At 53.2% G+C, this 104,822-nt stretch overlaps 6 protein-coding genes and 1 long non-coding RNA gene across 7 annotated transcripts; 5 read left to right on the top strand and 2 right to left on the bottom strand.

Annotated features, from left to right (window-relative positions):
• The first annotated feature begins 11,905 nt into the window (after nt 1-11,905).
• On the top strand, nt 11,906-22,077 carry Krt75 (keratin 75). The gene is made up of 9 exons (XM_028874514.2): nt 11,906-12,591; nt 13,119-13,333; nt 14,277-14,337; nt 14,877-14,972; nt 15,671-15,835; nt 17,938-18,063; nt 18,175-18,395; nt 20,070-20,104; nt 21,393-22,077. The coding sequence occupies exons 1-9, from the start codon at nt 12,088-12,090 to the stop codon at nt 21,629-21,631; spliced, it is 1,662 nt and encodes a 553-aa protein (XP_028730347.1). The 5' UTR covers nt 11,906-12,087; the 3' UTR covers nt 21,632-22,077.
• Nucleotides 17,070-33,417, bottom strand: LOC114696652. The gene is made up of 3 exons (XR_005089590.1): nt 33,408-33,417; nt 30,830-30,833; nt 17,070-17,127 (listed from the first exon to the last, which is right to left on the bottom strand). It is a non-coding gene; the product is annotated as an uncharacterized LOC114696652 (long non-coding RNA).
• LOC114696647 (keratin, type II cytoskeletal cochleal-like) lies at nt 23,214-34,194 on the top strand. The gene is made up of 9 exons (XM_028874515.2): nt 23,214-24,185; nt 25,875-26,083; nt 27,223-27,283; nt 28,106-28,201; nt 29,261-29,425; nt 30,250-30,375; nt 31,186-31,406; nt 31,971-32,005; nt 33,176-34,194. Exons 1-9 carry the CDS (start codon nt 23,553-23,555, stop codon nt 33,397-33,399), a joined length of 1,770 nt encoding a protein of 589 aa, XP_028730348.2. The 5' UTR covers nt 23,214-23,552; the 3' UTR covers nt 33,400-34,194.
• A 1,851-nt stretch (nt 34,195-36,045) lies between these two features.
• Krt82 (keratin 82) lies at nt 36,046-47,276 on the top strand. Its single transcript, XM_028874516.2, has 9 exons — nt 36,046-36,495; nt 38,690-38,898; nt 41,112-41,172; nt 41,924-42,019; nt 42,328-42,492; nt 44,494-44,619; nt 45,144-45,364; nt 45,557-45,588; nt 46,046-47,276. Exons 1-9 carry the CDS (start codon nt 36,091-36,093, stop codon nt 46,279-46,281), a joined length of 1,551 nt encoding a protein of 516 aa, XP_028730349.1. The 5' UTR covers nt 36,046-36,090; the 3' UTR covers nt 46,282-47,276.
• A 6,711-nt stretch (nt 47,277-53,987) lies between these two features.
• Krt84 (keratin 84) lies at nt 53,988-61,711 on the top strand. The gene is made up of 9 exons (XM_028874512.2): nt 53,988-54,598; nt 55,685-55,893; nt 56,426-56,486; nt 57,103-57,198; nt 58,028-58,192; nt 58,316-58,441; nt 58,875-59,095; nt 59,516-59,547; nt 60,635-61,711. The coding sequence occupies exons 1-9, from the start codon at nt 54,047-54,049 to the stop codon at nt 60,973-60,975; spliced, it is 1,803 nt and encodes a 600-aa protein (XP_028730345.1). The 5' UTR covers nt 53,988-54,046; the 3' UTR covers nt 60,976-61,711.
• Nucleotides 61,712-73,051: 11,340 nt separating this feature from the next.
• LOC114696650 (keratin, type II cuticular Hb5) lies at nt 73,052-80,968 on the top strand. The gene is made up of 9 exons (XM_028874517.2): nt 73,052-73,577; nt 76,112-76,320; nt 76,775-76,835; nt 76,986-77,081; nt 77,668-77,832; nt 78,076-78,201; nt 78,608-78,828; nt 79,530-79,561; nt 79,986-80,968. The coding sequence occupies exons 1-9, from the start codon at nt 73,158-73,160 to the stop codon at nt 80,177-80,179; spliced, it is 1,524 nt and encodes a 507-aa protein (XP_028730350.1). The 5' UTR covers nt 73,052-73,157; the 3' UTR covers nt 80,180-80,968.
• A 4,167-nt stretch (nt 80,969-85,135) lies between these two features.
• On the bottom strand, nt 85,136-95,764 carry LOC114696544 (keratin, type II cuticular Hb5-like). The gene is made up of 9 exons (XM_028874340.2): nt 95,231-95,764; nt 94,033-94,241; nt 90,652-90,712; nt 89,670-89,765; nt 88,899-89,063; nt 88,553-88,678; nt 86,805-87,025; nt 86,503-86,534; nt 85,136-85,807 (listed from the first exon to the last, which is right to left on the bottom strand). Exons 1-9 carry the CDS (start codon nt 95,654-95,656, stop codon nt 85,653-85,655), a joined length of 1,491 nt encoding a protein of 496 aa, XP_028730173.2. The 5' UTR covers nt 95,657-95,764; the 3' UTR covers nt 85,136-85,652.
• Nucleotides 95,765-104,822: the final 9,058 nt, after the last annotated feature.

A 104,822-nucleotide genomic window follows, 5' to 3' on the forward strand; every position in this document is an offset into this window, starting at 1 on the left:
TGTGGAAGTGGAGGGAAACGAGGCTCTCACTCGTCTCCATTCCTCGTTCTTATTCATCCAGGGTCCGGCCTATGGAATGGTACCACCTTCAAGTGGGCCTCCCCGTCTCACAGTTAACCCCTCACAGACGTGCTCAAAGGCTTGTCTTCTCAATGGTTCTAGGTACTCTCAGGTTGGCTGGCAATCGATAATAACAGTGACAGGAAGCCACGTCAGGAAACAAATTTACACACCTATACCTTCTACCCCAATAACCCAGAAAAAGGGGGACACTGTCAGCAATTCGGCACAATAACTCAATCAAATCTCCAAACAGTGTTGGCTACAGATTTCATCTGAAGCGCTGTTAGCAGAGACGACATTGAAAGATGTTCCAAGCTGATAGGTGACTCTCGGGTTTGTGACGACTTCGCTTTAGGGAAGAAGCTTGGCAAGAAAAACTAGAGGTAAGACGTTTCTTCAAATCCATTTAGTTATCAAAGTCAAGGCTGCAATTTTGACTTTTAAGCAAAAACAGACTCCAGATTTTAGACCATGTTTACCCAAGCCTATTCTAAAGTCCCTCTGGTCCAACATTTCACAAGAGCTTTGAGAATGAGAAAAAGAATGCACAGCAAGAGAAACTTCTACCCAAAGACTACAACCATTTAACTAAGGGAGGCTGATTTAAAGCTACAGGAGGGGCCTTCTCCCTAGATCCCCAAGCAGGCTGGTGTCCCAAGGGCCCTGCAGCTGAAAGGCTTATACAGAAGACTCCGAGGGGCAGTGAATCTCCTTCTCCACTTATCATGGTTGTCTGGGGTAAAGGGTCCAGATACGGAGAAAGTGGAGCTTGGGACTGCCATGTTGGACAAAATCCAAAGCCGGCCGAGAAATTTCCACCATGCCACACAGACAGTATTCTCCCATGTTAAGAGTCCCAGAAGAGGTGGTTACCAGCAGGCCTCCTTCCACCTCACTCACCTTGAGTGAGGGCCACATGAGGGCTCCACTGAACAGAGGCCAACTAGAGACCAGGTGGGTTGATGTCACCTGTGAAAAGGGGTATTCAGGCAAAGGAGAGGACATCCAACTAAGTCTGAGCTTCAGATAAATGGCAAAAGCATTTACTGTGCCTCAGGTATTGCACGTAACATCATTATATTGACAGTGTATCTGTCCATCGGAAAGGGATATCCTGTGTGCTGCGTGGCGTGATAAGGGTGCTTTTGTTGGGCTGCTGCTCCGGGATTCTACCAAAAGGGTAGACAGTGAGTCGGGACCAAACCTAAGACCCTTTCATGCGAGGTTTGCTAGAGGAACAGAATCCACGGGAAATGCGCATAACTCAAAAGGGGGAGTATTAGATCCGTTTACACCTCAGGGCTTGGGTGAGTTGACAATGGTTCTGTACACCACAGGGCAGAGAACATGGCAGCTTCCTGATGCAAGAATTCAGACCCTTCGCGGTTCCAATCTGGCAGTGAATACCCCGAGACTCCCTGGGGAGTAGCTGGTATTGGGGCTACATCGCAAGGCTGAAGACACTGGTATCTGACGCCAGTGGCCACAGAGTACTCATTCAGAAAGCTAGGTGGCTTGCAAGCATCGTCTTCCTCCACCATCCTGCCAGGCTATTGGTGTCAGAATATTGTGTGCTGGGGCCAGGGGGATCCCCGGCTGGCTGGGTCAGGGTATCCCACTCGAGCAGGGAAACATGCCAAGCAGATGCAGCGGTGGGCGGCAGCGTGTGAACAGTCAGTCACTCGCAGCAGCCAGGTATGGCATCCCTGTGGAAATAGGTTTATTATAACAGAGAGATGAAGAGAAAGATGGGGAAAGAAGGAGACAGAAAGAAAGAGGGGGGAGAGGGGTGGAGGGTGCACACCTCGTGGGAATGGAGAGGGGGCGGAGCAATTCTCTCTTTAAAAGGAGACTTTAAGTCAAGATGCTGGGCGGGTCTCCAAGGGGCAGGTTTCCAAGGGGCGGGTCAGAATACTAACAACTGTTGCTGCCCCCATTCAGCGGGAGTCTTCCTCCCCGCGGGCCCCCCCCCCCCCCGTCTCATGTGCCCCTCTTTTCTATAAATGCACTCACAGGCACAGGATAGGTATGTTTTACCAGTCCAGTCAAGATGCCAACCAGGGCCAACAATCACACCTGAGAGCCTCCCCCTCACTGGTAACTCAGCCTTGGAGTCTTCTGGGACACACACACACACACACACACACACACACACCCTTTCCATATCTCCTGTCCTTGCCGGTGGGAGACAGCAGCACCAGCCGGGGCCCATTTTGGTAACTGTGGGTTGTTTTAAAGTACAATGTGTTTACTCTGCTTGTAGGTGGTTCAAAGATCTTAGCAAGGGAAAAAAACAGGACAAAGGCGAGTAGGTCACAATGAGTGGCGGTTAATTCTCAGGAGTGGGAGTCGGGGTGCCTGCTACTTTGCCTCTTGCACTTTGCTGCTTGGAGCGGAGAAGGAGCTTCCTCCCTGTCTCAAGGGATCACCACTTCTGAGATCTGCCGAAGTCGCTCCTGTTTCTCCTTGGTTTCATGGACTCCTTTGATCTCACCATCATCACGGCCAGAGCTTCCCGTACACCCTCAAGTCCTCCTTGTTTACTTACAGAGTGCTCAGGTTGTTTTTGCTGACATTGCTTGTTGTGTGAGATTCTGTTTGTGTCCTGACAAATGAAGCTTGCTTGGAGTCAGAGGGCGGAGCTAGCCACTAGTTAACCAGAGAGGCCTGGAGGCCCCTACAGAGAGGAGACAGGAAGTGAGAAGGTTGGGTGGAGAGAGGATCTAACCCTTTTGGACAGAGGAACGGAAGAGATAGGAAGTCACTGGTGGCTGCTCCCCTGCTTCTCTGATCTCTCAGGGTTTTAGCCCGTATCTGATTCCTGGTTTTTATTGATAAGATTAATTAGATTTGCACATCAATGGCTGTTGTGTGTCCTTAGGTAAGTCATCGTGTCTGTCATGAGATACAACTCTTCTCACATCTTGTTTTTCCTCCAAAGTTCCATGGGGAAAAATACTGATTTCTGTACCTTGATCTTGGGCTCAATTCCATCTTAAAGAATGAAAAACCAAGGCTCAGAAAGTACATAGGCAGGGCAGGACTGACTGCTGAGGACTCTATGCTGGAATTTTCCTCCACAGGGAGGCTTGTTCTCACCACACTCAGGGCTCCCTCTGTCACCCCTGCCCCCCTCTGACCATGGGGAGGACCTGGCCAGTGCCTTGCTACGCCTTGCTTGTCCTCTGGTGGAGATACAGCTGTCCTGGGATATTAAGACATGAGGTGAGGGAGCAGGCTCCTCACCTGAGAGGGCCGTGCTGGGTGGTGATGTCAGCTGGTGACAGATACACCCACACTGAGGGCAAAGGCTAAGCGATGCTTACTCTACAGCTTGGTAATCCCAGCCTGCACTGGGAGGAAGACGAATGGGAGGTTTTTTCCCAGGCCAGCTCTGTTGCCATTCTCTCTTCCCTCAGCACTGGACTCTAGCCAAGCTTTATTTTCCTGTCCATCATTTTCCAAGAGTTCCTTTGTGCCTCTGAAATCGCGTTCCCCTGCTCTGACGTTTCTTTAGCCTTTGGAGATAAGGAATAAAATGTGTCTGCCATCAGCTCCTGGTGCCGCATTATTTTGCTTCCAAAAATCCCTTTAAAACCTCATTGTCTGCTTTTCTGCACCTTTGGATGCTCAGCGGTCCAGCAGTCAGTCACTCGCGGTAAACACAGTCTGAGACTGCCCGTGGCACAGCAGGGCTCTGGGCACGGAAGGGCAATCTGAAATGAGATTGGCACGTTACTAAATGCTGAATGTCAACCTCAATGGACTTTTGTGCCTATCTTTGAAAAAATTCTAACCTGTGACATCCAGAATTATGGACATAAACACACACACACATACACACACACACACTCACCACTGCTGCCGCCACCACCATCACCATACCACATAGACCAAGAGGCAAGGGGGTGAAAAGTGTGTAAGTGTGTGAGCAAAGGTAGGTTCGACTTCAGAGAGGCAAAGGGAGCATTTGCATCTTAAAGGGGACATTGAGTAAATACCAGGATGCTTTCACAGTGTTGTCAGGACAGAGAACAGAGGTGTTTATCTTGTGGAAACAGGAAGTGCAGCAAAAACAGAACTCCCCCTCCATCACAGAGTCACATCCCCTCAGTCATCCCAGGAATCTCCACAACCTCTCTGGAGAGACAGTCTTTCCCCCATTCATTACTAGAATATAGAAGCCCATTGAAAGTTCAATGACTCCTTCCTTAAGGAAGTCCCAGGTTGGTTGCCATAGCAACAACAAAGCAACACGTCGGGCCCTGTCACCACCACCTTCCCCCTTCTTCATGCTATTTCCCAATCCTGTCGTCATTTTTCATGAGTCTCCAAGCTCACTCGGGGTTGCCCAACTCTTGCTTAATAAGGCGGTGCTCAGGGTGAAGGATAGGCGCCCTCAGCTGTTTCCTTTAAGGGGAATTTGTCTCTTGTTGGCCTGGTGGAACACATCCAGAGTACACACGGCAGGAATCCCACCGAGAGCCCTGCAGCCTTACCCATGAAGGGAAGAGACCAGTGTCCAAGTGGCTCACATGTAGCCTGGTCTGCTCGGTGGACATGTCTCCTCCCTCTGAGTCCAGGGACAGGTCTGTTTCCCAGCCTGGAGCTGCCTGTCAATCAACTGCACACCGACTGCACATCCAGAGAGCTGAGGAACCCAAAGGGCCTTCAACCGAGTTCCTCTTCAAAGACGCTGATTCTGCGGCAGTGATGGGTCAGCCACAGGCTTAATCCACCCCTCTGCATCTGGGCTTTTGAGTTCATCCCCCCTGAAGGTGGAACAGAGATGGGTTCCAGGTGCCTCCAGTCAGTCATTCCCAGCTTAACGGCTCTCAGTTTCCCAACACCATCGTCATCACCGTCTTCACGATCAGTATTGCTGATCTGGTGCCAGCAGCTCACCTGGGTATCACGCAGTCTGAGGGGGGACAACAACTCCTAGCACAATTCTGAGTGGTTCATGAGACAGCCCTTCCTGGGGAACATGAAAATCACAGTCCTGCATCCAGAGGCACTCGGGTAGGCAATGCCCCACAAAGGTTTGATGCAGAAAGGGAGCAAATAAGGACAGTCCCACCCTCAGTGTCTTGGGTGGGTTAACTCTGTGGTTCTGCAGAGAAGCCACCCCCAAGCCATTCTCCTACACTCGGACACTGATTCCTGTCTTTCTCTTGTGTGTGCCCAGAATGTGACATATGGCACCACCAGATAGAACAAGGGCTTATTTGAAGTCTTCAAGGCCCATTCTTAAATGGGCCAATCTACTCCCTGTCTAAATATTAAATTTACTAATTATGTCATACACCATTGTGTGTGACTATTATTTTCTATCTGTCCCGTTCATCTTCTTCATAGCCCAGAAAGCCACAAGAGGGTAAGAACCACAGAAACCAATCCCTTTCCACCCAGGCACAGAGGGTAACAACACAGAACCAAGGCCCTGTGCTGGGACGGAAGACAATAGTCCTGGGTCCAGTCTTACTCTCAACTTCCTACAGGACACTGGAACTCACTCCCTTCACTCATAAAGCATGGGAGATCCCAGGGATCTCCGAGCTCCCCTGAACATGCTGGGCCTACCCCTAAAATGGCATCCTACCACTATGGTCCTCTGGGGGTGACTGCGCCTCCCCGTTGTATCCCAGTGCCCAGTATCCATAGGCCTCCTTTATTTCTTAGCAAAAGAGATGAGGGAGAATGCAGCTCATTGGAAGGACTAAGATCTGAAGTGTCTCCAAGGTAACTGGGATCAGAGAAGCCTAGACACCAAGGGGCAACTAGTCTCCAGGACCTGAGTTCCCGAACCAAGTTCCTGAATGCTAAGGCGGAACCTGCCAGGCCATGGGGATGAGGTGACTGCCTTTGGCTCTCCCTCCCCAGCTGTGACACACACACCAGGCTCAGCAGCCACCTCCACACCAGTTGCAAGCCAATGAAGTTGTGTCAGCAGCGTCCCTCGGCACACCGGTATCGCCCAGCCCACCCGGACTGTGCCCACAGGCTGTATCTCCATGCCAGTGCTCAACACACCAGGTTTCTAGGTACTGTACTCCTTGCTTATTCAGAGGACTTCCGGATTTCCACCTCCAAGGAAGAGCCAGAGCAGCATCTCCTTTGTGGTTCTCTTTCCTCCCTCACCATTTCCTTCCCACAGCCTCTCCACAGGAGTCAGAGAGACTCAGTGAATGAAACAGCCCCAACCTGGGGACTGAAAAAAGACCACCGAAGTGGCTGGACGTGAATGGCCAGACACATTTTAAATCCTGACTTGTCTAAATCCTCCCCCCCCCCCGTGAGTTACTGGTATCTCATCCACCACCTGCCCCCAGGAAGGGATCTAACTGTGTGTCACAGACAACAGAGTTGATCCCTTTGTGATCTACATGGTAAGGGAGGCTCCGGCATGTGTGGGACAGCAGACGGAAAGAAATAAGCAGCCTAGCCGCCAAGTGGCTGGGTGTGTGACTGGATGATTGTTCACAGGTCTGCCTCCTGTGGGACCCCAAGATTCCTCATCTGCACAGCGTCTCCAGGGACCCAAGATTCCTCATCTGCACAGCGTCTCCAGGGACCCAAAGATTCCTCATCTGCACAGCGTCTCCAGGGACCCAAGGTTCCTCATCTGCACAGCTTCTCCAGGGACCCAAGGTTCCTCATCTGCACAGCTTCTCCAGGGACCCAAGGTTCCTCATCTGCACAGCTTCTCCAGGGACCCCAAGATTCCTCATCTGCACAGCTTCTCCAGGGACCCAAGGTTCCTCATCTGCACAGCTTCTCCAGGGACCCCAAAATTCCTCATCTGCACAGCTTCTCCAGGGACCCAAGATTCCTCATCTGCACAGCTTCTCCAGGGACCCCAAAATTCCTCATCTGCACAGCTTCTCCAGGCTCTAACATTCTGCCCGTTTTATTCTTCTTTGCTCCTGTGCCCATCACCAGCATGTTCTTGGTATTGTTGTGCAGTGGGTGTTAAGGTGTGTGTGTGTGTGTGTGTGTGTGTGTGTGTGTGTGTGTGTGTGATTTCACGTAGGTACCTCCTCTGGGTGTGTCTGATGCTCTTGATCACGCAGGAAGCGACACCTTGCTTCTTAGAAGTACGATTTCAGGTGGAAAGAGGGCGCTGCCGCTTTGCTGCTAAAACTTCCTGGGAGAATCTTGGGGACTCCGCGCTGCCCATCACAAGCCACGTGGATCTGTGTGAGGAGCAGACACGGCGTGCAGTTTCACGTAGGCGTGAGTCTCAAGTACTGAGCTCCACCGGAACATTGAGGTCAACAGACACAACTAGTGAGAGAGCTCACACTAGTGAGAGAGCACACTAGTGAGAGAGCACACACTAGTGAGCTGAGCACGGTGCAAAGGGAACCACATATGGCCCGGCCCTTCACACGCAGGCTGGTGGTGTCTAGAAGACACCAAATATGGAGGAAGTGCGGCCACCCTCGTGCACAGTCAAGCAAGAAAAATGCTTCAAGTCTGGGTGTCACGGGGAGGGGGGGGTGAGCACACGGGGGGGGGAGTCAGCACACGGGGGGCAGTGAGCACATGGGGGGGCAGTGAGCACATGGGGGGGCAGTGAGCACAGGGGGGGCAGTGAGCACATGGGGCAGTGAGCACACGGGGGGGGGCAGTGAGCACATGGGGGGGCAGTTGGCACACACGGGGGGCAGTCAGCACACGGGGGGGGGCAGTCAGCACACGGGGGGGCAGTGAGCACACGGGGGGGCAGTGAGCACACGGGGGGGCAGTGAGCACACGGGGGGGCAGTCAGCACGGGGAGGGGCAGTCAGCACACGGGGGTCAGTGAGCACACGGGGGGGGCAGTCAGCACACGGGGGGGGCAGTCAGCACACGGGGGGGGCAGTCAGCACACGGGGGGGGGCAGTCAGCACACGGGGGGGGAAGTGAGCACACGGGGGGGGCAGTCAGCACACGGGGGGGACAGTGAGCACACACGGGGGGGGCAGTCAGCACACGGGGGGGTCAGTGAGCACACGGGGGGCAGTCAGCACACGGGGGTCAGTCAGCACACGGGGGGGCAGTCAGCACATGGAGGGGGGCAGTCAGCACACGGGGGGGGGGCAGTGAGCACGCGGGAGGCGCTGCTGAGCGGAAGAGAGTCAAGGCAGCGAGGTGGACAGCTATGGCTTGGGTCCTCTGATGCCCGGGCACGGTTGAAAGCCCGAAGTCTCGGGTACGAGTCCCAAGTCCTCACCCCGGGCCCTGTCTCTTTGCCTTGCTGTCCTCCTCCCTGACTCCTCCCCAGCTGCTAGCCCACTGTCAATGGGATCCACACTGGCAAGGACCTCAAGTTCCGCTGAGGGTGGGGGCAGTCACCCTAGGTTCCAGGGGCAGGCGTGAGGGGAATCTCAGGGCCCAGCTGTCTAGTTCTGGATCCCAGAACACGCAGCGTCCTTGGGCCCAGCACCCCCCGGACCAAAGCCCGGATGGTCAGAGAGCAGAAAGGATTCCGTAGGTCTCCTTCCCGCTGGGCCCGTCTGTCAGATGAGCTCTTGCTGCCGTTCTACCGGAGGATCCGAGGGACACATCTGGAGAAGCCTTCCACGGGACAGGTGGGAAGAGTTAGCATGGGGCCCTGGCTTCCTGGCAAGGCTGCTTAGGGGTTGGATTTCAGTTCACTGCAAAAATAAAAAAAAAAAAAGCAGAAAGTCGAGGGCCCGGGAGAGAGCACTGTCTGTAAAGTGTGTTGTCACACAAACATGGAGACCTGAGCTTAATCCCCAGAACCCACATGAAAAAGACCAATAAGGAGGCTCTGATTATAATCCCAGCACAGGAAGTCGGGACAAGTGGACCCCTGGAGTTTGCTAGCCAGCCAGTCTAATTGGTGAGTGCCAGGTCCTAGTGAGAGACCCTGTCTGAAAAAATAAGGTAGCTGACTCCTGAGGAAAAACATCCAAGGTTGGCCTGTGACCTCCACGTGCATGTGCACACACGTACATGCACATATACACACATACGTGCACTTGCACACACACTTGAGAGTATACATGTTACCCACACGTATACACACCAGTAAATAAGCAAACCAATTAATTATCCAAAGAAACCTCCTTGGTAGAAAGCAAAGAAGAAAAGTTTTCAGAGTAGGTGGGAGCTTCAGGGAAAGCATTAAAGCAGACTCCTGTTCCCGTTTCCTCTATTAGAATGGCCACCTTTGGGTATCTCATTGTTACTAAGATCTATTTTCAGAGTAAAACTTGGTCTCGGTTCAAAACAAAAGGAGTAGGCAGGAGAGGAGTGTGGAGCATAATCAAAATATGTTGTATGCACGAATGAAAATTTCAAAGAACAAATAAAAATACTATTTTACAAAAAGAGTCAATATATCTTGAGATCTCCAGCTCACACATACACACAGTGAATACAAATAAAGAGGACAGTGACCTGTGCGTTGGGGAGGCCGGCTTTCCCAGGACTCGCCGTCTATTTAAGTGAAGGTCACAGCCCAGGTGAAAAGTCACAGACCAGTAAAGGAAGAAGTCAAAGAATTATCTGCCTCAGCTCAGCTCCCCGTGTGAGTGAGGGAGACCACCCAGTGTGAGCAGCTGCCACCTTCGGTGGGAAAATCAGAGAGGGGAGAAAGCCAGAGAGTGACCCCAGAGAAGGGGCGCTGTGGATGGGAAACAGTGAGGCCACAAACCCAGAAAATGGGGTGCCAGGAGGAGGACCTGTGGGAAAGGAAGGGAGTGGCCAGGGAGATGCCAACCTCGTGTTGCCAAAGGCGGTGCGGAGGGAAAGTGCCAAGCCATCCGCTGGCATTCCCTCCTGTGGGCATGTGCCATGCCGGGCTCCGGAGCCCTGCCCCAGCCAGCCTTTGTTCCTGCGAAGGCTCAGCAGTTTACTCAGAATGCTTGGGGGAAACAAACACACGTCCCTTCCTCGGGAGACAGATTATCACGTAAAGGGGAGCAAAGAACACAAAGATGTTTATTCTTTCTGTGGGCAAGGACAAGCGTGCACCAACCTCCCCAGGACCTAGGTACACCAGTAACAGAGTAAATATCTGAGCTCTGCTTGGCCGGTGTCAACAAAAGCTGTGATTCACAGACTCCCTCGGAAACAGGGAGGATGAATCTCAACGAGAGAGGCCCAGTCCTTGGCCAGAGCCCCAGGTAAAAGATGGCTCCCAGGACAGAGGCAAGCCTCTGAGTGCCAAGCTGCCATTCCAGGCCGGTGAGAACATCAACCAGGCACTGTGGGCCTCCCAAAGGACACTGCTACCACGGCACCTGGCTCAGTTTCCCACCCACCAGGCTGTATCAGCCTGTCTCTAAGTCAGCTGTTATGAGTCTCGTTTCCTTATCCACACATAGGATCTGAACACCTTGCTAGTATTTCCTCTCCTGCTCACCCACCCTTCACGACCACGGCAAGAAGCAATCGGACAGCAAGATGAAAGAGGACCTGAGTACCTGTCAGACACCTCACAGCAGAGGCGGGGAGCGGGACACAGGAAGAAAGGGGCTGAGGCACACGGGAAGCCCCCGTCCACGCTCTAATGTGGAATGTGAGGCACAGCCAAGGAGGCGTGAGGGGCCAAGAGCATGGCTCTGTGAGAAAGAAAGTTCTCTCTGTGCAAGCCTGATGACCTGACCTGAGGTCAGTCCCTGGATCCTATAGCAGAAGGAGAGAACCAGCCTTGAAAACTGTCATCTGATGTCCACACATGTGCTGTGTCATGTGTGTGCCAGCTCTCTCTCTCTCTCTCTCTCTCTCTCTCTCTCTCTCTCTCTCACACACACACACACACACACACACACACACACAGCAACAACAACAATAATAATAACAGTTTTCGGTTTGTAAGATAAGATGAATGAGAAGGGGCTTCTCCAGTGAGTGCAGCTCTGAGAATACCGGTCTTCAGGAAGGGATAGCCTGGGAGACTTCTGGAAAAGGGCAGCCTCAAAGATAGCTTGATGGTATATCACCTTGTTCAATTACCCAGAGTGCTTGAGCTTTGTCTTCCCAGCAGGACCATGAAGTTATCGCTAAAGATGAAGAATGTGTGTGGTGCTTCTTTTGGATCCTCACAGGACTCTTCTAGGATGGGCATGTGGCTAGCCCTTCATGAATACGTGTACTATCTGCAGGAGAATGGCACAGTGGACGTGTACTCTGCACGTACATGGTAGAGGCACTGTGGAAGTTTTTGCACACACGCTGAGGTTCAGAAAAGTTGGATGATGAGCCACGGGTCCCACTGCTAGCTACTGGAGGGGTTAGAATTCGAACCCAAGTCTTTGTGTTCCCACTCCTGTCCACAGAAGACAGAATTCCAAATGGCCTTGAAAGGCGAAATTGGCATAAGCATGGCATACACACAAGTGCATGCCAACATACCTGCTCCAGGAAGTCGCATGGGACACCCAGCAAACGTGGAAGGTTTTGACCAAAATTAAAGGGCAATCAATGCTGTGTGGAAGCTTAAGGAAGATGAATGCAGACCTGGAGGACCAGCCTGATGGGACTGGAGAAGGCAGGCAGTAGCTGCTGAGAAGATGCTCAGGCATAAGATACAAATGGAGGAATAGGAAACAGTGTTTCGAAGTCTCTTGTGTTGACACAAGATGTTTGGACTGGAGGGAGTTGGTCTCGGGCCTAAGAAAGCGGTTCAGAAATGAGGCAGTGTTTTGGAGTCCATTAGGAGATGCATGACTAGGACGTGACTGAAAGCAATTAAGTCGCTTCTCACCGGTCTGCTGATCAAGTCGCAACTAGACAGAGGTTTCCACGCGGGGGAGGGGAGGCAGCAAACCAACCAGTGGGTTATTTTTTGCTTTAATGCCATTTCCTGCGGGGTACTCAGGGTGAGCTCAGGGCTGGCAGATGCCTAGGGGATGCCATCAGCAGGGCCCCCCTTCATTAATCAAGCCCCGCCCTTTGTGGAGGCCCATAAAAACCCGAGGGCCTGCATCTCCCTAGCTGCCTGGCTTCTCCATCCCCTTCACGCATCTACCTCGCGGGAGCTCCTGCCGCCTGCCTTCTTCACCCACCATGTCTCGGCAGTCCACCATCACCTTCCACTCCGGCGGCAGCCGCAGGGGCTTCAGCACAGCCTCCGCCACCACCCCAGCTACTGGCCGCTCCCGCTTCAGCTCTGTCTCTGTGGCCCGCTCCTCAGGAAACAGTGGGGGACTGGGCAGGATCGGTGGCGGTGGTGCAGGCTTTGGAAGCCGCAGCCTCTACAACCTTGGGGGGACCAAGCGGGTCTCCATCGGTGGATATGCTGGCAGTGGCTTCCGGAGCGGCTTTGGTGGCAGGGCTAGCGGTGGGTTTGGGGTCAGCAGTGGCTTCGGTTACGGGGGTGGCATTGGAGGGGGCTTCGGTGGCCCGGGCTTCCCTGCCTGTCCCTCTGGAGGCATTCAAGAAGTCACTGTCAACCAGAGCCTCCTGACTCCCCTCAACCTTCAAATCGACCCCACGATCCAGCGGGTGCGGAAAGAGGAGCGCGAGCAGATCAAGACCCTCAACAACAAGTTTGCCTCCTTCATCGACAAGGTGGGCCTGTGCTCGCCCCTCAGCTTCCCAGTGTATGGAGTGACTGACGTGGAGGGGAAGGTTCAGTTCTGGAGACAGAAGCAATGCGGGGTCCCCAGGAGGAGAACATGCATCAAACAGTGCCAGCCACGGACAGAGACATTTTCAAACCAGGCCAGCTGGCCCACAGGACCTTGTAGAGATGCCCCCACCCCTACCTCGTCCTCCCTGGGAATCCCCTTCTAGAAAGAGGGCTTCCACTGTGCCAGCTACCCTGACCCAGAGAAGTGGCATTGAGAAATACAACCTAGACTCCATGCCTCCCACCATAGAGGCTGTGCTCTCCCCCAGGACCAGTTGATGGAAATCCTAGAGTCCTTGGGATGCCTCCATGGGCTTTCTCGTTTGGAAGTGGAGTTGCCAGTTACATAGTTGCTGATTGAGTGTGGGATGAAAGCCTCGTGTGCTTGCCTCCACCGTTAGCAGGAGTGCATGGTTCTGCCTCCTGGGCTTCCCGAGTGAGGCTCATTCTCTCTGCTCCCCCGTAGGTGCGCTTCCTGGAACAGCAGAACAAGGTCCTGGAGACCAAGTGGAACCTCCTGCAGGAGCAGGGCTCCAGGACTGTGAGGCAGAACCTGGAACCCTTCTTCGACGCCTACCTCAACGACCTCCGCCGGCAGCTGGATGGCGTCACTGCTGAAAGAGGCAGGCTGGACGCCGAACTGAGGAGCATGCAGGAGGTTGTAGAAGACTTCAAAGTCAGGTGAGTGGGAGACGGGCTCCCGACGACACACAGCCATCCCCAGGGCTGCTGCTCTGCGGCCCAGAGAAGTGCAAAGGGGTGAGTGCCACATGAGCCAGGAGCGTTGGGTGTGCATCCCAGAGTGCAGAAGGTCAAGACCGCACAGGCAGGGTGGCAAGGGACCCCCATCTCAGCCTGGCTGCTGGCAAACCCAAGGGGCCTGTTCTTATCCGTCTGCATGACTGAAACAGGCACCAGCATCGCCCGACAAAACAAACCCGGTCGCTCATTCCGGCGAACGGTATTGCCTCACCTTTAGCGTGCTGCTTATCTCCACTGGGCGTGAGCCCAGGGCCTGAGATGGCTTGAATTTCCCACATGACAGGAGCTCGGGTGAAGGCAGGCAGCCAGGTAGAAGGAGGGGTTCTGGTCTTCCTCGTGGAGGGGAACACCGTTTATCATCTGGGCTACAGTGCATGGTCCTAGAGAGCCCGTCAGCTAGCTTGAGCTCTGCTTCATCACAAAAGTACACTGCTCAGTGGTCACCCCAAGACCCAGGGAAAATATTTCAAAATGTTCCTGAAAGACTCTCCTAAGCCGATCAAAGATTTCTTCACAGCTTCAGCGGGCACTATGGAGGCAGCGTGTGTTTCTGGTGATTAGGACTATGAGTCTCCAAAGAAATGGAATTGCCTAAGCATGTGATTCTATTCCCATAAGTCTATGCTCACCTTCTAACTTCTAAATTTCTATCGTATAAAAGTTTTTTTTTTTTAAAGCTGGCAGAAGGAATTATCTACCTTTTATAGAGGAAGAAATAGAGGTTAAATGAATCATCCAAAGTCATACGCAGGCCACTGAAGAGCTGGAAAGGAAGGAAGGTCTTTAACTCTTGCCACAGCAGCAGGAACGGTTAAGTGGAAGCCTTGCTCAACCTCACACCCCCTCGCCCTCATCCTTGCAGGTACGAAGATGAAATCAACAAGCGCACTGCCGCCGAGAATGAGTTTGTGGGCCTGAAGAAGGTGAGTAGGGACGTCTCTTAAATGAGACTGGTTCTGAGCCGGTCATCCCGGCCCTCGGGAGACAGAAGCAGGAGAGCTGTGTCTGAAGCCAGCCTAGGCTGCATGTGATACTATGCCTCAAAGAAAGAAGGGCTGAGCATACAGATCAGGGGCAGAGCTTGTCGACCACACATCAAGCCCTTCGCTCAAGATCCAGCACTGAGAGGTAGTAGGGAGAAGGGGTGTCAAAGACGAGGATGAGGGAGTGAGGGGAGGGGGTAGAGAAAGAAATTGAGACTGAACCTTAAATCTCGGAGTATGAGATAGTCTGGTCCTGAGCTCACTCAAGAAATATCACACGGATGATGAGATCATGTGATGAGCTCAAGCCTCCCAGAACACACCTCTGTATTGAAGGCCCTGCTACTTCTGCTCGGGTCTCTGTTAGCCCAGGAAGCTTAAGCCCCAGTCTCAGTGAACGCCTATCCCAGCCCACAAAATCCAGGCAAGATTCTGCCCAGCTTCTCTTGACTTGCTGTTTGGTTCTGGGGTCATTTCAGGACGTGGATGGCGCCTACATGAACAAGGTAGAGCTGGAGGCTAAGGTGGACTCTCTGACTGACCAGATCAACTTCTACCGGATGATCTATGAGGCAGTAAGTCTGCAAGTAGTTCTGCTCTTCCTGGTATGAGAGCCTAGAGAGGAAAGGAAGCTTCCGGGCGCCATTCACTTAGTGAGCTGAGCTGGCATGGTGCCAGAGAGGAATGCTGGGAACTTTGACACAGGAAACAGTCTCAACCCTGAGGCCTCTCTCCCGACCAATGGCAAGACAGCTCTAGCAAGCAGGGATGCCGGTTCCCACATTCTAGGAATGGAGACTGCCCCTGCTCCCCTCCCTCTGCTATAGCCCAGCTCACCGGCCAGAAGCTTCTCGGCCTCTGAAGATGCCTCATTTGGGGCTCTGCCATACGGAAGGCAGATACCTGGGTGTCTGGAGAGACAGAGGGAGGAGGTGATGAAGTCACACTGAGGAGGTGGAGTGGCAGGATCACCTGACCCGGAAGCATGCCTGCCTCTATGTGGCATAGGGACCCACATGTTGTAATTGCACCCACCAGTGGGAAACATCAGGCTTGAGAGGCAGCACAGAGAGGATGACTCCACCGCCACACTGGCCGGTTGTCTAGAAACTTCCAGGGGACCCCTGACATGATGACATGGCTAGGAGCACTGGAGGGGTTGGGGTACCTGGAAGGATTTCTGCCAGGGACACCAGAGAAGAGATCCCTAGCCTAAGCAGTCACTTCAGGCCCCTTCCTCTGTCCCTGGTGACACTGAGCTGATTCCCTGCAGGAGCTGTCTCAGATGCAGAACCAGGTGAGTGACACCTCGGTCGTCCTCTCCATGGACAACAACCGCAGCCTGGACCTGGACAGCATCATCGCCGAGGTCAAGGCCCAGTACGAGGACATCGCCAACCGCAGCCGGGCAGAGGCTGAGTCCTGGTACCAGACCAAGGTGAGGTGATAACACTCAGGTGTGAGTGTCCCGAGACTGAGCTTCTCTCTTCCCTCACTACTTCCCTTCACAAGTGCAGCCCCGATACTGGGGAAGTCTAGCTTAAAATACGACAGAACACCAGTGTGTTACCACATGGTGTTGGGTGCTCAGAAGGACATACCTGGTCCCCACCTTTCTCTCGATAGAGCAGACGGGGTGAGATTCCAAAATGACCATGAGGTATACATAGTAGTCCTAAGGGCTTATGAATTCTTTATATAAGCTCTGGGGGTCCTCCACTCTGCCAAACAGGGCTTTAAAGCTGTAAATATAGAAGCCTCACCCAGAGAACCCAAAGTGTAGAAGGCAGAAAGTGGATATTCATCACCAAAGGGAAAAAGAGCATCATCACCAGAGAGAGAGCTTCCAGCAAGATCTAGGTCTTTAGTCCAGCAGTGGAGCGGAGAAGGATACGAGACTGTGAAAGAACAAGAGGGATTTTAAGGCTGAGCGATCGGCCAGAAGGCAAGAACACACACACACACGTGTCCCCGGAGACAGGGTTTGCAGGAGGGAGGCTGGAATGACCTTAGAGAGCTACAGCTGAAAGCCTGGGTGGCCAGGTTTATCCTGAAACAGTGTAGCGAACCCCGAGTCGTCCCCTTGCCAAACCAAGGCCCCTCCCAGGGCCATCTGCCTGTCACTCTCTGACCCTGCCCACCCACCCCCATCCCAACTGTCCTGCCCTGCCCTGCATACTCCATTGGTCCCTTCGCTTTCGGTAGGTTGTCTGGTGTCAGGGGTTAGGTTGTCTGGTGTCAGGGGTTAGGCTGTCTGGTGTCAGGGGTTAGGTCGTCTGGTGTCAGGGGTTAGGTCGTCTGGTGTCAGGGGTTAGGTCGTCTGGTGTCAGGGGTTAGGTCGTCTGGTGTCAGGAGTTAGGTCGTCTGGTGTCAGGGGTTAGGTTGTCTGGTGTCGGGGGTTAGGTTGTCTGGTGTCGGGGGTTAGGTCGTCTGGTGTCGGGGGTTAGGTCGTCTGGTGTCAGGGGTTAGGTTGTCTGGTGTCAGGGGTTAGGTTGTCTGGTGTCAGGGGTTAGGTTGTCTGGTGTCGGGGGTTAGGTCGTCTGGTGTCAGGGGTTAGGTCGTCTGGTGTCAGGGGTTAGGTCGTCTGGTGTCAGGGGTCCACAGTGCAGCTACTTGGCGGTGAGCAGGAGACGGTGCACTTAACCCCAACAGGAAGTGGAATTGGTAACAGACTGACTTAGAGGCGCTCAGTCATAATCCCACAGATGGTAGCTTCGCCCCATTGGCTCCCTGCATGGTTGGGCTGCTGTTCCTTCCAGTCCTAAGTATCTGGTGGCAGAGGAAGCTGAGTGGTCCAGCACTCTCCGGACAGACTGGATCTTGACTCAGACAGGACCTCTTCTAAAGAGTGGGCTGGAGGAGGCCGGGTGAAGCAATCCCTCCTCGGCAAGCATGCCCTGGAGAGATGAATCATGAGCACAGAGAGCAGGGTGTCTGCCGGGTGGACACGGTGCCTCCTGTAGCTTCCTTTCCTCCCTAATTCCCAACGCTGCCGTCCGCAAAGCTCCCTAAATTCATGGGCATAGCCAATCCTGACACAAGCCAGACCAAAAAAAACCCCAGCCCACAGCAACATCGAGCAAGCTACTTCCTCACTCCCACAACTCGCTGCCATCCCCCTGCTGCAGGGTTATCTCATAGGTCCCTTTTTCCAGTCTAGAATGTTCTCCCTCTAAGCTGTCTACTTAGGCCCCTCTTCCCATCCTGCCGATGACAGCGTCTCCCCTTCAGACGCTTCCCTTCCACCCTGCCACCCCACTACACACCCTTCCGAACCTAAGTTGGACTCTTTGGGGGCACTCTGAAGGACCCTGTTCATTGACTACCAGCCACTTACCTTTTGGATACAAATTGAACAACAGTATAAGCCCCTGGGGACCAGGATCAGCTGTGCTCATGTGCGTTCCCAGAGCCTGCTGCCTCCCCAGGGAGCAGATGGGCTCAAGGAAAACCAAATGAGGGAGGGGCAAGTGACCGGAGAGAGAGTGGCCTGCTTGGCACACAGGCATCTGAGTGGGTGGCCATGTCTGCTCTTGCCAGTATGAGGAACTGCAGGTGACAGCTGGCCGGCACGGTGACGACCTCCGAAACACCAAGCAAGAGATCTCGGAGATGAACCGGATGATCCAGAGACTGCGATCTGAGATCGATGCCGTCAAGAAGCAGGTACGGTTCGGTCAGTGCAAGAATGCTCACTTCTTCCCTGCCATCCCACCGCCTCCGAGGACTCCTTCCATGGATCTGTCCACAGATTCGTGACACCGCCTTTCTTTTCAGTGTGCCAGTCTGCAAACTGCTATCTCAGACGCTGAGCAACGTGGAGAGCTAGCCCTCAAGGATGCTCGGGCCAAGCTGGTGGACCTTGAAGATGCCCTGCAGAAGGCCAAGCAGGACATGGCCCGGCTGCTGCGCGAGTACCAGGAGCTGATGAACGTCAAGCTGGCCCTGGACGTGGAGATCGCCACCTACCGCAAGCTGCTGGAGGGCGAGGAGTGCAGGTCTGTTCTCAGAGCACACAGAACTTACCCCAGCAGCCTGAGCTGTGGCAGTGAGGGATGACAGATGAAGAGGTGCAGCCTCTTTCCAGACTGCTAAGTCATCCCAGGGGCATAGAAACCAAAGGCCTGAGCAGGTCTAAACAACCAGGTCTGTTAAAGGAGAAGGCTGGTTACATAGCAGACCTGAAGATGTGAGATACGGGGTTCTGGATGAAGAAGGAAGTGTCCTAGATTTGAGCTTATAGGCCCCCATTCATTATGAAAAGTTGAGTCTATCTCTAGCCCTCAGTTTCTTCAGGTGCAGAATAAAGGGACCAGACTCTATGGTCCCCAGAGCTCATAGGGTTTTGGTGTCTTCCAGTTACCAGCTGTGCCACCAAGGGCAAGTTACTTAACCTTCCCATCTCAGCATCCCTATCTGTAAAATGGGGTTAATGATAGTTCTGATGTTGCATATTGCTAAAAGGCTTAAAATAAGGCAATATCGCGAAACTCTTAAAACAGCTCATGTCATGCAAAGAGTGGGGTTTTTTTTGTTTTTTGTTTTTGTTTTTTTTGTTGTTGTTGTTTTTTAACCAGCTTTTGGAGCTGGAGAGATGCCCCAGTGGCTAAGAACACGTGCTACTCTTACAGAGGACCTGAATTGGATTTTCAGCACCCACGTAGGGTGCCTAATAACTGCCTGTAATTCCAACTCCAGGGGATCCGACACCCTTTTCTGTCTTCCTGCACTTACACTTGTGTGCCCATACCCACACATAGACATAGACATATAATTCTAAAAATAGTCATTTAAAGATTATTTATTACATGTGTATGAGTGTTTTGCCTGCTTGCATACCCCGTGGAAGTCGGCACCAGATCCCCCTGGAGCTGGAGTTATAAATAATTGTGAGCCACCATGTGGGTTGTGGTAACCTAGGTCCTCGGTAAGAATAACAAGTGCTCTTGACCACAGGCTATCTCACTACAGCCCTAAAAAAAAAAGGTTTGCTTTAATTAAAAAAATAAAAATCTTGCTCTCCAATTTAGTGGCCCAAGGAGTGGGCTTTGAAGGCAGATGTATCCTGTTTCACACCCTGTGACCATGAGCAAGTTAATTGGTCTCTCTGATCTTCAATTTCCCGCTGTAAAACTGACGTAATAACACCTACCTAATAGTGTTGTTGGGACAATTAAGTGGTACGATGAGTGTAGCCGGCTCTCAATAAATGTTAATGTTAGCTCTGAGCGAGCGTTGAGGAATGAATACCGGTTGCTAAGACAATAATAGCCCCATTGTGACTACTGTTATTTTTGTGATTTGGACGCCTCTCCACACTTATGACAGCCTCAGTGCATGACAAGAATCCCTATTGAAAGGAAAATCTGGGTTATATGGACCATTCTGCCTTTCCGATGCACTCTAATCTGATTGGTTTTCACTTCCTCCGGGGGCGTGGTTTAAACCCAAAATGTGCCTCTGAGGTTACAGGTTCCACAACACTCCAGTCCATAGACCCTTACTGTTTTTAGCACTTTGTGTATTTTTAGAGTTTTAACCGGCATGACTTCTGCAATAAACATAATAAAGGGCTTTCAATGACCTTAAAACAATCACAAAATTGGTCATTGCAAACACCTGCCCGGTGACAACCTGGACAGTAGGTAACCTTCTTTCCTCCTCCCACCCAGGCTGAGCGGAGAGGGAGTTTCCCCAGTGAACATCTGTGAGTATGACCCCTGTGGCTTGGAGCTCACGTGGTGGTGGTGGTGGGGGTACGTGGCAACTGTGAGAACCCTGCAGGCCGCATTCATTTTGAAAAGGGTTGAGGGCTTGAGTGGATGACAAAGCCACTGTGAATTAGAGGAACCTGTTTCATTTACTTTCTACAGTAGTGTTGGGAGATGAACCTGGGGCCTTGGTGTGTTCTGACCACTCTCACATACACCCACCCTGCCTTACCCTGTCCTGGATACTAACCTCACCTCATACCAACAAGCTCCTCCCCCCTCGCACCCTATACCCCCACCCCCTGGAATGTCTTTACATTTTGTTTCCAGAGTTTAACCTGAGCCGCCTGTGTTAGCGTGGGTACAGCGCTAGAGGGGTTTTTGTTTTCTGAGACAGATTTCACGGAACCCAAGCTGGCTTCAAATTACTGACACCCCACCCCACCTCACCCCCCACCCCCCACCCCTCCACCCCCCACCCCCGCCTCTAGTTCCCAAGTTAAATGAGTCTTTAGGTTCCCAGTTCTTCCCTTTGGAGTGAGAGTGCAAACCACCACACGGGGGAGTGTGTGTGTGTGTGTGTGTGTGTGTGTGTGTGTGTTTCCTGAAACTGTCTTACAGCCATATCTCCCACCTCCCAGAATTCCACGGGGTTACGAATCTAGTTTCAAGAGTTCAGAGATGAGCATTTGACATGGACAGGACATACAAAAGCTCCCGGTTTTGCCTGGCCCCCTTGGAGAGAACCCTTAGACACCAAACCACGGCCAGTCAGGCAGCCCTGCCTCCTCTGAGCGCCCTGTGGAGAGCCCGCTGCTTGCCTCAGCTCTACCGAGTGCTGCTGCAGGGAGGCCCCAGGCTTTTCAGGACAGCCGCCATCTGTGTTTGGAGTGCTGTGCCAGGGGACACCAGGGGAAGGACATGCCTGTGAGCTTCCAGAAGGAAGGAGAGGCCAGAACCAAACCCAAAGGGGGAGACGGGGTCAGGCAGCAACCGTGGTAGTACAGCAGATGTGAGAGGAACGTGCCTTCCTGGAGAAGTCTCCAGTAGGTTCTGGAAGAGGAGCGCTAGGTGGTGGAGGAGAAGCAGAAAGCCTGGAGAAAGCAGCCAGCCCAGACCAGCAGAGGTGGAGATCTAAGGCCGCAGCGTCTCACAGAGCAGGCAGGAGATGGGGACGCCAACGCCTGTCTGTGAGACCACCCGTCTCCACTGCAGACACTCGGCGCTGACGGCAGGGCCGTCTGTCCTGCCTGCAGTTCTGATCCTGTCTCCTCTTCCCCTCAGCCGTGGTCACATCGACCGTTTCCAGCGGCTACGGTGGTGGCAGCAACATTGGAGGTGGAAGCCTGGGTCTTGGCGGGAGCAGTGGCTACTCCTTCACCACCAGCGGTGGGCACAGCCTGGGTACAGGTCTGGGAGGCTCTGGCTTCACCACCAGTAGCAGCCACGGCCCGGCGGGCAGTGGCTCCAGCATCAAGTTTGTTTCCACCACGTCGTCCAGCAGGAAGAGTTACAAGCACTGAGGTGGCCGGCCTGCAGCCTCCCTTTGCCGCTGCCCTGAAGCCTCCTTGCACTTGTAACTCGATGCCTGGGCCCTTCCCCCTACCCCCATATCCCCTTCACAGGAGCCCCCTGCACCGCCAGGGATCCTGGCATCCTGGCTAAACCCATTCCCTGGCCTATGGCAACACCCTGACAGTCTCCAGGCTGCTCCTGGCATGTCTCTGTGCTAGACACACAAACCCTAAGACCACTCTCTTCTGAAGTTCAGTCAATGGCTCTGCAAATGCCCCTTCAGCACACCTGTCCCTTTCCTCCAGATGCAGGGACAGGGAGTCCGTGTTGGCCACCCCAACGCCAGGCTGTCTTGTCCTTCTCTGGCTGCTTATAAATTGCCAGTTGGAGTCAATGCTCCTCTGTCTCCTCCTGGAATGTGCCTATTAAATGCATGTGTCATGTGTTTGGCTCAGCTCTCTGTGTGCGGCAGTGATGAGCTCACAGCAGTTCTGACTCCCAGGCAGCCCCCAGTTAGTGTTCCACACAAGCAGTACTCAGGGCACAACAGCTGTGGCCCCTTCCTGAGGAGCTAAGGGGGTATATGGGGAGGGCAGCAGACCGACAGCCTTCCTCCTTAAGTGGCTCCTACTTCCTCTCACTCTTCTTCTTTGGGATGAAGTCCCAAGCCCTGGACAGAAGCCCTGGCCAGCCTCCTGCTCAGCATGTCATGCAGGGCGAGGCCATCCCCTCCCCACATCAGCCTGTGTTCCTGGGACAACACTGACGGAGGATGGGTGGTCCAGGACTGGCCAGCAAAGGAGCTGATTGTTCCCCCGACAACTTCAAACATGCAGCCCTGAGCAGAGAAATGACAGGGCAGGAGAGGAGTTAAAAGTCAGCCCCGGGGCCAGGCCAAGGAGCCAAGCAAGGAGCCTGTAATTGCAGCAGGGAGACACCCAGGAAGGGCTGCACATTCCTGAGTTTACAGTCCCCCGGACCCCTCCTCTCAGGACCGTGGGGCCTGATGGGATTAACATGAGCGGGGGCTCAGGTTTGTGTAGACAGGGTCGACTCGACCCTTAGGATTCATCGCAGAACTGATAGGAGCTGCCGACCAGAGCTGTGGGAACCATTCGCGCTAGGGAAGGAGAAGTTCAAAGACGTATGAGTCAGGAGAGAGGGATGTGAAATAAGGGACGGACATTGCAAATGGTCAGAGAGAACGGACTCTGAGAACAATTGTTAGATTCACTAGCTAAGACCAGGGGGAACAGCAGAAGAGGGCAGGGATTTGGGGTGACCTCCAACCGCTTCTTCGGAAGGACAAGACACCCCAGTTTCCCCACCTATGAGAAGTGCAGGGATTCTGGACCTGGAGCCCAGCCAGCCATGGGTTCTAGTACCGTCCCAGCATTCCCTAGCTGTGTGGCCCATGTGCCAATGACAGCAGGTAGAAACCAAGGACAAAAACAACCAGTGTTGAAAGGTGAACAGGTGGAGTTCAGCTCCCGTGGTACTGCTCAAAAAAACTTTGGCAATGATTTCTCATTCATTTCCACACAGTTCTACAAATGAAATGTAATCATGTTTACGGTAGATCTGCCACATAGTACAGTACAGGCTCAACACTCAGTAAATGGTTTTTTGTTGTTGTTGTTGTTGTTGTTGTTGTTGTTTAATATATATGTAAGTGATGAAGAGGGGATGGGCACAGTCAGATGTTCAGGTCCAGAGTCTGGGAGCTGGGTGTGGAGGAGAGAACTACAGATGGAAGTGAGTAGGGGGTAGGAAGGGGTGTCCAGAGTGTGCGACTGGGAACCTAGGCAGGTGGGGAGCTCTGGACCCAGGTTTGCCTCAGGCTGGACTCCCCAGGCCTGGTCCTGCCCAGGGTAGGGTGTTCCCCATGGTGATTAGCGGGCAGGAAGACGGGCTGTGGCCAGACATGCCATGGAGGTGAACGCAACAGAGTGGTCTTTGATCTGCTCTGGCCAAGCCCAGTTCTTGAAAGGGATAAAACCCAAGGTGAGTCCAGGCGAGCCAGAACCTAAAGGCTCTTCGCTCTCGCCTTTGCTTTGCTGCCCTTGGACACCAACTTCCACCATGACCCAGCGATCCTCTGTGACCATCAAGTCCGGGGGCACACGGAACTTCAGCACCTCTTCAGCCAGCCTGCTCTCTGGCTGCCGGCCTGGTTTCAGCTCTGTCTCTGTGTCCCAGAGCGGAAAGAGTTTTGGAGGCGGCTTCGGGGGTGGTTTTGGGACAAGAAGTCTGCACAGTTTTGGGGGTAACAAGAGAATCTCCATCGGTGGGGGCTACCGCTCCAGCCGGGCCAGCTTTGGGGGTGCTGCCTGCGGTCTGGGTGTCAGCGGCATAGGGTACAGAGTTGGGGGAGCCTATGGCGGGTATGGATTTGGAGGCGGGATGGCCCCTGGAGCTGGAGGCATCCATGAAGTCACCGTCAACCAGAGTCTTCTCACCCCCCTGCACCTGGAGATTGATCCGTCTCTCCAGCGGGTTCGAAAGGAGGAGAAGGAGCAGATCAAGACCCTCAACAACAAGTTCGCCTCCTTCATTGACAAGGTGAGGGTCAGGTGGGGTCTCCACTACTAAAGCAGCTGTCGTCTGAAATCTTCACTGTCTGGGTTTTCCTGAGGTCACCTGGGGCTTCCTGGGACCCATGCATCTGGGGCCTCGGCAATCTGCCGATGGGGCGGGAGCAGAAAAGAACCCATCTCCACCCAGCCTTAGAGCTCTCAGACCCACAATGAGTACATTACTATTCTGGTGGTCAGTGATCATGGGTCAGCTAGAATGTTTGGAGGGAAGGGTCCCTTTCTCTCTCCCAGTTAATTAACACTAGTTTCCTCCCAAGGCAGAAGTAATTCTCTGTTGACACATCTTGGTGATAGCATAAGTCCGGGAAGCTGAGTGGGCAGTGAAAGGGTATGGAGATGACTTGTGTGACTTTAGCCTGAGTCCTAACCGCTGTGTGACTTGGGATCCTAGAGGTCCCCAGTTCTGGGAGAGAGCCTCTTGGGACATGATGCTATTATGCACCATCTCACGCCTCAGCTGGGAGAGAGTGTGCCCACGCCCTGGACCACTCAGGCTCTATCTCTGGGATGGAGAAGTGCGTGGAGTCCAGAAACGATGTCCAGCTCAGGCCCCAGTTCTGGACTCTACTGAGGGGAGAGTTTCCCACTCCTCTCAGGCCCCAGTGGGGTGGAACAGATAGACTCTCGGGTCCCTTTGTGGCTTTGTCGTATTACGAACACCTCCTCGTGGGGAGCGGATCATTGGGTGGACAGACCCAACCAAAGACGCTGCTGGGACACCAATTCTTAAGCTTTGTCACCTGTGTCCAGGGACACCTTGCCTGGGTCATGCCAACAGAGGTGTGACTTCCAGAAGCCTGACTGAGAAGGGGGAGATCCTGGGCCCTTGCCTTTTCCTGGTTTGTCGGGGGAGGGGGAGATAGTGAGTGGGATTGGGAAGGACTGGGGTGCCAGGGTGTGCTCTTTCCCACAGTGGGAGACAAGGGAAAGACACACTTGTTAAAGACCTCTGTGGGGACACTGCCACCTCTGAAGTCATAGAGGTGATATTCTTTCATTTTTGGAGAGTAAGTGGCATCCCAGTCCCTCCCAGTGGAAGGACTTCTGATTGAGGGGAAAGTCCCTCAAAATTCTCAGAATCAGGATCAGATGCAACTAAGTCCAGAAACCCAAATGGCAGCTCAAGACTGCAGGGGACTCAACAAGAAACCCAAGGAGGTGTTGCTCAAGGCCACATGACTAGTGAGAGGCATGGCTGGGATCGTGCCCGGGTTCCCGTAGTGTGGTTCCAGACTGACCCACACTAACATAAGTGCACAGGCAGCTGAGTCCAAGTTCCAGATCCTGAGAAGCCTTCCCAGAAAGGAAAGACAGAATTTTCTGCCACAACCTCCTACCCATGTAATAGGAATCAGTTTGGGCTCAGTTAGCCATAGTGTTCTTTTCCTAAGTTACTGCATGTCAACATGGTTGGTATATTCAGATGGCTCCAGCCTCTTTGGACTTAGCATTTGCCTCCCAAGGGCACTGCACCAACATTGATGTGGCTCTCTGCATCCAGGCTCCTTGCAGCTCAGGGGGAGAAAGGGAAGCCACCACCTGGGTTTTGACGTCATGCGGGGTCCTATTGCACTATTAGGGGGTCCTACATCACAGACCACGTGAGAGGCTGAAGTAGGAAGCCCTCACAATCTCTTACCTTTGGCTGGGGCAGGTGCGGTTCCTGGAGCAGCAGAACAAAGTCCTAGAGACCAAATGGAGCCTCCTGCAAGACCACAAAACAACCAGGACCAACCTAGAGCCCATGTTTGAAGCCTACATCACCAACCTGAGGCGCCAGCTGGAGTGTCTGGGAGGAGAGCGGGGCAGGCTGGAAACAGAGCTGAAGAGTATGCAGGACGTGGTGGAAGACTTCAAGAACAAGTAAGCGGGCACTCAGCATATCTGACCCTGCCCTGGGGGTCTGTGGAGAGTCAGGCAAAAGAAGAAGCGTGTGCTGTTCTCCAAGACTGCCTCATCTCAGAGGAATGGGATGGGACACACACTTGGGGCATGAGATGGAATCAAACAGACATGAAAGTCATTGGTTAGGATTCAAGGAAGGAAGGGCTGGAGTTAACGAGGTAATGATCCCATGAGTCCAAAGACTTGCCCCTATGTAACAACTGTTCATCTCTGCAGATGGCAAATACAGGCTCTGACATGGTCGATCACCTACCCAAGTTTACACAAAGGGCAACTCAAGAGTTAAGAATTGAAGCTAAAGACCCCACCCCTCCCATTTATTCAACTAAGTGTTCATTTATAGGGTTTGTGGTTTCTCCCCAAGCCCTGCCTAGGAGGCTGGAGGAATAGAGAGAAGAAAAAGGTTCTCCTGGGACCACATGTGGTTTCCCAACCACAACTCCCTGAATCCCAGCTGGCTTCTGCAGGGGGTGTGGGAAATCCCGATGCTGAGGCAGCCTGGGGAGGGAGTGGACCACTGACCGCAATGGAGGGAAACTCTCTTCTCAAAGGATGCTGGGCAGGGAGAGCTGTAGCATGCCGTGGGTGCCAGGGGAAGAACAGCCAAATGGAAGAAGGAGGACGCTGGGGGTGGGTGGTCTTATAGCCTGAAGACTCAAGATAGGGTTCAGTGTGGCTGAGGCATCAAGGGACATGGCAACGGCACAGGGTGGCAGGAGCCAGGCTAGACCCAGGGGCTGCCAGTCAAGGAGAATAAGAAAGAGGAGGAGGGGCTGGAGGAGGGACACACCTCTTTAGCGCTCCAGGCTGTGTGGAAAGTACATTACAGGAAGAGGGGTGATTCTACTCTGCCATTTTTCAGTTCGAGTTTTCTTTCAGCAGAAGTGGGGGTATTTGATTTGGGGTTTGGAGCTACATAGGCATGAGGGAGCCACATTACAACGGAATGTTTTCCAAGTGTGCCCACCTGCCATAACCTTGAGTTAAAGGATATGCGGGCTGTGCTGGAGGCCTTGAAGAACTGGGCCAGATAGAGCCGCGCCAACCTCACTCTCAAGCCCTCCTCCCGACACCCACCCTTCTCCTCCTTTCCGCAGGTACGAAGAAGAAATCCACAGGCGCACAGCGGCAGAGAATGAGTTCGTAGTACTCAAAAAAGTAAGCGGCAAGGGCACTTTCGCTGACTGCAGGTTCCTGGAGGAGGCAGAGCCTTTCACTGAAGCCCCCGGGCTTCTCGGGGCATATTTGACTCTAAACACGTGGACACTGAGGTCCAGGGATGTTCAGTCTGTTGCACAGAGGTGGTAGAGGCAGGTCAGGGCCCAGGACTCCCGACTCCAAGCTGTGTGAGCCATGGCGCCAGCCCCTCTCCTTGCACGGTGCAATGTAGGCTAAGGGGGAACCAAAAGGGCCTGGTCCTCAGCTCAGAATCCAGAATCCAGAGCCAGTCTTTGGGCAGGGCAGTAGGAGGATCAGGCAATGGAAGTCAAAAGGTCTGTTTGCTGTGAGACTGGCAGAGAGGGAAGAAAAAAAAAAAAAAAAAAAAAAAAAAAAAAAAAAAAAAAAAAACACCAAGGATTAAACTGAATGAAAAAAAAATAGAGTAACAGCTTGGAGGAGAAGGGAAGGGAAGCAGATGGACAGAGGTATGAGGATGGGAGTCCATACAGTCTTTGGGGAGAGGCTTAAAGAGCTCATAGGCAATGGGAGCCCTGTGACCCAGGATGCGGTGTCCTCACCATGGAAGGTGAAATGAGACCCTTGTGTACAGCACTATCTAATGAGCAGCACAGACAGGCCCTCCTGAAGTCATACTAGGGGGCCCTCCCCTTCTCCCCAGTTCCACTGGACAGCATGCAGCCACAACCTGTGCTCCCTGGGGAGCTGCAGCTGCCCCACTAGCTCCAGGGATAATCTCCAGAGGCTGCTAGTTGACCCAGGGAGGGTAGGACCCAGAATGATCTCATTTTCTGTGCCCAGGATGTGGATGCTGCCTACATGAATAAAGTGGAGCTAGAGGCCAAGGTGGACGCCCTGATGGACGAGATCAGCTTCCTGAGAGCTTTCTATGAGGCGGTGAGAGCCCCTGGTGCCCTGTGTGAAGGCTGGAGCCTGGGACACCCCCACCCCCACCCCCACCCCGGCCCATGAGCTGTCGTCTCTTTGCCGGCCTCCTTCCTCTCTGCTCCTCATCCCATCTGTGGATTGTGATTCACGGGGCAGATCCTGCTCTCTGAGAGGGAAAATGAGGTTCCTGGGGGGTAACGAGGAGTTTCCAAAGATGAAAAAACTCAACTGTGGCTAGTTAGGATAATTAGAATAAACGTGTTCTGTTGAGCAGACAGAATATCTGTTTGTCACCAAATTCAGGGGATTCCCGCAGAACTGTCCGAGCCCTATGGCTCACTCCCAGGCCCAGCTCAGTCCCGCTCCTGTTCTTCCCGGGGCACGCCAAACTGTGCAATTAGACTAATCAGCAGGAGTCACCCAGCCTCCAGGTGCTTTCTGTCCAGGTGTGACAATTGCCTCCCCTCCTGAAGACATGCTTTGTGGAGCACCAGGGCACTCTTCTGTGGCTTGCAGGGACAGCCACACAGACAAAATCAAGACCCTTGGTTCTTGTACTTTTCTCTGGGGGGCTCCTTCTGCTGTTTCTAGCTAATCTTCATGCCCCATCCCTAAGGAGCATAGCACAGGACTGTCGGGAACAGCGGTGCCTGGTCCCTTCTGACTCAGGCTTCTCGCCCAAGGTGAGGTATCTGTTAGGTGTGAAGGGCTGGGCTTCTTCGGAGAGTGAGACATCACGCTCTGACAGCCAGCAGGCTCCCTTGACAACGGGAGTGGCTTCTGGAGAATTCTATCTGGAGTTACCTGAGCTGTGCTCAGGTACACGTGTGCTGATGCTGAAAGCAATTGTAAGCTTGGCTGCCTCCCAAACATCCTTCTCAGCTCATCAGAGCTGAGAGAGGAGCTGTACTTCACCGTGCAGGGCCCTCCATGACAGAACCTGCCCCAGGGGGTTGCCATCCCCAAAGCGCACGTATGCACTCATATACACATCTGCACACATGTGCACACACATACGCACAAACATACACGCCCTGGCTCATCTCTCCTCTTTGGGCTCAATCACAGGAGCTGGCTCAGCTTCAGGCTCAGATCTCTGAGACCTCTGTGGTCCTGTCCATGGACAACAACCGCAGCCTGGACCTAAACAGCATCATTGCCGAGGTCAAGGCCCAGTACGAGGACATTGCCAACCGCAGCCGGGCAGAGGCTGAATCCTGGTACCAGACCAAGGTGAGACGCCAAGATCCAACCAATTAAACAGATACCGGGATTGAAAACTTCATGAGCAAATAAGATACAAGCCTATCCTCTCCAGTGCCCCAGCCTGGTGGGGTCCAAAGTGTCTGAGTTCAACTGAGAGCTTGCATGTTACATGTGTTCTGAGCATGACCCAGGGTCGACACCATCAGGAGCAAGGGGAATGTCAGACACAGGCAGAAATTCCAAGGCTGTATATCAGAGAAACGGGCATCAGTGGTCAGTGGCAGCCACCATGCCAATGGGGGGATGTGTCAAGAGGAGAGTCTGGTGCCTTCTAGATGAGGCTAGAGGATGCAAAAGGGAGAGCTGGAGCTGATTGGGGCCAAGGCTTGGGGACAGACTTGATATGAATCACAGAACGACGTTTCCGAAGTTGGAGCAGACACTCTGAGCTGGGAGTCAGGAAGACAGTACACTCTGGTGTCATGGCAAATGTACATGAAGTATCTATCAAAACGTATCCCTGTGCGTGAGAGAGAGAGAGAGAGAGAGAGAGAGAGAGAGAGAGACAGACAGACAGACAGACAGACAGACAGATACATGGAGTGGAGGGAAAGAGAAGAGATGCCAGGAGCAAAATAAAAGCAGGGAGGGGAGTAGCATGGCCACAGCTGTCTGGCTGTTGCTGAAGTGTATGGATAGGGAGATCAAGAAATGATGCCCACAGACTCAATGGGTAAGATAATCCGGGACCCTCTGAGCAGTGCACTGAAAGCCTGGAGGGCTCTGGGAAGCTACAACCCTCTCTCCTTGGGCCTGACTATCCCTCACCCAAAGCCTCTCCTTCCTCCCAGTATGAGGAGCTGCAGCGGTCTGCTGGCCAGCATGGGGATGACCTCCGTACCACCAAGATGGAGATCTCTGAGCTGAACAGGGCCATGCAGAGGCTGCGTTCTGAGATCGATAACCTGAAGAAGCAGGTAGGAATGATATCTCAGAGGCCATCCCATCCAAACCCCTGCATCCGGAAGACTTGGATCTGGGCTGACCTAGTTAGGGTTTCTATTGCTGTGATGAAACACCATGACCAAAGCACCTTAGGAAGAAGAGGGTTAATTTGGTTTATGCTTCCACATCATAGCTCATCATGAAAGGAACTCAAACAGGGCAGGAACCTGGAGGCAGGAGCTGAGGCAAAGGCCATGGAGGAGTGCTGCTTGCTGGCTTGCTCCCCATGGCTTGCTCAGCCTGCTTTCTTACAAAACCCAGGACCACTCCCCACAGTGGACTGGGCCCTCCCCCATCAATCACTAATTAAGAAAATGTGTTATAGCCAGATCTTATGGAGGCATTCTCTCGATTGTGGTTCCCTCCTTTCAGATGACTCTAGCTTGTGTTAAGTTGACATAAAACTATCCAGCACTTGGACTTAACTCAGCTGGTGAAGATGGGAATCTCTCAGATAAGGAATGGAGATGTACCTGACTGGGGTGGACAGGCCCTCTCCACTGGAACCACAACGTGGTCAAGCTTGTCTTGCTTTATGTACTTACCCACTACCCAGAGGAAGACCTCAGAACGCCATTTTCTTATCCAGAAAACTCTACATCACCCTTGGGGACTGAGAACAAACAGTTCTCAGTATTATCCTCAAACGCAGTGTTCTGCCTTCTGTTGCATTATTGACATACTTCGGGGAAGTTACTCTAACACACACACACACAACCCCCCCCCCCCCCGCATGTGCTCTGTGCACAGCGTCACCAGCTCCTCCTGTCTCCTGTGGGCAGTGTGCCACACTCCAGGCTTCCATCGCTGATGCTGAGCAGCGTGGGGAGCTGGCTCTCAAAGACGCCAAGCACAAGCTGGCAGAGCTGGAGGAGGCCCTGCAGAAGGCCAAGCAGGACATGGCCCGGCAGCTGCGCGAGTACCAGGAGCTCATGAACGTCAAGCTGGCCCTGGACATCGAGATCGCCACCTACCGCAAGCTGCTGGAGGGGGAGGAGTGCAGGTGGGCTCCCACCATGGCCCAGACAGATGCTACCAGAACAGGGTAGTGTGGTACAGAGGCCACGTGGGCCACTTACCACCGTGACCCTACACAGAAAGGCCAAGGTCGGATGCAGGTGGCATTCGCTGTTCCTTCAGAGGTTCCCTCCTGCAGCTGTTTCTGGGCCTGGTCCAGGGTTAAAGCTGTGAGGCGAAGGTGGCTACAAACTCCTGGGAGGCCCTAGGCAGGAACAGTGTGACTTGAGCCTTATCACACATACAAGTGCCCTTGGTACCGACGCAGGGACAGTACATGCCCCAGATGTCCTTCACTTTAACCACTCCGTTCTGCCTCATTGGCATGGGGTCTCACTTCCTGTCTCTATCCGTGTCTTAACCTGATTCCCCCGAGGGTTCCCCTCCTGTATTTTTTGTTAGCTTCTGGAGCTCATGAGGTGGATGCCAAGCTTGTTAAACACAGGGCAGGCTCACAGCGTGTGCTCAGCCCTGATGGCCTCACATGCAGGGGACTGGGAGCTCTCTATGTCCTCATCAGTGATGCACCTTCTCTTCCCACCTGCCACAGGCTCACCGGAGAAGGTGTTGGCGCCGTGAACATCTGTGAGTAAATGACTCGGGAAGATAGAAGAGTTTTGGGGGAGGGGAGGCAACAAGGGAGCCCCCAGCATCACTGAGGTTTGAAAATGATCAACTGAGGAAATATATCATCAACCCTTCTCCTCCTTTTTGGGGGTTTTTGTTTGTTTTGCTTTTTGGGTTTTGGGTTGTTTGTTTGTTTGTTTTTGGTTTCTTTCCCCATTGGTGATGTTAAGAGTGCTGAGCATTCCCTGTTCCTGGGGAAGGAGTCCAGGGACCTTTTCTCATTCTGGGAAAGTGTCCTCAAATGCTGCAGGGGACCCTTTACACCTTGGTTGTAATGTGGTCACATGTCCAGCCCAGCCCCAGAGGATCCTGCATAGAACAGGATTATTCATGCATCCAGGGTCCCCGGCCCTCAGTTACTCTGGCAGAATTCTGGAGCAGCTTAAAGACCTCTACATAGATTTGAAGCAAATTGGCTGGGCAAGTGAAACAGACATCTCAACTTTGCCTGGACATCCAGGAGGAGACCGGAAGGGGTGATCTCTTGGTTTCTCAGGTGGCGATGTGGCAACACTGAGTCCTGGTCATGGAGATGAGAGCCCCTGGGCCTCGGCTAGGTCAGAGAACATCAGGGAAAGCCAGAGCCTGTGGCCACTAGAGAAAAATTCAGAAGCCTCGCAGGAAGAGCAGACTCCCAGAGGGATGGCTGGCCACAGCTTCAAGTATTTGACAGGCTGGGAACACTGTTCCCTCATGGGACTGAGTTCACTGTTGCCAAAGTACTGGGGCAGACACTAATAGTTCTAGTAACGTGAAGCTGAGGAGATTCCAATACTTGGCAGGGAGACTCACCTAGGTGACCTTTGAATCTGTCCTGATATGGAAGTCCAAAACCCCCTTCCCAGATTTGAGGCCTGGTGTCCCATCCAGTGTGAGAGCCCCGACAGAGGAAGGCACAGTGCAGCCTAGGGGCCTAAGACCTGGTCTCGGGCAGGGGTGGCCTTGTGCAGGCTGCCTCTGCTCATCTCTACCCTGGAGGTCACTGCCATGATGACGTCCCTTTGAGGGACCAGTACCATCACAGCTATGGGAGCCCCAGCTGTCCTGGGGGAGAGAGCTGCCAGGAGATGAGTGGGGGGGGGGGGACGACTGACCACTGACAGTGTGTCCCGTACCTTCTCTCTGTAGCTGTGGTCTCTTCCTCGGGGGGCTCAGGCTACAGTGGAGGTGGCGGCCTCTGCATGAGTGGCGGCAGTTACGGCGGCGGCGGCTACAGTGGCAGTGGCCTCTGCTACGGTGGCGGGGGGAGTGGCGGTTTCAGCTCCACCAGCGGTCGCAGTGTGAGTGGCAGCAGCTCGAGCATGCGCATTGTCTCCAAGACGTCGTCCAGCAAGAAGAGTTACAGGAGCTAAGGTGCTACCCGCCTTGGCACCGTCCCCGGGCCCCCAGCTCCCCAGCACTAAGGCCTGATGCTTTGCCCATGCTCACCATCCCCAGCAAGAGACACTGACACCAAGTGGCCTGTGAGTTTTAAGGTTACCTTGTCCATCCTCTGCTTCCAGGCAGGCCTCCACAGAGAAGCCCCACCCATTCTCATCTCCAAGTCCTCCCTTCCCCACGCTGACTCGACCGACCGCTCTAGGCTCGGCCTTTGCCCCTAAGCAGTAGGGGTTTCGGGAACTCCTCCTCAGCCTGCTTGGGCTCTACAATCAGAAGAGATTCTTCTTACTCAGTTCTCCATGGGACTTTAAACTTAACTCCGGTGGCCCAGAGTCACCTTTCTCTGTGTGCTTCCCAGGCTCTGAGGTGACTGAGCTGTGAGGATCATCCAACTCTTGTCCTGGCTCTCTAAGCACTTAGGGCAGAGCCAGACAGGGAGCTGGAGGAGAAAGGCAGATCTCTGTTGCTTTCCCTTGCTCCGGGGCACAGGGACACAGGGAGCAGAGGGAAGTGTGAGGGAATAGGAAAAGGAGCTTCACAGAGGGTTTTGGAAACTGGTCTTCACAGTGGTTTCATCTGAAGAGTTGTGAGCCCTCAACTATCTACTATGAGTTCAAAACCAACATATTTCCCCAAGGCAATTAGGCTGTCCACTGCTCTGCTATGCGTAAAGGAAGTTAACAGCTTTGAAGTAGCAGCCAGACCTCCCGAGCTGCCCGCTCCCCTTCTGCATGCCTGTTTCCTAGAACTGCTTCAATAAAATGTCACTGAGCACCCGAGGCCTTCATTGAGTGTGTTCTGTCTTATACCGCCGAGCAGCAACCTTGGAGTGGTGAACTCTGGGGACAGGGGATTCCACACACCAAACTATGAACGGCCCTACCCTCTGCTGGGAGCCCTGGGGTTCCAGGAGCTGAGCGTGGTTACTGAGACCATCATCCGTCCTGGACACAGTGGAGGGCTGTGGCTTCGGGGCATCTACATGGCTCCAGCAAGCCCGACCTCATGGCTCAGCCCACTACCCGTCCCCAGAGCAGTCTGCCCTCTTAGTTCCCTCACACCATGTCCTGGGTCTTCCAGCAGAATGAAAACATGACTCCCCACTCCACGTCTGAACACCCCAGCCCTCTCTGCCACCTGCCTCCCAACTGCCCCCTGACCTCTAATTACACCCTTCACTCTTAGTCCCTAAGCTAAGAAGACAGCATGAAATGACACAATTAGATAAGAATTCCCAAGGCCCAAGACAGTTTCACATTCCAGTCTGCTGATCTACAGACGGTAAGAGAAGAAACAAAGCCTGCTGGATCAGGGCTCTGAACCCAGGCTTCTTCCTCTGGAGCCACAGAGCACAGGGAGGACGGAGAGAATGGGGTCCAATCCCAGCCCTCACCCTCACCCCCCACTACTCTGTTCCTTACTTGGTGAGACCCTAGATGTAAAAGGCCCTGGCTTGTAGTAAAGCCCCAACAATCAACTTTGCCATATTGTGGGCTTGTGACCTAGACACAGTCTCAGTAAGAAAGCCATTTGGCCCATCAGGGGCTGCTCTGTGGAGGGGGATAGAAAGAAGAGCGAAGAGGCTGAGGAGGCTTTGAGCATCTCCAAAGAACTCCATCTGTAGGCCGGGTGGTGCGCATACCTTTAATCCCAAAAGTCGGGAGGCAGAGCCAGGTGGATCTCTGTGAGTTCGAGGCCAGCCTGGGCTACAGAGTGAGATCCAAAACTACACAGAGAAACCCTGTCTCGGGGGGGGAAAAAAAAAAAAAGAACTCCATCTGTAGCCCCATGCTGGAAAAAAAGTTTGGATCCATCTGGAACATTCTCAAGGACACCCCAGTCCCCACAGATATCCCCAGACCCGGGCAAGCTGCATCACCACGGAGGTGGGGGGAGGGGAGGTGCTGGTGTCACCACAGTGCCCTGCTTGGCAGGGGGCACAGGGTGTAGAGTATCCTTCCCTCCCCTGGCCTCAGGCCTCTCCTCCTGAGGCCCTGTGGCCTGTGTGGATGCAGTGTGGAGCGAGTATCTGTGCCTGGAGGACCCTGTAACAGAGCTGTGCCAGAGAAAGGGGGCTCCCAATCCTCGGCATGGACGAGGTGTAGCCAGCCAAGGGAAGCTTCCTCCTCTGTGGGTGTATCTAGGGGTGCCTGGGAGCCCACAGAGTGGTGGAGGATCTAGAGGAAGGCACTGACTGATATAGCCCTCTGGCAAACAAAGTCTTCAGAGCATCCTCCATCTCGGAGCGTCCATCTTCAGAGCCTGCCTCCCTCTCAGGGAAGTCCCCTTCTATAAACAATCCCAAGTCCCACTCTTCTTTCCCGGGAGGCTGAGCCACTGGATATGACATCCATAAGTGCCTGGTTGGCCCCTCTCATCAACTCCATAAACAAGGAAGAAGGACAGATAGGATTTTTATGGGACTCCCCCACCCCCAGCATTGACCACTGGCTGCTTCTTGCTCCTTGCTACCCTAATTATGTACCATGTACCTAGCAGCTGCCAATATCCCAAGCTCATAAACCTGATTTAGTAGTCATTAGGGGTTTGAACCAGTCCAGTCCCCCCACCCCCCACCAGATAAAAGGTGAAAAGCTGAGCCACGGTTTGGTCAGTCCTGCCCCTGTTCTCCTCTCCAGGGAACCATCTCTGCCTCTCAAGCCATGTCATGCAGAAATTTCCAGCTGAGCTCCAGATGTGGCAGCCGGAGTTTCAGCTCATGCTCGGCCATCACCCCCCGGATGGTCACACACTATGAAGTGAGCAAGGGACCCTGTCGTCCTGGAGGTACCGGGGCCCTCCGAGCCCTGGGCTGCCTTGGCTCTCGCAGCCTGTGCAATGTGGGCCTCGGGAGGCCCCGTGTGGCCTCCAGATGTGGCATGCCAGGCTTCGGGTACCGAGCGGGAGCCGCCTGCGGACCACCCACCTGCATCACCCCCGTCACCATCAACGAGAGCCTTCTGGTCCCCCTGGAGCTGGAGATCGACCCAACAGTGCAGAGGGTGAAGCGGGACGAGAAGGAGCAGATCAAGTGTCTCAACAACAGATTCGCATCCTTCATCAACAAGGTAGGGGCAGCCGGGGTGGTGTGGGGCAGCCAGGGTGGTGCGGGGCAGCCGGGGTGGTGCGGGGCAACAAGGGTGGTGCGGGGCAGCCAGGGTGCTGCGGGGCAGCCGGGGTGGTGTGGGGCAGTGCTGCGGAGCGTGTCCTGCACCTGCTCTGTCTGGGGGACAGGGAAAGGCTGTTTGTCTGTAGGTCTTCCAGCACTCCATGACTGCTTATCATTGCACTCAGAGGCAGAGGCAGGCGGATCTCTGTGAGTTCAAAGCCAGCCTGGTCTACAGAGCGAGTTCCAGGAAAGGCACAAAGCTACACAGAGAAACCCTGTCTCAAAAAAGAAAGAAAGAAAGAAAGAAAGAAAGAAAGAAAGAAAGAAAGAAAGAAAGAAAGAAAGAAAGAAAGAAAAAAGAGAAAGTGCCTGCTTCCCAGTCCAGACTAACTTCAAATTTGCAGCCCTCACCCCGCCTGTCTCCCAAGTACTTAAATTACAAGTGCGACCCACGCTCCCCACCCCACCCCTGTCGTCACTTAAAAACAGGATCTTTCTCCGATATCAGTGACAGATTGTCAAGGTTGTCCGAGAGCAGACTGTCAGAGGGACTTCCAAAGTAATACGAAAGGGACGATGAAAGACAGCGGCAAGTGGCCTTCCGCGTGAGGAATGAAGCAGCCTCTGGGGCACCCAGGCTGTGCCAAGACGAGGCCTGAAGGCAGAGATAAAAACCGGGAACCCCAGCTTTCCCATCTATTTAGGGCCGTGGTGAAGGCCAAAGCGGAGAAGAGCTCAGGGCACAAGGCGGCTGTTTCCCAAGTCCTGCCCTTGGCAGCCCCAAAACCAAAGCTTCGAAAAGCTACAAGGCAGCATGACATGCTAAGGAGCACTGAGCTGGCCTGTCATTCCCCAGGCCACCCGGGTTTGTCCTCACACCGCAGGGAGTCAGGGTCCATGCCAAGGGCTAGGCTGCTGTTTCTGGAGACCCCAAGGATTAGGGCAGACATGCCTGAGTCAGAAGCCCTAGGTCCTGGCAGGGCCTACCCCGAATCCCTATGTAAGCTGCTCACAGTTCAGCCTCAGGGACTTGGCTGCCTGTTTCGGGGACGGACAGATGATACAGTGGGAGACTCAAAGGAGCTGATCTGTACTGAAGTGCCTCTGATGCCAGGCATGGTGATACATGCCTGTAACCACACTCGGGAGGTAAAGGCAGAATCAGAGTTCAAGGCCAGCCTCAGCTTCATAGTGAGTATAAGGCCAGCCTGAACTACATGAGATCCTGTATCAATCCCCACCCCCACCCACAAGAAAACACAGGCCGGTGGTGGATCAAAGGGTAAAGTCAATTGCTGCCAGTGCTGACAACCTGAGCTAGATAGATCCCCAGCGGCCACAGGCTGAAAGGAGAGGAGGTGACTCCCACAAGTTGTCCCCTGACTTCCATGTGCGTGCCATGACATGTACATGCTCTCTTGCACACACACACACACACACACACACACACACACACACACACACACACTTGTAAATTAGTGAAAGGAGCTGGTCCACTAGCCCTGTTTTCCTCTTAAAGCCTGTTAGGCCCCAGCTGTGAGCCTCTGTAAGGCTGCTTGCCTCCTGCGCATGTGGCTGTCTTAAGAGGCCTGATATGTGAAAACCCTTAAGAGAACCACAGACCACACTCTGTGCGCCGGTGACTGGCCGGTGACCAGATCAACTAACTTGGCTGCTTCCAATCTTGATGACAACACACGCAAATGGAAGAGGTGGCCCACAAGCTGCCTATGTTCCTGGGACTCAGGCTTCCTTCTGACCCAGCCACATAAAGTGGAGCTGCAGAGACAGAAAGAGTCAGCAGTGCTAGGTCACAACCCTTGACCTCTGCTGAGGGACCTTGGACTCAGGCATTCGTGTGTGGGTGTGCTTATGGCGAGGAGAGGCTCACAGCAGAGGAGGCATGGTTCGGGTTATGGGGCTACCAAACGGCCAGCCAGAGAACTGCATGTGGGCCGCCCAAGCCTTTGGGATGGCACCCTTTCCACACCAACACAGATCACTGAGGGGAAGGTGAGGGTCCTCTAAGGTCCCTAAGGTGAAGGAGACACAAAGGAGACATCCCTTTAGGTGTCTGTCTCTGTAGAGACCTGGTGATCACAAAGCATGGCCTCCTGGCCTTCCCTGCATGGTGACACCCATTCTTGGGGCAGGTACGCTTCCTGGAGCAGAAGAACAAGCTGCTAGAGACGAAATGGAACTTCATGCAGCAGCAGAGAAGTTGCCAGAGCAACATGGAGCCGCTCTTCGAGGGCTACATCTGTGCCCTGCGACGACAGCTGGACTGTGTGTCTGGGGACCATGGGAGACTGGAGGCTGAGCTCTGCAGCCTCCAGGATGCACTGGAGGGCTACAAGAAAAAGTAAGTGGCCTTTGCCTTCACCCTACAAAGGGACCAGCGCCAGCTGCAGAAGCAACTTAGACCTCAGTTTCCCCATCTACAAAACAGGGAACTCATCGGCAAAACAATTAAGTAGCACCGAGCATCCGTATTATTATCCACAGGGGAGGCCCGGAAATGCGTGTCTGTGCCCCATCTCCCCTCCCTCCACCCGGCTTGAATGGGGCGGGTGGGCACCTGCCACTTACGGAGCCTCAAGCCTCTGGTCCAGCTACATTCCTATCTGGCATTCCATTCACCAGTCCCTCTGCAGACGGAGAACTAGCCATCCTGGGGCTCTTTCCTCCGGGATTGTTTGGCTTCTCTTTCCTCCTTTTGATGAGCCCCCTCTCAGGGTGTCCCCACTCCCTCCCAGCCATCACAGCTCAGGTGTTCTCTCCCTGGACTTCTGGCTTCCCTGTCCTCCCCTAGAGGCACTGTGGGTTTCTGTTGTCTGTCCCGTCCCACCCACTCTCCACAGGACGGGCTCTGAGCCTGCCTCTCAGTGTGGAGTAGATAGATGGCTGATGTCAACGAACAGGCGGGCAGGCAGGGAGATCCCCAGCCTGCAGGAGGTCCAGAGAGCTTGTCACCTGGAAGGTTTTGGGTGGGTCTGCTCAGAGCCTCGTGGGAATAGATGGGGCTCGGGATAGGAGAGAGTATTTCCATTGAGGGGAAATGGTACGAAAAGACTGGACCAGAGATGTGTCAGTGGAGAGGAGCCATGACTGTCACGTGTCAACGATGGGCCTTCTCGGTGACAGGAACTGTGCTAGAAAGTGAAGCCCAAGCTCTACCCCACAGCACGGGGAACCTTCGCACTTACTTGTGAGTAGATAGAGCAGAAGAGAGAAGAGCCAGGGGAGGGGCCAGGGCGTAGGGGGTGCTGGAGGAGGCACCATTGGAGCGTGACCTTGACAGATAACTTTTCTTCCAGCAGACTCCTTCTAAAAGAGACCCAAAGCCTGGCGGAGTGGCACATAGCTTGTCATGCCAGCACTCGGGAGACTGAGGCAGGAGGGTCGTGAGTTCTAGGCCAACCTGGGCTACGTAGTGAGTTCAAGGGTTACAGAGTAAGGCTGTCTCAAAATAATATAAACAAATAAATAAAACCCTTTTAATTAATTAGAGTAGAAGCCAGAGTGACTTCAAAAACTGAAGGGAGGGAGGAGCAGGTGAGAGCAGGTGGAAGCCAGGCACAGAGGAGCAATGCCTCCCTCGAGAAGTTCATAGCCAGGCGAGCTTAGATTGGTTTGCAGCTCACAATGAGACTTGGGGGTTTTAAATGGGGCGTCCTTCTGGCACACCAACCACAACGGCAAACTCTTACACAACACTTGTCCTAACCAGCGCTTTTCAGGAGATACCACAGGTATCACTGACACACAAGAGCCCTCTGAGACAGGCCTGGGTTGCCCCTGTGAGTAACGAGGCCCACAGAAGCCATCACCGCCCAGTTTGGTGATGTCTAGTGTGAGACAGAGTGGGGATTCGAACTCGGGCAGTAGCTCCAGAGCTCCTTGTCAAGGCTAGACAGAGCTCTGCCGGACCAAAGAGAGACGGACATCAGGAGCACAGGGACGTTTTCGTGGACTGGCGCTGTTCATCAAACAGCCTTTCTAGCCCCTGAACCCTGACTCCATTCCCTCTGCCTTGGGCACAGTGCGTGGGCTGAGGGGCGCCCAGGGAGTGGGAGGGTGCGCCGAGGCTGTCTCTGTGCTCCGGGAAGTAGGTAATTACTACCTCTACCACTGGGCTTCAGGTGGGGGCCAGACTTACCCTGCAGGCAAGGAAGAGGCACAGGGTCAGCTGGGAATCTCCCTGGAACAACAGCCACCTCAGAACAGCATGGGGAAGATGACGGGCCAGTGCCGTGGCCTTTCTCCCGTTCCCAAAGGAAATGGCGGGATGAGGGGGCTTCCTCCACAACAAAAGAGTGAAGTAGCTTTGAGGGTCCCGGGGAATGAATCATCACAGAAGCAGGCTGCTGGTCATGGGGAGGGGTAGGCTGACAGGTAACTATGAGATGTTCTGGTAACAGTGCCGGTCCCCAGCGGGGGGGTGGGGGGGGTGGAGCAGAAGGATCTAGAGAGAAGGAAGCAGCGTGGGCCCCCAGACGCAGCCAGAGCCCATCCCCCTAAGAGGCTTCTCGCAAACTCTACACCTTCACCAAAGCAGTGCCCCCCCTGCTGCAGGTATGAAGAGGAGCTGTCCCTGCGCCCCTGCGCCGAGAATGAGTTTGTCACCTTGAAGAAGGTGAGGTGGTGCCCAGTGAAGCAAGGCTCCTGGACGGCAGCCCTAGACCGCTGGCCGTCCATGTCCCAAGCCCTCTACCACGGATGAGTTCCTCTCCTTGATCTCTTGTGTTGGCCCCGTTGACCCCCCGGGAAAGAAGAAAGCCTGACACCCCCTTCGGCTCCACCCTGCATAGACACGGGGGTTAGCCTGGTCTCTGTACATCCTTCCCCACTTCACACGGGTCAGAGCTGGGGAATGGCAGTGAATCCACCTGCCCCAGCAACTCTCTGCCCTCGCGGCTAATGCCGAGTCAGAAACAAAACAAACACTCATTCAAATCCTGGCAGAGAAACAGCTGCCCAGTTCCTCAGCTGGAAACTAAATGGCTCCAGACGCCTCTGCACAGGGGCGCGGGGGAGGCTCTAGACCTATCCTGCCATATACCTCCCAAGCCCACTTCCCAAACAAGGTCCTCTCTCTTGGTCTCTTGTGCTGGGCCTGGTAACCCTGGGAAAGAAAATCTGACACCCCATTCAGCCCTGCGCTGCACAGACACAGGGGTTGGCCTGGTCTCCATACATCCTCCCTGGGGTCAGGCCCAGGCCTGGCCTGCTGCCTTGGTCCCATCTCCCTTCCCCTCCACCTGGGCTCTCGGAAGAGCCCTGGGCCCACAACTGTCCCGCCAGCAGCTTGCCTAGTGAACCCGGGTGATGTGGGGTATGGCTCTACACACACTGATCTGGGTCAGGGTACTGTCGTTGTGTTACAGGATGTGGACACAGCCTTCCTGGTGAAGGCGGACCTGGAAACCAACTTGGAGGCTCTAGAACATGAGATTGAGTTCCTGAAAGCCCTGTTTGAAGAGGTACTCTCGGTCTCTTAGTCTTCTGGGTGACCAGTTCCGGAGGGACAGGATGGGCAGGAGCACCAAGGCAAGCACTAAAAGGACGTCCCATGCACTCGGGGACCAAGACCCCCAAAGTCATTTTATCTAGATTGGTGGTTGTCAGCTCTCCCCTAGAGAGATTCTGGGTCACCACAGGGACAAGGGACAAGGACAGGAAGCAGACTGGGTACTGTGGGCCAGCAGGAGCAGGAACAAGTCTCAGTAGGCCGGAGCAGGCCTCTCTCATGGCTGGACCCCCGGTGCTCACTCCTGATCGGCCTCCTCAGGAGATCAGCCTGCTGCAGTCCCAGATCTCCGAGACCTCAGTCATCGTGAAGATGGACAACAGTCGGGAACTGGACGTGGATGGCATCATAGCCGAGATCAAGGCCCAGTACGACGACATCGCCAGCCGCAGCAAAGCGGAGGCAGAGGCCTGGTACCAGTGCAGGGTGAGGCTGGGGTGCAGGGGGGAGGCCGGGGTGCAGAGGGGTGAGGCCGGGGTGCAGAGGGGTGAGGCTGGGGTGCAGAGGGGGGAGGCCGGGGTGCAGGGGGTGAGGCCGGGGTGCAGAGGGGGGGGGTGCAGAGGGGTGAGGTCAGGGTGCAGGGGGTGAGGCCGGGGTGCAGGGGGTGAGGCCTGGTACCAGTGCAGGGTGAGGCCGGGGTGCAGAGGGTGAGGCCGGGGTGCAGAGGGGTGAGGCCGGGGTGCAGAGGAGTGAGGCCGGGGTGCAGAGGGGCAGGGCTGGGGCCGGGAGAGACATCAGGGCAGAGGAAGGGGCAAAAACAGGCAACAGGGAGAAGCAGAAGAGAGGTCCCTGCCCCAAGAACAGCTGACGACTGAACAAGTCCCGGCCACTCCACAGCACCGAGGAATCCCACAAACCCGAGCTCTGTTGTTTCTGCCAGGTCAGGTTTCTGCAGAACAGAGGGACCCCACAGACAGGCCAGCCCTGTCACCAGGGTGCCAGGTCCCCAGCTCTGTGTGTCCACAGACTCGCTAGAGCGGCCCTCTAAGCAGCATGCAATCAGTATAATTGATGTTGATGGCAAAGAGGGTTCCGAGCTTCACAGTGTAGGCGGAGGCCGCTGGCCTGGGTGTTACTGGTGGTAGAGCAGAAATGGTGATTAAGGGTGTCCCAGACTTGGTAATTAGGGGCTTGCCAGGAGGGCAAGGAGAGCTCTTGGGCAGCTGGATTTGACGACCCTGCCGTCTCCTCCTCCGTGGCTTGTCTGTAACGCGGCGTCTGTGTTCACCGTCTCCCACATTCAGCCGCTGCTCACTGAGCATTTCTCGTGTGCCGAGCACAGAGCACGGAGCTGCAGAGGCCGCAGGGACTGGGAGAGCCATCGGGTCTGCCTTCCTGTCGTTGTCCTTCTTAGAGGCAGAGTCAAGGGCAGGCAGGATGCACAGCAGAGCACCAGGGTGTGTGTCAGGTGGTGACACACTACAGAGCCATGAGTGGGTGCCAGGGAGGCTGGCACACAGGGTCCCGTGGAGTGGAGCTTTAAATATAGTGGGGGGAAGAGAGGGTGACACCAGGCTGTCCCCGTCTGGAGGAATCTAGGGTCCTGTTGGGAAAGACATGGGTCCAGCCACACCCAGCTCCATGGAAACACTCAGCAGTTTCCAAGAACAAGCAGCAGGAGATGGGCAGGAAACGGAATTTGGAAAAGCAGGAGCATGGACATTTGACGTGATGCCCACAAGCAGGGGAAGGGTGGCTAACTTAAAAAATTTTTTTTTTCACTTTGAATCGGATTTCTGGTTTTTGTTTGTTTCTTTGTTGTTAGCCAAAGCAAGACACCATGTTTTGTTTTTGACTGTTCAACCCCAAGCTGAACATACAATCCCTCTAAAGTCCAGAGGGACGCGGGAAATGGGAATAGCCCTCAGGACAGCTCAGGCTCTGGGGCAGAGAAAAGGGGGCCGGATGCAAAACGATAGGATCTGGGAACTGAGGGGACAGAGACTCAGGGCTGGGTGACATAGGAATAAGAAGTGGCCCCTGACACTGGAGAGAGCCGGGAAAGGCCTGGAGAGCTGGACGAGTGTGGGACAAGTGCGGGGTGTGCGGGACGAGTGTGGGACGAGTGTGGGACAAGTGTGGGACGAGTGTGGGATGAGGAGTGTGGGACGAGTGTGGGATGAGTGTGGGACGAGTGTGGGACGAGTGTGGGACGAGTGTGGGATGAGGAGTGTGGGACGAGTGTGGGACGAGTGCGGGACGAGTGTGGGATGAGTGTGGGATGAGTGTGGGACGAGTGCGGGACGAGTGTGGGACGAGTGTGGGATGAGTGTGGGATGAGTGTGGGACGAGTGTGGGATGAGTGTGGGACGAGTGTGGCCATGGAGAGAGTAAGCTGGAAGCCCTGGGGAAGAAGCTGGGGACAGTGAGGAAGGGGCCAAGAGATGCCAAGGTGAAGGCCTGCGTCTCACCTCTCTGTCCCAACAGTATGAGGAGCTGAGGCTGACGGCCGGGAACCACTGTGACAACCTACGCAACCGTAAGAACGAGATCCTGGAGATGAACAAGCTGATCCAGCGGCTGCAGCAGGACATCGAAGCAGTCAAAGGCCAGGTAAACCCCCCGAGAGACTGGGAGAGCACTCCAGAGAGCCACTTTCCTGCTGGGCCATGCAGGGCAGGACAAACCTGGTTGGCGAGCAGGGCTGAAGAGAGGCAAGCCCAGACCGCCTTGGTTCGCAGAAAGCGAGCCCTCCTCTACAAACTGCCTACCAAAGAGCATGGGCAGACCCTCAGAGTCAGGTGGCCTGCTGTCAGAGAAGCAGCGTGACAGTAGACTTCAAACCCAGGCGCTAACCCTGGGATCCCAACCTTCAACATGCCTAAGTTGTTCATAAAACTAGACCTACTCAGTTCTCCCAGGCGAGTGAAGAACAACCAGGCACTAAAATCCGTCAGCCACCACCCCACCCCCAGCTGCAGTTACTGAACATATCCAAGAAGACGATCTCAGCTCTCCCCAGGGGGAGAGTCGTTTTCCCAGGGTGAGCCGGGTGTACAGTCCTAGAGCCTGCAGGAACAGCCATGCGTTCCTCGCCGGTCTAGACCCAGTGACACCTTCCTGTGCCCTCTCCCCAGCGCTGCAAACTGGAGGGAGCCATTACCCAGGCAGAGCAGCAGGGTGAGGCGGCCCTCAGTGATGCCAAGTGCAAGCTGGCAGGGCTGGAGGAGGCCCTGCAGAAGGCCAAGCAGGACATGGCCTGCCTGCTCAAGGAGTACCAGGAGGTGATGAACTCCAAGCTGGGGCTGGACATCGAGATCGCCACCTACAGGCGCCTGCTGGAGGGCGAGGAGCACAGGTGAGCTGAGAGGAGAATGGGCATCAGGGTGGCTGTTACTCTGCCTCCCCAGGGTGGCAGCGGCGGCTGCTCCATCCCGCAGTCTTGGGAAACGAAGCACGGTCCACCATTGCACACCTTTAACACAGCAAGGGCTGAAAGGAGAGTTCTCTTCCAGGCAGACGCCTGACTTCTTTTCCCTTCTTTCTCTAGGTTGTGTGAAGGCATCGGGCCTGTGAATATCTGTAAGTAGCTGACTCGTACATACATCCTGGACTCTGGGTCTTGGTATTTCATTAAGCAAGATAGAAGCCACCACATTCCACCCAGCCTTCCGGAGCCCCTTGCACCCACACGGGAAGAGCTTGCCGGCCATGTATCCTGGGCAGGTGGAGAAAAATTCAGTGGGGCTGTCTAGGGGCCCCACCCAGGCCACCACCTAAACAAGAGAATGCTTTGCTGAAGGGTTAGCAGCCCTGTCAGGAGAGAGGCGCAAGGAGAGTCAGGGAGGGAAATCAAGTATCAGGCCTGGCTTCCACAAGGCTCCAGGGAAAGGGGGGTGGATGTGATCAGACAGGGGAGACAGGGAAGTCAGCTGCTGAAATGGCTGTCCTTGGAGGTGGGTCGCAGTGCTGGGAGGTTCAGAGGTCCTCCTGGCGTGTTCCAGCATGGGCCCCTGAGCACGTCTCCCTGTCCCCACAGCGGTCAGCAGCTCCAAAGGCGCCGTTCTCTACGAGCCGTGTGTGGTGGGCACACCCATGCTGAGGACCGAATACTGCACAGGGACCACCAGTGTCCTCAGGAACAGCGGGGGCTGCAGCGTGGTGGGCACCGGTGAACTCTACATCCCCTGTGAGCCCCAAGGCCTCCTGGCTTGTGGAAGTGGGCGGAGCTCCAGTGTGAAGATGGGGGTGGGTAGCAACTCTTGCAGCCGTTAGTGTTAGCACTGCCTCAGAGTCTGGGAACCCTGGATATCACATCTCCACAGGGCCGAAGACTAGAACGTCCCAAAATTCTCCCTTCCCACACCAGCTTCGCATTGCCCTAGCATGCTCCTGGGAGTTGAGTCTAATCTTCAACACCACCTTTCACATCTCTGGATGCAGACCCCAGGCTGGACCCAGGGTGGGTGGGATGCAGAGAGAGGGTGCCTGGCTCCCGCCACCTGGAGTCACAAGAGTCAACTCGAGTACAGTCAAGAGAAAGCAACAGCCTGACCACTTTCTCTCCCAGGCGAGACGGCCAGTTGGGCACACTACAGTTCTGTTCTGTAGAAGGCCCCATGCACTTCCTCACGGAGCCAGCCCTACCCTGCCCATCCCCTGCCCAAGCCTCCTATCCCCCTTCCCTCAGGCTCTCAGAGACCTAAGAAAATCGAACTGACCGCACCCATCTGAAGCATGCACTATTATAAAAAATTTTAAAAAGGAGATTCCCCAAATCCCATTTTGAATTCCAAAAACAAGGTCCAGAATTAGAGCTCCTGGGTCACTAGATGCTGCTGGTGTCTTCCCGGTACTGAGGCTCAAGAATGATCTTTGGGTAGTATGTTGGACCCAAACTGAAAAACATGTATAGCTTTCCTTGGCAGTGAGACACACTCAGAACAAAGGTGACTGCCCATGGCGTACTTGCTGCTCAGACAGACAGCGAAGAGCTGGCCTTGGTTCGTGCACCTGAGCCCCAGCCCTGCCCACCTCTGTACATAGCCACCACTTCCTGCCCCCTCTCATTCAGTCCCTCTAGCCTTGGGCCTTGGTTCAAATAGGAACATGGTTCATCCATACAGTGGCGAGTAGCTACCCCAGTCACGGAGAGGCTTGTTTAGGATCTAAGGGAGAGAGGAGATCCTAGGCTGACCTATGAAGCCCGCCCATCTGGAGTTCTGAGATGACTGTTTCCAAATAAACTGACTCTGTTGATGCCCTAGGAATCAAAATGTCCCCTGCTCTGTGTGGCGTCATGGTAAGGCTGAGGGGCCTCAGGAGCAGCCTTCAAGGACTACAGTTTAGGAGTGGAAATGAAGGAGTTACACTTGCGGGAAAACCCTGTAAATATGACACCATACAATTCATAGCTAAAACCTGTACATCACACATTTGCAAGCCCCTCTCCGTGTTAGGAGCAGCACATGCATTTGCGTACAGGCCTCCCCATTCTATGGATCCCCACACACAATCTAGAGGAGACCCACAGGACCCCATCATGTCAAGACTTAGCGTCTCCCAAGCCCTTGGTTCTTTTCCCTCTGCATCATTCCATGACCTTGGCAGATCCCACCTGGGGAAAGCTTTAGAAATGAGGGACAGCTGGATTGGGGGAGGATCAGGACACCTCCCCAACCTCTCCTCGTTTAGAGAGGCTCAGGACCTGGAGACCAGACTGGATGCTAGCAGTTCTATGCTCCATGTGGCCCCTAGGATCCTCCCCTGCTGGCCATGTTGATCCCAGAGTTCACCCCTCCTCAAGGTCTTTCTGTCCCTTGTGGCGCCCCCTGCTGGAGTCAGAATGAGCCTCTTCCTTCCCACAGCCACACACACAGCCTGCGTCCTGTGCAGAGCTGTGAGCCAGAGGACCATGTTACTGAGATGGTGAAGAGGCCCTGTTAGCCCCCAAGAACTCTGGGCCACACTATGGAGCCATAAACAATGCTCAAGACGAACTAGTGACTGTGCTGAAAGCCAGGTAGAGAGGTTTACAGGGACAGCCAGACCAGAAAGTGACAGAAACCCTGGAGTTCCATAATAGTAATGACAGCTGCCAACATCTGTGAGTAGATAGAAACTTTGCCAAATCCCCTAAAATAAGCATGTTGTGTGGTGCTGTGCATTGCACTCTGGTGCTCTCAAGGGCAGCTTCATGGGTGTGTAGCCCGGGGGCACTGATTACAGCTGGGGTGGCTGAGCTGGGGTGGTGGGAGGCACAGGAGATGGAACTGAAGGTCTCACTTTAGTCCACAGCACCCAAAGCTCTCCGAGAAGAGCAGCCAGAGAAGCCTCAAAGGCCGGCAGGACTGTGGAGGGAGAGAAGCCCTCAGCAGCTGGGATCTGGGGCTCGCCCTTCACATCCCGAGGGAGAACCTCCATCTCTGCCCCTGCCCTGTGCCTGCCAAGCTCCCTGCTGGCTAGAAAGCCGGGGCTCTGGAAACAGGAATGCTCTGGCCTGGAGTCAGCAGCCAGCCCCTTTGAGACTTTGGTTCCAAGTCCGAGGGGCTCCTAAGAGCGTTTGCTGGGAGACGGAAGTCCCCAGCATGTACGACCCACACTGGCTGTGGACACTCCAGCTCAGGCCTGGACTCAGCAGAGTCCAGAGATTCCTGCACTTTGTGCTGTCTTGCAGCAACCCATTCTCCCTTCCTGTTGAGCGGTGACTCAAGGCGGGTACCAAGTGCCTCCTGGTGGTGACCTTGTTCCTCTCTGCTCTGAAACACCTCCCTTTCTGAGCAGCCCCACTGGGTGCTGGGAAACAAGAGGACTCGCCAGTCCTGCTGGGTGGCAGGAGTCTCTAATCCTAGCTCCTCACTGAGGGCCCCAGTAAAGACAGGTGGGGGACAATCTCCAGAGCCCTGATGGGGGTGGGAGGATCCGGAAGTGAGCTCTTCATTCCTGTGTCTGCCTTCCTGAGTGTCTCACAAGCCTGGGTCCCTCTCCCTGTCCTGGCTGTCAAGTGCTTCCTGTTCCCAGAATCCTCTGCTCCTGTCCCAGTGGCCCTTCCTCACGCCATCACCTCTGTGGCCCAGGCTCACTCACTGCTGCCTCCCTTCAACGAGGCTCACCAAGGATTCAGAGGGAAACCCAGGAGCTTGGGGTGGGACAAGGGCTTCAAAAATGGCGATGTGACTCTGGAGACTGTGTCAGGAGGATTGCAAAGTCAAGGCCTGCGTGGGATACGGAGAGTTCTAAACCAGCCCGGGCAACTTAGTATGGAATGCGGAGTGGGAATATAGCTCAGTGGTAGAGCACTTGCCTCCCATGCACAAAGCCTTGTGTTCAACCCTCAGTACAGGGTGGGGGGGAGGAGAGAAGAGGAGAGAAGGGAGGGAGGAGAGGAGGGGAGGGGAGAGGAGGGGAGGGGAGGGGAGAGAGGAGGGGAGGGAGGGGAGGAGAGAAAGGGAGGGGAGGAGAGGAGGGGAGGGGAGGAGAGGAGGGGAGGATTGGGAAGAAAGGAGGAGAGGAGGGGAGGGGAGGAGAGGAGGGGAGGATTGGGAAGAAAGGAGGAGAGGAGGGGAGGGAGAGGAGGGGAGGATTGGGAAGAAAGGAGGAGGGGAGGGGAGGGGAAGGGAGGGGAGGGGAGGAGAGGAGAGGAGAGGAGAGGAGAGGAGAGGAAGGGAAGCTGGGTCACCAGAATCGAGCGCAGGTGCCAGCCAGGGTGACTACTGTCAGCACACACACCAAAAACACGGTGCAGCTCTGTGGAAGCCGCCTGAGCGCCACACCTGCCAGGAGCAACATTTTCACTCCGGGCAGATTATGCTGAGTAGGCAAGAAATTTGAATCCAACCTGAAAAAAAAAAAAAAAAAAAAAAATGTATCCCTCTGGTGAGTAGGGGACGTTGCCCAATGTTATCTCCTCTATGGCAAACCTGTGGGTCCTCAGTCTGACTTACACCTCCAAGCCACCCAGCCACTTTCTGCAGGGGGAGTGGGGGGGGCACCACTCCAGATCTTGCTTTCCCGGCAGGGGCAGGTCTCAACATGAGAGCCTCCCAGCCAGAGCAGCACAAACTCATGCCCAGGCGAACAGGAAGCACTTTGAAGAAGGTGGAGTTGGGCAAAGCTTCCTCAGCACCTGGGCTTTCCCCTCCTGCCCTTCCCACACACACCCACAGACCCAGCCGGGCCTACCCAGGGTTCCTGGACCTTGCTTGGCTAGCTAGGAGGGGGTTCCCCTCTCCTCCCATGCCTCAGATAGCATCATGATGACCCAGCAGTGGGGGCTCAGTCACAGCGCTGAGGAGAGGCAGGTCTCCGGGATCACACCCAGGCTTCCTGACAAAAGAAACTGTCGCAGCAGCAAAACCTCCAGCCCAGAGCTGCCAGGGCGACTCCTCCTTCCGCCTCCACACACACACACATACACACACACACCCTCCCCGAGAACACCGCTCAGGACTGTCTTATGCATCATCTGGCGAAATAACGTCCCAGAACTATAAAGTGCTGATGGTGACTGGGCTATGCTCGACTGGCCTGGGTCACTCCCTCCCACCTTCCTGCACAGGGTGCAAGGAGGCCCGGGAATGCCTAATGGGGTGACCGGCATCTTGCCATGGGAATGTGGGGTACAGTACAGAACGGGGGTGGGGGCTGCTCAGAAGTAGAGGGAGGATTGAGCCGGAGGGCTGACACCAAGAGCAACTATGAGGAAACTGGACTCGGCCCCTGGAGGTCACGGGCAACCCGTGGGCCAGGGTGCTGCTGACGACCAACGCTGTTTAGAAGGGGGAGGGTGTGGTAGCATTGGAGCAGGGGTTTTTAATTGGCAGTGTCACCGTTGTTCAGTTCTCTGCACACAAGCACTTCTGTGACTGCCCCTGCCTGCCCCAGAACGCACTGGGCAAGGCCACGCTGCTGCAGAGTGGTGAAAGTGAGATTAACCCAGTCCCCCGACTCTGCCTGACTCAAGCCTCCCTCGCTCCCTGCTGTCCTTCCTGGCACCCCTCTGGCTCCTCCCGGTCCACCTCCACCACGATTCTCTTGTCCCCTTCCCATTCTCCTCTTTGCCTGGCCCTAGAGACGCGCCGATCCCTTTCCTCCAAGCAGGCAAACTCAAACCCCAAGAGCCAGAAGCTGGAGAAACGTCTGGATCCGTCCTGTGATCACTCACATTTCTGTGCCCCTGCTGTCTCCAGGGCCACGTCTGTCCACACTGGTGCCCGGAGGCTCCTCTTCCTAAAATACCTGCACAGCCAAGTGCCCAAATGTTCCCCCTCTTCTTTCTCCGCTTTCTCTTTTTGCTTTTAACCCTTGAAATGCATTCACTCATTCAACAAAACCTAACAGGTGCCTACCCTATACCCTCCCAGCATCCAGTGCAGGAGACATGTCACAGTGTTGCTTCCTAGAGCTAGGTCTCCCTCTAGGGTAGAGAGATGACAGAAGACAAGCCTATGCAAGAGAATGTGCCTTGGTTGGTAAAGGGTGCCCAGGAGAGAAGGAAGCAGCTGAGGAGGAGAGGGAACCCCAAAAGTGGGTGAGAAAGTGGCGTATGAACAAAGACCTAAAAAAAAACAGCAAGTAAAGCCCAGGTGTGGTGGCGCACACCGTTAGTCCCAGCACTCAGGAGGCAGAGGCAGGCAGATCTCTGAGTTCAAGGCCAGCCTGGTCTACAGAGTGAGTTCCGGGACACCCAGGGCTACACAGAGAAACCTTGGCTTGTAAACGAACCAACAAACCCAGAAACAGCAAGCGAAATGTCTGCAGCAAGAGAGTCCCTCCTGAGTGGTGGACAAGCAGGAGAGGCTGGGGCAGAGTGGGCGATGGGACAGTGGAGGCAAGTACGATCAGCAAAGGGACGGCAGAGTCTCTGCAGGGGGACGGCAGAGTCGCTGCAGAGAGGCATTGGCTCTGAAGGTCCTCAGCCAGGTCATGGCTTGCCTGAACAGGTCTTTGAAAGACCCCTTGACCGTGGTGTTGAGAATGGTCTGAAGAGATAAAAGCCAGAGACCTCCCAGGAGCATGAGTCAGTAGACCCAATGAGGAGGCGCAAGCAATGGGCTCCAGCTGGCAGGGCAGCGTGGTATAGTAAGACACATGTGGGGTCCAGATCTTGTGAAGGTAGGTGTGTGGTGGGTGGAGTGAAATGCTGAAACACAGAGAAAAGGATGAGCCCAAGACTTATCACGTGAGCTATTGCAGAGACAGTGAGCCTGGCAAGGAAGAAACATGAAGCAGAAAGATTCAGGGGAAGTTCGGGATGCATTGCTTGAGGTGCCTATTTGATATCTAAATGTGGATATTGATTAAAATACATGCTTGGGGATCTGGAGAGATGGCGCAGTGGTTCAGAGTATGCACTGCTCATCTAGAAGACCCAAGTTCCATCCCTACTACCTGCACTGAGCTCAAAACTCATTATAACTCCAGCTCCAAGGGATCCAGCATCCTCTTCCGACCTTCCTGGGTCCCTGAACTCCCACGCACACACCTTCCACACAGAGTTACACACACAGGTTCATATGAAAAATGAAATAAATCTTAAAGAGGACACAGAGTGCAGGGGCAGTCTGAGGTGAAACCACACATTGGTGCTCACTGACAGGCAGAGTATTTAAAGGCCCGAGTCTCCCGTGGGAGAACACAGTGTCTGGAGTGAAAAGAAGGCCGTGTTTGGAAGGTAAAGGTGTGCGGACTGTGTCAAGACACTGTTGATGGGTCAAGGGGAGTGAGGGCTGAAGAGACCACGGGGGTCAGCAACAGAGGCCGCTGGTGATCCTTACTGGAAGCATTCTCCCATTGTTCATTTCCTTCTCCCTCTTTAGACAAACAGCTGACAGAAAAAAATAATGCTTGCCTGAGGAAGTTTCTCATAGAAAAAGCACTGATGTAACTTGGTGTGTATATATGTGTGTGTATATATATATATGTATATATATATATGTATATATATATCACATGTATATGATACATATGCATATCAATATGTATATCTATAATAAATATGCCCCAAGCATTCAAGCAAACATATGTGTCCCCAAGCATAAAACAAGGCCATGTGCTAGAACGTAAAAGGCGAGCAGGAGCTTGGAGTCCTGAATATCTATAATATTGCCAACTGTGATCATCTCCACTAGCTTAGGCATCTTCATTTTGTATCCGGTGCTTACGTCCCTGTCTCTGTAAGCCAACCAGAGAATTATGAATGATTCCGGGAACCTGTGAGGATAGGGCTGTAACTCAGCTCCAGGGTACACCTGAGGGTAGAAGGTGGAGGCTCCAAGTCACGTGGATAACTTGACACACACTATCTGGGACAACGTAGACAATGAAGAATAAAGGTCTTCCGAGAGTCTCAAATCAGAAATGGGTCCCTATCAGCCCAGGGAGCCCTGCTATAGAATCAGCCCCTGTAAACAACCCAACCATGAAGAGTAGATAGGACCTGCAAAGGGCCTCTGAGCACTGAGTCTATCTGCAGAGAAGCATCAAGCTGTTTTCTCTCTGCAGGATTTCTTCCTTAGAGCTGTGTATACCCTGTCTCCTAGACACAGCCCCTCCTGCCTTGAGAGAATTAGCTCTGGATATCCACATTCCTCCAGAGCCTCTGGCTGGAACTGTTAGTATTCTAACTCTCTGGTGGTTAGCCACACTTAGAGTGAGGAGAAAAAGCCTTTGGATTTATGAGCAAAGCAAATTAATGTCCCCATAATGGCAATTGTGGTGGACTTATAGGGGAAAATAAGACTATAATGTTTATGTGTTTATATGTTTTTAATGTTTATAGGTTGCCTGCTCCAGCCCGCATCCTGATGAGAATAGGTGTGCCTGAATTAGTTCACTGTGAAGGACGTTGCAGACATGAAGAGTTTCTGCTAACTACCCAAGCTCATAAATGCCTTTAAATGGCTTTTTTCGTTTTTATGAGGCCAATCCTCATGTCCACACACACATAAAAGGGGTGAGGGATCCACTAGCCTCACAGAGACTCCCAGCTCCAGCTCACCCCACTCCACATTGCTCCTCAGCTGCCGTCCATATAGCCACCATGTCTTGCCGCTCCTACCGAGTCAGCTCTGGCCATCGAGTGGGCAGTTTCAGTTCTTGCTCAGCAATGGCGCCTCAGAATCTGAACCGCTTCCGGGCCAGCTCTGTCTCCTGCAGGAGCGGGTCTGGCTTCCGCGGCTTGGGTGGCTTTGGTAGTCGGAGCGTCATCAACTTTGGATCATCCTCACCTCGGATAGCAGTTGGGTGCTCCCGTCCTATCCGCTATGGAGTTGGCTTTGGAGCTGGCAATGGGTTGGCCTTTGGCTCCGGTGATGGGAATGGAGCTGGTCTAGGCTTTCGGGCCAGCAGTTGTGTTGGCCTGGGGTTTGGAGCTGGCAGTGGCCTTGGCTATGGTTTCGGCGGCCCTGGCTTTGGCTACAGAATTGGAGGGATTGGAGGTCCATCAGCGCCCTCTATCACAGCTGTGACAGTTAACCAGAGCCTGCTGACTCCCCTCAACCTGGAGATCGACCCCAATGCCCAGAGGGTGAAGAAAGATGAGAAGGAACAGATCAAGTGCCTCAACAACAAGTTTGCCTCCTTCATCGACAAGGTACCTTGCTGGCTGACCCCTGGGATAGGGGCTGAGAGTAAAGGGTCCTAGGGCGCTCTTCCATGTCAAAAGAGCTGACCAGGGTTTGAGCCATGGCTCTGACCAAGTACTTAAGGCATCTGCCAGAGGCATTGAGGGATGGATGACTTGCAGATGGTTCTGCACTGAAAACAGACAAACCAGAGGAACTGCTGCGTGGTGAGACAGACTAAGACGCTGGCCACAGTTTCTGGAGAAAAGAAAGGTGATCCAGCCAAATCTACGCGCATACGGGAAAACCAAGCCCTGTTTCTTGGTTACTTAGAAATGTCTCCTACACAGGTGGAGACTTCAGCCTGGTGTTTGATTGACTCATGCTTAAAATATTTCATCCTTTAAGATCACGGTGTTTCCAAAGGAGATTTTCGTAGTTCCTGAGACAGATGGCCCCAGTCATTCAGCCTCATGAGAGAGAAGAGAGCAGAGTGATTTTCATGTAAAAGACAAAGAATTCATACACCCAGCATAGGCTACCAAGATGTGGTTGAGATTGAGGGAAATACAGATGGCCATCAATAGCTGATACAGAGAGATAATGGTGTGAATATTCCAAAAGCGGTTACCCAGTTGGCCGTGTCCACACGGAGATGAGGCTTGGTCTCTGGGAAAGAATCTCTGTGAGCTCATTTTGTGCTCGGCTGATAGAGTATCGGAGATGCTGGTCATGGTGTACAGTCCCAGGTAGCCGCCTCTGCGTACCACAGCGACCCCCAGTGTACCGCCACTGCTCTGTGTACTCTGCTGGGGTGGCTGATATCTACTCTCAGACACAGGCAAGGCCAGCAGAATCCCCATCCTTCAAACTTCCCCACGACGGGTGTAGAAGGGAGAAACGATACTGAAATGTCTTTGTTGGCAGCAAAGCCTCACTGGGTGTGAGGAGAGAGAGGGCTGTGGCCCTGCCTTCCCGGCTTCTGATGAGTTAGAGGCATGATGGCCGCAGGGAGAGACTCACATGGCAGGGTCTTCACTGGCCATCTGAAGAACTGGCTGACGCGGCTGCACCGTCAAGCCCTTTAACGTGTTGCCTTTGCCTCCTGGATGTAGGTGAGGTTCCTGGAGCAACAGAATAAACTCCTAGAGACCAAGTGGAGCTTCCTCCAAGATCAGAAATGTGCCCGGAGCAACCTGGACCCCCTCTTCGATAACTATATCACCAGCCTGAGGAGGCAGCTGGATGTGCTAGTCGGTGACCAGGCTCGGCTGCAGGCTGAGAGGAACCACATGCAGGACGTCCTTGAGGGCTTCAAGAAGAAGTGAGTAAACCCGGGCTGCCCACACCTGGGCCCCATATTTCCAGAAGCAGCAGGCCAGTGCAGATGAGACAGGAGTCTTATTATCTGTGAAACCTAGCTCCAGGATGAGCGGGGGACAGCAATGTGAGAAGTGGGATAAGGAGGCCCTCCGTGAGGAAGAAGGAGTGCGGGGGAGGGGCCTGTCCTTAGCACCTCCAGTAGGAATGAATAAATTGGGAAGTCTTTAGTTTTGAAAGGAGTACCCGCACTCAGCACTGTGTCGGGTCCTACGTCCTCTGCACTCGGCTGCAATGACCCTGAGTTGTTTCTCACAGAGAAGTGTGGGAACGGTCCAGATTTTCAGACCCTAAATCCAAGTTGAGAAAGTAAAGGATTTGGAGGGTTATTAGCTTAGAGGGGACTGAGCTATGCTAATCTGTGGGTAGCAATAGAGAACTGTGTTCCTCAATAAACCAGGATCATGTTGAGGGATTAGTGAGGGCTTGGGGGTAACTCAAGTGAGGGCTTACCCTCTTCATCTCCGTGCTCCTAGGTATGAAGAGGAGGTGGGATGCCGAGCCAACGCCGAGAACGAGTTTGTAGCTCTGAAGAAGGTAAGGCATAGATCGCAAGGAGTCCAAGGAAAGTTCTATGCGGAGGCACCGTGTTCTCCAGAACCGCAGCCCCCAGCCCCAGCAACTTCCCAGGCAGACCTGTGGTGGCTGAAACGGGTCACCCAAACAGCAGAACCCCAAATCCCAAAGACTACATCAGGTTCCCTTCAAAGTTCTGATTGGACCACAAATTATTTGAGTTTGAGTGCTGTGAGTTTGAAAAAGATAGACTCTTAAGTGTCTTGAATTACCAAGGTTTTCTGTACTTTTATCTGAAAAAAAAAAAAAAAAGTCCATGTCTTTGGTGTGCACAGGAAGGGCACACGTATACCATGGTGTGTGTGTGGACAACTTGAGAGGGTTAGTTCTCTCCTCCCACCATGTGGGACCCAAGGATTGAACTCAGGTCTTCAGGCTTCATGTCGTCTCTGCGGCTCCTTTTCCTTTGCCTTTCAGTAATTGCCGAATAAGGTCCAGCTCACATGGGTTTCCACACTGCATAGGGGAAGAGGGACCATCACAGTAGGAACTGAGGGATCCCCCTGACCATCTCCTGACCTCTAGGTAGGAAGGGTGAACAGCAAAGGCAGTGAGCTCATCCCTCTTTCCTATGCAGGATGTAGACACAGCTTTCCTGAATAAATCAGATTTGGAAGCCAATGTGGACGCCCTGGCCCAGGAAATTGAATTCCTGAAGGCTCTGTACATGGAGGTGAGGCCCTTCTTCTCTAGGCATTCAAGGCTGAGACTGCTCATCCTGCACGCCCTGGGGGCTGAGTCAGGTCTTCGGGTTTCTGGATGCTGGTTTCATACATCCAGTTCCACCCCCACTCAGACCTGTGTGCTCTCTGTCACCCTGTCTGGGGGTGAGGAAGGCCAGGGACTTCACAGGGCATCTCTAAGTTAGGCCACGTTAGGCCTGACAATGACCTCCTGTCATCTGTGATCCACACCTTCATTGGCCAAGCTAAAGGCTGGGTTTTAGAATGCCTGGCAAAATGATTTGCCAGAAGAAAAGAAGGGCACCTGATTTAACTAGCCAAACAAATGCTATTTGCTTCCAAGCAGCCTGTGTAGGCTGAAGAGGAGTCAGTCAGAGCTGCAGAGGAAGGTCTCACCAGGGTGGAGACCCTGGTTCTCTGAAGATTCTGCACCTAGGACTCTAGGCTCTGCTATATTTTAAAATATTGCTACCTCTCAGTGGACCAGCCTGGCCACCTCGTGGGTAGATAAATGTGAACTGTTTATCTACATCTGTCATTGGTCACCTGAGGTCCCCTGGTTTAGACAGTCACCTGAGCCAGAGCAAGCAACTGGAGGCATGCTCTAAGCATATGGCAAGGGTTCTAAAGTCAGACTCAATTGCTTCTCAAGCATGCCTTTTTTCCGAGCTCCAGGCTGGATGGGGGAGGGGAGTCTTCCTGCAATGTCATAAAGCGAGAAGCAATGCTCCCTGTGTCTGGTTCACAGGGGCCCTATGACAGAGTCCCAGCTGCTGACGGGCCACTGAGCCCCTCTGCCTTGCTCCTTCTCCAATGCAGGAAATCCAGTTGCTGCAGTCACACATCTCAGAGACATCTGTCATTGTGAAGATGGACAACAGCCGGGACCTGAACCTGGACGGGATCATAGCTGACGTCAAGGCCCAGTATGAGGAGGTGGCGAGGCGCAGCCGCGCTGATGTTGAAGCCTGGTACCAGACCAAGGTACCAGACGGAGGCAACGGGAGACTAGGGGAGGGGGGCAGGTACCCTGGGGCGATGACTGCGGTCTGAGGTATTCAACCCAGACTGCCTGCGTGTGGTCAAAACACTGCATTTTGCCCCTAGTATGAGGAGATGCGGGTGACAGCTGGCCAACACTGTGACAATCTGCGGAACACACGGGATGAGATCAATGAGCTGACCCGGCTGATCCAGAGGCTGAAGACAGAGCTCGAGCATTCCAAGGCCCAGGTGGGAAAGGGAAGGAGAGAAAGCTACAGAGAGGGCGAGGCAGGGTCCCTGGCTTTGAGCAGCCCCGAGTCTGGTAAGATAAAGACCTACCAAGACCTTGACGCAAGCCAGAGGGCTGTACAGAAAAACTTCCAGGAGAAGAGAGATATGGACCAGAAGGAAGGCCTGGGTAGGGGAGGCAGAAGGAATAGAAGACTCTGGAATCCTTAGGTCTGTCTCCAGGCAGTGGAAACCCAATGGGGATGGAGAGTGGGGAGAAACAATACTCCACCCCCTGCTGACCACAGTCACCATCCCTGGAAAAGCAGCCGCCTAGAGCTCCAACGCAGGCCTGGCACCACGTTTCACCCTGTCCATAAGGGCGGTGTTGCCAACCCCGCCGGGGAACCCCGGGTCCCTAGCAAAGCCCACATGCAGACTCCCTTCCCTGCAGTGTTCCAAGCTGGAGGCTGCCGTGGCTGAGGCAGAGCAGCAGGGCGAAGCAGCCCTCAATGACGCCAAGTGCAAGCTGGCAGATCTGGAGGGCGCCCTGCAGCAGGCCAAGCAGGACATGGCCCGGCAGCTGCGCGAGTACCAGGAGCTCATGAACGCCAAGCTGGGCCTGGACATCGAGATCGCCACCTACAGGCAGCTGCTGGAAGGCGAGGAAATCCGGTGAGAGCAGGAAGGAGTGAGGTCAGACATCCGGAAAGATTATCAAAGTAAGGGGAGAGAGCCAGGTGAAGAAACCTGGAGTGAGCAATCTCTAGAGAGAACAATACATTTTCCCAAAATATTAGTCGGTTGCCCTTGACACAGGATTAAGAAGATGCTGTGCTGTCAAATGTGCTTACAAGCGAGCTGCACCAGGTCATAGGTGTTTTGTCTGGCTGATTAATTGGTTAAAATAATAATAGGTCATCAAATAGTTTAGTTCAACAATTTAGAAGCAATCTCTAGAAACATGGTGTATTTCAAAATGCGCTAACAGTTGGAGGTGAGACTCACCAGTCGGCTATTACCCGGACAAGAAGCCCTCTGAAGGCAAGCAGGTTCATAGCTCATGTGAACTCTCTCGTTTCTTTCTCTCTGCAGGATCTGTGAAGGTGTTGGGCCAGTAAACATATGTAAGTATCTAGCCTTTTCTCGGACCATTTCTTAAGGAAGCTTCTGAGATAGCTGGTCTGGCCAAGACGGTCAGGGGAGCAGACCATCGGGGTCCCTGGACTGGGAGCATGTCCTTAGCAGAGGCTCTGGGAGCAAAGAGTAGACAGCAGTTTAAGTGGGAAACGCTTCCTGGAAAGAGACTTTCGGCTTTCACCATCACAGAGCCTTAGCAGGAATGGGAAGGCTATGTCAAAGAGGTGACCCCTGTCTGGGGCCATGCTCAATGCAAGCTGTCCCCTCTCCCCCAACCTCCTGCTGCTTCTACAAAGCAAATGTGTTCCCAAAAGCAAGTGTGCTACTTCACTGGCCCTGCAGGGCAGGGAGAGTCCCTGCTCTGTGGAACTCCAGTCTTCCTGAGAAGGGGAGTACTAGCCAGGGCCAAGCTAATCCCAGAAGGACACCTGCGGTGTGTGGGGGGGCAGACAGAGCACACCAGCCTTACTCTCAGAGAAGAGCCCTGATTTGCTGGAAGGCAAGGGCACAGCAATGTTCCTCTGCAGAAAGCCAAGCCCAGAGGTCATGGTAGGGGTGGGGACGGGGGGGGGGGGGACGGGACAGCACGGACCCTGATGCAAAGACAGAGAGGAGAGTGTCAGGCTTGCAGGCAGGGCTGCTTTAAGCAAGGCTTAGCTGGATCCCAGTCCTGAGGCATGGGCTGTGTCCAATGGAGCCCAGTGGGGCTGCAGAGCAGAGTCAACAGTGGGAGCAGAAATGGCTGGCCAGAAAATGGTGCTGGCAGGATTTCTCGTCTGGCAGATACATGGGAACAAGCAGGAGGCACAATATAAGCACAGAGAAACCACCCTGCGGTTCTAAGAAGGCCACGGCTCCCTGGATGACACGTCTCTCTTGGCCTCTCAAGTCCACCTGACACGGGACACAGATAAATAGTAGTTTGTAGACATTAACGGCAGTCGATCTATGGGCGAATGCCCAGGGGTTCAGGCAGCATCCTCCCGCTTGCATCGAGATGGCTGCTTTTCATGTAGTCTCGGCCTTTGAGCCACTCAGACGAGAGTCCACATCGCCTTCCTTTCTTCTCCACAGCTGTGAGCAGCTCTCGAGGCGGTGTGCTGTGTGGCCCCGAGTCCTGGGTCTCTGGATCTGGCCTTTCCCGCAATGGTGGGGTCACCTTCTCCAGCAGCAGCAGCAGCAGCACCCGTACCGCTGGACGGGTTCTGACTTCCTCAAGCCTGAGGGCGGGTGGGGACCCGCTGAGCTCGGGAACCAGAGGAGGCTCGGTGCTGGTGGGTGATGCCTGCGCCCCCAGCATCCCCTGCCCACTGCCCACTGAGGGTGGTTTCAGCAGCTGCAGTGGTGGCCGTGGCAACCGCAGCTCCAGCGTCCGCTTCTCATCCACCACTACCTCTCGCAGGACCAGGTACTAAGCACCTGGCCCCGGATGGTCACCGCCTGCAGAAGAACCAGCTGAGCGTCCCCTGCTTCTCTCCCCTGAGGTGCACAGGCTCTGGTTCCGAGGGATCTCCAGCCACTCCTCCTGCCAGTACACAGCCCTAGCCCGGGTCCTCCCGCAGGACTTCGCGTTGCCGTGGCAGCACCGTCCACAGGCCCGGTGTCACTCGCTTCTCCCTGACTCCCAGATTCTCTCCTTCGGACCCCCTTCTCAGCCTGCAGCGACAGGAAATGTATTTTCAGCACAGCCACAGAGACCAGAGCACCTGGGGAGGAAGGGGCCGTCCCGAGAAGCATGAGCACAGATCCCTGGGGTCCGCGGGCATCCTGAGCCTGCCACTTCCTGTTCCTCCCTCTCCCCTCCCCTGGCAGGAGAGGCTTCTTTCTCCCTTCCCTGGCTCCAAAGGACACAGTCCGTGGTGACCACAGGGATCCCTGAGTCCCCGTGATGGTTCTCCGACCAGTGGCTCCTCCTCGCCATTTCTCTCATGGTTGTTGGTTGGTCTGCGATATGTGAGTCCGCCGAGCAGGTGGAATGCACATGGAGAGGTGGCTTTTCCGCCCCAAGTGCCTTGTCCTGTGGTGACATGAGGCCCAACTCTGTGCCCTGCTGCTGCATCAGGGTTTGTGCCCGCAAACCCCAGGAGGGGTGGCTGGGGGTGGGTGGGTGCCGGTTTGTACTGTTCTTTGTGTTCCTGGGTTTTCAATAAACTTGCCAAGCTAACTTTACAAGGACTCCATCTATCCATCCGGATCATACTGAGGAGGTGGCCCTACTGGAACCACTCTAATGAGAGTGTGACCAGAGCAGGAGCTGGTGTCCGGGGCCCATGGAAAGAAAGGGAAGGTCTCACAGCTCTGCAAGGCAGAGGTGACAAGGAGTTGAGGTTCTGAAAGCAAGGGCCAACTTGCCCACTCTTCCCCGAGTGCCCTCTTCCTGACCACACTGAATCCTTCCTTTTTCACCAGCTCCCACCCCACCACTAAACCCTCTGAGGTAACCACAATGACATCCTGTCTCTCTGTCCTCACCTTTGCCGCCATCCAACTTACTCAGCACAGTGCTACTATGTGTCTTTCTCACACAGAGAACCAATCATAGCTGCCCTCCTTAAAGCCTTCAATGGATTCCCATTGCATACCAGAAGTAGCCCAAGCTCCTTAACACCGCATTACCGTCCTGTGGAATCTACCCACATACCTCCATTCCTATCCTGCGGAATCTACCCACATACCTCCATTCCCGTCCTGCGGAATCTACCCACAGACCTCCATTCCTATCCTGCGGAATCTACCCACAGACCTCCATTCCTATCCTGCAGAATCTACCCACATACCTCCACTCCCAGCCATTCCCTCGCTGCACCCTACCTCCAACCTGACAATTTTCATTCATCCACTTAATAAACATCTGTCCAGTGCCTGTTCTGTGCCAGGCATGATGCCTGGCAAATAATTGGTAATAAAATTCAGTCCTTGCTCTTAAGGAGCTTCCAGTCTAGTCTTCAGAGGAGGGTAGGTACGCAACTGGGACTTGGGAGGTTGAATGCTGTACTAAGACCAAAATGGATGCCACGGTACATAGCAGAGAAGACCGACACAGACTTGGGCCACGTTAGCTTCCTCAAGGATGTGGTACCCAGCAAAGATGCAAAGGATGCTGGATGAGCCATCTAAGTGGGACAGAGAGTGCCAAGAGAGGCCACAGTGTGTGCAAAAGCCTAGACACTGTAGCTAGCATGATCGGTAGGGAGACCTGCCCAGAGCTGGGTAGGATGCTCTTAGAGGTGAAGCTGCAGCAGCCAGCGGAGGGCAAGAGTCCATCAGCACGGGACCCACAGCAGCCTGAGCATCTCCCTGTCACCCTGCTCAGACTCAAGACTTAGCAGACCCCTGTCCTCTGCTCCAGGACATATCTACCTCATGTCCATGTGCTGAGTCACATGCAGCATGGAAGCTGCCCCCACGAGGCCTTGGTATCTCTCTTAGCCAGACCCACAACCACCCCACATCCGTGACCAATGCCTCCGCTCTGAAACTGACCTCTAACTACCTGTTTTTCAAAACTTCATCTGGGCTCTGGTCCCTTGTGCTGCCTGACACAGCATCAAGCTTTGCCAGTGGGCACTTCAGTACACATCAATGGACCACAGGGATGTGGAACGAATTCCTTCCCTTTGCTCTCTCAGAGGCTCTGGTCCAGCTTCTCCAGGCCTGAGTTCCTGCAGCAGAGGTGGTGTCTACAGCACCAGGTGCCTGCAGTGCCGGGCAATGTGGCACTTAGTGGCAGTGGCACTGTTCAGCTGGCTATGCCCAAGTCTTTGCAGTCGGCTTTAACATCTCTCTTTCTCTCCCAGCCCCATATTCACTCCATCAGAAAGTCTTGGCGGCTCTGCGCTCAACTGCCACCACTTCCCTGTATGGTACTGATGCTGGAACTGCTCTCTTGCCTGGACAACCGCAGTCAACTCCCACCTGGGCTTTACTTCCTGCCTTCCTTGAGGCTGTGCTCCAAGAGCAGCCAGAGGGACCCCATGGAGCAGCCCTGGAGCTGAAGATGTAACTCAGAGGCAAAGTGTGTTCTTTGCACAAGCAAGGCCAGGCATCCAATCCCAGATTGCGGAGGTTTTTTAAAAACAATAAAATACAATGTAACACTCTAGATAAATTCAAAGGCAACTATTTGAGTATTCTGAAAAGTAAACAAAAACAGGTAGATTGTGTCAGAAGGCAAGGCTTCAAGAAACAACCAAGTGCTGGGCAGGCAGTGGTGGCGCAGGCGGTGGTGGCGCACGCCTTTAATCCCAATGGGAGGCAGAACCAGGCGGGTCTCTGTGAGTTCAAGCCCAGCCTGGGCTACAGAGCCAGATCCAGGACAGATACCAAAACTACACAGAGAAACCCTGTCTCAAAAAAGCAAAAAGAATGAGGAAGAGGAGGAGGAGGAGGAGGAGGAGGAGGAGGAGGAGGAGGAGGAGGAGGAGGAGGAGAAGAAGAAGAAGAAGAAGAAGAAGAAGAAGAAGAAGAAGAAGAAGAAGAAGAAACAACCAAGTGTTTGTTCTCTTCCCCCACCCCCAAAGCTGAGGGTGGAACAGGAGAGCATCTGCTTGGCCCTCTGAGATCCCCATGAAAAGCACACCTTCCCACCCAAAGACAAAGGGAGAGGGACTGTTGTGAATTGGAAAATACAGAAGCAAAGCCCATGCTCTGTTCTCTCTCTCTGTGGCTTTGCTTGAGGGATGGGCCCTGCAGGGCTTGTCAGGACTTTGCAGCATGGTTGTGGTGAAAACCGAGAGATTTGGTGGCTCTGGCACGAGGAACCAGGAAAAGAAGTTCCTGAGAAGGGCTGGTGGGGTCAAGCTGAACAACTGGAGAAGGAAATGCCTGTGTGTGAGTCCACCCACATCCGAGGCTCACCTTGAACTTCACTGGCATGGGAAACAGCAAAGCAACATTCCAAGAGCTTGGAGGTTTGAGGTTCGACTTCCAGCTCCACCCACATTTCTAGCAAAGCCCTTTATGGCACAGAACAGCCACAAAGCAGCCAGCACAGGCTTGGGAACTGAGAGGAGGGCTTGGGCACCACTACCCCTCCAGGGGCACCACTACCCCTCCAGGGGCACCACTATCCCTCCAGGGGCACCACTACCCCTCCAGGGGCACCACTGCCCCTCCAGGGAGGGCTGGAGCATGCAGCCTGAAACCGACTAAAACCAAAGCAAACCAAATCTGAACATAAGGATTATATCAGGACCCTAAGTCGACAAAGCACCAACTTCAGTGTGTGTGTGTGTGTGTGTGTGTGTGTGTGTGCGCGCGCGCGCGCTCGCGCGCGCACACACACACACACACTAAAGTTATTTTGATGTACAAGGAGTCAAGAAACGTGAGCAATTCTCCTGGGGAGGGAGAGTCCACTGATGATACAGCTGTGGGGTTATTACATAGGGACCGTAAACACTCCCATCACCGCGCTCTACACATTGAGGAGAAACACAGCTGAAATGAGTAAGAGGGTAAGTTGGGTCTTGTAGTTCAGGCCTGTAGTTTCGGCACTCAGAAAGTGAGGCAGGGAAATCGCAAATTCAATACAAGGCCTCCCTGGGTTACAGAGTGAGTTCAAGGACAGCCTGAGCAACTTAGCAGGAAGACCCTACCTCACAAGAGAAAGCTTAGAAGGGGCTGGGGCATAGATCAGGGGTAGAGTGTTTGCCCAGTGTGTCCAAGGGTTTGCTAGGTTCAATCCTTTTAAAGTAAGAAAGGGGGTGGGGGGCAAGAGAAGGGAAGGGAGACAGAGACCGAGAGGAGAGAGAGAGAGAGAGAGAGAGAGAGAGAGAGAGAGAGAGAGAGAGAGAGAGAGAGAGTTCTCAGCAGTGCAGAACAAATGATAAGAGACAAAACCAAGTAGACATTTTAGAAATGAAAAGCAGAATATTTGGAAAGTAGCAACAGTGATGAACTTCACAGCGAAAACAGAGGACACAGGAAAGAGCCAGGACTCAGGAGACAGAAGAATAGTCATTATCCACTAGAGAGAACAAAGAGAAAAGGACCGGGAAATGCTAAGCTGAAAAAGCAGCTCATTGCTCATGGGGGTGATAGTTCAAATCACCGTAGATTTCTCCTCGAAAGCACAGGAGACGGTGGGGCGGCGCGGTGCGGTTGCTGAGGGCTGAGTAGGAAAAAACTTCAAGTGCTTATTTGTTTGGTTGTGTTTCTGTGTGTGTGGTGCTGAGCTGGAACCCAGAGCTTCCTGTGTGCTAGGCGAGCCCTCTACCCCAGAGCTGCACCAGCAAGCACATCCCTGCCAAGCAAAGGCAGGAGGAAAAAGGCAGGCCGTGCTCCGTGAGAAGTGAGAGGCGGATCAGCTCTGACGCAGAGGCTGGAGCTCTTCAAAGTGAAGGGAAGTGAGACAGTAGGGAACCGCACAACGCCTGAATGAATGAAGAGTGACAGGAAGTACCTGACTACAGGCAAGAGACTGTCTTGCTTCCTGTATAGTCTTCAAAGTATGCACAGCTGTTAAAAACAAAAAAGATAGCCTCCTCAGATGAGGTGACCATGGACTCAGACGTGCTATCCATAACAACCGCAAGATAAAGGAGATGAGGATGGAAGTGATAAAACCCTGTGTTTAGTGTTTAGGAGGCTGAGGAAGTAAGTCTGAGGCTAGCCCAATCAATATAAACACTTCTAGACCAGCCTAGGCTACATACAAGACAGTGTGTGTTCTAGCTCAAAGCTGATTGGGAAATATTTTATTATATACATTACAGCTCTAGATAACTTTAGATAAATTTTTGAATTTTTATTTATTTATTTTATTTATTATTTTGAATTTTATTTATTTATGGTGGGGTGGACCTGTGGAGGTCAGAGGACAACCGTGTGGAGTCTGTTCTCTCCCTGTACCTTTACGTGGGTTCGGGTTCTGGGGATCAAATTCAAGTCACCAGGCCTGCACAGCAAGCCACTGAGCAATCTCACCACCCCCTAAGGGAATATTTTTAAATATTCAAGGAATCTGAAGAAAACAGGGAAGGGGTAACAGAAGCTAACATCAAAAAAACCAAAAAGAAAACAAACAATGAAGTCATAGACTTAAACAGACCCACGTTAATAATTAGTTATGACGCACAGGTCCAGTGGCAGCCAGGGCCGTGAACTCCCCTCTTGTGCCTCCAGTTGACAGAGACAAACCCGAGGTCCAAGAGGTTAAACTCCCACACAGGGACACGTGCTTGCCTGTCCCGGAACCTTAACGTGTCACTTGTCCTATGGGTAAAATGGAGCTCTATTTCCAACCTCAAAAAGTCTATGGAGATCACACTCAGGCCACGGTGTATTGAAGCACCTAGCTAGCCTACAGTCTGGCACACAGTAGGTGCTCCACAAGAAACCCTGAAGTTGTTTTGAGGGTGAATGTATCTGCATTATTATCATTAGTGAGGGCCGGCTAGAGCAGTCTCATCCAAGGTGGACACCAGGTAGGCACAGGCATCTGCAGGCAGCTTCCTGCTCCCAAAGTGTCAGCATCCCGGGCCACTCTTCCTAGCTACTTCCTAGGCCTTTGCTATTCATCCCCAAGCGTCTGGCAGGCCAACTGATGGCGTTTGCTGCCCTCTGCTGGCCATGAGCTTCAGAGAGCTTGCTAGAGAAGCCAAGGCAGATAGATGGCTGGCAATTTCAGCATCTTTGAAAACCCCCTTTTCCCTACCAAAATTGTATTTAGGTCCCAAACGTTATATTAATCAATAAAACTTTGCATAATAATCCAATCTCAATGCTCACCAACCTAACGTGGCTGTATTTCCGAAGCCCTGTGTCCTTGGCAGTCTTTGTTCCAAAGGGCGCTCACACCACCTTGGGGTAAGAAAGAGCCATGAGTGGGAGCCTCTAAGTCCAGATATTTTCAAACTTGGAGTGATCCACCAGGCTGGGGGTCTAGGGTTGCACACAGGTAGCATTTTTTTTCTGCCCACCTTCTAACATTTGAGATAGCTGTTCATCTGTACACGTATGCAGTCGGCTAACACACAAGCACCTACCAAATTCTCAGAGTGGTTGCAAGTGCTAGGGACCCACCAATGAGAGACAAAATGCCTGCCCCCCACTGGGCTTCTTTTGGGGTGAGGGGAGAAACACACGATGGCAAATATGTAGAATGCATGGATTATAGAGTGCATCAGAAGGGTTTTAAGTGCTAAAAGATTTTTTTTTTCAGTAGCTAAGGGTTGGGCAGATGCCTCAGTGAGTAAAGTGCTTACCATGTGGACATGAGGACTTAAGTTTGGATCTTCAGCACCCATTTAAAAACCAGGGTGTGGTCATGAACATCTCTAACCCCAATGCAATGGGGCAGAGACAGGTAAATCTTCAGCGCTCACTGACCTAGCCAAAACAGAGCTCTGGGTTGAAAGAAGAGATCCTGTCTCAGAAAAATAAGATGGACAACAGTTGAGGAAGATAACTGAAGTTGGCCTCTGGCCTCCACAAACTCACACTTAGGTATGTGCTAACACACACACACACACACACACACTCATGCACACACACACTCGTGCACACACACACACACACACATGCATGCACAGAGTAATCAGAGCAAGGTAAGCCAGATGGAGGCAGCCCTAGGATAGAATGGCAGGTTACCATTTTAAAAAGAAGAATCAGAAAGGATTTAGCACAAAAAAAAATGGAGTAAGCCTTATGGATAAGAAGAGAGCTCTGAGCAGACAAGACAGCTGTGCAGAAGCCAAGAGACAAGAGTGTGCCTGGCACGTTTGAGGACCAGTTTAGGTACTGAGAGCTGAGGAAAGAGACATGTGAGGAGGCAAAGGGACAGGCAGAGCGAGGCCTTGTCACCTGCTCTTCAGACTCTGGATGTCATAAGGAGCCATCGGGACATTAGAGCAGGTAAGTGACATAATCCAACCTAACATAAGATGGGTAGGTCGGTCTCTGGGAGCCGGGGGCCTGGGGGCAGCAGCAGGCAGACCAGTGGCAAGCTTGTCTGTTCTCTAGCTAAATACAGAAGTAAACGCACAGCTGTTTTCTGGGTCCATGGTTCGGCGGAACATAGCCGAGAAAACTGCACCTGCACTGGATGTTATGGGCTTTTCCTCGTCCTGTTCCCACACACTACAGTGTGACAATGTATTCAGCATTTACATTGTATCAAATACCAGGTTAACCTAAACATGACTGAAAGTGCTCAAGATGACTGCGTTGTCTCTAAGCAAATTCTACACCATCTTCCAGAAGGGACTTGGAGTCTTTGGATTTTATTATCCTCGGGGTTCCTGAACCAATCTCCCATGGAAACCCAGGAATGATTTCAAGGCGTTATATTATTGTCTTCTTCCTAAGATTTAGGACATGTTTCTACTGATAAAAAGGAAGTAAAACTGTGAGAACCACTTATGTGGCCCAGTTCTGAGACTAGAGGCTCTGCTGTCGGAGTGTCTGCTCTGACCAGGGCAGCTGCAGGATCGGCAAGGCCACTGTTGGGAGAACTCAAGGACATGGGTTGTGGAGTGGGGGACAGCATGTGAGGACAGCTTGGGAGAGAATGGGGTCTCTTGGAGTTTCTGGAGGGAAAACCACAAGGAAAGGGTGGGGACAGGGCAGGGGGAGCTTAACCAGCAGATGCGCAGCAAGCCTGTGATATCCCAGGGAGGACAGTTCCTCCTCCAGCTGCTCCCTATCTCTCCTGTGCTGGGTCTCTGAGACCTGCCCAGATCTGTAACATTGGAGAAAGAGCCAGGGGGCCAAGAATCCCCTTAAAGAGCTGCTCCAGCCACGAGCATTTGGCACAGATTTGATATCATAGTTGAAGTGTGGGCCAGCAAAGTTTTCTTTTAAAAAAGCCATTCCTGGGGTGAGCCAGATGTCCCCAGGGGCCCTGGACCATACTTGGTATGAAAAGGTAGTCAGGCGGATACACATATAGAACTGGTGGAGTCGGCAGGTGCCTCCAGGGCCAAGCAGAACAGGACCAAAGAAGTATAAGTGCTCTCCTTCTTTGGATAAATCCAGGAAGGCTTCCGGCAAGCGGAGGATTCCAAGCCCAGAGGATAAAGCCAAAGGAAAGGGAGACAGGGAGGCCTCGTGTGGGGAGGGTCAGACGGGCCCAGAGCACCCAGCCTTGGTACAGAGAAGGTGAAGAGGGCCAAACAGGGCAGGGAAGTGTGAGTGACCGGCTTCTGAAGAACACAGGTGTGTGCTCTGTGGACTTACAGGTGACTCAGAGAGAGTCCCAGAAGCTGGGGACTCCAGGGTAGTCAGGGGCCTTTTTCATTCAGTTAGCTTTTGAAGGCTTCCTAGGAAGGGCCGCTGAGAAGCATTTCAAATCAAGCGACAGTCATGGAGTCTTGAGCGGAAGTTCTAACACTGGGCGTGGTCCTAAAAGATGTCAGACCAGGAGAATAACTGGACTAAAAGGCAGGATGCATGACATCATCGGGTACGAGAGGCCACAGAGGGACATGATCTGAGTGACCTGGGACATCCACAGAGGGACATGATCTGAGTGACCTGGGGCATCCACAGAGGGGCATGATCCGAGTGACCTGGGACATCCACAGAGGGGCATGATCCGAGTGACCTGGGGCATTCACAGAGGGGCATAATCTGAGTGACCTGGGACATCCACAGAGGGGCATGATCTGAGTGGTCTGGGACATCCACAGAGGCAGTTTATGAGGCCCAGAGGAAGAGAAATCACAGCTTCTCTCCCAATGAGTTGTCCACAAGGGCTTCCAGGAAGAGGCAGCTGCTCTGGAACATTCCAGGCAAAGGTGTAACTGCATAGAAGGCCTAGAGGTAGAGAGACAAGGGTACTGTGTAATGACGACACTCCGAGGTGAGGGCTGAACACTGAGAGGGCCTGTTCCCACCTGTCCTCAAAGCTCCTGACCTGGGACAGCTCCTGGTCAGGGCCCTGGGTGTCCCCAGCAGGGTGTTGGGGTGATAGATAGAGACCAGTGTGGAGCGGTGGGTTCCCTCTCCCTCCCACACAGAAGGTGCCCAGGTCTTTCCAGGACAGCTGTCCCAGACTGACCTGGCCCTGCCCATGTTTCCCTTGCTCTGTGCGACTTCTGGTCAACACTGAGGATTTGGCCTCCCTGGCCCCTTTGTCATCTACCCAGGCCATCTGACCAGAGCTCTGTGGGGGCCGCTTCCCTGAGCAGCCTGCCAGGGGGGCTCAGCCCTGCAGGGGCAGGGGGCAGAGACATCCATCCTTTCCTGTACCTCATGACCTCTAATCCGGCACACCTGAGCAGCTTGTACCCATGTTCTGTCCCTGCCTGTCCAGGCCCAGGTGCTCTGCCCAGAAACGGTGGACACCCAGGCCTTCAGGAGCTCTGGTGCCCAGGCCAGTTCTGGGTGATGGCGGAGAACATGCATATACATTTGCATGTGTTGGTGAAGGGGAAGCCTAGGACTGAATGTGGGTCCCTCAGGACGAAGACTGCCTGTAGCCTCAAGGACAGCAGGAGGTGAACCTGACTCAAACAGCGGCAGAGAGGAGGGTGGAGGCACCCCAGGGCTCAAGGGGGCTTTCAAGCATGCTCCCCCGAGTTCTCAGCTGCCTCCCAGGAATCTGTTTGCCCTCAACACAAGCTCCAGGTCTACACAAAAGATAGCCAATGAGGTTCCTGTCCAAGCCCTGGAATACACACCCTGGACCACCCCCCCCCGGCAGCAGGGCCCCCCACAGGGCTAGGAGTCATCCCCTGGGCTCCCCCCAGACAGCCTCTCCCTCCACCCCCAGGCTCCACCCCAAGTTTTTATAAGAGTGAAATCAGGCCGAGGAAACATTAGCCTTGAAAGGGTAATGGAGTTATGAAGGTGCAGAGGAGGCGAAAGCTAAGGGTGGGGCCCCCCAGAGCAGGCCCACACAGCGGGGGTGGGGTGGGATGTTCCCAACGGGAGGCAGATGCTCTCCTCTTGCACAGACCTTTATGCTGCCCCAGTCTCCTGCCTTTACCATTTGCCTCCACCAACAAGGAGGGCAAGAGTAGAATCGAATTCTGAAAGGCAACGAAGACTTCTGAGAGTTGAACTTTCAAAGACGGCTAGAAAGGGTCCAAGCTGAACTTGTCTTACAGCTTTGATTCAGCTACCCCAGTTGCTAATCTCTGTTGCTTTCCCTGGGTGGACCAGTGCTGAAATGTCCTTTAGGGCCAGCTGATGGGCGGGCACCTGGGCTTCCCCCACCAGCTATCCAGAGTCCCCCCACCTCTCCTGATGAGTCAGAGTGGGATGTAGGATATCTAGCCTTCTGCCTAACGCCAGGTGAAGACCTGAGGTCGGCGGGCCATGGACACGAAGGCAGACCCAAGGCAGAGAGCAAAGCGTGTGTTTAGATGGGAATATTTGGTTCTGACTAAAGGATTGGTCTCTAGGCAAGCTCACCGGCTTTCCTTCCTCAAGGTCTTAATTCCTCAGGTGTCTGCAGAGCCTCCCTGGGGGCAGAGACCACATCCTTGGTGTTTGTGATCCATAAACATTAGAGGAATGGCGTCATTATCCTAATAAGTGGCCCAGGGACACACAGGTAACAGGGGTGTTAGAAGGCCATGGTTCCCAGAGGCCCCCAGGAGACAGAAATCCAGGGTCCTCTGACAAGAGTGAGCCCTACTCCACTCCCATCTCGGTACATTCAGCGCAGGTTCTAAACAGACCTCGGGAAGGGACGAGGCCGGGACAGTCTATGAACAGGTTTCCTGCCCTGGCCGGTGGTCTGGGAAGGGGTAGACACTCACAAGACGTGTTTCTTCTTAAGGAGCAGATAGGAAGGGCTCAGAACAAGCGGATATGCAAACACGGGTTCCTCAAAGTGGGGCACACCTTTCCGTCTTGGCCACATGGAAGAAAGTAGCTGAAGTGGAGTCGCCCCATTGCCCACAAGTGGTCATTATGTGGCCACTGAAACTTCAGTGGTTTGCACTTTTGCTGGCTGAGAAAGATGGGCTCTGGACCACGGTTGCCTGGGCTGGAATCCAGACGGTTCCAAGGGACTGTCTTCTCCAGCCCTCTGTCCCTAAGAAGGCATGATCAAAAGGACCCCTCTGGTCCTGAACCACCTAGACACGGGCAAGCTGCTGGGCATGTGAAGCTGCTCCAGGGACAGTGATGGACATGAGGATATGTCTGCATGGGGCCAGGGGACAGAGCAGAGTCTTCCTGTGTCTCAGCTAACTCCAGTGATTCCATGCCCTGAACTGGTACCCCAAACCTAGCCTCCCCCAGATTGTTATGGAGTTCAAATCCGTCCCCGGGTGTTGGTTGAGGCCATTTCAGAGAGACTGTGTGAAAATTAATTACTTAATGTATGTAAAGAGCTTTGAAGATGAAAAGTGCAGCACAGTGTCCCTAATAACATCTTCAATCCTTTACGGAGCCCAAGTCGCCTCTGAGCTCACCTTTAAGATGAGTCCTTGGGGAGTTGCTGGCAGCCTCCCCAAGCCCATAAACCACATAAAATGGCTTTTCACTGCTTTTACGCGGCCAACCCCAGCTCTCCCCACCAATAAAAGGACCGCAGAGGATCAGAGAGACCCAAAGGATTCCAAGCCTCACACTCTGCAGCCTACACCAAACTTAGACGCCATCCAGCCCACAGCCACTTAGACGCCGTCCAGCTCACACCATGTCCTGTCGCTCCTACAGGATCAGCCCAGGATGTGGAGTTACCAGAAACTTCAGCTCCTGCTCGGCTGTGGCCCCCAAAACTGGCAACCGCTGCTGCATCAGCGCTGCCCCCTTCCGAGGAGTGTCCTGCTACCGGGGATTGACGGGCTTCAGCAGCCGCAGCCTCTGCAACCCGAGCCCCTGCGGGCCACGCATGGCTGTTGGAGGCTTCCGCTCCGGCTCCTGTGGACGCAGCTTCGGATACCGCTCTGGAGGCGTCTGCGGGCCCACACCCCCCTGCATCACCACAGTCTCTGTCAATGAGAGCCTGCTCACGCCCCTCAACCTGGAGATCGACCCCAATGCTCAGTGTGTGAAGCATGAGGAGAAGGAACAGATCAAGTGTCTCAACAGCAAGTTTGCCGCCTTCATCGACAAGGTCAGTGTGGCCTGCGACCTCAGCCCTGATTTCCCTTTGGAAGGTCCCAGTCTGTTGGGAAGGCAAATTGGCTGCCAGGTTAGGGACAGGAGAGGGGAAGAAATGCATACCCACAGATGCCTCCATTTGGTACTTGGAAAATTCATTATGTAGTTTAGAAGTGGAGTCTATAGTTTAGTGTGTGTGTGTGTGTGTGTGTGTGTGTGTGTGTGTGTGTGTGTGTACATGTATGTATATCTGAGTGAGGACAATATAAATAGGCAGGGGTGTCCCTGCAAGCCTGGTTTAGGGCTGAGGGAAGGAGAGAGGGGACAATACAAACAGAAGGCACATGGCTTGTGCCTAGGCAGCATGGATAACTGCTCAGGTCACACTCCTTCCTCACGGGCTGGCTGTGACACTCAACCGTGCGGCAGCCCAGTGTTACACCCTTGAATAGTAGGACTTGCCTCGTGGGTTTACGTGAGGATTCGGGGCTGGAAGCGAGATAGGGAGGAGGCCCACCTGGAAGGACACCATCAGTGCTGGCAAAGCACCAGAACTGGGCAGCTGCCTCCCAAGGGGCTGTGGGGAGGAAGTCTGAAACTCCTGATGCTTTTCTTTAGTGCTCTCAATAAATCCTGAAAGTCACCCCGTGGGTAGATCTTAATATCTGTGTTACGATGGCAGTGGGGTGAGGGAGCTGGGGCACCGCTCAGACACACTGTGGGCCAGTGAAGGCCGCAGATGGGGACTGAGACACCACTCCACCAGTGTGGGCTGGTGCTTTCACCCTCGGGAGTCTGCTTGCCTGTCCACAACGTGGAGGAAACAGCCATCAGCGCTGCGCGCACACACACAGGATCATGATGAATGAATGAACTTCATAGACAAATGACGTAGACATAGGCAGACACAAATACATAGAATAGACAGGCACACAGACACAGATACAAAAATTTAGAGACAAAGACATAAAAACGATATAGAAAAGACAGAAACAGACAAAGTCATGGACACAGAAAAAGAACAAGATCTTAAACACAGACATAAACAGATAGTCATAGGAGTTGTGTGGGTGTGGGGGGTACATGTGGGGGTGTACATGGTGGGGTGTGGTTGGGTGTGGTTGGGTGTGGTATGGTATGATGTTTTGTATGTGCATTGGGTGCTGTGTGATGTGTGTGTGTAGTTGTGTGCTGTGGTTTGATGTGTGTGTGTATGTAGTGAATGTGTGTGGTGTGGTGTAGTGTGTGTGTTGTGTGGCATGGTGAGTGTGTATGTGTGTGTATGCAATGTGTGGTATATGTGTATGTGTGGTACGGTGTGGTTTGGTATGTTCTGTGTGTGTATGTAGTATATGTGTAGGTGTGGTATGGTATTGTGTATGTGGTATGTGTATGCAGTGTATGTGGTGTGTGTATGCCATGTGTGTGTATGTGTGGTGTCTGTGTGTGGTGTGGTATTGTCGTGTGTGTACACAGATGTGGTATGGGGCTTGCATATGTGTGTATGTGGCGGGGGGGGGGGTGTCCTAGCACAGGCCTGAGTGCCACAGAGTGGATACTGGAGACGCGTTGTTGGAAGAGAACTACTGAAGGACCTCTAGTAATTAGAGCGGCTTTATTGACTCGCTATCCTCGCTGCATGTCGGGGACTGTTCTAAACAACTTACAGGCATGAACTGGCTCAGTCTTCACAACTGTAGCACTATCATCACAGAATGAGAAGCCTAACACCAAGAGGCTCAGCAGCTTGCCCGCCTACAGCCCCAGAGCTGGAGCTGGAGCCCGAGTTCAGAGCTGTTCAGCCAACATGAAAGGGCAGAGAGCCCCAGAAAAGCACACGACACACATGACACACACACATGCACACATACTCACAAATATATACACACACAGCACAGCACATACACAACTCATACATATCACACCACACACACAACACATACACATACACAAACACACATATATACAATACATACCACACACATACACGAAACACACTACACACACATACACACATACCACATCACACTTTTACAATATAACAAACACACACGCACCAATCACACACAAACCACATGCACACACACAACACACACAAACACACCATACACATCACTTGCACCAACATACACATCACACACACCACACATGCACACGTGCACACACCCCACACATACCACATGCACACATATACACATACACACACCCCCACACATACCACATGCACACATATACACATACACACACACCCCACACATACCGCATGCACACACATACACATACCATATGCACACATATACACATACACATACACACACACCCCACAGATACCGCATGCACACATATACACATACACACACACCCCACACATACCGCATGCACACACATACACATACCATATGCACACATATACACATACACATACACACACACCCCACACATACCACATGCACACACATACACATACACACACACACCACACATACCGCATGCACACACACACACTTCCTAAATTCCCACTAAGTGTCCTTCCTCCCCAAATGGCAGGTGCGCTTCCTGGAGCAGCAGAACAAGCTGCTGGAGACCAAGTGGCAGTTCTACCAGAACCAGCGCTGCTGCGAGAGCAACCTGGAGCCGCTGTTTGGCGGTTACATAGAGGCGCTGAGGAGGGAGGCTGAGTGTGTGGAGGCGGATGGCGGGAGGCTGGCTGCTGAGCTCAACCACGTGCAGGAGGCCATGGAGGGCTTCAAGAAGAAGTGAGTGCTGCGCATGCCCGCAGGATCTCAGAGGGCGCGTGGGTGGGAAGCCTCTGGCTGCAGCTTCTCTAAAATCCAGGACTTCCCGGGCCTGGAAACAGCTCCAGGAACTGAGGGTTGGAATCCACACCGGGGTCCCAGCGCTGCCTTCCTGACCCGGGTGCTGGGCCGAGGGCCCTCCTCGACAGCACAGTGCTCTTGGAATCTGGGCTGTCAGGATGATGGGGTGGAGCCTGCAGTCGGAAACCCACCTCAGAGGCAAAGGGCCTGGAATGCAGCCAAGCAGAGACAGACCTAGCCAAGAGCAATCCACAAACAGATCACACAAACACGCAGTCACACCACCACCACCATGGACGGTTTAGTCCCTTCCGTGGCCCCTGGGAGAATTTGGCTAGGAGCTGAGGTGGGATCCAGGTGTGGACCCTGAGCTCTGGCCTCCCCACATGTCTAGGTATGAAGAGGAGGTGGCTCTGAGGGCAACAGCAGAGAACGAGTTTGTGGTTTTGAAGAAGGTAAGGGTCCACTCCCCGGACAGGGAGGGAGGGGAGCCACCTTTGCGTCCTCCGGGCAGCCACCAGGTTGGCCAGACGACCTTCCCTCGGTCCCTTCCACCACGTGTGCTTCCCTCCTCTCCCCCCCCCACCCCACCCCACCCCCGTCAGGACGTGGACTGCGCCTACTTACGGAAATCAGACCTGGAGGCCAACGTGGAGGCCTTGGTGGAGGAGTCCAGCTTCCTGAAGCGCCTCTACGAAGAGGTAGAGACATGTATTTGTGTGCTGGCGTGGCTGATGAAATGAGGACGCAGAGATGGGGTGGGGGTTCAGGGTCCTAGGTCTGCGAGTGCTCAATAACAAGGATAAAAATATCACCCCACGCATGCGAAAAGGCCCCACGATACAGGGTGTAGAGTGTTGGGTGTACATATGTACAGTTCATCTGTGTTCACATGTACAAGAATAACCGTGCATGTATGTGTTTGGCTTCTGTGCCTGTGGGCATCTCTGCATGTTGGAGTGTGTTTGCATGCTAGACAACAGGTGGATATGAAGGTATATGGGGATTCCATGTACGGAGGATCACTCTGGACTAGTTACTGTTTAGCATTCAAACCCGGCCCCTTTGCCTGGGACTTCGGGTCAGGCCCATTTTCAGAGGCTGACCTCAGGTGAGGTTTAAGGCTTCCAGCCCAGCTGTTCTGTATTGTGCCCGTGTGTGGATGAAGGTGGTAGAGGCAGGACTTCCTCATCAGAGCTCCACCAGTGAATAAACCCAGCCCCTAGAATGGGACACCAGGCCCCAAACAGGGCAGCAAGTATAATGTTCTTCCTGTTGACTCTGCAGGAGATCCGAGTTCTGCAAGCCCACATCTCAGACACCTCCGTCATCGTCAAGATGGACAACAGCCGGGACCTGAACATGGACTGTGTTGTGGCTGAGATCAAGGCTCAGTATGACGACGTTGCCAGCCGCAGCCGGGCAGAGGCCGAGTCGTGGTACCGCACCAAGGTGAGTGCCTCCTAAACATGGTTGTGGGAACCATGCAATGTGTCTATTAGAAAAGATTTCCTTTCCCTCAGGACTGGTAAGAGAAAAGCTGATTGACCTCTGGTTGGAGTAGCCAGCCAAGGCTGCTATGTGTAAATATTGCCCATGCTGAGCACTGTAGATGCTGCACACTCATTGGCTGAGGGGACAGGCGTCCTATGTTCCTTCATAAGCATCTGTCCCCCCTCCACCCTCAACTTCCAGTGTGAGGAGATGAAGGCCACGGTGATCCGGCACGGGGAGACCCTGCGCCGCACGAAGGAGGAGATCAATGAGCTAAACCGCATCATCCAGAGGCTGACGGCCGAGATTGAGAATGCCAAGTGCCAGGTAGGTCACGAGGCAGACTCAGATGTGCAGTAAGCACAGGCAGGCAACAGGCAGCATCACCAGGCACTGTGCCCACGAGAATGAAATGGCCTGTCTCTAATTAAGACAGAGAGGAAGCAGGGACCCCGAAGGAAGGCAGGATTCCCCCGTGTCATACCGCATCCTGCTGCGACGAGCAGGATCACTGACTTCTAAAAGATGCAACCCTTTCCTCAGCCATTGCCCACCAGGAAGGAGGGGCACTGAGAAGCCATCTTCTCTTCGGGTTGCCAGCTCTATGAACTACCTGCCATGGACCCTCACAAGGGCTCTCTCTTCCCTTGCACTAAACACTTGGAGGAGCCCAGCTGTGCCCCCATCCCACCCCCATCTTGTTCTAACAAGATGCCCCCTCTCTACCCCAAAGCGTGCCAAGCTGGAAACTGCTGTGGCCGAGGCAGAGCAGCAGGGAGAGGCCGCCCTCACCGATGCCCGCTGCAAGCTGGCTGAGCTGGAGGCTGCCCTGCAGAAGGCCAAGCAGGACATGGCCTGCCTGCTCAAGGAGTACCAGGAGGTGATGAACTCCAAGCTGGGGCTGGACATCGAGATCGCCACCTACAGGCGCCTGCTGGAGGGCGAGGAGCACAGGTGAGCTGAGAAGGGCCATGTGGGGATTCATCTGAGGGCCAGTCTCCAACAAACAAGCTGGCTAAAGCCTGTTGGCAGTCCTTGCTGCATGGTCATCCTGGTGAACGGTCTTGGGCACAAGTGTGATATACAGCTCTGACCAGCCTACTCCAGGCCAGACTTCAGTAATAATAGTTACCTATTATATATCCTATGCTCTGTGTCAAGCACCCATTTATAAGCCTCCATCCTATCTAAAAACAGAGATGGGTTGGCTCAATGTTCAGCACCTTCCCCACAGATACCAAGTTACTAAGCTGCAGAGCTGAGACCCAACACTCAGTCCTGGACTTCTAAAGCCCATTTGCAGCTTCCCTTGAAGGTGGGCTCATGTACAATAAGGATGATGTACCCTGTAGCTCTGCCTCATCCTTATTGTGAGCACTATTGGCATTCAGCAGGCTCAGGCACCCTGATGACAGGCAGTGTGTGGAAGTCACAGTTCCACTAACTAATGCTCTAAACCAGGAGGACTGGTCTCCATAGATGGGGGACACTTTAAAGAAAGAAAGTGAATATTCCATGAAGACTTGGGGAGCCCTTCCTGCCTCTCAGGAGATAGATCCAACCTAGAATAAAAGCTGACCTTGTCTGTCCCCAAGCAACTGTCTCAAGGAATCCAGCTCCTGCTTGGAACTAATGGTGCTTTCTTTTCTCCCTAGGCTGTGCGAGGGTGTGGGCTCTGTGAATGTCTGTAAGTATCTGCAGGAAATGCCCCCTAGAAAAAATGATTGAGGGATGGGTAAAGCTTCACCATGGGCCTACCCCACCTAACCTCCAATGTTCGCCAACTCTCATAGTCTTTCCTCTTCTCCAGGCTCTTCCCTAACGACTGCTGGGCAGGGGGTGAGGGTGGCAGGTGGGGGAGTGAGGAGTGCAGAGTTGGGGGGTAAGGGAGGCTCAAAAAAAGTTGAGCGCCCCTTGCTGGTGGCCACTAAAACTGCAGTCCAGGGAAATGGGTCCAGGAATCACCATATCTCTCAGATGTGCTGGGAGGTTGAAAGAACAAAACCTGTCTTGTTAACCACTGATCCCTGCATGTGAAGCCCTCAGGGACCCGTGGTAGGTGGGTGACACTTGATCAAGCCCCTTATCCCTCCCTGTTCCTCTTCCCACAGGTGTCAGCAGTTCCCGTGGTGGAGTCACATGTGGGGGCCTCACATATGGCACAACCCCAGGCCGCCAGATTACCTCTGGCCCCTCTGCTACTGGGGGCAGCATCACAGTGATGGCCCCTGACTCCTGCTCTCCTTGCCAGCCACGCTCCTCCAGTTTCAGCTGTGGGAGCAGCCGCTCAGTGCGCTTTGCTTAGAAACAGGACCACCAACTGAGCCACCTCTCTGCCCCTGAATGGAGTGATGTGTGAATGGAAAATGTGCGCTTGCTTCCAGAATAGTCCAGATGTTCCTGTAACAGAAAAGAGCTCAGGGTCGCTCTCCTCCACCTTCTTCTTTTAGGAAGTTGTTTCTTGGTTCTCCTCTGGCTTCACTTTAGAAGCTTATTCCCAAGCCTTCCCTTAATTCCAACCTGTCTTCAAACACCTATAATTGATTTGTGTCATTCACCAAGTCCTCTGGGACACTACCAGTCACCAAGGATGGCTGGATAATAAAGCTTGGCTTTCATAGGTCAAGGCATAGTCCTAACCACCCAGTGATTCCCCCTAAAACCAAGAACCAGAGGGAACCCTCACCAAGCAGCTCCCACTTCTGGCCCCAGGTACATGGCCTCAGAGGCAGCAAGCACCTGCCTATCATTGGTTGTGTTTGCTCACCTCCCTGACTGACTGCCTTCCTTGGGGCAACCTGCTCCAGCCAGAGTCCTTGGGTTGCCTCCCAGAAAACAAGTCTACTCTCTGGGGAGTTCTGCTATCTACAGCCCCTGGCTGGGAGCTTTGAACAGGTCTTGCTATTCAGGACATCTTTACACATTTCAAGGACTCCATACTTGTTCCAGGCCTTCCTTGCCTGTGCAGAAGGGAACTGCCCGCTGGAGAGCTGATGGGATGGGGACTATGAGGCCACTTTCCGGTTCTGTCTGTGGGTGCCTTGCCTTCTGGGTTGACCCCATCTGTGTTTCAATAAATGCTGCTGTGATGCAAGGGTGCCTGATGTTTTGTGCCAAGGTCGCCGCTCCCTGCTTCTTTGCCTTCACCAGCCAACCAACCCTAGGCCAGCCCCACACTGGTAACCAGCATCTGGAAAACCCAGTATCGAGAATGTCAGGGTAACCGTCTCCACGCACCCATGCGACTCTGCCTCTTCCAGTCCATTCCCACAGCCTGATCCACTTGTCCTCCTCTGTCCCTGTCAGGCTGGAGCACAGTCCCCCCGAAAGCATCCTCCCCCAAAATAAGTCATCCTGCTGTCTTAGTTAAGGTTACTGTTGCTGTGATGAAACACCATGACCAAACCAACTTGGGGAGGAAAGGGTTTATTTGTCTTGTACTTCCATATCACTGTTCATCATAGAAAGAACTCAAGCAGGGCAGGAACCTGGAAGCAGTAGCTGATACAAAGGCCAACCTTATGGAGGCATTTTCTGACATAGGGTCCCTCCTGTCTGATGATTCCTGCCAAGTTGACCTAAAACTAGCCAGCACACCTGTCTTTTAGCCCCACCCTTCACATGCTTAGCAGCCAGAGTCCCTTCCCAAATTCACTGCCACACTCCCACCACCGGGCTCAGGTCACTCCCAGCACTGGCATGTGCTTCTTCCCCCACCTACTCCTCCTTCCTGGACAACTTCCCTCCCAGTGCATGTTCCTCAGAACTCCACTCCACAAAGAGACAGGTCTGCCCTCCTGAGGCTCCAGGACTGCCTCACTGCCTTCCAAAGCAGACACACAGCCAGTCCTGTGCCCCTCATCTATCACCTGTACCTGTACTCAGTGATCTTCTCTAGTGGCCACCACCTCTGCATCACAGAATCTAAAACCCTGAAGATACCTGGTTCTGTCTCCATGGCTTCAGACCTTATCAAAAGGTTAATCTAGAAATTTCTTGAGGGCAGAATGTGTCTCCTGCTCTGAGCCTTCACTAGGCCCCAGGATGGAGCTCAGGGCATGCCAGGCCTGATGTGTAGAATGATCTTAAGAAGCTGAGGAAGTAGGAACCATCGACACTCAGCCCCCTCAGACTCCATCTCTGCACTAGAACACACCGGCTGTCACTCTCCTGGGGCGGGTGTCTGTCCACCAGCCCCTCTGCTGCCCTACTCTCCTCCATCCCCATCTCTCAGCCTCTTTCATTGGTAGAAGGTAAGACCTGAGTCACTCTGCTGGTTCCTAACTTCAAGCCCGAAGGATTATGAGCCAGCTGGAGAATGCTGGCTGCTCATTTGAGGTTTGCCAGGTGACCCCAGACAGGCTCCTGTAAGCCTTCCCCTCCTTCATCCCGACTCTCTGGACCCTGACCACATCTGTGATCACTACATCACTTAAGACACATCATTCATCTACAAGGAAACCGAATTTCAGAGGCTAAAATGTCAGACGATGGCAATGGGGCTGATGACTGCCAGGTCTCGGTGACGTCTTTGGCAAGAAGCAGCCTCTGTGTTCTGGGCCCCAGCGGGGCTTGAGATGGCAGGGTAGCCTTCTCAGCTCTACCACATCCTGTGCTCCTGGGAAGCTGAAGTGAGTCCATGCTGGAGAAAATAACTTGATCTCAACAAGGATACAGGCTAAACAAACCTGAGCTACGTAATCTTAGACCCCGAACTGTGCCACCACACACTGACTAGTGAAAAGGTCAGAGTCTGGAGGACATGAGTAAGCTCTTCACTATTTCCATGTTTGTGTGCAGCAAAGACACAGCATCAACTCTTGGGATCCCAGGACTCTGGGGCTCATGTAGCCTTCTTCTAACAAGAGCTGTGTTCCCTGAGCAAGGCAACAGGAGCCACCCAAGTTCCTTTATAGACTTTTTATTAGAAAAGAGTCGTATGTGTGTTTATGTATGTATGTGTGTGTATGTAGTATATGTATGTGTGTATGTGTGTGTAGTGTATGTGTGTGTGTGTGTGTGTGTGTGTGTGTGTGTGTGTGTGTGTGTGTAGTGTTTGTATCCCTCTCTGGTGCTTGTGGATCAGGTGTAAGCTCTCAGCTACAGCTCCAACACCATGCCTGCTGCCTGCCATGCTCCCCACCATGATTGTCATGGACTAACCCTCTGAAGCTGTAAGTGCTCAGTTAAGTGATTTCTTTTATAAGTTGCCCTGGTCGTGGTGTCTTTTCACAGCAACAGGAATGTAACTAAGACAGCCACCATCACCACCATCATTACCACTGCCACCATCACCACTACCAACTCTACTACACCACCACCAAGGCCACCAACATTATTACCTCCATCTCTACTACACATCGTCATGACCACCACACCATCATAAGCACCTCACCAGCACCACCGGCACCATGACTACTGCCACCCACCACCAGCACCATGACTACCACCAGTCACCATGACCACCATGACTACCGCCAGTCACCACCAGCACCATGACTACCACCAGTCACCAGCACCATAACCACCGCCAGTCACCACCAGCACCATAACCACCGCCAGCACCACCGGCACCACTGCTGCCGTCACCATTCCCACCAGCAGCACAGAAGCACAGCTGCCATCACCATCACTGTCCCATCCCAAAGGAACAGCGCCCTCTCCTGTGGTGTACCGCCGGCTCAGGGGCAGCCAGCTTGTTATGAACCCCTTTCCCAGGGTCCATCCTGCCCTGCTATCTCATTGTGCTTTTTCTTTCCTTGCCTGGCTGGGGAAATTTCTTCAACAATAAATGTAATTCCTTAAGAATCTTATCAAATAAGTTGAGAATATTAAACATCAAAGAAGAGGGGAAAAACCCACTAAACTTGGGCAAACTCCTGTCAGACTTGATCTGCTCTACAGGGGGAGGGGGAGGGGACTGCTTAAAGACCATCTCTCCCTTTCCCCTCCCGTAAGTCACTGCTATCCACCCCCAGGAGACTTAGCTCAATTTCTGCCACTGCTCGGAATGTTGCCAGGGTCAGCCATCTGGCTCGCTTTCTTCTTTTTGAGTCCCATATTCCCTGCGTGGCTCCCATGAATGTGTGCACATGAATGAATTGATCAGCGTTTCTCCTGTCTGTCTGTCTGTCTGTCTGTCTGTCTGTCTGTCTGTCTTGTCTATCAGTCTGTCTTGGCAGACTCAGTCTGAACCTTCAGAGGGAAAATGTGAACTTCCCTCCAATGGCCGACCTCTGAGGCTGTGGGGGGCACATCTGCAGGCATCAGAAGGACAGGGAGAACTGTCCAAAGGCTTTGCTATGTCTTAAGAACAAATCTATAATCTCAAGCAAAATGTCTTTTTGTTGGCGATATTTTGGTCGGTGTTTTATTACAACAATCAAACCCAAACTAAAACAGACTGTCAGTTCAGGAATTGGTGACTTCTGTCTAAGCCATTGGCAAAATAACTCCAACAGATCTCTGAGACCTGGGTCCCCACACAGGGACCTGTCTTAACTGCCTATTCTAAAATCACCCCAGGGTCCTGGAGAGCAGAGGCCATACTTCAGATGCTGGAGGAGACTCCATGCCACCTTCCATTTCTTAACTGAAATGCCAACAACTAGTTCAGCAGGACTAGACAGAGCCCTGTCTGGGAGCATCAGACAAGCCAGAATGTTGAGCCCAAACAACTAGGGAATGTCATGGGGAGTTAACTGATACTGGCATTCTCTAGATCTGATTCTGCATCCTGAGCCAGCCGTGTGGTTTTAGGACAGTCACTTCTTAGGGCCTTGGTTTCCATGCCTGTAAAATGGGACACTAACGTTGTTTTTCAGAGAAATAAATGAAGTATACACATGTTGTGTCAGAAGCTGGGTGGAGACTTAATTCAACCCAGGCTTTCATTTTCCTCTCTTTCTGGCCTTTGCCCCCATCTTGCCCTGCTGCATGCCCCAGGCCGGGCTCTGAGACTAATTAATCGGATGCTCTGAGAATCGAAAAGAAAGTCTCCCGCATAGGCAGAGGTGCCCAACCCCACCCTCGCCTCCGCCTGCACCAAGCAGCAGCCCTCTCGCTGACTGGCAGAGGAATCTCCCAGAGTCGTGTTTAAATGCGGGTTCCTGAAATGGTTCCTTGAACTACAGACTCACACTCCAGAGACCCAGTGATCTGTGTGTGAGATAAATACCCCACGGGGAACACACCATACCCAAGGAACATAAAACAAGCCGAGCTCTGGGTCCGGAGGAAAGCAGTGAAGGAGGTGAGCATCCAGTCAGCAGGAGAAAGCCTATTACACCACCATTTAATCCAGTGTAGTAAAGGAGTAACATGGGTCTCATCCAAATGCAGCACCACCCCAACCATACATGGGTCTCACTGGTTCTCCACAGCCAGACTTTTCACCTTGGTGTCTGGATAACTGGGGTTTCCGGTCTGGATAACTGGGTCTCCAGGCACAGAGTCGTGTCTCTCAGATAAAGCAAACGGCTTCCCTTCATCCCCAATGCAGCTCTGCCTCCTCAGTGCAACATCTGCGGCCCCTCTCATCCGAGAGCAAAGCCCAAAGATGCTCCCACATGCCATATGCCTCTCTACCTAGCCCCGACCTGGCCCAGGACTTAACTGCAAACAGTGAATAATATCTCCAACAAGAAGAAAACTAGAGAGCTACTTCTAGGCCCCTGAAGGGGAAAGTTTCTAAACTGACATTTGGTCTGTGAGAGAAACGGTGATCCTTCCTACCCACCCCAGCCCCTGGACACAAGAGTCCAGAATCCCAGGCCTGTCTATGAAAACTGCACCAGTCTCGTACTGGAGCAAGGCCCCACTACAGAGGAGGAGCAGTGAGCACCACTGTTGATGGCCATGTCCTCTGGGCCACGAGAGATGGGGGAAGCCAGGTCCCCACAGACCAGGACATTGCCCTTGGAATGGCTCACACCTGTGGAGAGAGACACGCGGTCAGAAACCTCTTCCTAACTGAAGTTGGGTAACCCAAGATTATGAACTCTATTGGTACGCTGACATCCCGGGGCATGGATCTTTTAAAACCTCAGCAAACTGCAATCTGCTGCTGCCCCCCTCCTCAGGGGAGCGTGCTCAGCCAATTCGGATGTTTCATTCTGCTTGGACCAATGTGGAGAGGTGTTCATGCAACAAATTAGCAAAAACTGTTGGGAAGAGCTGGAGGAATCATCTAGAAATACAGCTGTGGGAAGGGTGAGGGGCAGCTGGGTCAGAAGAGGGCACCTACGTAGCGGCTGCCTGAACAGTGGAATCCTAAAGTCCAGGAGTTCCCAGCTTCCTGCAGACCCTGGTATGCCTAAGTCTATTATTTCTCCATATAATGGCCCACAAGGAACCATCTGTGAGAAACAGAAAGCTCAAGCTAGTTTGCAGAACTAATTGTATGAGGGTGGGGGCTCGGATGTTACCACATTCATTGACTTAAGCTTCATAGATATTTTAGACAGGTACAGGGCAAATACTTGGTGCCATCACCTATCACTTCTCAGAGACTTCAAGTCTGTTCTCTCTCACCCAGTACTCCATGGAAGGAGGCTCAGTTCCCAGTTAGATGTAACCTAATAGACTACGGACACCCACGGGAGCCATATGCCCACACATCCAACTTACAGATGTTGACTGAGTCCAGGCCTTTACACAACCTGAGGGGAGAGGAGAGATCAGTGGTCAGAGACGACTCCCACTGGTTTTGCGGTCTGCTCATGTCCTTTAGCTTAGCCAAGCAGGATGGGACCTGAGCAAGCCTCTCCCACCCTCTCTGGGACTCAGTTTCCCCATCTGTAAAATGAGTGACATCATCCCCTTTTGAACCTCCTCTACTTGGAGGATTCTGTCCCACCCAGGCACTGCTGTGTCCCTGAATGAAGACCCAAAGGGACACCCCTACTCACACCCCAGAGCCCTGTCCTCACCGGCTCTCCTCGCCCTCCAGGAGGCGCCTGTAGGTGGCGATCTCCACATCCAGCCCCAGCTTGGAGTTCATCACCTCCTGGTACTCCTTGAGCAGGCAGGCCATGTCCTGCTTGGCCTTCTGCAGGGCAGCCTCCAGCTCAGCCAGCTTGCAGCGGGCATCGGTGAGGGCGGCCTCTCCCTGCTGCTCTGCCTCAATTATGGTGGCCTCTAGCTTATGGCGCTGGGGACAGAGGAGAGGAGTCGAGAGGGTACAGCCAATGAGGATTCCTGGTAGGTTGTCAATGACCTTGGTCACACTATTCCCTGCCATTTAAATGGCCACCCTTAGCGGTGTGGTGGTGCACACCTTTAATCCCAGCACTTGGCAGGCAGTGTGCTGGGGTTACAGGTGGGTATCACCATGTCTCCACCTCTTTTCCTCCATTCTTTGGGTACCACTTTATTATAAAGTCCATTTGATTTCACATGCGAACCAGAAGAGGGAAAGAACGTTAACACTGGAATCGCCCTGGTAATAATTAGTAACATTACCATATGTCTGTGTGCCAAGGTCCATTTACAAGGCACTTTCACAGACGCTATGTTATTTACCTTCAGGCTTACTCTACAGGCTTGTCAAAACATGCACTATAGTCTCCACTCTGTGGATGAAGAAACTGAGACTCAGAGAGGTCGTGACTTGTCTAGGTTTTCCACTGGGAGGGGCCAAGCACAGATTCCGGGGGCGGGGGCTGCTGTGTGGGGTGGGATCTGAACCTGTGACCCACAGAGTCCAGCATACTGAAGGAAGGGCCCATTTGTAACAGTTCCTAATAAGACATTCACTGGCAGTATTTCCCACTTCCTCCCCGAAGACAGTGCACCCCAATGCAAAGGAGCCGTGCTACGGTGGGCCCGTTCCCACATTTCTTTGGTTCCTCTGTTATGAGTAATAAGTTGCCTGTGATACATTTTTGCATCGTGGTTGAAAACAGCTGCACCAAAGGAGAGAGTGGAAACTGAGTCAGGAATGTGTGCAAAGTCAGCATTAGAGCATCACAAGCCAGAGGTTACATAGTCTTTTTCTTATTTTATGCAGGAAAATTAAACTAGAAACCTCTTCTCTGTATGTTCAAAAATTACAGCTCAAATGGACTAATGACCTAAGGGTGAGAGACAGAGCTGTAAATCTAATAGCTGGGAAAAAAAAAAAAAAAACCAGAGGACATCTCTAATGCCACAGAGCTCCCCTGCAAAGGCCCTTGAAGGAAGAGCCAACAGACTTGGCCGCCTTCAAGATTTGGCCGCTGGAGATTTCTGTTCAGTAGCAGACGTCATCAAAGCAAGCAGACAGAGGCAGGCCGAGAGAAGACCAATGCATGGCAATGTGGGAAACCAAAGAGTTACAGGTGACTGGAGTGACAAGGCAAAGCTACAGATCCCTAAGGAAAAGACAAGAATCTCAGTAGAAAAAATGGGGCAGATGAAAAACCCAGACGAGGACAGTCAAATGTTGAGTAAGAATACAAGCAGACAGACCACATCACTGGTCCACCAGGGAAATGAAGCATCGATAATTCTATGGCAGTGGGCACCCATCAGATCCACAGAACTAGAAAGTGACCACAGAATGTGCTGGGACACCACAGGAGTGTTGTCACAGGTGAAACCTAAGCCACACCAGAGGGGGCAGCCATCCCCGTAGACAGGAAGAACGCAAAGCCCAGCTCTGAAGTAGCAGGAGCCCCGGCTGTCTTGGCCTCCTGACCTGCTGCTTGGCGCTCTCCACCTCACAGCTCAGCCTCTGGATGATGCAGTTCAGCTCACTGACCTCTTCCTTGCCTTTGCGAAGATTCTCACCTTGCTGGGTCACCGTGATCCTCATCTCTTCACACTGTGATTTCGAGGCAAACGAGCAAACACCGGCTGGAGGGGATGGTGGGACGCCAGAGCAGAGTCCGACTGCCCAGCCCTGATTCTGGGCTCCCACCTCCCTGCCCACTCTGCCTGGGGGGGGGGGGGGTCTCTGGAATGCATGTGTGCCCAGCCCACGTGGGTGCCAGACTCAGGGCTAAGCCCCTTGGTTCAGTGGGACAGCATAGCCCTCTTCATACCTGGGTCTGGTACCAGGACTCAGCCTCTGCCCGGCTGCGGCTGGCGATATCATCATACTGAGCCTTGATCTCAGCCACGACCGTGTCCATGTCGAGCTCCCGGCTGTTGTCCATCTTCACCACCACTGAGGTTTCCGAGATCTGGGACTGGAGGTAGGTGATTTCCTGCAGGAGACACAACCCGTGGCGTCAGCCTCAATACTGCCTCTGATGGCAAGTCCAACAGCAGTGCCAACTCTGAAACCTTGGGAAGAACTCAAAACTACTAGTGACGCGGGACACTGAAAACATACAGCTTTTAGAGGAAAAGGTTGGAGTTAGGGCCATGGTCCACGGCGGTGAGTAGAGAATTCCACCATCACCTGGCTCAGTAAGGCAGATGAGTATGTCTGCAGGACAACTATATTCAGGGCCAGAACTGCCCAGATTGGCAGGAGCCATGAGTGCAAACGTGACCCAGCAGACAGGAGCCAGAGTTAGAGCCCAGGTCCTCCGGTTGTGTTATCACATTACCCAGATTTGTGCACTCATGGTCAATCTCCACTTTACACCATGCTGAGCGGAACCGGACTACCTTAGTCTCCCGAATCGCCCTAAAAGAGGGGTATGGCTCACTTCTGATTTGAAAAGGAGCCCTAGTGAGAAAAATCCCCTTTGGTCACAGAGGAGAAATGAAATGTAAGCAGAGTAAGGAAGGCAATACTACCCCCCAAAGCCCTGACACCAGGACAGGGCCCCAGTGAAGAAAACTCTGTGGGGAAACTCTGTTACCTCCTTGTACAGGGACCGCAGGAAGGTCGTCTCCTCTCTCAGTGACTCTGTGTTGGCCTCTAGCTCTGCCTTGTGCAGGTAGGCACCGTCTGTGTCCTGGTGAGAGGGATGGGAGAGAGTGGGGGGGGCATGTGCTTCGCCAGGCACTGAGTCTCTGCCCTCTGCCGTGGCCGAGAGGCCATCTCCTAGTCACCTCTCTGTCTCTAGCCTGCCCCTGGCCAGCAGGCTATGTGTCTTCACCTCCAGGGCCCCTCTTCAGTGTCTACCACTGACATTTCTCCCCTGGTTGACAGGCAGGGAGACCGGTTACTTGGGAAAGGAAGTAGAGCGGCGTCTCTCATACATGTACTTCAACACCCGGGGCTTGCCGGAAGGAAACCAAGGTTTACAGCCCCGAGCCAGAGTCAGCAGCAGCTTCTCAGCCAAGCAGCCCAGAGAGCACAAGAGTGTGACAGGCAGCAGAGCCTAAATAACTGCCTCTCCTGCCTGAGGCCAAGCTATAGAGCTCCACTCTACGGTTCCAGATAGAGGGGCCGGTAAGCACTGAAGAGCGCAAGCTCACATTTCTGCTCACCTGGCTGAAACAAAACTAGAGATCACAGGCAGCTTTATCCTGGCTTTCCTTATCCCCACCCTCTTTTGTAGCATTGACTGACAGCCACACTTAGAAAATCACTAACAAGCGAAGCTCCAAACAACTCGTGTTTGGGATGGTGGTAGGAGCCACGCCCACAGGAAAGGCCAGCATGAACGTCAGTCAGCCGTAACTGCTGACAGAAAGCCCAGCGGTCGCTTGAGATCCCGAAACTCCCCGCTGGACTAGTCTAGGTTGCTGCGTGGGGGCCACAATGGCTCCTGAGAGTTAACCATCCAGTCGATGAGAGAGCCTTCCACCCACCACCGGTCACGGGAACATGACCAGGCACTGGCTCCAGTCCTCAGTACCTGTGACTTCAGTCTCACTCCGCAGGAGGCCACTCACCTTCTTCAGTACCACAAACTCATTCTCAGCCACGCCCCTGAGGGCCAGTTCTTCCTCATACCTGGGGAGAGGGCACAGGGAAGGTTGGCCGGCTACAGCCCGAGCAGCAAACCTCCTTGGTCGTCCTTACTCTCTGTGTGGCCCTGTGCTGGTCAGTTTTTGACATCTTGACCTAAGTAGAGACACCTGAGAAGGGGGAACCTCAGCTAAGGCATTGCCTCCGTCAAATTGTCCCATGGACATGTCTGGGGAGGGGGGTGTTTTCTTGATTGTTAATTGATGGGGGGGAGATCACCCTGGGCAGTGCCATCCCTGGATGCATGGTCCTGGGTCCAAGGTAGCCTGGAAGCAACCAAGTAAACGACTTTCCTCCATGGTTTCTGCTTCAATCTCCTGTCTTGCCTTTCTTTGACAATGGACTGTAACCTACAAGTTCAAACAAACCCTCTCCCCCCCCCCCCTTGTTTTTGGTCAGAGTATTTATCACAGCGACAGTCAGCAAACTAGGTCAGTGCCTTCAAGAAAGAGGCTTGAGGAAAGTGTGAAGAAATGATTGATAACAACCCCAGACTAACCAGAGCAGCACATCATTGCATCACAACATCCCGGTCATGCCCAAGAGAAAGCCTGAGGGCGCAAATGGAGAGAAAACCAAAGTGACTGGAGACAGAGGCCTGCAAGGTTCTCTGCTAAACCTGCTCCTCCAAAGTCAGAGCCCAGGCCTAAAAGGCCCAGAAAAGATGGGAGAGAAGGTTCCCAAAGGCGAGAAGGGGGAAGCTGAGGCTGGCAAGGGTGGGAATAACCCTGAGGAAAAAACGGGGATTCCAAAACAGAGCACAGAAAGCCGAAGGAGCTGGAGGCGCCAAGGGAAGTATGCGTGTTTTACAACACTGTGCTTCTGGTGAGCGCACAATTTGGAATTCTATTTCTATCGAGTTTTATAAGATGTGGGATTTGTTTACTTTTAAACTCTGTGGCTAGCATGCAGAACACGTCATTGTTTCAGGGAGGAAGGAACATGAGTCACTAACAAAATGTCTCTCAAGGTGGATTGGTCGGAGGAAAACGTCTTTCCTCTGACAGCGTTGAAATACTCCTGTAGTGGTTGAAATGAGAAATGTCTCCCCACCCCAGATCCCAGTATCTGAACACCTGGTTCCAGTTGTGGTGCTGTGGAGAGAAGTTTAAGCGGGAGAGCCTTGCTGGAGTGGATTTCGAGGTCAGATAGTCTCACCCCTCTTCCAGCTCCCTCTCTCTGCGTCACACTTGCAGAAGGGTGTGTGTGGGGTGTCCACTTCCTGCTCTGGTCAACATGCCTACACTTGCTGCCAGGCTTCCCCCGCCATGATGGACTCTTATCCTCTGGAACCATAAGCCAAAATAAATTCTCTCTTCCACGAGTCACTTCTGGTCAAGATGTTTTTACAGAAGCAGAAGGGTAACTAATATAACTCCTCTGGGCTTCCAGGAGGGATTTCCTGAAACTGATGCGCACAACCACCTTGGAATGCCTTGTGGTGTGAAAAAATTCTAATTTTGTTTTTTACATCCTCCTCTCCCTCTGCCATCAGCATAGACTCAACTCCTTTAAATCCAGACATGAACAGGCCTGAGCCCCTAAAATTGGTTTTGTTTGTATGTTAGCATTCCTCGGAAGAGCAGTTATTTCATTTCTGAAAGGCTGGGTACCTTCTGACTGATCATTCCGCCATTTTCATTTCGCTTCCTGAAAGTCAAGGCGGGCTTGTGAACAGTCAACCATGTGCTGAATGTGAAATGTGAGCTGTCACTCAATGCTTCACCTCCTCACAGCCTCCAATGAAGACTTCATTGGCTCCTGCAGCAGCTCTCTGATCTTGGTAGACCTTACAAGAAAGGAGTTTGAAAGTTCTTGAATACTATTAATGATTGCCTGACCATGTCCTTCCTGAAGTGCTGTGGGTGTATGTAAGTTGGCTTTCATTGGTCTGGGCGAGGTTTGGTTTGGGGCAGAACGAGGAGGAGAGAAACATGAGGAGGGGGAGGGAGACAGGAGCTTGTCCTCTTTGGGTTTACATTTTCCAGCCACGGATGCCTATGAAAAGGACACTGGACTCTGGTCCCAGCTTGAACTGGTATCACAACAACATCTAAGATAAGTCACTGAACCTCTGTGAGCCTGCACAATGAGCAAAGCCAGAGACAGGATGAGTGAAAGCGAGGAAGTCCCTTCCAGAGCCCTCCAGCTCTTAACATTACACAAACCATGACATTCTCCGAAATATTAAGATGGCTCCCCTGCAGCCTTTCCCTAACATCAATCCCTCACCCACCTAATACCCTAGGACTTGAATTCCTAAAATAAGCCCAGTCCAGAGCATTTCCCTAGCCCTCTCCACCAGCCTGCCCCTTACCCCACCTGTGACACTGCCTCCTGGACCAGCATGGACCCAGCTAACATGGGAGAACTCAGCCCTCAGAGCATGGGTCCCGTGACTTCTTCCTTACAGGGTAACCTGGGCTGCAGTTAACTCTCAGCTCTGTAATTACCAGCCCTCGCATGCCCAGCTGAGAGCTAGACCTGGCCACCTGCCTGTTGAAAGGTGTGTGAGTGTCTGGGGCACTCCAATAGGGAGAAAAGTCCCCTGCTGTAGCTCTTGAGATTGTAAAAGCTGGTCTTCCAACACCTGATTCCAGGAGAGTCAAGGTTAGCACAACCAGGACAAACTGATATCAAATCTCCTTTCATAAGGCTAACAATATTCAGTAGTACAGCATTTGCTATGTATGTGGGAGGCTTGCGTTTCATCCCTAGAACCATGCAGCAGCAGCAGTTCAGTAAAATCATCTTCCACTCTGTCCATATCCTCAAAGGAGAGAGGGGCAAATTCACAATGACCCAGTGAGCTTTGACTGTTAGACACGTAAGACTAAAACAAAGGATTTACACTGACATTGAGCTGTGGAGCCCCGCAAAAAGAGAGCTTGGTGGTTTATTGCAGAGTGACTAATAAGCCACATTCCTCGGATGCTTTGAAGGGCATCAGAGGGTCTCGGGATGCCTCCCCCAGAGCCTTTCCCTGCCCACTCCCACTGACGATGATTGCCCCACCTGCTCTTCACCCTGGTGGCCTTGGGCCACCTCTTCTCTTGGTCTTCCCCTCCACCCCGTCACTCTGTGACCTCAAGAGCAGATTGTGCTCCTCTTGTACTGGGAGTGCTTCTCTCCAGACTTTCCCTGAGCCTTAGAATGGGTCTGGGGGACTAGGAGCTGGGCTAGACAGCAGCAGCGCTAGGTGATGGCTGACTCTGACCCCCCAGCAGCATCCCCACTCCCCACCTCCTGGACGGTGGCATGGCCTCCCCGACTCCCTGTAACTGCCCGAGCCCAGTTATGTTAACCTCTTCTTGTAGCCCTCCATGGCCTCCTGCACACGGTTGAGCTCCGCAGCCAGCCTCCCGCTGTCAGCCTCCGAACACAGAGTCTCCCTCCTCAGGGTCTCGATGTAGCCACTGAACAGCGGCTCCACGTTGCTCTCACGGCACTTGCGGTTCTGGTAGAACTGCCACTTGGTCTCCAGCAGCTTGTTCTGCTGCTCCAGGAAGCGCACCTGCCATGGGAGTGAGAAGGGGAAAAGACTCAGGGGAAGCCTGTGGAGGGTGCCAGTTCCCCGGCAGCTCCCTGCCCTTTGGCTTGGCCCCTGCCCTGAAGCAACCTGTGACTTGTCAAAGGTCATAATCATACCTGAAGTGATTTCCCTGGCACCCATTACCCCTCCCAGAAAAAGCACACAGTTTACAGCCTTGTATTCATTCTACAGAATGAACTATTTGCGGAAGACCAAGCGATGACTCCTCAAAGGTGTCTGCTTTCTAGTCCTTGGGACCTACGAGTGTGTAATGTTTCTAGCGAAGGGTCTTGCTATTAAAATTATGGTTGTGGAGCTGAAGACTAGGGGGTCTTCTTGGATGACCAAGAAAAAAGGAAGGGAAGGAGTGGGGGAGAGGAAGGGAGGGAGCAAGGGGGAAGGAAAAGAGAAAGAGAAAGAGAGTTGAGCCGGCAGGCGAAAAAAGGATGCCAAGGGGCTCTGTGTCTCTCGGGTCCTGAGTAAGCAGGGGCAGAGGATGCCTTGGGCAGAAGTCCTGAGGATTCATTGACTCTCTCAGGATGTCCCCAGAAGGGGATAGGGGGAAGGAGCCTAGCCCTTCTTGGTCCCGGCTCTGCGCTGCATGTCATGTGACAGCATCTTCTCTGTGACAACTGTGTAGCTCTTATACCTTCCTGTGTGTGGCAGCTGAGATCTGGAAGTCGGGGTCACAGACACATGTGCAACTCACTGCATGTGTAAAGAGCAGCAAAAAGCCCTCCTGTTCTGTGTGGTGGCTTCACGTCCACAGTTATACTGGAGTCCCGTGGCAACATTTGCAAGCCAAGACTGGAGTTCAGCTGTGTTCTGCACGGTACAGGTGGCTGGCAGCAAGAGAGTCAGAGCCGCAGCCGTCATGGGCTCCAAGTCTCTTGCCTGTTCTTAGGCTGGAACCCTAGGGAGGACCACATGAGCGCGCCCCGATCACGCACAGAGTGCTCCAGGACACCCACCTTGTCGATGAAGGCTGCAAACTTGCTGTTGAGACACTTGATCTGTTCCTTCTCCTCATGCTTCACGCACTGGGCATTGGGGTCGATCTCCAGGTTGAGGGGCGTGAGCAGGCTCTCATTGACGGAGACTGTGGTGATGCAGGGGGGTGTGGGCCCGCAAAGGCCCCCCGCTCGGTAAACAAAACTGCTGCTCCCACTGTGCAGAGGCCATCTGTAACTTCCTGCAATCCGGGGGGACCCCACAGTGCACAGGCTCCTGCTGCTGAAGCTCCTGAGGTGCCTGTGGCCTGGCCCCCCAGGACTGCCCCCATGGTAGGCCGCTGCACTGACTCGGCTGTGTGCTCCCAGCTTGGGCACCAAGGCAGAGGAGGAGCTGAAGTTCCTGACCCCACAGCCAGAACTGAGGAGGTAAGAACTGACTGCCATGTCTCTGCTGTGTGGAACTGCTCTGGGGATGCAGGACTGGAGGACAAGGTCTCACATTGAGACCTGGTAGTGCCCCTGCCTTTTATCAGGCTGAGGAGGGGCCTCCTGACCACATGAAAGGCAGGAGAATGTCGTTAGTGGCACTAATGAGTGTGAGAATGCCGCTAGGCAGCCTGAAGGGAAGGGTGAAACTCATTTATAGGCATGCAGGGAGACCCTGCAGCAGATTAAACCTGCCCCTGACATTTCAAGCAGCACTGTCTACCAAGCCTCCTGTCTCCCTCCCGTCAGGAATCCTTAACCCCTCCTGGGCAGGCCCAGGCTTGACCACAATATTCCTGGGACTAAAGTGTCCTGTGTTCTCCTAGGGCTCTACACAGCCACCCATCTCAGCAAGCATATGAGGAAGAACTTCGAATCTTTCCCTATGACCACCATACCCCACACCCAACCCTGGAGTGTGACCACTACAAAGTAGCTGTCCTCGAAGGCAGGAAACAGGTCCATCTGCCTTCTTGTTCCTTGGCCACAAGCATAACCATGTCCCCAGGAAACACTACTGGTCTGAATGACTGAATCAGCTGGACTCATCATACGCCAAACCCGCAGCTGCCTCAAGAGGAAGTTTAACAAGATGGACATGCTGCCTCTGAGAAGACCAGATCCGGTGGGAACACCAGCCATGTGAGGGTGGCAAGCCCAAGGAGAACACAAAGCCGCAGCCTGGCACCCTACGGAAGGCCCCTCATAGCTCACTCACAGGGTAAGCAAGGCCCCACGTGGTCAGCTGCAGCCTGGCACCCTACAGAAGGTTCCTCATAGCTCACTCACAGGGCAGGCAAGGCCCCACATGGTCAGCTGCAGCAGCAGAAAAGAGATGTGGATTCCAAGGCACCTGGCGGAGGGAGATTTCTGGAGAAATCATTCCAGAGTGTGGGATGCATCAGAAAGACGAGGACCTCAGCCAGGGGCTGCTCCCTTCACTTTTTACCCAATCAGATAGGACACCTTCTGTGTGAGACTCAGAGGAGCGTGGAGAGGGGGAGGGGCTGAGGGAAGCACCCACCTGTGAAGGCCAGCTGGAACACGCCCTGGCTCTGGGTGACATGCTCTGATGATACATGAATGGAAATAACCTCCTGTCAGAGGGCAGCCTGTGACAGGAAGGTCACAAGTTCAAGGCCTACTGGGCTATAGAGTGAAAGGCCAGCCTGGGCAACTCAGTAAGACCGTCTCAAAAAACAAACAAGTTGGGCATGGTGGCACACGCCTTTAACCCTAGCACCAGGGAGGCAAAAACAGATGGATATCTGAGTTCAAAGCCAGCCTGATCTACATAGTAAGATCCTTTTGCAATAGATAGATAAACAGACAGACAGACAGAGATAGATAGATAGATAGATAGATAGATAGATAGATAGATAGATAGATAGACAGACAGACAGACAGATAGATAGATAGATAGATAGATAGAAATAACTAAGAGCTGAGAACAAAGTTGAATGGTAGAGAAGCCTTGGGTTCCTTCCCCAGCACCACAAAATATTTAAAAGAATCTTCTGAAAGGCCCTGTCAGGAAACAGGTCTAGCAGCCTAAGGGAAAAAAAAAAAGCCCAACACAGCAGGAGGTGACAGGAGCCTTTCTGCTCCCTGTCTTTATCCCTCTGTCTCTGTCTCTCTGTGTCTCTGTCTCTTTGTCTCTCTGTCTCTGTGTGGGGGTATCTCTCTCTGTTACTCTCTGTCTCATTCTTTCTCTCTCTCTCTCCCTCTCTCATACATACACACCCTCTACTGAGTGACGGAGTGCTCAGAGCACGGGCCTTAGAGACACAGAGGCAGTCAGCATGGACCGTGAAGGGACTGGCCTCTGTGTTCTCCCTTGGAGTGCACCAGGGAGCGCTGGAGGGCTTTGTGAAGCAAACAGACACAACCCAGCACGTTGTGAGACCTTGCTGATGGCTGTCTGGAGAGAGAGTAGGGGGCAGGGTCGACAGGTCTTGCCAGTACCCCAGGAGAGAGCAGATGGGCTCTGGCCAGGGGAGCTCTGGGGGAAGGAGGGGCAGCCAGCTGTGGATAGGATCCAGAGGGACTGAATCGGGAGAGGAAGTGGGGAGAGGGGATGGCTCCTTGCTTTCTTGGGGGCTAAACTGCTCCTCAAAAGGAGGAGGAAGTCAGTAAGATGGATGCTAAGAGAGCCACAGACGCATATCCTGGTTTTATGGACTTGTGTGACCTTCTATCAGTCCCGTCACTGGCCCCCGACTTTCTGAACAGTGCATGTGAAAGTCACGCCACATGACCTTCTTCTCAAGGAAGCTGGGTGACCTTCTTTGTGTCAAACTCCTTTCGAGCCTGTGATTCCACACGGTGTCCTCTGAAGACAGAGTGGGATCACATGGTCCATGATGACAGGCAGGCAGGCACAAGCACCTCGCTGTGAATCTCAGAACCTCTTCCCAGAGTCTTGACACCTGTCTCCCAGCCCAGATGTGACCAAGCCTAACAAGACGGCATCCCTACCCCAACCTGTGCAAACTCCCATTCTGAGAAACCCCATGTAGCTTTGACCCCATTCCTGCTGAGGTGAATGAGAGGGAAGGGAATGAGGGCTGGGGGAGAGATGGGCAGGGAGAAGACCGTGATGAAAAAGGCTAGGATCAGTTTTCCCCCCCGCAGGTAAGTCAGCTAGGTGCCAATCTGTCAAAGCCCAGTAGCTGCCCGCTTTGTTCGCTTGCTTTGCAGGGCTGAAGACGGAACCCCGGGCCTCCTATACGCTAGCCAAGTTCTCTACCACCCCAGCTACACCCCTCAACACTTGGTTTTTTCATTTTCCATTTTGAGAGTGTTACCACATTACCTAGGTAAGCCTTGAACTTGTGATCTTCCTGCCTCAGCCTGCCAGGACCAACCATCTACACACTCCCAGTCCTGAGTACAGAGGATGGAGGGGCAAAACTGTGATGGTATTATGTTCCCCAAAATATTGTGCATGCTAATAAACTTATCTGGGGTCAGAGAACAGGAGAGCCACAATATTAAACATAGAGGATAGGCAATGGTAACACATGCCTTTAATCCTAGCATTCCAGAGGCAGAAATCGCTCTGGATCTCTGTGAGTTTAAGGCCACACTGGAAACAGCCAGGCATGGTGACACACGCCTTTAATCCCAGGGAGTAATGGCAGAAAGATATATAAGGTGTGAAGACCAGAAACTAGAAGCTTTTAGCTGGTTAAGCTTTCAGCTTTGGAGCAGCAGTTCAGCTGAGATTCATTCTGGATGAGGACTCAGAGGTTTCCAGTCTGAGGAAACAGGATCAGCTGAGGAATTGGCAAGGTGAGGTAGCTGTGGCTTGTTCTGCTTCTCTGATCTTCCAGCATTCACCCCAACAACTGGCCTCAGGTTTGATTTTATTAATAAGACCTTCTAAGATTCCTGCTACACAAAACAAAACGGTCCTTTTCCTTGCATGCCTTTTTACGGCCCAGACTAAAACGAGCCAGCCCTCCGGTGACTCCCCACACTACCCACTTCCCAGGTTTGGAGATCAGAGACCCCTCTCGTCCCCCAGGAGCCAAGGACTCCATGTTTAGTTTGTTTGGGTGTGTGTTGCTGTTGTTTGTTTTTGACACAGGATCTAATGTAGCCCAGGCTAGCCTTCCGCTCACTATGCCCCAGAGCCTTATCCTGAACTCCTGATCCTCCTGCCTCTGTGTCTTGAGTGCTAGGATTACAACACGCCATTGTTCCCTGTTTGTTTGTGCTTTTATACATTGAAAGCACTTCCTTAGTGTGCCGTTGACACTATACATATTTATAATAATAATTTAATAATTTTATTTAATATTTAATATTTATTTAACATTATTTTATATTTATCATTCTATATTATATTCAATGGTATATTTAATGTTTAATATTAATTGATATTTATTAATTTTATTTAGTATTATAGTATGATATTATGGTGTTTAATTATAATATTTAATTTATTTAATATTATTTAATAATGAAAACTGTGCATACTCAATAATAATAACTATACATATTTAATGTACACAAAGTGGAAGTTTAGGCATGAGTTCACAGAGTCTGGAGCAAGTCCCAGGAGGCTGTTGGGCAGCAGGGGCCCAGCAGCCCCGAAGTCAAAGGGACTGAGCTCTTCAAGCAATGATCCTGACTGCAAACTTGAAAAACAGTTAAAGAGGAGAAAGCAAGTTGTTCTGGAAACTCCTGTAAAGAGGCAAAAGCCTGGAGGAACTTCTAGAGCCCAGGTTCTATGTTCCCATGTGGAAGCAGCTTTGTGGAGTTTTTATAGTAACAGAACAAAGGAAGTTATTTATCAAGCATTTAAAAATACATCAGGCACCAGGCAGCAGTGGTGCATGCCTTTAATCCCAGCACCCAGGAGGGAGAGCCAGGCGGATTTCTGTGAGTTTGAGGTCAGCTTGGTCTACAGAGCGAGCTCCAGGACAGATACCAAAACTATACAGGGAAACCCTGTCTCGAAACCAAAACAAAAATAAATAAGTAAACAAACAGAAAATAAAAAAATAAATAAATCAGTGGGAACGAGTTTTGGTCACCTACAGCAGGCAGAGAAATCTCAACTATAGGCCTCAGATCCTATCTGCCAGCATTTGCCCTTCCATTGGTGGAGAATAGTGTTTTGTTAAGTTAATACATCCAAATAAACATCCTGTTTATCAAGATGTTAGGTCTGATATGAGGTAGGCGAGGAATGAGTCTTTAGAGGCTAAAAGGAATTTATAATTAGGCTATCAAAAGGAATTTATAATTAGGCTATCAGATAAACAACAAACAACATTTCAAACACCCAAAAAGCCATTGAAGTTTTTATCAGTCTATCAGCCTATGCAAACAACTTCTTTCCAGGAATTCATACAAAGTGGGGGAAGGGATAAACTACGAACCAGGGTGGACACACACATTTCACAGGGTAAGTAAAACACAGCCAGGAAACTCAAGGATCCAGAGACAACACCGGAGTCTACTGCACACCCTCGTGAGCAGAAAGCCTTTGGGTAGTGGGAAACCAAAGTGGTGAGACAGCCAAAGTGCCAGAAAGAGATCTGGAATCCTACTTTTATAAGGTGCATTGGTGTGAATGAGCATGGCCCCCATAGGCTCATGTATTTAAATGCTTGGCCCCAGTTGGTGGAACTGTTTGGAAAGGATTAAGGGGTGTGGCCTCGTTGGAGGAGGTGTGTCACTGTGGGTGGACTTTGAGATTTCAAAAGACCATGCCCAGTCCAGTCCAGTTCTCTTTCTCTGTCTCCTGCCTGAGGGGTCAGTGTGTAAGCTCTTGGCAACAGCTCCAGCACCATGCCTGCCTGCCTGCTGCCATGCTCCCCACCATGATGGTCATGGACTCAACCTCTGAAACTGTAAGCAAGCCCCCAATTAAATACTTCCTCTTGTAAGTTGTCTTGGACATGGTGTTTCATCACGGCAACAGAATAGTAGTAACAAGACAGTATATTTGACAGTATACTGACCGCAAGGTCCTCTAGAGACGGTACAAATGACTCTGCCTGCCTCCTATCTCTATGGAGTGGTGCACACAGGGGCTCCTGGGGTATAGCTCAGAAGCAAAATGTCCTAACCTGTGAGACGCTGCCACAGGGTTGCTACTTTTCAGCCCAGGCCTCTTTGCACTGGCCCTGGACAGCACAGGGGTTCAGGGAGAATACCTCCTATGCACCTGGGGCCAGAGGACCTACCCTGTGTGAGGTCCTGAGAAGAGAAGCTGGCTCCATCTCAGCCTGGTGCTAACTGAGGTAAGTCACACATCTCTCCGAGCCATCTCCCAATCAGCTAGTCTCTGGAGCTGGGGTTATCAGAAGAGAGCACCCACCTCTGAACTGTAGAAGGGCACTTGGGGGCCCCTAAAAGTCCTTGTATCTGATGGGCCTGGGACCCAGGCTCGCTCATGGTTTCTAGAATGAGGTCGCCTTATCGAGACACTGGGACATCTGTAGAGTAACCAGAATCTTGACTGTGGGACTGGCTGAGGCTGCGAGAGGAAGTGGCTACTTCATGAGACCCTAGGTTTGTAGCCAAGACCCAGCACAGGAGACACAGCTCTTTAAGAGATGTGCATCTGGCCACCACCACCATACTACACTCCAGGCCAGGTGATCTCAGAGAACTGAGACTGAAAGTTGATCTTGCCAGCACTCGCCAGTATGGACGCTGACACGGGACCAGACCGGAGGGGGGAGGGGCGGGGGGGACACGGACACAGCACCAATGAGAACGAACCCCAGAATGATGGGGTAGTGGCAGGGTCATTATCAAGTCTAGAGCAGCCCCACGCTCCCACCCCATACAGGCTGAAGGTCTCTCAGAGGAGGCTGGCAGTGACGAAAGGCCCCAGGAGAGGGAGGGCTGGGAAGCTGTGTGTGCGTCACCAATAGCCTTTGAAAAGGCGCACTAGGACTGCTTCAGTGTCCCCACTAGAGGGCTCCCTCACCGGAGTCCGTTCCCCGGAGTCTGTTCCCCTGAGCCAGTTCCCAAAGACACCATCAGGGAAAGTCCTTTTCCTACAAGAAACACCCCCAGGTTGAGGGACGTGGGAAGTGGCTTCTCCCAGCTCTTCCCTGTGTGGTTTCTCTCACCCAGTGGCATCCCTGCATGTGCTCAGCTCATGGGAACCAGCCTGGGCAGCAAGAAGCCACCACCCATGCCCAACACACTAAACTCCAAAACAGAGCTCGGGCTCCCCTCCTCCAGCTCCTGTGACAGTCTCTTTCTAAGCTTCACTTCTCCAGAGAAGATGCATGAAGTCTTGGGGCCCCGGCTGGTTCTAACTGGCCTCCTAGGCCCCTCCCGCCCGGTTTCCAGATTTCCTTTGGACATGGCAGAGAGTCAAGTGGGCTGCCCTGACCATCCTCTGCCTAGGGCTGTCTATGATGCCTTCTTTATTCCTTCCTCTCTCTCCTCAGCCCCAGAGGATCTCTCTGCAACATGTAGGATGCATTCATCACTCTGAAGTAAGTGGTGATGGTGATGCAGTGTGTGTATGGCATCCACATACACGTCCTGCTCTAGTCCCCAGCTCCTCCTCTGGTCCTCAGCTCCTCCTCTGGTCCCCAGCTCCTCCTCTGGTCCCCAGCTCCTCCTCTGGTCCTCAGCTCCTCCTCTGGTCCCAGCTCCTGCTCTGGTCCCCAGCTCCTCCTCTGGTCCTCAGCTCCTCCTCTGGTCCCAGCTCCTCCTCTGGTCCTCAGCTCCTCCTCTGGTCCCCAGCTCCTCCTCTGGTCCCCAGCTCCTCCTCTGGTCCCCAGCTCCTCCTCTGGTCCCCAGCTCCTCCTCTGGTCCCCAGCTCCTCCTCTGGTCCTCAGCTTCTGCTCCTGGTCCCCAGCTCCTCCTCTGGTCCCCAGCTCCTGCTCTGATCCCCAGCTCCTGCTCTGGTCCTCAGCTCCTCCTCTGGTCCTCAGCTCCTCCTCTGGTCCTCAGCTCCTCCTCTGGTCCCCAGCTCCTCCTCTGACTCCCAGCTCCTGCTCTGGTCCCCAGCTCCTCCTCTGACTCCCAGCTCCTGCTCTGGTCCCCAGCTCCTGCTCTGATCCCCAGCTCCTCCTCTGACTCCCAGCTCCTCCTCTGACTCCCAGCTCCTCCTCTGGTCCCCAGCTCCTCCTCTGGTCCCTAACTCCTGCTCTGGTCCCCAGTTTCTGCTCCGCCTTTCATACCTCAGCACCACATGGCTTGTAAGTGCATTAACTTTGTCACATTACCTTCTGGTCACCTTCAACCTTCATACCTTCTGGCATATCATGATTTATAGCTAAGCTGCCTCTAACCTGCTTCTATAGAAATAATGCCACAGTGGATGACCTTGTCCTTGTAAGAGAACAAACTACTCTCAGATTCGAGGCTGAGGTCCTCTCAAGAGTGGGATTGCTGGGTGTGTCAATCCATATTACATTACTACGTTACTATAACAAAATGTCTGAGGCTAGGAAGGAATAAGAGAGAACAAGGTTTTCAGCTCATTATTTTGGAGGAAGAAAGTCCAAACAGCACAGTTAACTGCCTGGGTATTCAGGCTGCCTCACCATGGGGGCATGGCGTTAGGGGAGGAGCATACTCATGTGCTGAGTGGAGTGGAGGTTGCTGACTCACCTAGCCTGGCCGGCAAGCTCCCAGCGTGGCCATCGCCTCCCAACACTGGGGCGACAGGAGGCACAGCCACACTCAGATTTTTACATGGATGCTGGGAATTTCGAGCTCAGGTTCCCAAGCTTGCACAGCAAACACCCTTAACCCGTTCAGCTACCTCCCCTCCCCCACCCCCTCATTCCTTTCTTTGGCTGGTAATTCCAGCATGTTCCAGCGCAACCTTGAAAATGAGTGTCGTGGTCTGAGTGTGAAGTGGCCCCCACAGGCCGCTGTTGAGAATGCTCAGCCCCAACTGGTGACGTCACTGTGGACGTGGGATCAAGCTGGCCAGTGTAGAGCTCTAGGGCCAGGGTTTATGGATAGAACCCAGCCTGCTTCCAACTTGGTCTCTGTGCTACCTTGGCTGCTGAGATGTGAGCAAGCGGAACCCCAAGCTCCCATTGCCATGGGTATAAGTGGCTCTAGTACCACCCCCTCCCCCCACGGCGGACTGTGTCCTCTGAACAGTGACCAAAACAGATCTTCCTCCCCTGGGCTGTGTCTATGAGGTATTTGTTACACTGATCTAATGAGCATGTACCCCAGGTTCACCTTCAGATGTGACATCCTCTGAGCTCCACCCAGCATGGCCACTCACCTGCCGTGCTCACGTGCTTGTCTGAGATGTGCTTCTTCCATCCTTCCGAGCCTCAGTCTGCTGCATCGCCTCTGAGCTGCTGAGACAGGTGCACCTATCACACCAGCCTTGACCATCTGCTTCGTCAGTGGCCATTTAACTGGGGCATCGCTGCAAACTGAGCCAGCTGACCAGCTGGCCCCCGGAGGGCACGCAGCGTATAGTAAATCCCTCTCTGTCCTGTGAGGGGCACAGCACTTTTACCATATGCATCTGTTAAGAGTGTGGCGAGGCCCACTGGCCTTCGTGTGCTGTGGGTTCACAGGCAGAAGGCAAAACTAGAGATGCCTAGGTTGAGAGAAGAGAGGTTATAAAGACCCGGAACAGAGCCCTCTGATGGGGTGCTTTGAC

This window comes from Peromyscus leucopus, chromosome 20 (assembly GCF_004664715.2).
Source record: "Peromyscus leucopus breed LL Stock chromosome 20, UCI_PerLeu_2.1, whole genome shotgun sequence".
Classification (NCBI taxonomy): Eukaryota; Metazoa; Chordata; class Mammalia; order Rodentia; family Cricetidae; genus Peromyscus; species Peromyscus leucopus.

What these genes read in the sequence shown, in the direction of transcription:
- Krt84 (XM_028874512.2), top strand. Translation starts at nt 54,047, where the DNA reads ATGTCTTGCCGCTCCTACCGAGTCAGCTCTGGCCATCGAGTGGGCAGT. An exon ending in CTTGAGGGCTTCAAGAAGAA is followed by an intron (nt 55,894 to 56,425) that starts GTGAGTAAACCC and finishes CCGTGCTCCTAG; the next exon opens with GTATGAAGAGGAGGTGGGAT. An exon ending in CTGGAAGGCGAGGAAATCCG is followed by an intron (nt 59,096 to 59,515) that starts GTGAGAGCAGGA and finishes TTCTCTCTGCAG; the next exon opens with GATCTGTGAAGGTGTTGGGC.
- LOC114696650 (XM_028874517.2), top strand. Translation starts at nt 73,158, where the DNA reads ATGTCCTGTCGCTCCTACAGGATCAGCCCAGGATGTGGAGTTACCAGA. An exon ending in CTGGAGGGCGAGGAGCACAG is followed by an intron (nt 78,829 to 79,529) that starts GTGAGCTGAGAA and finishes TTTTCTCCCTAG; the next exon opens with GCTGTGCGAGGGTGTGGGCT. An exon ending in TGTGGGCTCTGTGAATGTCT is followed by an intron (nt 79,562 to 79,985) that starts GTAAGTATCTGC and finishes CTCTTCCCACAG; the next exon opens with GTGTCAGCAGTTCCCGTGGT.
- LOC114696544 (XM_028874340.2), bottom strand. Translation starts at nt 95,656, where the DNA reads ATGGCAGTCAGTTCTTACCTCCTCAGTTCTGGCTGTGGGGTCAGGAAC. An exon ending in TTGCAGCCTTCATCGACAAG is followed by an intron (nt 94,242 to 95,230) that starts GTGGGTGTCCTG and finishes CTCCCATGGCAG; the next exon opens with GTGCGCTTCCTGGAGCAGCA. An exon ending in AGTCCTGGTACCAGACCCAG is followed by an intron (nt 88,679 to 88,898) that starts GTATGAAGAGGG and finishes TCGAAATCACAG; the next exon opens with TGTGAAGAGATGAGGATCAC.
- Krt82 (XM_028874516.2), top strand. Translation starts at nt 36,091, where the DNA reads ATGTCATGCAGAAATTTCCAGCTGAGCTCCAGATGTGGCAGCCGGAGT. An exon ending in CTGGAGGGCTACAAGAAAAA is followed by an intron (nt 38,899 to 41,111) that starts GTAAGTGGCCTT and finishes CCCCTGCTGCAG; the next exon opens with GTATGAAGAGGAGCTGTCCC. An exon ending in TGAAAGCCCTGTTTGAAGAG is followed by an intron (nt 42,020 to 42,327) that starts GTACTCTCGGTC and finishes CGGCCTCCTCAG; the next exon opens with GAGATCAGCCTGCTGCAGTC.
- Krt75 (XM_028874514.2), top strand. Translation starts at nt 12,088, where the DNA reads ATGTCTCGGCAGTCCACCATCACCTTCCACTCCGGCGGCAGCCGCAGG. An exon ending in AGTTTGTGGGCCTGAAGAAG is followed by an intron (nt 14,338 to 14,876) that starts GTGAGTAGGGAC and finishes GGGTCATTTCAG; the next exon opens with GACGTGGATGGCGCCTACAT. An exon ending in TCGATGCCGTCAAGAAGCAG is followed by an intron (nt 18,064 to 18,174) that starts GTACGGTTCGGT and finishes CTTTCTTTTCAG; the next exon opens with TGTGCCAGTCTGCAAACTGC.
- LOC114696647 (XM_028874515.2), top strand. Translation starts at nt 23,553, where the DNA reads ATGGAGGTGAACGCAACAGAGTGGTCTTTGATCTGCTCTGGCCAAGCC. An exon ending in GTGGAAGACTTCAAGAACAA is followed by an intron (nt 26,084 to 27,222) that starts GTAAGCGGGCAC and finishes TCCTTTCCGCAG; the next exon opens with GTACGAAGAAGAAATCCACA. An exon ending in TCGATAACCTGAAGAAGCAG is followed by an intron (nt 30,376 to 31,185) that starts GTAGGAATGATA and finishes TCCTGTGGGCAG; the next exon opens with TGTGCCACACTCCAGGCTTC.